At 50.8% G+C, this 144,179-nt stretch overlaps 2 protein-coding genes across 2 annotated transcripts; one reads left to right on the top strand and one right to left on the bottom strand.

The window, feature by feature from the left end:
- Positions 1-2,822: 2,822 nt before the first annotated feature.
- On the top strand, positions 2,823-3,779 carry LOC126529559 (uncharacterized). Its single transcript, XM_050177087.3, has one exon. The coding sequence runs from the start codon at positions 2,862-2,864 to the stop codon at positions 3,777-3,779; it is 918 nt and encodes a 305-aa protein (XP_050033044.3). The 5' UTR covers positions 2,823-2,861.
- Positions 3,780-51,240: 47,461 nt separating this feature from the next.
- On the bottom strand, positions 51,241-131,431 carry Mkp3 (Mitogen-activated protein kinase phosphatase 3). Its single transcript, XM_050177132.3, has 4 exons — positions 130,102-131,431; positions 99,014-99,310; positions 96,736-96,921; positions 51,241-59,034 (listed from the first exon to the last, which is right to left on the bottom strand). The coding sequence occupies exons 1-4, from the start codon at positions 130,499-130,501 to the stop codon at positions 58,709-58,711; spliced, it is 1,209 nt and encodes a 402-aa protein (XP_050033089.1). The 5' UTR covers positions 130,502-131,431; the 3' UTR covers positions 51,241-58,708.
- Between the last annotated feature and the right edge of the window lie 12,748 nt (positions 131,432-144,179).

The following is a 144,179-nucleotide window of genomic DNA, read 5'->3' as shown; positions in this document are numbered from 1 at the left end:
ATAACTCAACAAATCGCGCAAACCTCTCGCACCACCCGGCGAGCCGGCCCAATTAAAGACGTGTCCGGCCGGTACCCCAAAATGTTTCGACGACAACTCGATTTCGATGACGAAGACAGTTGCTCACTCTCCGGAATGGAGGATGCTCCCCTCCCCGTGAGTGCTGGCGATGGAACATCATCTTCGCAACCCCCTACCAATCTTACCGATCATGGCGGGCACCCCTAAATTCAGGAAATTCCCCCGATCCAAATTGGCCATCCCCATCCTAATTACGCAGTGGAACTGTCGAGGTTTCAAGGCCCACGCTAAGCGGGCCAACCTACGACTTTTCCTCACAACATTCGAGCACCTTCCTGCTGTGGTAGCCCTCCAGGAGCCAGGGAGCGGCGCCACACTTACAAATTACACCACGTTTCAGCAGGACCCCCTCTCCTGTATCTGCGTGCATAAAAATTACACGGCCAACTTCGTTGACCTTGACCTCAAAACAGAATTCTCGTACGTGATGGTGACCCTCCTTCCGCTACGAAAACAGGACCCACCACTACACGTTCTCAACATTTATTGTTCCCCTAAGTTAGCCAACATCACTTTCGCAGACCTTTTTAGCCGCGCCTTAAAGGCTGCGGGCAGGGATCCCCTGGTGATCGTGGGCGATTTCAACGCCCCCAGCACACTTTGGGGATACGCGCGTGAAGAGAAACGTGGACGTAAGCTGGCGGAACTTATGTCCACGCTGGGCCTTACTCTCCACACCGACCCTGCCCACCCAACTCGCGTGGGTAACTCCGTGACCCGGGACACGTGTCCGGACCTTACCCTCACCAAAAACATTCAATATGTAGACTGGGTCAACACCGAAGAAACCCTCGGTAGCGACCACTGCATACTCAATACAACAATTCGCACCCATCCATTAGCAAGACCTTTCGCACAGGCAAAATTGCCCGATTGGACCAAATTCCGACAAACATACACCAACTCGACCCCCATTCAAGAGCAAGGGTACCACGTCTGGTCCCAGCAATTGGTTTCCACCCTTCGCTCCACGGAAACTCAAATTCAACTCTCTGAGGCGACCCCGGAGGTGGACAACCACCTCCTTCACCTCTGGGAGGCCCGGCACAGCCTTGTCCGCCGATGGCGCCGGCAAAAACACAATCGGAAACTCAAAATTCGCATCGCTGAGCTCACCCAACGAGCGGCAGAGTACGCGGCCCAGCTCGCTGACTCAAACTGGGTGGACCGATGCAATACGGCCGCGCGACAAATGTCCAGCCGGAGTACGTGGCGCCTCTTCCGCGCCCTAATCGACCCCACCCAAACTCGAGCAGAAACACAAAAACATCTCCAAAGAGCCATTCACTGCTTCGATGGAGACACTTCAAAATTGGCATGCAAACTCCGAGATCAATACCTCTGTACTCAGCAGGACCCCCGAGGGCCCGCGTACTCGTATGCAGGTTCCGAGAACGCGGAGATGGACCAACCGTTCCAGCTGCACGACCTGAAGGCGGGCCTAGCAAAAATGAAGCGAGGAACGGCACCGGGACGGGATAAAATTAGTCAAATTACTTGCCAACCTTCCCGACTCTGCCTACTCCACACTCCTCGCTTACATGAACTCCATTTGGATCGGGGAAACACCCCTCCCAATTGACTGGAAGACCGCTCTGGTCACCTTCATTCCCAAAGCTGGTAAAGCCATCAACATAGACAGCCTCCGCCCCATCTCCCTTACTTCTTGTGTGGGAAAATTAATGGAGACGATGGTGCGCGACAGGCTGTCTGAGTTTCTGGAGAACAAAAATGTTTTCGCAGACACCATGTTCGGATTTCGCCCACACCGGTCCGCACAGGATGTCTTGCTTCAACTTGACCGAGAAATTCTGGACCCTATCGAATATCCCCTAAGTGACAAAGTAGTACTCGCTTTGGATTTGAAGGGGGCCTTCGACAACGTGACCCACGAAATTATTCTAACACATCTTTCCCAAACAGATTGCGGCCGAAACACCTTTAACCACATTAGGCAATTTCTCACTGACCGACAATCATACATTCGGATTCAGGACAGCGAACACGGCCCATACCAATTAGGCACGCGAGGGACCCCGCAGGGAGCGGTCCTCTCGCCCCTCCTATTCAATTTGGCGATGATGAGACTTCCCGCTCAGCTGGCGAGGATCGACGGCATCCAGCACGCGCTGTATGCCGACGACATCACCATCTGGGCTAAACACGGCTCGGTAGGAGAAATGGAGGCCAACCTGCAGCAAGCGGCGGACATCGTAGACAACTATGCCCGTCGATGCGGCCTTCAGTGCTCCCCGTCCAAATCTGAATTTGTGCACATACGCCCCTCACCAAAGTGCACCACCAAAATCGACCTCTCCCTTAACAGTGGACCCATACCCGAACACGACGAGATCCGAGTACTGGGGCTCTTTATTCACAAAAATCGCAAAGCTGACACAACATTGGCCAAATTGCGTAAGGTGGGGGACCAGGTGGGCCGGATGGTCCGCCGGGTTTCGAACAAGCGCGGAGGGTTACGATGCAAAGACGCCTTGCGGCTGGCGCATGCATTTGTAACCAGTCGAGTCCTTTACTCGGCTCCATACCTCCACCTACGCAAACTTGACGAGAATGCACTCGAAGTCATTCTCCGTAAAATCTACAAGCGTGCCCTCGACCTCCCGGTCAGTACCTCCAACCTGCGCCTCTTGGGCCTGGGAATGGTGAACACCTTTAAAGAGCTGCGAGAGGCACACTTGATGAACCAATACACGAGACTCACTAAAACGCCGTCGGGTCGCCGCCTCCTTGCCCGACTACACATCCATCATTCAATACATATGGAAGAGCACGTACATATCCCATCACAGTGGAGGTATGCCCTGCACGTGCGCCCTCTTCCGGTCAACATGACACGAGAGGACCATAGTGGCAGACGCCTCGCGCGGGCGGAAGCCTTGGCTCGCCACTACGGACACAAACACGGAGTCTTCTACGTGGACGCCTCCGGCCCGTACCATGGGGGTTGGTACACGGCCGCAGTCGTCCACCAAAACACAGCAGTAAACGGACTCACTTTCCGTGCACACAACATTACACACGCGGAGGTGGTTGCCATCGCGCTAGCCGCCGCAGATCAACACTCGCGGGTCATCATCACCGACTCGAGGGGTGCTTGCCGCAATATTGAGCAGGGGCACATACCGTACCTCGCCTACAAAATTTTGCAAAACAGCGACTATCTCGGTGCCCCCTCGCACCGTACGATTATCTGGACTCCCGCTCACACGGGCCTCGAAGGAAACGAGACGGCCGATGCCGTCGCCCGCGCGCTCACTTTCCGGGCATCACCTTCGTCCCCCACCGATCCGGACCCCGAACCCAATCCCGCCTATACTTTCAAAGAGATCGTTCAGCTCTACCAATCTGGCCATGCCATCTATCCCAAGCCCTGTAAGGGCCTCACAAAAGCGGAGGAGCGCATTCTCCTTCGCCTTTATACCAAAACTCTGCTGTGCCCGGCAGCCTTAAAATATTTTGACCCCGCTTGCACGGGGGAGTGCCCGCACTGTGGGGAAAAGTCCTCAGACATTTTTCACATGGTATGGGCATGTCAAAAAACCCCAAATCTAACCCCCCTACCCAACCCTTCCCGGGAGGACTGGGAGGCAGCCCTGCTCGGCTGCTCTGACCTGACGGCCCAACGGGCCTTGGTCGAGCGGGCCCGGGCGGAGGCCGACGCCAATGGGCTCCCGTAAGGGGGAGCCCACCTAGTGTTGATGCAAAACCTATCTAAATAAATGTTTTTCAGACAGTCTCAGCCGACACAGACAAAATAAAAGTATCACGGTCCGACGGTGGGGACGGAACATCGGTCTCACTGCAACAGCCTCGCGCTATAGCCATTTGGCCGCGTTGTTTTTCTTTTCTTTATGGAACCGTTTGCTACACTCGCACGCCTGCTTCTCTCGTGCCGACGTCGAGTAGCTCCATCAGAGGACCAGCGCAGGCGCCACGTCGCGTAGCACTTGTGTACGAAGGAGCTCGGGTGTGCGAGAGAACTGCTCCGCGACAGCTCCGCTCCACAGAGACCGGATCTAACGTGTGTGTTGGATGCGCATATTTCTTTCTTCGACTGCATTTTTACCGGCACCTGCAAAACGAGATAAGTCACTGTAGTCGGCTTTCCCCGCAAACTACTCTCAATGCGAAAGAGCCAGCTTTAAGAGGTCAACTTGTATTTCTTTTCTGGCACATCGCAAACGCACCAACGCTCTAGTCACACAACTGCTCAACTTGTTCTGACGAAATGCATTGTATTAAAATAAAAATGCAACTTTCCAGTTTCATTGACGTTTTATTCCAGACTTCTGTAAGTTCGCAATAACTACCAGAAAGTACAAGTTAAAAAGAAATTGTGACATCAAGTCTACGTAACACCAGCGTAAGTTTATTTACCTAACTGGTGTATATAATATATTAATAGCACTTCCTGTTGGGCTAGTTGGTAGCTGTTCATTATAAAATATAAAGGCGCCAAATAAAGGGACACACACAAGTGAAGAGAACGGGACAGGGCGCCCTGTCCCGTTCTCTTCTCTTGTGTGTGTCCATTTATTTGGTGTCTTTATATGTTATAATGGTGTACATAAGCTGTGGAAACAAACAACTCAGCAACTACCCAAAACCCTGGTTGTCATTATTCATATTGCAGCTTTTTAAGCTATCCATGAAAAAAAAGACAGTTGAATCAAACAATTTGGACAAGTTAGCATAAATCTACGCTATACAAATGCCTTGTACGCGGGTATTTTGCATAACTGACGTTAGGGAGCCGAGAAATACATGTGCTTTCTAAAGTTGTATGTAAGGTTGTTTTGCTTAAATTAAAAACAGCTCTTTGATTCATATTCTTAAACTGGTACAACAAAATATTGGAGGACGCTTAAGCTTCGCCTTCAAGAGTGAAACGCGACAGCGTTCCCGTCGACCCGCCAAGGGGTGTAAGATAATGCGCTACGGCGCAGCGATCACTTACGAGGCGCCCCGCATTGGACTTTGCAGCCACCAATCACGCGGTGAGCGTCGAGCAACGCAGCGTTCGGCGCGGCAACGAAACGTGCGCCTGAGCAAGCGGAACGAACCAAAGAACTTGGTGTCTTGGAGGGGGAAACAATCTACGCCAGCCAAACGTCGTGATCGGCACGGGCAGAGAGATATATAGATAGTGATCTAAAGAAAGGAAGGAGGCTTGATTCTGCAACCCGTGAGGGAGCAAGGAGAAACGTCGTCAGGGGAGAGGAGTCCGGGACGCGACGCGCCTCGCACCGGTCCCCGCACAGCCCCAATGCGCGCGTGGCGCGCCACCTGTCGGGGCAGCGCCGTACATTGAGAGGAGGGGGTCTTCTGTGTTTGCCGCAAGATGGCTCTGCGTGTGCGGAAAGCGCAGAAGAAATGTAGCGGAAACGTACTTCGCTACTCGTGTAACTGCAACTTATGTAAGTTACATGTTCATAATTACCGATATACACCGCAATATAACTTTCTACGGCACGTTTCTAAGACAACACCGCATTCACTAGAGGCGCTTTTTGTACCGCTTTGCAGCATCGAACTCGTGGCTGAGTGGTAGCGTCTGCGCCTCATACTCCGGAGGCGATTCCCCTGGTTCAATTCCCACGCAGCCCGTGTTGCAAGTTGTCTTTATTTATGAATTGCCTGCCGGGATTTTTCGCTCATGGCCAACGCTGCGGACGCCGACACCGACGACACCGGCTTTTCTGCGACATGAGCTCCTTAACGCTATCGCGTTAATATCTGCTTTCGTTGGGAAGCATATTTAGAGCCAGCGAACAAGGCACACGTGCATTTGAAACACGTGTGTACCAGACATGCCCGGAAATGAAAACTTATCGAAGTAGACTTTGACTGTTAGTGTGGTGTACGTATATATATATATATATATTCTGTTTAGGCATTACCAAACGCAAGCAATTATATTTAATTTATTTCTTATCCTATATTATAAATCTAGCACTAAGGGTAGCCATCGCCAGCAAATGACGAGAACCCCTCTGTTTATTTTTATCTCAATAAAGCAACCATAAAAAGCACGCTTGCAAGAACATAAATAACATGCATAAATAATAAGGTAAGCCAATTTTTTTATTTGCGCTCACAAAATAAAACGGTGGTACTCTTACCACTATGGGAGACGAGGCGTGATAAACCTGAAGAGACACAAAACTGAAACACAGATGGTGACGCTGCCTTGAAATTTCCATCACTGACTCGCCGTGATGTCATGCATTTTGAAAGCGTCTATATATACATGCTTTATTGAATCGATTATTGGTGAAGAAGAAACACGTTACATTTAAAATCAGCTTATCGCTCGTCCAAAAAAATGTAGAAGACATTTCTTAAAACAAAACGGCCAGAATGTGCGATAATACTTCGGTATCCAGAACGTCACGCTGACATATTGGTGCTAAGCCTACGGCGCAAAATTGGGAGAAAAAAAAAATGATTGGCAGCCACCACTTCAGTTGATCGCTACGTAATGCGAAGCATTTGTTGTTTGGTATTTATAGAAGGGCACTCACGAACCATGGTGCTATGCTGAAGCGATAAGTACAGCGTAGGTTATAAACATAAAACGTTTATACTACATTGCGATCTTAAAGATCATCATTATGTACAATTTTACATTGTTAGAGAATGCACAGTTATACATACGTACATAAGATGACGTAATTACGCGACGTTCATCGGTTCGCTGATAGTGGTTTCGACCATGCTTTGACCGGCGACAACACTAGTGGGTTTACCGGTTGGGGAGGAGCAAGCCATTTTGCTTCATTGCAGACGTCAGTGATCCCATCTCTATAAATTTATGCCTAGATCAAGGGTTTTCTTGACTAATTTAGGGATTTGGTGCCTTTGTGGGGATAACTAGGGAGTTTTTGAAGAGTATACTACCGGCTGTGAGCATACTTCGGAACAAGCGATTCACGCACCTGGTACGGTATTTTACAATCATCCATTTCAATCCTCGCTATTTTTACCTTTCTTAGGACGCCATCGTTATCGCCAGAATCGGCCACTTGGAGCGACGGGTATTATAAATAAATAATGAATAATTACAATATGCACCCGCTTTAATTAAAGATTGTCGGTATCGCCGACATCACTGTGTGACGGCCTGTCTCTGATCATGCGCCATCCGCGAGCTGCAGGTTCATCGGACAAGCGATTCCATGACGTCAGAATGATAGCATCGTAGTCGATACTTTATAAGCAAGCAGTGCAGCAGGTTAAGAGTGTGGCTGCTGCGCACCGCTGTCGCAAGGGGGCGTATGTGCGGCGTCAGTCCCACTGTACAGGGTGTCCCACGTAACTCGAGCCAAACATTAAAAATATGCAAATGCCACGTAGCTAGACAGAAACAAGGTAATGTTCTTTGCCGTCGCTTGTAGATGCTCAGATTATATTTTTCAATCTGTGTAATTAGATAATTAGCTTTAATTAATTACTCAACTTCTCAAATATAGCAATTAGATTAAAAGTGTCGATGAGAAAATTGTAAAGCGGCATGAAAAACTCCCGATACAACTTTCCGTTGCTGAATACGTGTTACATAACAGGGTTTTTCAGTTTTCAGATCGTGAAAGAAGCCCGCAAATACACGCAAATGCACGCAAATTTCCCTATGTATGTATGTGTGTATGTATGTATGTATGTATGTATGTGTGTGTATGTATGTATGTATGTATGTATGTATGTATGTATGTATGTATGTATGTATGTATGTATGTATGTATGTATGTATGTATGTATGTATGTGCGAGGGGTTCGGATAGCTGGTTGGGTTCCAGTCCTTTCCCCACCCCCCTCCCCCCGGAAAGATGAGAACTTTCTGCCCATCGTTATATTAGGCAATATATTATGATACGATGAGGCATGGGCCTAGGCCTGAAACACAGGGATGGTACAATGAACACAGAGAGATTTCAATAACACGGGGACGGGGCAAGGGTAGCAACGTACACGATAACACACACCATTCAATTCGTGGTTGTCTGTCGCCTAGGTGGTCGTGCACAGCGTCGCTATGGAAAAACGTCCGATTGCGTGTCGGTGTCACACACTCCCGGCACGAGGAGCCGCAACGATGGATCTGGAGCAGCGGGTGGCGCAGGGGACGTAGGCCGGGGCGGAGGCCCGGCACACCACTCGGAAGGCTCGGCTGCCACAAGAACGCGCCGGTGTCTTGTGCTCGGACAGCAGTAGAGCAGGTCGGTCCAAGCCCAAGGAAAGCCCGTCCTGCTCCTCCAGCACACCCAGGAACACCGGCCTTGGGTAAACGGACTGCTCGGCTCATTCGGTACGAAAGTACAGAGTAGGCATCTCAAGCTGGTGACACGGCCGCCCCTTCGGCGCCAGATACCGGCCTCTCCTCTTTTTGCATCGCCGCACCACATGCCATAGATAAAACTACCTTCAAAGTTGATAAGTTATGGAAATGGAGACTGACGGCTGAAAAGAGGCTTACCAAAGTAGAAGCACAAGGCGAGGACGACGAATACCTACCCTGAGAAGCAGAAAGCGTCAGATCGCTTCCTGGTGCGTCGGGGGGTTCTACGAAGCGTACTCTAGCGGGTAGCAGTAAAGCGGGTTCTATAAGCAATGGCTAGCAGGGGGAGCTTTACCGTGTGGCAATGGAATTGCCGAGGATTTTATCACAAAAAAAGCACCTCTCATGCAGTTAATAAAAACCTCTCCAGACAAACCGCAAATAATTATGCTGCAGGAAACCTTGGCGGATGAGATCAGCCTATCCGGATACAAAGCGACATGCAGGGGCAAAGAGCCGGGTAGGGGGCTAGCCACGCTCGTAGATAAGAAAATACCTTACATAGAACATGATTTGCGCGTTGGTCTAAACAAATTAGAATACTTACTTGTGGAAATAATTTTGACAAGGAATAGAAGCAAACCGCAAAGTCTCTTTTTTCTTAATGTTTATAGCAGCCCTAGCGACATGAAACAGAGTTTCAGGGCACTTCTTAATAAGACTGTGGCTGTTACTAAGCACGCTCCACTCATTATTGGAGGGGATTTCAACGCCCCACATCAAACCTGGGGATATCGCTGGAATACTAAGAAAGGGGATGGACTCTGGCACCTAGCTACAGATCTTAATCTCTCCCTCATCACAGACCCAGCTTATCCCACTAGGTGTGGTACATCTACATGCAGGGACTCCACCCCAGACCTTACCTTTGCATCAAATTTAGCGAATGCTGGCTGGAATAACTCCAATATTGACCTGGGTAGTGATCATTACATATTACAAATACTATTGGAAACACCAAGTAATGAGATAAAGCACTTTAACTACATTGACTGGGATCTTTTTCGGAAAGCAAGGAAAAGCAGAGCTGAGACAGAGGCAGGACAAAAGAAAACACTCCAAACTTGGACCCCTCAGCTCAGGGAAGATGTAAAGGCGGCAACGAAGGATATTACTACAGAGGAGGATATCCAAATCATGGACAGTAGGCTGGCGCACTTGATTGAAGCCAAACAATCTATGTTAAATAGATGGAAAACGCAACGGCTGAACAGGAGACTCAAGAAGCGCATAGCATTGTTGAATAGGGAGATTGAAGAACACTCCAGAAATTTACAGAAACAACAATGGGATGAGCTTAGTAATTCCATAGATGGTCGAATCAGACGTGGTGGAAATTGAAACTTACTTAGACATTTGCTTCATGAGAACGACACGAAATCTAATAGGAGAACAGCAGTAGCACGACTCGTCCATCGTGAGAGTCAGGACACAACGGAGGAGGCCATTCTGGATCGGCTCGCAGCTAGGTATTTACCATTTAAGGATAGCAATGAGAGTACAGACCTGCCTGAATATACAGGGGAAGACTGTGACCCTATGGATCGAGACTTCACAGAAAGCGAAGTTCGCGCAGCCCTGTACGACCTCAACAGTAGATCTGCTGCCGGTTCAGATGGCATTTCCAATAGGCTGTTGAAAAATTTGGACGATGATTCTATAAAATATTTAACAGAGTATTTCAACGAACTCTGGAAAAACAGTGATTATCCGAAGGAATGGAGAATTGCTAACACAATTCTTATTCCCAAACCAGGCAAGCAACTCAATCTAGATAACCTAAGACCCATATCGTTAACATCATGTCTGGGCAAAACCATGGAGCATGTCATACACAATAGACAGACTAAGTATGTAGAAAACAGAAATGTTCTTCCGCATAACCTGATCGGTTTCCGTCCTGGTCTTTCGACTCAAGATGCAATGCTTTTAATCAAACATCACCTTATTCTTGCTAGCCCGCTACATACGAGAGCTCTTCTAGGCCTAGATGTAGAGAAGGCCTTTGATCGCATCAAGCACAGGGCCATATTGGATATCCTCTCGGAGATGGGATTGGGTAAGCGATTGCACAATATAGTTAAAGCCTTTCTCGGTGGCCGTTCTGCTTGTCTCAGGTTAGGCGAACTCCAATCGACAACCCTGGAACTTGGGAATCGTGGGACGCCACAAGGGTCTGTCCTATCTCCCATGTTATTTAATTTGGCAATGTCAAAAGTGCCTCGAGGTCTCGCTCAGATTGAGGGTATCCACTTTGCTATATATGCAGATGATGTAACAATCTGGAGTGCCGAAGGTAATATGGGACAAACAGAGACCAAACTACAGGAAAGCATTTATGCGGTGGAAACAACACTTGAGGGTATGGGACTGAACTGCTCTGCTAAAAAATCAGAACGATTGGTATTACGGAGCAGTAAGCGTGGGCGCAAGCCGAACGGATATATCCCAGAGGAAGAACCCCGCATTGACATATACGCCAAGAATGGAGAACCAATCAGGCAGGTGGAGACTATTAGAGTGCTAGGACTTCTCCTGCAAGCGAACGGCTCTAATTGCAGGATGATAGAATACATCTCTAACAAGTCAGAAGAAATCATTAGGCTTCTGCGTAGAGTTACCAACAAGAATAAGGGACTAGGAGAAGACAGTGCCATAAGATTAGTACATGCATTCGGCTTTTGCCACTTCTCGTACGTGGCTGGCATGCTACAATGGACACAGGCTGATAAGAACAAGCTAAACGCTTTAATCAGAGTACTTATAAAGACTGCCCTAGGACTTCCCATCAGCACGGCCAATGATAACTTTTTGTGCCTAGGGCTGCATAACACACTAGAGGAGATAGCTGAGGCTCAACAGGTGGCCCACAAGGAGAGAGTAATGGGGACACGACCTGGGAGGGCGCTACTTGAAGAAATTGGCGTAGAAATTAACAACCACACCAACGAAGGAGAATTATTAACACAATTGCAAGCGGGACTACGAGAAAAAGAAAGACGACCCCGTTCCCTAGGAACATGCACCCGACACACAACCTCGAGAGACGGAAGGCAAGGGCGAAGGCACTCCTTCAAGACATAGATCAACATAAGCAGCAGGCGGTATTCGTTGACGCTGCCTGGGTTAAAAATAAGGATGCGTATACCTCCGTTGTTGTAGACACTCAAGGTAACATACGGGATGCCATCACCGTCTATACCAAGGACCCAACAGTAGCAGAACAAGTGGCAATCGCCTTAGCCATCCGGGTTAATCGGTGGACACATATTTACAGCGACTCTAGAACAGCCATACGCAACTTTACCAACGGATATGTGACACGGATAGCAACAAAATTATTAGAGAAGGTCAACAGTGAGAGGATCGAAATCCGCTGGCTTCCTGCACATCTGGGGGTGGTGGAGGGAGCATGGAGAAACCTCAATGAGGTGGCAAATGAAGCAGCACGAGGACCTTCTAGCCGTGCTCTTTAAGACCGAGAAACTTACACTTCACCAGGGGAACACAGGGATCGATTATTAACATATAACGAAATCACGAAGCATTATTATTTAAGCAGATGGGAATACCCATTGCCACACGGTAAGCTTTGCAGAGCCCAAGCGGTCACATTACGTTTGCTACACACAAGAACATACCCAAGTCCAGATTTTATTAACAGGATCTATCCGGAGAGGGAAACTCAAACCAACTGTATTAGGTGCAATGGCATCATTACTCTTGACCACATGCTTTGGCAGTGCCCCGCGGTCTTCACAGACTGTGACAAGGAACAAGAATGGTGGCGGCAAATGCTACACAGTGAATCACTCTCTGACCAATTACGGGCAGTCCAGAAGGCCCGCGATGCGGCTGAAGGGTTCGGCCTGACAGTCCCAACGTGGGAGCGGCCCGCGTCAACGTAGGGTTGACCTTCAGGACCCAATGAAGTTCTCCATACCATACCATATACCACAACTGTCACGTGCATTCGGCCGCGCAATTCAAATAGTTTAGACTCATCACATTTCCCCCTAAGTTAAGCAGTCGAGGAGGGTAATAGCACTACGGTGTATCGAGAGTCACACAGTTCACGTTGTAAATTACATAACGTATTAATGCGGGCCCGTAGCTATTCTGCTTAAATAGTCTACACTAACTTTGCCACATCCAAGAATGTACTCTACATGAAAGTCGTAATCCGTAAGGAGTAAACTCCAGCGTAGTACACGACTGTTCACGTGCTTCGCGGAATTGAGGTATCGCATTGGTTGGTGGTCGGCCTGCAGGATGAACGGATGACGGTAAAGGTACACATGAAATTTGTGTACCGCCCATACTATGCCGAGGCACTCTCTCTCTCTCTCTCTCTGTCTCTCTCATTTGTGGAGTTGGCAGCTTCACGCGGGAGAAGCTTCCGGTTAGCATAGGGCGTGGCGCCCAAACGTTCGTCGTGTTCTTGCAAAAGAACTGCTCAGAGATTTCTAGAAGAGGCGTCCGTGCATCACGAAAAATGTTTGCTAAAATATGGAGCCTTTAGCACAGGCTGTTGTGATAACAGCTCGTTTAGTCGCATAAATGCCTCTTCGAGCGGTGCTAACCAATTCAGTCGGTTCGGAGAGCCCTTTTACGTAAGGTCGGTGAGTGGATGGGCAAGCTCAGCGTAGGTTGGAACAAAGTCTCGGTAATCGACCGTGAGTCCTTAAAAGGCCCTGACCTCCTTATTCGTTTCAGGTCGTTTAGCAGTGTTGGTCTTGTCGGCTCTGTCTTTCAAGGGCTGTAAAACGCTTGTCCTACCACATAGCCCAAGAAGCATGTTGTTGGCGAGCTGATTTCACTTTTCTCGGGTTTTATAGTTAGTTTGGCCACGCTCACTCATTGAAACAAGCAATTTAAAGGCTTTAAATGCTCTTCCCATGTTTTTTGTGGCTACGAGGACGTCATCGAAGTAATAGTAAACATGAGGTATATCTCTGACAACCTCCCTCATCAATCGGTTGAAGACAGCAGGTGCTGTCTTAATGCCAAAAGGCACGTACTTAAATTGGTATAGTCGAGAGTCACATGAAAATGCAGTGACTTCTTTAGACTCAGAGGCCATGGGCACTTGCCAATATGTGATAAGAATTGTGTGCCCAGGATCGTAGATGTGCAACTGGGAAAACAATTAATGCCCATAGAAAACTACTTTATGACAGCGGACAGGGTACAAGTTTACATGCAGACGCATAAATGACAACGGCAAATGACCTAAGCGTTACAATCAATGACCAGAGCGATTATGTAGTCTTCATTTTACACTAAAGGCATCCTTCATTCGAAGTGTTTTTAGACGGCCCAGCGCGCCCTAGACGAAATGTGGAATGCTTGCGAAGTCGTCGACCACTCACTCACGACGTTGTGACGAACACAGGCGCCGGGCGACACGTTGATTTGGTCTTCCAGGACTTGCAAGCAGGTACCTCGTAGGTGCTTGCGACGGAAGCTTCTCCCAGATTGCCGGCAGACGTGTGGGGCCATTGTATCATCCTTGCGGGCCAGGCGGCAAACGCACAGCGCGACTGCCCAGGACACGGGCTCCGAAGCCCCAGGCGCCCGACCGTAAAAAAAAAAGAAGAAAAAAAAAACGGCGATGGCTATGATAGGATAGGATATCCTTCTTCGATGGCGCGTGTAGCCACCGCGGGGGATTGGCCGAGATTTCGAAGGTATTAGGAAGATGTCGGTATTACAAAAACCGGTAAAAGTGTCATGCGGAAACGGATAAAAATAATGTATGAAGAACTTAAGAAAAACGCCTTGAAGCAACTATGAATTCGGCTACGACTGAGCCGACATCCCTGCCGTAGTTTCCAAGAGAGGAGGCTCCTAGAGAAAGGATATTTAAAAGGGAGAAATATAAACCAAGTTGCGTGAACATTGGTTTTAAGATGTTTTTCCTTAAAGCGGAAAAACGGTGGCAGATTCAGAAAAAAATTATCGGTGGTTTCATCTACTGCACAGAATGGGCAAAGAGGGGAGGGTGCCAGACCAGCCCCGTGAAGATAAAAGTTTAATAATGATGTTCGACAGCGTAACCGTGTAAAAATTACTGCAGTTTTTCTGGTGTGAAAGGAATTTTTGTGCCAAGGGAATAGGTGTCGATATTCTGAAAAATTTGCTATCGCTGGATTCAAAAAGTTTAGAGCAATTGCACATCTCCTGAATCTAGTAGTAGTTAGGTAAGCTGATGCGGACAGTAATGATAGCACAAGGCCATTGAGGGCCGTTCTCGCGAGACTGTCAGCCATTTCGTTCATGTATAATTCCCAATAACGAGACAACCGACGTTTTCTAATTAAATTTGTGGGCAGGCACTAGAAAATGAATTGCACGTAAAAGGTTAGTACCATCATTTGTTAGGAGCGATGCGCATAAAGATAAAAAAATCCGTTATTACGACTGCCGTCGATATTGAAGAATTTACTCTACGTAAGGCAAGAATTCAGCCAAGAATACAGATAAGTAGTCCGGAATCCTAATTGAGAATGACCAGTCTAGAGCAGGAGCGAAAATGCCAATTCCATATTTTTCTCCACACTGTGTGGTGTCTGTTGCAATGACCGTATTTATACCTAAACTCAATAAATCACCTTGTAATAGTCCATTTACAATTGCTACGGAACAGTATTTGCGATGACGAAGAGGCGAGCAGTGTGAAGACGACAACGACGATTAGAGGCTAGTGCGGGCTGCTGCCTCTTGGCCAAGTGCGGCGTATTTCCTTGTAATATACTTGTATATAGCTTTTCGTCTGCGTCTTCCTACGTAACATATCTGGTGGAGGTGGACATTCTCTGTACCTCGTTACGGAGCTTCAAAGTGGACGGTACGTCGAGCCTTCCTTCATGGCTCCCGGCGACGAGAACTCGACTCCGCCGGCTCTGACACCTGCTGCCACTTCGATGACCTACATCGCTCTCCCCGGTCCCCGTGATCCTGGCGTATTCTCGGGCAAAGATGGGGAAGACTTCGAGGACTGGATCAGCCTGTACCAACACGTCAGCCGCAATAACCGGTGTGACCCAACTATCATGCTCGCCAACGAAGTCTTTTACCTCGATGGCACACCTCAAGTTTGGTCTCGGACGCATGAAGATGAGCTCACCAGTTGGGATTCGCTTAAGCAAAAGCTTCGAGACTTGTTCGGCAACCCCTACGGTCACCAACTTGCCGCGCAGAAGGCGCGTTCCTGACGTGTGCAGACGTGAACAAAGCCCTACGTCACGTACATTCAGGACGTCTTGGCTCTGTGCCGCAAAGTTGACGCACACATGACTGAGTCAGACAAGGTTTCCCACATCCTCAAAGGCATTGCCGATGACGCCTTCAACTTGCTAGTTTGCAACAACGTAGCGACGGTGGATGCTGTTATAAAAGAGTGCCGCCGCCTGGAACTCGCTAAAAGCCGACGTATTGACCAGCAGTTTGCCCATTTGCCCAACACCCCAGCGACATCTTCCTGTGCCGACGCTCCTCGTCCCAACAACACTGGCGATGCTACCAGGATCGTCCGGCGTGAGATCGAGGCCGCCTATCCGGCTGCCTTCGACTCCAGCCCCTCCAATGCACCTGCAGTCACTGTTTCCCTGATCCAGTCAGTTGTCCGCCAGGATTTCGCCAACATGGGTATTCACACCATCTGCTCGGCCCATCGCCCTGATACCCGCCCGGCTTCTTCGATTCCGCCCCGTCCCGCATCTTATTACCCACCACGTTCCCGCAACCCACCTGAATGGCGCACTGCTGACGTCAAGCCCATTTGTTTTCACTGCCGTCGAATCGCACACATTTCTCGGCACTGTCGCAGTCGCTGGAGTTCCCCGACCCGGTCTACTTATACGGCCTACTCTCGCTCCCCGGGTGGCCCTTCTCTTCCTTATGCCGCACGCTCCGATAATGCTGCCACTGATTCTCCTGCGCCGAACCGCCCCTGTTCTCGTTCGCCTTCACCCCAACGACGACAACCTCGCTCTCCCCAGCCCCGTCGCTCCTATTCGCCGACTCCCTTCGGACGCCGCTCCCAGCCGGAAAACTAGACGACGCAGAGCCTCGAGGTGACGCTGCATTACTCCCTACGCCGCCAAATCCTCTACTGAAGTTGCTCACTCATCTGAACCTTCTTGACGTGCAAGTCGACGGTGTTTCTGTATCTGCTCGCATAGACACTGGGGCCTATTTGTCCGTAATGAGCGCTGACCTTCGTAACCGGCTGAAGAAAATAATCACGCCCGCTACGACGCCTGTTGTCCGTGTCACCGATGGCGGAACAGCCCCCGTAATTGGTATGTGTACCGCTCGCGTCTCCGCCGATCGCTCCACTATCGTGCTATTCGCAGTCATCGCCCACTGTCCCCACGACATCATTCATCCTCGGGTTAGACTTCCTCTCCGCACATGCTGCTCTCATCGATTGTTCCGCCAGTACTTTCCGCCTTGACCTGCCAGTTCTGGATCCCTCTGAACCGCGCCCCCGTCGCCTCAGTTCTGTCGACTTCGTTCGCTTGCAACCTTCGGCACTGACTTACGTTGACTTTTCCCACCATTCCCCGACGGTCAGTACATCGCGGCTCCTATGCGAGACGTCCTCCTTACACACGGGATCACAGTACCTCATACATTTTTATCTATTACGGCGAATAGCGTCTGCCTGCCAGTGGTCAATTTTGGCTTGACGACACAAGTGCTGCCACGCGGGATGTCTCTGGCCCAGCTTTGCTCATTCGAGGATCACTCAGTAGCATCTATTGCAGTAGACGACAATTCAGCCGACCCTCCTGTATACCATCGCAGTCGGCAACTTGTACCATCGCTGACTTACAGAAAATGATTGCGCCCGACATGCCGTCCGACCACGCTCGTGAGCTCTACCACGTTCTGTTTTACTACCACGATATTTTTGACCTTAACGATCGTCCTTTGCCCAAAACTACAGCTGTTAAACATCGCATTAATACCGGCGGTGCCCCTCCTATTCATCGCCACCCATATCGAGTGTCACCGGCTGAACGTCAAGTTATTCCCGCAGGAGTTAGCAAAATGCTTGCCAAGAACATTATTGAACCGTCATGTACTCCATGGGCGTCACCTGTTGTACTGGTAAAAAAGAAGGATGGCTCATGGCGCTTTTGCGTGGATAATCAGCACCTTAACAGGGTTACCAAAAAGGACGTGTATCCATTACCTCGGATTTATGACGCCCTTGACTGCCTCCACGGTGCTCGTTATTTCTCCTGTATTGACCTTCGCTCCGGCTACTGGCAGATTGCCGTGGACGATCTCGACCGCGAGAAGACTGCTTTTGTCACACCCGACGGTCCTTATCAATTCAAAGTGATGCCGTTCGGTCTATGTAACGCTCCTGCCACTTTTGATTGCATGATGGACTCCCTTCTTCACGGTTTCAAATGTCCCACGTGCCTGTGCTACTTCGACGACGTTATAGTATTCTCCCCAACGTTCGCTACGCACCTCGAGCGCCTCTCGGCAGTCCTCGACGTTTTTCGTCGAGCCGGTCTGCAACTCAACGCACCGAAGTGCCAATTCGGCCGTCGCCAGATTACCACCCTTGGGCATCTCGTTGACGCGAACGGAGTGCAACCGGACCCAGGCAAGATCCATGCTGTTACGCACTTCCCTGTTCCGAAGTGTGTCTATGATTTGAGCAGCTTCATCGGCCTTTGTTCGTACTTCCGCCGTTTCGGGAAAAGTTTCGCGGACATAGCACGACCATTAACCGAGCTTTTGAAAAAAGACGCCCCTTTCCAGTGGGGCGATAACGAGGCCTCTGCATTCTCACATCTAATCGACATTCTCACAACGCCTCCCGTTCTGGCCCATTTCGATCCTTCTGCGCCTACCGAAGTCCGTACTGATGCCAGCGGTCACGGAATTGGCGCAGTACTGGCACAACGCCAGCGCGGCAATGACCGTGTTATCGCTTACGCCAGCAGGCTCCTCTCACCCTCGGAGCGCAACTATTCCATCACTGAGCGTGAGTGTCTGGCTGTAGTTTGGGCGGTTGCGAAGTTCCGCCCATACTTTTATGGGCGACCATTTTCCGTTGTCACAGACCATCACACGCATTGCTGGTTCTACAAGATCCTACAATGGTCGCTGGGCCTTACGCTTCCAAGAATATTCGCATTCTGTCACCTACAAATCTGGCCGACTACACAAGGACGCTGACTGCCTGTCTCGCTACCCGGTAGACGAGCCTGACGACGCCGACAGTAGTACCGCCGACGGCATTTTCTCTGTGTCTGCCTTCGCTAACATCGCCGATGAGCAGTACCGAGACCTATCGCTGCGAGTACTCATCGAGCGTCTGCGCTCTACACCTACCGACGCATCCGTTCGCCGATATGTCCTCCAGGGCGGCATTCTGTACCGAAGGAACTTCCTCCCTGATGGCCCTGACCTTCTTCTTGTCGTGCCAAAACATCTACGACAGACTGTGCTTTTTGAGATGTATGACGCACCCACTGCAGGACGTCTTGGGGTAACCCGCACGTACGACCGCGTCCGCCGCCGCTTCTATTGGCCTGGTCTCGCTCGCTCCGTCCGACGCTATGTTGCTGCCTGTGATCCCTGCCAGCCTCGGAAAACACCTCAGGTGCTACCTTCCGGTCACCTCCAGCCGATCACCGTCCCTGTGGAACCATTCTTTCGTGTTGGATTAGACCTCCTCGGTCCCTTTCCCACTTCATCCTCCGGGAACAAATGGGTAGCCGTCGCAACTGATTACGCCACCCGATACGCTATCACGCGGGCTCTCCCTACCAGTTGCGCCACTGACGTCGCGGACTTTCTCTTGTGTGACATCATCTTAGTGCATGGCGCCCCGCGACAGCTGCTTACTGACCGTGGTCGTAACTTCCTCTCGAAAGTTATCGCCGACATTGTGCGTTCCTGCTCTATTCAACACAAGCTGACTACCTCATACCATCCTCAAACCAATGGCCTGACAGAGCGGTTAAACCGTACTCTTATCGACATGCTGTCCAAGTACGTTTCAAAGGACCACCACGACTGGGACGTTGCCCTTCCTTACGTCACATTTGCTTATAATTCTTCCCGGCACGACACCGCCGGAATTTTTCCATTTTATCTACTGTACAGTCGCGTACCTTCCTTGCTCCTTGACACGGCACTTCCTCCTTCTGCGATCTCAACCAGCGAGCATGCGCGCAACGCCATCGCCCTCGCCGATCATGCACGCCAGCTTGCCCGTACTCGACTGACGGCCTCGCAAACCACTCGGCAGCGTCAGTACAACGCCCGCCACCGTGGCGTACAGTTTTCGCCTGGTGCGCTCGTGCTCCTGTGGTCGCCCTCCCGTCACGTCGGACTTTCAGAGAAGCTCCTTTCGCGATACACAGGGCCCTACCGCGTGCTGCGCCAGGTGACGCCTGTGACGTACGAAATTGCTCCTGTGAGTTCAATCTCGTCCTCTACTCTGGCATCTAGTGATGTTGTGCACGTCAGTAGGCTCAAGGCCTACTACACTGCTTCCGAGTCCGGTGTTTAGTCACTCCGGAACGGCGCTTTTGCCGCTTGGGATAGTGCTACGGAACAGTATTTGCAATGACAAAGAGGCGAGCAGGGTGAAGACGACGACGACGATTGGAGGCTAGCGCGGGCTGTGGCCTTTTGGCCGAGTGCGGCGTATTTGTATATAGCTTTTCGTCTGCGTCTTCCTACGTAACAATAATGAGAGACCAATTTTACATTGTGTGGGTAGATGTCATCATAGATGATTTGTAGACTCTCTCGCACATCACAAACAGGTGGCACCTCCCAAATACGTACATTTGAGGGATTAATCAATATTTGTACAAAGACCACCTGTGGTGCATGAAACCGAGGCCAGTGTACTCGGAAAAGTAATGCAGGTTGCGAAATAAATATGTTATCCGATCTTCTAATAGGGGATTCGTACATATTTAAGAATGTTTGCACTGTCAGTAACCGAAGTCTGCACAATATTGAGGGCAAGGTGACTTCTTGATGTAGTACGTTATTAGCCACAAATTTCGGCAATCCGCAGCACAATCGCAGAGCTTCCCGCTCAATCAGAACAAGGGGGCGTAATTTATAAGGTGGCGCACCAGAATATAGCCCACATCCAAATTATCAAATGGGCCGCACGTACATTTTATAAATCATTAGTAGTTGGTCTCTCCGCATCCCCGACCGACTAATGCATAGCTTACGTAGCATGCCAACTGCTCTCACTCCTTTTTTAACTATATGGTCAATATGGCCAAGCCAACTGAAGAAGCCGTCATAGACTACACCTAAGTACTTCACCGACTCAACTTGAGGCACAGTCTCGAGACGGTAAGATAGCGATATGTTAATGGGATCATTAAGGGGGAAAACCAATATCGAGCATTTTCTCACGTTAAGTGGAAGGCGAATCTTGTTTAACCGGGTTTCTGTGGCGTAGAGGTAGTTCCGTAGTCGATATTATAGGTAGTGAATATCACTATCTGATGCATAGAAAGCAATATCGTCTGCGCATACATATGTTTGTACATCTGGACGCCGAGGAGTGGAACTCATCAGAACGTTAAATAATATTGGAGAAGTGACAGCTCCTTGAGGAACACCACGTGATTGATTATGTATGCTCGAAAAAAAAAAAGCTGCTTGGAAAGCAGTAGAATTTCCTCCCGTTTAAAAATTGACATATCCAGTTTGCAAGATAATTTGGAAAGTCTAGATTTCGTAATATGTCCAATAAAATTACGTATTCTAAACTGTCGTGAGCTTTGGAGATGTCAAGTGTCTACCACTGTCTGCCACCTATGTCTACCACCTATGTGCCTTTAGCGCCGTGGTAATATTATTTTACTTTCTAATTCCGCGTGAATACGACAGATTCAACATGATAGTCGGAATTCAATGTGGCAGGGATTAAGCAAGTCTTTGTTTTCTACAAATTTAAGCATACGGGTATACAGGATTCTTTCAATTAATTTCACCAAGTTTGAGGTTAGCGCGATAGGTCTAATTAATGTTATCTGTTGTATATCCTTCCCCGTGATTTTTAAGAACTGGAATTATTTTAGCAATTTTCCATGCAGACGGAATCTATGAAACTCTAATTGAATGATTTATAATAGCTAAATGGTAATCAGGAGCTTCTTTAACTAAAACTATGAGCATGGTAGAGGTTACCCCATCTGCGCGGGGAGCTAAGTCTGGCAGTTGCTCCACGATTTCAGCCAATTCTAACATGGTAATTTCTACAAAATCTTCTGATGCCCTTCGAAAGCTAGAACAACTTGGCAGAACCGAAGAAAATCTAATTTATAATCACTTCGCGATTTCTTCCAGTGATTAGTTCATTTCATTACTACTTAAGAATATAGAGTCAACATTAATTGCACGCAGAACTTTTCTACGGCGGAGAAAACCGAACAACGCGCATTTATTTTTATTGTTAGATAGGAAGTCAAAACGCTTGCAGTCGTATTCGTCTTTAGATTTTGAAACTTTGTTTAAAGACGGCTCGAAAAAAATTTATAATCGCTCCAATTTTTGGGAAGAAGTGACGCTCAAGCAAGTCTTGCGAGCAGCTGGGCTTCGGCTTCACCAAGTGATTTCGCAGCGATTTCTGATGACTCTTGGCATGAATTTTACATTACTCGATCTGTAATGTCTCCAGGATTCTGTGGACACTGTTAGGATCGGGGGCTCAATCCCATCACTCGTAATCAGTTGTCAAGATTGGAGTCGGGCATGAATTAGAAGGTAGCTGGCCCATGCCGCCGTCCAACTTATCACTATCACTGAGGACGTTGTTGAAGGGAAGGACTCCTCCTCATCGAGAATGAGGAATATGGGTTTATTTACAGTATCTACATAAGAACGTTGCAGTTCATCAGTCTAGCATGACTACGAGAGAAAGTACACTGAGCAGCCCCACAACAGCGGTTTATAAACACTCGGTCCTCCCTCGATCCCAAGGTGAGGGAAAAGTTCGACCAATCATCGTAAACGAGTCGCCTCTCTGCGGGCGGGACACACACACTTCTTCGCGCGAGGTTCCCGGTCCCCAGCCGAGGCCAGACGGGCTTCGTAGAGCTCGGGGCTTACATCAGGAGAGGTGCCTTTTATTCCCCGAGCTGACCCCCGCAGCGCAGTCGGTTGCCCATTGTCTTGCGTCTTGGACGGCGCGTGGGAAGGGACCTCGAACTACGTTCCCTCGGGGACTCGCCCGCTCGCGGCAGACCGGGTAGGCGGTGGTGGGTTCAGGCACAAAGCCTGCTTCGTCGCACTCATCTTGGCTGCAGCGACGGAGAGTCGAGGACGCGCGTATTGTTCTCCACACACAGTCGACTTAGTGACGCCGTGGCTAGAGGTTCGCGGTTGCGTTCCAGGAAAGTTGACGCCGCTGTCGCAACAGGCTGGCAAAACTTGCACCTCAGCTGGGCCGTTCTTAACAACACCTAGCTTTCAGGTGGGACACTTCTTCTCCCGGTGTTACGAACGTTTCTTGTACCTCGACCACGCCATCGCCGCGCTAAGCCTAAGCGCGCGCCGGCTGCGTGCCGAGAATGGAGTGGAGAATGTAGGTTCGAGTAACTGGTGAAGACACCACTCCAGAAGACTTCACCACCGAAATGGGCTGGCACGCGGCCCGTTCCTGCCGTCCCGACGAGAAACGTGGCCAAAACGTATCTCACGATGACCCACCCCAATCGCAATACCCCCGCTCTCGCTCTAAAGCCAGGAAGAACGTTAAATTTCAAGTCCTCAACGCCCGGACTTATGTCCCAATTACCCAAGAGTGAAATTAAGATCATCGTCAGACCTAAAGGGGCACTAAATATTCCTAAAGTCGGCAGCCCCGCAATAACTTCAGCCATTTTCCAAGAAACACAAGTTAGCCCGGAAGAAAGCCAAGACGACACGATCTGTCCGAACGTTCAACAAAACATCGTCGTGATCAGCACGTCCCGACCGCACAATGCTGACAGGTACGTGCGCATGAAATCTATCCACGTCAGTGGTGTCACCCACGAAGTCAACGCATACGAGGCAGCCCCGGACCACACTACCAAAAGAGTTATCCGAGGTATTCTCCTCACCGACAGCGCCTGAAAATCGACGCTAACATCATAAATGCCCGCAATCTGCTAGCCCTGGCCACTAAGCTCATCGGTTCCACCAGGACAGTCGTCATCGCCTTCGACAGGCCCTGAGGGCCGTACCTGGCCCGATACGGCGCAACACTGATTCCCTGCTCCTTGTACCGCAAGGAAATCGGCATAAGCTACCCCTGTTGCCGTCTCTGGCACCACATGCATGTTTGTTTATCCCCTAACAACAAGGTCTGCAAGGGCTGCGGCGCCCGCAATCCCGACCAAGACCAACAGTGCACCCCAAGTGCAAGCTGTGCGGTGGACCCCACCCCACGGCGGACAAAGGATGCACGGCCAAATACAAAACGCCATACCTCACCCGGAAACGCCTCTGGGAACAACGCACGGCGTAGAAATCAACCCCCCAACAAAGTGATTTCCCGCCCATGGACACCAAACACCGCTCCCGCTCCCGCCCCGGAGCATGCCGTTCCCGGCCGACATCCAGGTTGACCCCAAGAGGCCGACATATTTCAGAAAAGGTGAGCTTCGCAGACGCTATGACACGCGCCTCGCTAGAGGGTCCGGTCAGGTCTCCCCCTACACCTAAACAAAACACACAATGCGGTCATTGATCAACTTAAGAAAGGAAATGCAGTTATGCGCGACTTAATTCAAAAACTCACACAGGAGGTGAAGAGCCTAAAGCAACCCAAAACACAATCCACACACAAAGCCCCAGAACCCCCTAGCGTCACACTTACGGAGGAACCCCCAACACCCGCCCCAAAAAAGAGAGCCCTCCAAGGAGGAGCTACGGGGCAGGTGCACTCCGAAGTCAAAGACACGCTCGTGTGGCTACAGAGCACCGTCGAAACCTTCCACAACGCTCTGCTCACCGTAATTCAAAGAGTCACCGCCATAGAAAACAACATCCAGACCTTTTTCACCACATCCGCCCCCGTCACCCCCTTTCACCCCGGCTATAATCATGGACACGATCGGGATCGCTCACGACACTCCCGCCCCGCCACTGGCAGCCTCTTAGATCCCTCATCATGGCACACACTAACACCGATATAGTGATATGGCAGTAGAACAGTCGAGGCTACCTCCACAAACAGCCCGCTCTTCGTCAACACCTTCGCACATCTTCACGTCAGCCGGATGTACTCATACTCCAGGAAACGCACGACACTCCGATTACCCTTCCCATATATAAACACTTCATCGCTGGCAACGCCTCCCACAGAGTCTCCAGGCTCATCCGAAACAGAATCACCGCAATCGAACGCGATCTCCACTACCGTCGCACCGAACACCTTTTCATTGAACTCATTCCACACAAAAAGCGGACGGACGGCATCTTCATCCTCAATATTTATGACGCCCTGTCCCTACGCCACAGTCGCTTTCTAACACTCTTTAGAAAGGCCTTGAACGCCGCAGGTAGCAGCCCTCTCGTTATCGGCGGCGACTTCAACCTCCCGCACACAGGATGGGGCTATACAAACACTGCTCCGCTACGGGTCGTAATCTTTGGCAAGACTCAATACGACCTCGGCAGGGATCATTCGATCACTGAAATTACTCTCCCACACCTCCCAGCTCTATCGACGACAACGAGGGAATTCGCATGGGTGGACTGGGACGGCTTCCACAAATATTGCACAGTAGAAGCGACAGACATCCAAATCACCAATACAGAATATTGGTCGCGCGACCTTCAATCAGATACCCAATAGGCTACTCGCACTATCAAAACCGACGCCCCGACATGAACGCGTGGACAGTCGGCTTGCCCACGTTATTGAAGCCAAAACGTCCATCCTCTCCCGGTGGAAGGGTCAACGACTCAAGAAAAGACTCAGGAAAAAGGTTGTACTACTTAACAAGAATATCGGATAACACTGCCGAGTCCTTAATCAACAGCGATGGGCGGAGCTTTGTAATTCTCTAGACGAGCAACTTCACCCCTCCCACTCGTTGAAAATCCTGAAACACCTTCTAGACAATACCAGCACCCGTTCCCTAGAGCAGGATCGTTTCACCAAACTCCTATTCACAGAAACCAAGGCGCACGGCCGGAACCACGTCACCAATACCTTGTGCCAAAAGTACGCCTTCTCCGGGCCCGCAAAGCCTCACGGACCGTACGCAGGGTCCTCGAATTCTGCCCTCGGTGAGGACTTCAACGTGGCCGAGGTAAACGCTGCTCTGCGCAAATTGAACAGCCGTTCAGCCCCAGACCCGGACGTCTTCACCAACAAAACTCTGAGAAACCTGGACGGCCCCTCGGTATAACAGCTCACCGAGTACATTAATGACTGCTGGCGCCAAGGGCCCATTCCCCCATCATGGAAAACGACCAAAGTAATTCTTATTCCAAAACTTGGCAAGCCATCTAGCCTTGCCAATCTCCGCCCCATCTCGTTAACCTCGTGTGTCGGTAAGGTTATGGAGCATGCACTCCTTACTCGCAAAAACTCTCACCTAGAAGACACGCCCGCATACCCCCACTCCATCATCGGCTTTAGAGCGCATCTCTCAACCCAGGACGCCGTGCTCCAACTCAAGCATAAAATCCTCGATGGCAAATCCCGAACACACAAAGGCGATCTTGGGCCTCGATCTCGAACACGCCTTTGATAACGTCTCACACTCTACCATCCTCGAACGCATCTCGCTCCTCAACCTGGGCTAGCGCACCTACAACTACGTACGAGACTTTCTATACAACCGACGGGCGTTCCTCTCGGTTGGAGATATTCAATCGCAGAAATTCACTCTCGGATGCGCGGGAACCCCACAAGGCTCTGTCATTTCCCCAATGCTGTTCAATTTGGTCATGCTCGGATTAGCAGAGGAACTACAGAAGCTAAATAGCATAGAACATAACATCTATGCCGATGACATTACCATGTGGACCACAACGAACAGCGACGGGCAAATTGAAACCGCTCTGCAAAATGCGATCGATGCCATCGAAAATTATCTCCAAGGCACAGGAATTCGATGTTCCCCCGACAAGTCAGAGGTCCTCCTAAACCGCCCCACGCTCCGTGGACGCCCACCACTAGGATCTACGCACAAACGCCACTATGAGAAAATCCAACTCCACATGAGCGATGGTGGAACCATACCCGTGGCCTCTACCATACGGATCCTCGGTATGAGCATCGAAGCCAACGGCGCCAAGTCAACAGCCATATTCAATATCTTCTGATAGACGGCGAATACGTCGCGGCTGCTGAAACGGGAACCAACCGGCGGCAGGGCGTGAAGGAAGAAAGCCTCATCCGCCTTGTTCACTCGTTCGTCATCTGTCCCATGACGTACGTCGCCGCCTTCCATAATTGCTACAAGGCAGAAAAGACTAAATTGGCGCCTACAAGCTAGCCTTAGGACTGCCAAACAACACCAGCATGGAACTTCTGCTCCAATTAGGACTCCATAACACCCTCGACGAATTAACCGAAGCACAGCGTCGGTCTCAGCTGGAGCGTCTCACCCTCATAGAAACGGGCCAGCACATTCTAACTCGGCATCACCTACCACCGTCAACATGGAGACAAATACCCAATTCCACGCGACGTACAGATTTGGCTACACGTCGGCCCTATCCCCAAAAACGTGCACCCGGCCTACAAAAAAGAACGTCGGCCAAGGGTTGCCTCCCTCATTAAAGCCTATGGCGACACCACGGGCGTCACATTCGACGACGCAGCTGAATATCAAGACGGGCACCGCTTCGCGGCGGCTACCACAGTACGCGGCTCACTGAAGCATGCCGCCAGCATCGTAACCCAAAACGCCGAGACGGCCGAGGAAGTGGCCATCGCCCTGGCCACCCTCGATCCGGACTGCCACACGATCGTGGGCGATTCCCGCGCGGCAATCAGCAATTACACCAAAGGTCGTATTTCGCAACAAGCACTACGCATCCCACAGCAAGCCCCTCACTCACCCGAAAACCAAATCACTCTCGTCTGTTTCCCAGCGCACGCAGGCGACGTACATCCGCACCTCACCAACCTGAACGAGGCGGCTCACTCCGTAGCACGAGGCCTTGTCACCCGTGCCTGAGACAGCGCAAGTGCACCCGCGGAACGCGATCGCCTCACCAGCTACAACGACCTTGCGAAATCATTCTGTCTCGAAAGAAGAACCTTCCCCATCCCTCATCACAAGGTAAACAAAGCACAGGCAACCACCCTTCGCCTGTTACAAACACGTACCCTCACTAACACGTTACCACAGGATTCACCGAGACATCTTCCCTAGTAACACTTGCAAGATCTGTAAGACTCAGGCAGCATCGCTTCCCCGCATACTATGGGGATGTAAACACCAATATCCGACAATTAATACTGTGAGCCTCTCGTCGAGATGGCACGCCGCCCTGTGCAGCTCCCACCTCGACGACCAACTCTGGGCTACCCAGCAAGCCTGCGAGGCGGCGAAGAGGCAAGACCTTGATGTCGCCACGTGGGAGGCCAAGACCCAGCCAACTAAACTGCTGGTTTCAATAAAGGTTTCCTCCTCCTCCTCCTCCTCCTCCTCCTCCTCCTCCTCCTGCTCCGATTTTCGGGACTCTGCTTATGTAATAATTTTTTTTCAAGTGGCTTTTCTTTTTCTATAACCACGAGCGCCTTCTTCATTCCACCAAGAGCTGTAAGGATTTCTGTTATTTAGACGAATCTCAAATTCAGACTTTTTGCGACAACCTTTCAAAGCGGAACAGATAACTGCGGTTTTTTGCTTAGGGCACGCGTCAGACAGGGATAAAGAGAATTTCGTAAGCACTGTCTAAAATATTGTAATTATTCAAAGTTCGCACAAGATCACTCATAAACGTCACATGGTGTGCTACTTAAAATTACTGGAAGGTGATCACTGCTTGTCGCATACTCAACAGTCGACCAAGAAGATACGGAAAAACTCGGGCCACAGAATGTAAGGTCTACTGCAGAGTAAGATCGACCCCACACAAACGCAATGGATCCTGAGTTTACACACGTTAGCCCATTGTCCAATGACCAGTTCCATAATCTGGTGTCACAGAAATCTGTTTTTAATCCCCATGATATATGGTGAGAATTGAAATCACCAGAGAGCGGGATATCCCGTCTACAAGAACTAAGAACCTTATCCAGTGTTCGTGTTTCCTGTACGCTAAAAGCAAAATATGCATTTACTATAGTAAAGGGGCAACATCGAGGGAGATTTAGCTGTACCGCTAGGATTTCACACTCAGGAGTAGAAAGCTGAAATGAAATTTTGGCCTTATGGAATATTTTAGACGAAATAATAGTAATTAATCGGCCATCTCTACTAGGACGGTCCAGACGAAATGATCTGTAAAATATTATTTTAAAATGTTTTGCAGAATTTAACGAAGTTTCTTGTAGAAAAATTAAATCAGGGTTAACTTGAGTAGTTATACAAGATAAATCTACTGAAGCAGAATATAAAGAGCGACATTTACACTGAAGCACCTTCAGCGACCCCATGGTTTAGAAAGTGCTGCAGCCGAAACTGCCTTCTGTAGAATGCTTTCTTTTGGCATAGCACTGGGCTGACATTTCTTAGCTTTTGAGTGAGGACCGGACGAAGAATCATTGATTGATGACATTTTTCTTTAATACAGTCGAGCGTTTTGTTCCACATCTGTCATTTCCAAATGTGTGTTAACCAGATTGCCATTAGCAGGCCCCACGGAAGAGGAAGTCGAAGGTTCGACGCCGTCATTAGAAGGATGGGTACCGGAACTCTTACCACTAGGTTGTGGCTTAGGATTAACTGTTTGGGTAGTTACATGACTTAGACAGGTAGCTTGCATGAAATGAGAGAAGTTACTTGAAATGGCGTGCAATATACATTCGCCAAGGTTCGTTCCCAGTCACTCTATAGCTTTTGTAACTGCCTTTTCGATAGCGGCCACTATAGTTGCTATTAGCGATACGTCCGATGTAAGATTTTGTCTCCCAGTAACACCTGCATAGCCACACGCCCATTCTTTCACAATGCTTATCGCCTCCTTCCTAGAACAACGTAGTCTCGCATTCCGATCGTGCTGTTGAGCACTATTGAGGGACAATCCGTACCGGAGGTCAACACCATATGGATACTTAGGTTCCACTTGTAAAACGCCGGACACAATAGTTTCACTATCAAAAAACCTAAAAACACAACAACCGCATTGCACATCTTATCCGGCGTGTCTCCACCGAACATCATGGGCGTAAAGAACACGACAAATGCCGTCTCATCCCCGCCTTCGTACTGAGCCGCTTTCTGTGTAAACTATCCCCTATCTCAAGCTATACCGCAGGGAAACAGACACCTTAGAAGCCCTTCTTAGGAAAGCTCACAATATTGCTTTCCATCTCCCTCCTCACACGCAAACCTCTAAATTCCTAGAGTTAGGACTTCACAACACCACACACGAGCTCGTTGCAGCCCAATGACAGGCTCATTACCTAAGGCTCACTAAAGCCCCTACACCCAGACACATATTAGATAGACTTCAGATTAGAATACCCGCCAATCATCCCCAGCTGCTCACCCTCTCTACACGCACACGCTCCCACCTCCTCATCAAACCTGTCCCACGCAACACACACTCCGACGACCACGCCGCACGCAAAGCGGCCCGCGCCCGTGCCGTCCACAAGTACTACGGGTCCGAGAAGTACGCCGTATAGGCGGACGCGGCTTGCGCGGGCACGGCTGCTGCGATGGCGGTTGTGGACTACACGGGCTATCCGCTCATCTCCGCCCCCCTCCCAACCACCTCAACTTCAGAATCAGCAGAAGAGGCTGGAATAGCCGCTGCCATTGCCCACACTAAAGCCCGGTACATCGTCTCTGACACCAAAACCGCAATACACGAGACTGCTTATTGCATTTTACGATTCCTTTATACAAAACTACCCCACCAGGTGGAGCTTATCTGGGTGCCTGCGCACTCGGGAAACCCTAGTAACGAGGCTGCCAATGTCCTCGACCGAGGACTAATAAACCGGGCGGCAGCGGAATCGGACCAGGACGACTCGAGAGAGCGCGTGCATACCTTCAATGAGCCGACGCAGGCCTATAGGGCCGAACGTCAGCTCTACCCCCCCCCCCCCCATTCCTTACCCGCCTGCAGCCACCAACCCTCCCCACCCCCTACCTACTATCCCGCATCCACCCCGGTGCCTTCGCCCCAACTTGCTGCTTGTGCCCCCACCCCACCGCTACCCTAACACACATTCTTATGGAGTGCCCGGCTGATCCTCCCCCGCCGGGCTAGGAGCTCTTCACATGGGAGGAATGGGAGGCCACACTGCGCGCGAGGGACCCGCACGCGGCCTGCAGATGTGCTGCAGCGACATGGGCTGGCGAACCTCTAAGTGCAGTGGGGTCGTGCCTGGCCCGGGCGTGCAGCCCACACCAGTGGACATTAAACTTTCATCTGTTTCTCTCTCTAATCTTCGCATGTTGGGCAGTCACACAGGAGATGTTTGGTCATTTCTTCGACACATGTGCTGCAGGCGGCACTGTCCGCCATTCCAATTAGGAATGAGTAGGCATTTGTCAAATCAACTCCTAGTCACAGGCGGCGCAGTAACCTTTCTTCCCGTCGAGTAAAACTGGGTAAAATTTGTAATCTCATATGTGGGTCCATGACATATGGACGCCGGTTGGTGAACTCTCGTGTATTCCAGTTTCTTAGAGCAATAATGTGGGCAAGACTGCTGAGGTGCCGCGCTGCACCCGTTCTTGACAATGGTATCGAGGTGATTTCACATTCTCCACGGGCCGCTTTGTAAGCGCTTTCATTGCCAGTGTAGTTGTAGTGCCCACGTAGTCCCTGAAATACTATGTCGTGGCCTCTGTCCATCGCTTGGTAATAGTGTAATCGTATCTCAGCTACCAATTGTTTCCGTGGACCGCTGCTGAGATTCGACGAGGGTTATTGCAGGGCCACCTTTGAGTAACAGAATACAGCCCAGTGGTTTGGTGACTGTTGATGCACATAAAGCACTGCGCTACGGAGGGTGGTAAGTTCAGGCCCTGTGATGCGGCTGATCTTGAACTTTTTCCAGAGTGACGTCGACGGAATGACTACCGCACCAGTAGAGCTGGTTAGAGTCGAGGAGCCATCTATATAAATGGGAACTCTATTGGAGCATAGGAATTATGCAGTAGATGTAGAGCGGCTTGATTCAGGGCACCCGTTGGCAAGTCGGACTTCTTTCCAACTCCTGCAATGGAGAGCTGCACTTGTGGTTGCTCGAGACATCGCAAAGGACACGGTAATCTTGCTGCAGGCGTGAAATCGGATGGAAGAGAGGTTAGATCGCCTCTGGTCTCACTTCCAAAAAAGGAGCAAGGCGTTGAGACTGGAGTCGGGAAAGGCGTCGAAGATTGGTTCTAAGCGTGTCTGTGGCGATGTAAATACTGGTGGAATGTTCCCAGGCGATGACGATTGTTCCGGCTGTTGAAGCGCATCGCGTAGATCAAGACAGGTTCTAAGCGCTTGAGCTTGCATGCTCTCAAGAACTCTGAGATTTGTCTTTCGTGTGCTTGATAGCACCGGAGTGCTGTAACGCAGTGGATCCATGAAGAGCGCTTTTTACAGTTGACGCACAAAAGACACCGATGGTCCCCGTGTTTTTCCAGCGATGCCTTTGAAAATGTGATTCATCGAGAGGAGTCTCCTCCTTTGGTAGGCCACATGAAGGCTCTAGGAGAGGTCGCGGTCGACAATGTTTCTTAAATATAGATGGGGAATAGACACCGGGTATTCCGTCATCGATTTTCACATGAAGGCGACTAATGCGGGTTTTGCTGTTGAGACGCCGATACCTTGTTTCTGAGGATAAGCAGACACCAGTGTTGCAACCTTTGTAATATTGCGCGAACCTGCGGGCGAGTTACTCCTGAAATCCAGATGCAAATGCCATTTGCCTAAACTGACAGACTGACCGACAGTATCAGCGTTTCCGCCTGCCCAACCAGAGCTAGGTTGAACAAAAGTGGGCTCAAAATGCCTCCTTGTGGAACTCCACTGCTGGTGTTGTGGTCCGTAGTTAGGCCATCCTCTGCGAATAAAAGAAGCTCCTTTTGGGCCAAATCATGAGAAGCCAACAAACAAGGACACCAAGGAAAACATAGGGTACATTACTTTACTCATTGAATAAAAGAAATGATAAATTAATGGCAATGCAAGTGGATGAAAAAACAACTTGCCGCAGGTAGGGAATGATCCCATGCCTTCGCATTACGCGTGCGATGCTCTAATCAATTGAGCTACCGCGGCGCGGTTTCGCCATCTACTTTCTTGGGCATTTATGTGTTACTACAAGAACCAACTTTGGGACTGTTAGCCAGCGCCACCACTCGCAAACCTTGGCGGCGGATGTGGAACGTCCTTTCTGTCGCAGGCTTCACGAGTACGTGATCTTTCTGGGTGAAGGCAACTGGTCAATAAACCCACGCATGCTACCTGAAGGCATCAATGTTGCCGGATTCCAGACCCTCGTTATGTAAGAATGAGAAGAAAGGGGTTTAACCTAGGGACCCTGATTTTTATTAATAATATCATGAGAAGCCAACAAACAAAGACAGTCTTTGTTGGTTGGCTTCTCATGATGTGATTAATAAAAATCGGGCCGCTCGGTTAACCGCCTTTCTTCTCGTCACTTGGGTCAAGTAGCTCCGAATCCACCGAAAAGTGCGGCCTCCAATTTCAGTAGCCACGAGCGCATCAAGAGTGGCTTCATGAGAAACATTACCATAGGCGCACTTCACTTCTAAAGATAGCGCGCCGGAGAGGTGTTTGGATGATTCCTGTTGTTGAATCGAAGGTACACACAAGATCAAGGACACTGTCGGCCGACGAACGGCCACGTCGCACCTGCAATCGCGCCTGAATAAACAATGTAATGTTCAAAGAAACCGCTCGAGGCGCCTGAGGATCATCCTTTCCATCAACTTGCCAACCAAGCTCGCGAAGGCAATAAGCCGATAAGATGCTAGTTCAAGGGGAGGCCTTCCTTGCTCAAGAATCGGGACAAGGCGGCTAGGTTTCCGCTCAGAAGGAACAACACCATCACTGTATGAAATGCTGAGATGACGTAGCAGGATATATTGTGCTTCATGGCCAAGGTGACGCAGAGCAGCGTACGTTATGTTCTCGGGTCTGGGCGAATAAGACAGCCTACAAATGGCCAGAGCAGCCTCCAGTTCTTCCATGGAGAAAGGTTCGTCCAATGCTGAATCTTGAATGAAAGGAACTTCGTACAATTCCAGATTATTTAGTAACACTCTCTCACCTGCAATTGTCTCACAAATGTTTTCTCGAACATCCACTTCTCGACAGCCTTGATGGAGAGCCAGTGCCCTAAAGGAGTGGTGTTGCTGAGGAAAAGAGCGAAGGTCTTGGAGAGTTCGTCATACGCGAGAGAGTGGTTTGCGAAGGTCCAACGAGTTGCAGAATAGCTTTAAGCGTTCGTTGTGTAATTTGTCAAGGCGACGACGTCTGGAATCGACTTTGGGCGTCTATATCTCTTCTCGGCGCACCGACGTACTGCATGAAGTCTTTTCAATTCAATGTAAAACTCCGTGTAAGCAGCTGACCATGCGAGGCAACGCATTGTAGCATTCATTCCGTTCGAAATCACAAGTTCTGTGCTACATGCAAGGCCGCCCTTGCCTTCGGCTTCCATAGAGGCTTGAAATGCGAACCAACCAATTTTCTGAGAGACCATAGAGCATAGGACCTATACTGCTTAGACCTTTGATGGCAACCCGAGTAGGAATATGGTCGCTTCCATGGGTTTCCAAGTGAGGAAACCAGAAGACGCTTGTGGTAAGGCGTCGTGACGCCAAAGTGAGATCTAGGCAGCTGCTGTACGACGACCCTCTCAGGAATGTCGGGCTGCCGTCGTTCAAGAGGGAGAGGTCGTGAGAAGTAAAATATACAGAAGTCCTGCCTCTTAAAGTGATTCTTGTGCTTCCCCAAAGAAGGTGATGGGCATTAAAATCTTCTGTGATTATCCAAGGACCGGAGATCGTCATCGAAACATTTTCAAGGATTGTGCAGTCTAAACGTCTTGATTGGGAAATGTAGCTTGCAAGGAATGCGAAGAAGATCCTCTTATTTACGCTATGGCGCACACTGTTAAGAATGGCGAGCTGCAAGGAAAAATTGCCACCCAATTACGGCTGGGGGACAAGGCGCGCATCCCCCACTCTCCGTCGCTGCAGCAAGACTGCGTTCGAAGAAGCGGGCTTTGTGCTGAAAACCGCCCCCATACACCAGTCCCATCGCCGTTGTGACGAAACGGGTTCGACGGACGAACTATTGTACCCGAGGTCCCCAGTGCGAACCTGATTTCGCTACGCATGAGCAAGCCGCGGCGGGACAACGAGCTACCCAGGATGTCTCCGAGCTTCCCGGAACGACTCCCCTCGGTCGTCGGCTCCAGTCCTTCGCACCTGTGTGTTTGCGTGTGTGTGTGCGTCACCTTGTCGCGGGAGGCGGCTAGTTTTGCGATGACGAAACGAACATTCGCGGCCTTGTTTCGCCGAAGGACCGAACGTTTAAAAACGGCTGTTGGGCGGAGGCTCGACACACTTCTCTCGTGCAGTCAGGTTGGACTGACACACTTCTCTCGTGCAGTCAGGTTGGACTGACACACTTTCTCTTGAGCAGTCATGTTGGACTGACACTCTTTTTCTTAAGCAGTCATGTTAGACTGATTTAATTTCTGTAAATAAACCCATTTTCCTCATTCTCGATGAGAAGCAGTTCTTCCCTTCATCAACGTCCTCAGCGTGTTTAAGTTGGACGACGGCATGGGCCAGCTACCTTCGAATTCATGCCGGACTCCAATCTTGGCAACGGATCTCGAGCGATGGGATTGAGCCCCCAATCCTGACAACTGGTGGCAGCGGTGAGATTGACTTTGCGACATGGTGCTGTATCTGCGGTGAGTGCTTGATTCTTGCTTTGACTCTCTAGGCTTCATTTTGTTGTTGTTCTGTTTAGAACTGTAGGGAAGCTAGATTGTTGTATGTTAGCTAGGTTGTGTTTTCCTAGCTAGATTTAGAGAGCAGAATCAAGGCAGTAAAGCAGCAGTCATGGAGTTAAGGACACTGCTGAGAGAAGAATTGTTGATTGTGGGTGAGGAACTTGGCCTAGATGTGCGCAAGGAAATGCTAAAATCGGAATTATTGGAGCTAATTTCCGAAAAGGCCAGTGAGGAAGAAATTGAAATGGGGTTTGAACTTCTGAAAAAGAGAGAACAGAGAGAGGAACGCGAGTTAAGAAAAATTCAACTTGAACTTGAAAGCAAACGTTTCGAGTTGTCTCAAGGGAGTGAAGGCGCTCTGGGACGATCAAGTGAGGCAGAATCGTACCGCAAGGACAGGCTATTAAAACCATTTGAGGTCGGGACCGACATAGGCTTGTTCCTAAGCAATTTTGAAAGGACTTGCGAAAAGATGAACTTCGGCCCGAGTACATGGCCACAGCGGTTGTTGTCTATTGGCACGCACTAGTTACGCTAGAGGTCGAAGAAGAAGAAGTGTGCGTGGTAGCTGCTGCAAACACGAACTGTAAACGGCTGTTCGCTTAGAACTGACTGACTGGCTTTTTCTCTCGTGACAAACTGGTGGAGGTGCTGGGTACGCATCCATCGTATGCCTACGGGTCCTGAACCAGAAGCTACCGACGCCAGTACCTCGGGGACGGCAGAAATCTATCGAAGCAGCCGTCGCCTCCAAGGTCTTCCACCGCAATACAGTCCCCTGGCAAGCTCCGTGAGGAAGATGTCAACAACTACCGCAAGCCAAACCGAGGGGATCCCAAATGCTCCCGTAACATGCATTCTCAACGCGCCTCGCACGCCTAACCCGTTCCATGGCGACGCCTTTGAGGACGTTGAAGACTGGTTGGACCATTTCGACCGGGTCGCCGCCTTTAACGACTGGGACGATCGCCGTAAGTTGAAGAACGTCTACTTTTCCCTTTTAGACGCGGCGAGAGTATGGTACGAGAACTACGAAGCCTCATTTACCAGCTGGCAGGAGTTTTACCGACTGCTATGCGAAGCCTTCTGCACTCCCGAAAGGAAAGAAAGAGCCGAACAGGCACTGTCTTCGAGGTTCCAAATGCCAAACGAAACCGTCGCCATGTTCGTCGAAGACATGACGCGATTGTTCCGTCGGGCCGACCCACTAATGCCAGAAGACAAGAAGGTGCGTCTGTTAATGCGAGGCGTAAAGGAACAGCTTTTCGCGGGCCTCGTGCGTAATCCTCCTACAACAGTCTCTCAGTTCGTTCGTGAGGCAACAGTCATGGAACGTATGCTTCGGCAGCGGCTCTCGCAGTATGAACGCCAGACCACCATGACTGCTGCATGCTCTCTCGTACCTGCAAATGATGACAGGGAGTCACTTACCGAGCTAATACGACAAATTGTTCGAGAAGAACTGCAGAAGTCCTATGCATCGGCTCCGACACCTCCCAGTGCCGCGGTTCTTACGGATGTCATTCGAGAAGAAATCGGCAAAGTGGTTCATCCCTCGCCACCAACACGACCCGAACCTCCCACGTTCTCGTACGCGGATGCTCTTCGGGCTTGCGCGCCGTCGACGGGCCGTTTTTCGCAGCCGCCTGCTGGGATTTCTCGACGCTCCCCAAGTCCGATCCACCGCACGAATCCGCAAGCACCCTTTCATCCTGGTCCGCGCAAATCTACAGTATGGCGCGCCCCCGACAACAGTCCGTTGTGCTATCACTGCGGGGAGGCTGGTCACATGTATCGCGATTGCCAGTACCGACGGATTGGTCTGCGGGGATACCATCCGGACGCCCGTTGCCCGCGCTATGGCGAACGCCCGCACGAAATCGAGAAATACTTAGAAAGTAACCGGCTTCCTCCTGCCCAACAGCGAAGACAGTCACGGTCGCCTTCACCTCGTCGGTACGCGTCACCGAACCGTGCTCGACCCGCCTTTGATTCCGCTGGAGTCAACGGTGCAAGCCCGCGCCGGGGAAACTGAAAACGGCGACCTCCGGGGGTGAGGCCGCTGTCATGCGAACCGTCAAATATCCTCCGCCGACGCCATCCCCTCGCGACGTACCACTGACGCCTTCATTCGCAACTGCAAAAAAAAACTTCTGCTGCTATTACTGCTTCAATCGACGGTTATCCAGTAACTGCACTTGTAGATACGGGAGCTGACTACTCGGTTATGAGTGCCTCACTGGCGACTCGGCTACGCAAGGTGCTGACAGCGTGGGACGGCCCACATCTGATTACGGCCGGAGGACACCACGTGTCACCCATTGGACGATGCACCGCCAGACTTGCAATTTCTACTTCGACTTTCGTAGCGTCTTTCCTTGTGCTGCCCAAGTGTTCTCGGCTAGTTATACTGCGCATGGATTTTCTCCAGGAATATGGGGCGATCATTAACCTTCGTGACTTGTTCGTGACATTTTCTAACTATGTTTCTTCGGATTCGAATGTGGCGGATGAACATCACCGCGCGGCTTTACGCGTGGTCGATGACTGCGTGACGTTACCGCCTCGAAGTAGCATCTTCGTCCTCGTTGAATGCCCCCAAGAACAACTAGGAATAGGCATCGCCGAAGGTAACCTCACCATATTGCTGGATCGCGAAGTCGGCGTCGCACGAGGTCTCGTAGAGCTCCAACATAGGCAAACCACGATTCTAGTTACGAACTTCAGTGGCGAATACAAACACTTTGCGAGGCATACCACCATGGCCTACTTTGAAACGGTGGCCGAGTCCAACGCCTGTGCTTCGGTAACGACAATCTCGATTCCGGAACCCAGCGATGTGGACTTGACCAGTCACATCAACGTCAACCCACAGCTCGACCAAAACGAGAAGGAGAGGCTCCTTACTCTGCTCTCGTCATTTAGCGACTGTTTCGCCACCACGTCGAAGGTCAAACAGACTCCTTTAATCAAACACAGAATCATCACTGAACCGACCGTCCAACCTGTTCGCCAACACGCTTATCGCGTGTCGCAAAGAGAACAGGATGCTATTCGTCATCAAGTGAAACAAATGCTCGACGATGATGTCATTCAACCATCGACAAGTCCTTGGGCTTCACCTGTTGTATTAGTTAAAAAGAAAGACGGTTCACTAAGATTCTGTGTCGATTATCGGAAACTGAACAAGGTCACGAAAAAAGACGTTTACCCACTTCCTCGAATTGACGACTCCTTGGATCGCCTGCTACATGCCCGTTACTTTTCTTCAATGGATCTACGTAGTGGGTACTGGCAAATTGAAGTTGACGAACGGGACCAGGAAAAAACGGCGTTTATAACACCCGACGGTCTCTATCAATTTAAGGTCCTCCCTTTTGGATTGTGTTCCGCTCCGGCCACATTTCAACGCATGATGGACACAGTTTTATCTGACCTCAAGTGGAACTCGTGTTTAGTCTACTTAGACGATGTAGTTGTTTTTTCCACCACGTTTGAACAACACATCCAGCGGCTTGAGGCGGTTCTTCAAGCTATCCGCACCGCCGGCCTCTCCCTGAAGCCCGAAAAATGTCACCTTGGCTACGAGGAGCTCAAATTTCTAGGTCATATTGTCAGCAGCACCGGTGTGCGCCCTGACCCTGACAAAGCCCTGGCAGTTGCTCTGTTCCCGATACCGAAGACAAAACACGATGTCCGCCGATTTTTAGGGCTTTGCGCGTATTACCACCGTTTTGTACCCAATTTTTGTGAAATTGCCGAACCTTTGCAACGACTCATCAAGAACGACGTCACATTTGTTTGGGGCCCAGCACAATCCGACGCCTTCCACGACCTTCAGCGACGTCTACAGACACCACCGATACTTGGTCCCTTTGACACCGAGGCTGACACAGAAGTGCATACTGATGCTAGTAACGTTGGTATCGGAGCGACACTCGTACAGTTTCAAGCTGGTGTTGAGCGCGTTATTGCGTATGCCAGCCGAACCTTGTCCGCTGCTGAAAAAAACTACTCAGCAACTGAAAAAGAATGTCTGGCAGTCATATGGGCTATCCAGAAGTTCCGCCCATACCTATACGGACGCCCCTTCCGTGTCGTCAGCGACCACCACTCTCTCTGCTGGCTGGCGAATCTCAAAGATCCTTCAGGCCGTCTCGCAAGATGGAGCCTTCGGTTGCAGGAATTTGATGTGACCATCGTCTATAAGTCTGGCCAGAAACACACTGACGCCGACTGTCTCTCCCGCGCCCCCGTCGAACCCGCACCACTAGATACTGACGACGATTCTGGTTTTCTTTGTACTCTCCCGTCTTTAAACCTTGCTCAACAGCAACGCCAAGATTCCGAGCTCCAGCCCTTGATTGAATACCTTGAAGGAAGCCGCCCACAACCCCCACGGCTGTTCGCGCGTCACTTGTCCTCTTTCTGCCTACGTGGCGACATCCTATACAAGCGGAACTTTCACCCTACGGCAGCCGTTTTCCTGCTCGTTGTTCCCGCTACTCTCCGCGACGACGTTCTACGTGCATGCCATGACGAACCAACGTCCGGGCATCTTGGTTTCACGCGTACTCTCGCGAGGATCAAGCAGAAGTACTATTGGCGAAAACTCACAAAAACCGTGAAGCAGTACGTCAGAAGTTGTCGAGATTGCCAGCGCCGCAAAGTTCCACCACTAAAACCAGCCGGTCTGCTTCAGCCTGTCCGACCTCCTTGCTCACCTTTTGAACAAGTCGGGATGGATTTACTCGGCCCATTTCCCAAGTCTTCGGCTGATAACCGCTGGATCGTCGTCGCCACCGATTCCCTCACTCGATACTGCGAAACACAAGCCATTCAGCGAGCTACTGCTTCAGATGTTGCTAACTTCTTTATCAAAAATATCGTCCTTCGACATGGTGCTCCCGCTGTCGTCATCACAGACCGTGGTACGGCCTTCACTGCCCAGTTGGTCCGAGATATTCTGCAGCTGAGCGGAACAACGCACCGTACGGCAACTGCGTATCACCCGCAGACTAACGGTTTAACAGAGCGTCTCAACAAAACGATTGCGGATATGCTTTCCATGTATGTTGCCACGGATCATAAAAATTGGGACGAACTGCTCCCGTATGTGACATTCGCGTACAACACTGCCCTACAAGAAACCACCGGGTTTCCTCCTTTTCGTCTGGTCTACGGACGCGACGTCACCACTATGCTCGACGTGATGCTCCTACCAACTTCGTCTCAACCTACTGCACCAGATACAGACGCCTTTGTTCAGCGTGCCGAAGCGGCGCGGCACCTTGCGCGGCAACGAATTCTATCCCGACAAAGTCAAGATGCTCGTCGATACAACATATGCCATCGAGACGTCACGTACAACCCGGGAGATCTTGTATGGGTTTGGACCCCTATACGTCAACGAGGCCGGTCAGAAAAATTATTGCGCCGATACTTTGGACCCTACATAGTTTTGCGTCGTCTAAGTCCTGTCAACTACGAAATTATTCCAGCCGACACTTCGCACCACTCCCGTAGACCACGTTCCTCTGACATTGTTCATGTTACCAGGATGAAGCCTTACCATTCGCGCTGACTCTCATCCACAAACTTTGTGATGCGGCCCCTGTCGTCTCGTCCGTTGTCTTTCTCATTTCTTTTATTCTTTCCTTGTGGCATTTAACATTTCCCCAACTTTATTTATTTATTTCTTTTTTTTTGGAGGGAGGGGTAATGGCACGCACTAGTTACGCTAGAGGTCGAAGAAGAAGAAGTGTGCGTGGTAGCTGCTGCAAACACGAACTGTAAACGGCTGTTCGCTTAGAACTGACTGGCTTTTTCTCTCGTGACACTATGTTGCCGTGTGAGGCGGCGGAAGTAATCGCCAGATTGAGTGCAGAGGATGCATATGATTATGCAAAAGTTAAGGCTAGTCTCCTGAAGAAATACCGACTTTCAGCCGAAGCTTTTCGGCAAAGGTTTAGGAGCACAAGCAAGAAAGATAGCGAGGGCTATCCGGAGTTTGCATATAGCTTGAAGGCCAACCTAGTCGAGTGGCTTAAAAGCGCGGAAGCGTACGACAGCAGAGACATGATCATTGAATGCATGTGTCTAGAGCAGTTTTACAAAACCATCCCCCAAGCTGTGAAACTGTGGGTGCAAGACAGAGGTAATGTAAACACTGTGGAAAGGGCGGCTGATTTAGCCGAAGAGTACGCAAACCGTAGAAAGTTGAACGCCGAGGAGGGAAACTGGGACGGTCGAAAAGGACCGCGGAAACCATTTCCGTTCAAAAAGGGTGCGCAGACTAGACGATCGGAGCCTGTATACATGGCGGAAAAGCCCGCAGAAAAGAGCGAGGAGAAACTTAACGGAGAAACCGCACAAAAAGAACAGAAAAGAAAATTCGAATCTTTTAGGCCAATGCGCTGTTACAAATGCCACAAACTGGGACATATAGCTGTAAACTGCGAGAAGTCTAGCGTAGTTTTCTCCTACGTGGAGGAAAAGGATGAGAATATGGAACTTTTAAGTCCATATCTTCACGACCTGCAAGTTAATGGAAAACCATGCCGAGTGCTAAGAGACAGTGCCGCCACGATGGACATTGTCCATCCGTCTTACGTGACGGTAGATGACTTGACCGGAGAAGTAGCGTGGATAAAACAGGTTGTAGAAGAACACAGCGTGTGTCTGCCCATGGCCAAAGTCAAAATCAATGGACCATTCGGGGAGCTAGAGACTGAGGCTGCAGTTTCCAAATTTTTGTCACTGCAGTATCCTTACATCTTTTCGAATCGTTCGAATCGGTTACTGTGTGACAAAGGGCTCAAAGTGGGAGAGGGCATAGTACAGGCATTGACCCGAGGCCAAGCTCGTAAGATCGCGGCGCTTTCGGTGGAAAATGCACACGCTCCTCCAGCGGAAGCAGAAAAGGGGATAACTTCAATACCCGAATCCGAGCTAGGCCTGAGGGACAAAAGAACAGTTGAGGAGAGCCTGCCAGCTGACCAGCTCAATGAGAGCGTAGCACTTGAGTGTCAAAGTTCTAGCCTGCAGGAAGAGCAAGCTGACGCACTCACAAGCGAGACAGGGTCGTTATTATCACCGGCCTCAAAGAACTTTGATCAGCTCTTACGTGTGGATAAAGAGTCACTGGCAGCTGAGCAAAATAATGATGAGAGCTTAGCTAAATTACATGACACAGCTAAAGAAGGCATTGCTAGGCGCAACGTGACGATACATGAGAGAGGAGTTTTGTTGTATCGGCACTACAGAGATCGAAAGGGTAGGATTTTAGATCAGTTAGTCGTACCTACTAAGTATAGGGAGGACCTTTTGAGTCTCTGTCATGGAAATGGGTGGTCCGGCCACCTAGGCATAAACAAATCAAAGGAAAGATTGCTTATGGAATACTACTGGCCTGGCTGTTTCAAAGACGTAGAAAACTTTGTAAGATCATGCGACGCCTGCCAGCGTTCGGGTAAACCAGGAGAGACATGGAAAGCTCCACTGAAGGTAGTGCCCTTAATAACAGAGCCTTTCAGACGACTTGTAATAGACACGGTAGGGCCTCTTCCAAAAACAAAATCGGGCTACAAGTACTTGTTTACCATGCTGTGTCCGGCTACCAAGTTTCCAGAAGCAATACCTTTGAGAGAGCTCAGTTCCACCGAAGTAGTAGACGCGCTTTTAACAGTGTTTGCACGAGTTGGGTTTCCAGCCGAAATTCAGGCAGATCAAGGGTCAGTATTCACGAGCGCACTGACTTCCACATTCTTGCAAAAGTGCGGGGTAAAGTTAATACACAGTTCTGTCTATCACCCTCAGTCAAACAGTGTAGAGAGGTGGCATTCGGTGCTTAAGCGAGTTTTGCGTGCGCTTTGTTACGAGCATAAGGAGGACTGGTCTGCCGGCAACTTTGTTTGCTTTGCGAACGGTTCCACATGAAGCGACAGGGTTCTCACCGGCAGAACTAGTGTATGGGAGGACACTCCGTTCTCCACTGAGAATGTTAAGAGAGATGTGGGAGGAAAGAGGTGAGAGTCCAACAGTGGTTGAATACGTGCTAAATTTACTGGAACGGCTAAGCGCAACCCAAGAACTAGTCGGAAAGAACATGGGAGTAGCTCAAAAGAACGCCAAATTCTATTACGACAAGAATGCGAGGCTTCGTACGTTTAACGCCGGAGACCAGGTAATGATCCTCAAACCTTCAAGAAAGAACAAGCTTGAAGTTCACTGGGACGGGCCCGTTAAAGTGTTGCACAAACTTTCAGATACTAACTATGCTTTGAGAATGCCCGGTCGCAGGAAGGAAGTGAGGATATATCACTGTAATTTGATGAAGCCGTATGTAGAGCGGAGCGGAGTCGTTAACTATACCATCAAAGAGCCGGATGGCATTAGTACCAAGTTTAAGGAGTATAGGGCGACCTCCAACTCTGAAATCGGTCTAGAAGAAGTAGTCGAGCACTCGGTAAGCTCGCACGCTCTAAGACCCGAGCAGCTAGATGAGCTAAAAGAGGTGTTAAGGGAATATCTCGACAGATTCAGCGATCGGCCGGGTAGAACCGAACTGATAACGCATGAAATTGAGCTGACATCAACCGAACCAGTAAGATCAAAGCCTTACAGGGTGTCTCCAAGACAGAGAGAGATTATGGAGGCAGAGATACAGCGCATGCTAGAGTTGGGAGTTATTGAGCCCGCTGAGAGTGACTACACGTCACCGCTAATACTGGTAGAAACCCCTAACAAGGACCCTCGTCCGTGTGTTGACTACAGAAAGTTAAATGCCATCACTAGGGATCAGCTGTACCCGATACCCAACATTGAGGAACAAATTGAAAGAGTTAGCGCTGCTAAATACATTTCAACTATAGATCTCGTGCGGGGGTACTGGCAAGTTCCCCTTTCAGAAAGTGCCAGCCGCTATGCAGCATTCATCTCGCCTGTAGGCACTTTTCGCCCTCTCGCACTCAGCTTCGGGCTGAAGAACGCGCCGTTTAGCTTCTCTAAGTTAATGGATATTGTCCTAAAAGACTTGCAGGAGTTCGCCTTGCCCTATCTTGATGATGTGGCAATTTTTTCGGACAGCTGGGAACAACACGTATTGCACCTCAAACAGGTGTTCTCACGGTTGAGGGAAGCCGGCTTGACTATGAAAGCGGAAAAGTGTAGGTTTGGTTGTTCGCAGGTTACTTATCTGGGCCATGTTGTCGGTCAGGGCATGAGACGGCCGGCGGAGCTGAAAATAGCTACGATTGGAGGATTTTCTCAGCCGCGCACGAAAACGGACCTTCGTTCATTTTTGGGACTTGTGGGGTACTATCAACGGTACATTCCGAATTACTCGCAAATGGCAAGTCCATTAACAGACGCCCTCCGAAAGGGAGCACCGAGTAACGTACACTGGGATAAGGACAAAGAGAACGCTTTCCAAAGTTTGAAAACGCTATTGGTTTCTCGCCCTGTGCTTCGCGCGCCAGACTACACAAAGGAATTCATAGTTCAATGCGACGCAAGCGACAGAGGTATGGGCGTGGTACTTAGTCAGGTCGGCGACGATAACGAGGAGCATCCTATCCTCTATGCCAGCCGTAAACTAAATGTAAGAGAGGAAGCCTACAGCGCTTCAGAGAAGGAATGTGCTTGTTTAGTTTGGGCCGCACAGAAGTTGTCGTGTTACTTGTACGGAGCGAAGTTCATCTTCGAGACCGACCACTGTCCTCTGACGTGGCTCAATCAAATGTCACACAAAAATGGCCGCTTGCTCCGATGGAGCCTCACTCTCCAAGAGTACAACTTCTCCGTTAGATATAAGAAGGGAAAGTTGCATAGCAATGCGGATGGTTTGAGCAGGCTAATTTGAATTCTGCGTTTGAGGGTCCCACCTAAATTTTAGGGTTACTAGTGCTAATTTTATTAGGCGAAGAAGATCCCGTCTCATTTAGCAGGATTCCATCCATGATTGCTGAATTCGTCAGCAGGAATTTGCTTCAGAAATTGGCATAGCGAAATGCAGCATTTTTTTGTTTCTGCATTTCTGTTTTCTTTTTTTTTGAAGCCTAGCGAGTCTAAAGTGGGAGCCAATGCACGTCATCTCGGCGCAGAGCCGTGTTGTGGGGTTCATTTTGCAGTTGCCTGTCCTTGTTGGATGTTTTGGGGCAGTGACATCAATACACAAGTGGTCGCTGCGAGCCAAGACATCAATCCCCCCCTGACCACCTGCCGTTCTCTTCCTGCCTAGCGGTTGTCAGCGCTAGACAGTCGAGATTTTTCGGGCCATGGAGGCGCTGTTAAGGATGGCGAGCTGCAAGGAAAAATTGCCACCCAATTACGACTGGGGGAGAAGGCGCGCATCCCCCACTCTCCGTCGCTGCAGCAAGACTGCGTTCGAAGAAGCGGGCTTTGTGCTGAAAACCGCCCCCATACACCAGCCCCATCGCCGTTGTGACGAAACGGGTTCGACGGACGAACTATTGTACCCGAGGTCCCCAGTGCGAACCTGATTTCGCTACGCATGAGCAAGCCGCGGCGGGACAACGAGCTACCCATGATGTCTCCGAGCTTCCCGGAACGACTCCCCTCGGTCGTCGGCTCCAGTCCTTCGCACCTGTGTGTTTGCGTGTGTGTGTGCGTCACCTTGTCGCGGGAGGCGGCTAGTTCTGCGATGACGAAACGAACATTCGCGGCCTTGTTTCGCCGAAGGACCGAGCGTTTAAAAACGGCTGTTGGGCGGAGGCTCGACACACTTCTCTCGTGCAGTCAGGTTGGACTGACACACTTCTCTCGTGCAGTCAGGTTGGACTGACACACTTTCTCTTGAGCAGTCATGTTGGACTGACACTCTTTTTCTTAAGCAGACATGTTAGACTGATTTAATTTCTGTAAATAAACCCATTTTCCTCATTCTCGATGAGAAGCAGTTCTTCCCTTCATCAACGTCCTCAGCGTGTTTAAGTTGGACGACGGCATGGGCCAGCTACCTTCGAATTCATGCCGGACTCCAATCTTGGCAACGGATCTCGAGCGATGGGATTGAGCCCCCAATCCTGACAACACATACTGGTTGTCGTCATGGGGAGGCACGGCCTGGGCCACGTGGGTGACCTCCTTGCGCGCATAAACGAGGACCTTGCTGCTTTCGTTACACGTGGCGGAAACAAAAGATTTATCCTTATAGTCTGGGGATGTTATTTGTCACTTTTGGTTCCCAGATGACTAGCACCGGAAACCGATTTACATATGCAAATTCACGAAAATCGGAAATACATGATTTCAGGCCTCTCGCATTCTGCTAAAGAATGCGAGAGGCCTGAAGAAGGCATTCCTGACTTCTTGAAAGGGTCGCTTCTGCAGAAATGGGCGAGCTACGTTTCGATACAAGCTTTCAAGCACAGGAGTGAGAGCATCCAGCACTTGTAAAGGGAATCCAGTAGTCGAAGTTCGTGCATTTCCCAAAAGTGCCCGAACCTTAGTCATTATAGTGACTTCAGCAATATAAACACCTGCACATCCTCTTCAGGTGCGCTTGATGAAGGCGATGTACGCCGCTGAAGCTCAGCAGGCGAGCGTGCATTTGGCAGTGCAGGTCAGGCAACGTCATAAGCATTTTTCTGGGCTTCTTTGTCCTTCATAAAGGTTCGTCTGGGCTCGCTCAAAAAGTGCCTCTTCAGAGTGCGAGATGATGATGCCGCTGGACTAGGTTAGCGTTGTGGCGGGAGGTCTTTCGCGTTCCTTGGGGAACGTCGAGCGGTGGCGGCGGGAGCGTTCTTTTCTTTTTTTCAGAGTCAGCGACTTCCCGGTGCGTAGAGCCACGGCCAGTGGATCAAAGCTGTGGTAGAGCCTTCCCTTACCATCTCCTTAAGTATACTCCACTCCTTCTTGATTCGGGGGCAATTTCTCGATGTGGATTCGTGCGATCCCTTGCAGTTTTCGCACTTAAATACAGTTGCTTGGAAGGACTCCGTGGTATGGGGCTCAGTGCAGCGCGCACATACTGCCGCGTTATTACAAGCGCGTACCGCTGACGTGACCCAGACGAACGCACTTGTGACACTGTAAAAGTTTCGGAATTAACGGTTTTACCGGGTGGCGGGAATGGCCCACCTTGACATTACGTGGTATGCTGCCGCCGTTAAAGCCTATCTTCACACACCGTGAATTGCCACTCCGAGAAACCTGCATGATGGTGGCATCAGGAATGGCAGTCTTGATTAGGATAGGCAAGTACTCATTCGGTATTGCAACTTCTACATCGTAGGCGACGCCTGTTGCTGTATCCTCGTCGGCTGGAAGGAGGGAGAGAATTCTGATCCCGTTCAAATCGACATCTACGGCGAGAATGTTCTTGCTAGGGTCAATTCTTATATCGGTAATTTCCTTTGGCACTAATATTTCGAGGAAGGTAGAGATAGCTTGCCTTTCACATGCCGCAGACTGTCCGAGGGAACCACCGGGATGAAGAGTATGGCGGGTGCTCGGGGACGGCCCGTGTTCTGCACTGTAGTCCTACTTGAAGGCTAAGATGTCCTGAGGTCCTACGCTTCGCCTTGCGGCTTCGTACGGATTTGAAGTCATCTTTGGAGTATTCTCCTTTGCCCGAGTAGAATTCTGTACTGTCACTGGCAGTATCGCCTAGTTCACTGTTTCGCTTCCGCGATAGCACCGGGAAACGCGAGGCTAATTCTGGAGAAGGTCGGGCAATGCCCCCCTCCATCACTGCTGGCGGGGAACCGGTGTGCTCCAGCTACACGGCGTTGTTCCGTGTGTGCAGTCCTGCTTTTAGCTCGGGAATATCTATCTATCTATCTATCTATCTATCTATCTATCTATCTATCTATCTATCTATCTATCTATCTATCTATCTATCTATCTATCTATCTATCTATCTATCTATCTATCTATCTATCTATCTATCTATCTATCTATCTATCTATCTATCTATCTATCTATCTATCTATCTATCTATCTATCTATCTATCTATCTATCTATCTATCTATCTATCTATCTATCTATCTATCTATCTATCTATCTATCTAATTTTTTTCCTTGTAATACAGCGATGCTACATAGAGGTCTTAATCTTTGTGCTATTCATTATACTAAATTTTCTCATTGTTTTTCCACTGTTGTTACACTGTTATTAATATCCAAATATTTTACGTGCCTGGTAACTTCATTTGTGTAAGCTCCATGTTTATGTTCTGCGTTTATTGCCGTTCATGCTTTGGTACCCATGCCTGCAGTATCTAAAGAATGCTCGTAAATAAATGTCAGCTTTCATTTTGTATTGACATATTGATATTTTTGTTACTTTTTGGTATAGTTTTAGTTCTTTAGTGGCAACGAACGAGCCAGTTCGTTGCTGCGTTCCATCTTCTTTCAATTTCATTCCTCATATCTCTAAAAAAAGTGATTTCTTGCCAGGTCGGTTGCCATCACTGAATTCGTCGTCATCCTTAATTTAACAACTTGTTGTTTTCGGAGAAGCCGGTGACACAACCGTGGCAAACATTTCGTTTTTCACTGCAATTGCATCGCATTAACGAATCGCATCAAAATTGGCATCACATTAAAGAAGGTGTGAAGTGTAAGCGGGGCAAAACATTCGAGAGTCTTTGCTTCTCTGTAAACTTTTTACCATTTACGGATTACCGGAGCAGTGGGCAGAAGTGGCAAAGGTGGTAGCGACATCTCGTGACGCTTTTTCCAACTGCAGTGCATTTAAAAAGCTTTTTTGTGCTGCATGAGTGTTTTCGTTGAAGCGATATCCTAAATACACTGCACGATAACGACTATGTCGCTACGGACGCTTGGCCCCAACTGTTAAGACGAAGCTTTTGCCCGGGTTTAACTCCGACGCCACCTGTTCAAGTAAGTGTAAAACGCAGAAATGTTTTTTGAGAAAACTCCTCGGCCGATTTCATTTAAGTTTGTTGCAACTGAGTGAGCAAGTTTCATTCTAGTTAGCATAAGAAGGAATTGTTTGATTTCCGGCTTGCAGTTATTTACAAGAATAAAAAAAAATGGCAAGCTAAAAAAGTGGAAGCCCTAAGTTCACAAATTTATCAGAAACAGGTATCGGAGTTTTGTAAACTCCATTCGTTAGAGTATCTAAAGCGGACAAAAAAATCTACCTGGTATACTAATTTGCATCTTCCGTGGATTTGTTACAATGTTTAGAAGCGTTTTGTATAACTGTCCTGTATAATACGGCAATTTTATACTCTTTAGACGTACTATTAAGCGTAATTTATGGAATTGTTACATTATATTTGAATGGTGAGTTAGAGAGTTGTAAATATGAGTTTCGTTCGCTGAAAATATGTGATTTTCTACAATTTTTATTGGTGTCAGCAGTTTTAATGAAATCGACGGTGCCTAGTCATTACATTCTTTCTCTTTTAAATGTAACAATCTTCATTAAATTTGGTGCTATGGTTCCCGAGAGAAACGATTTCTCCTTTCCCATGTACTTAGATATAGGAGCCCTCGTGCTGAAGCGTCCTCATAGTTAGAACAAATTAACAGAGCGCAAACAAAAGATACGGGTGACATGGGGGCTCTTTTAAATTTTTCGTTCTTAATTTATTCCGTATCACGAAGCAACTTACCCAGTACAGAGCTTAGTAAATAAATATTGCAGGTCAGCGTGGTTTGCTTTGTGTGCTGCCTAAACTCAGTGTCGCAAGATGCCGCTATCGTCGTTGTTGCTGCGTGCCCGTTTCAATACATTTCGAAGGGGTCGCCAATAAACATCGTCATCGTTCGCCGTACTCGTTCGTAAACGACAATTTTACGGACCAGCTAGAGCTTTATTTTACTGGTGTTTACGGCTCATTGTTTCGCTGTTGTGTTCGTTTGTATTCTTCGTATATTAACTCCCGACTACTTAAATCCCAGCGTAGGCGACAGTGTCATTTCATTCTGAATAAAATTTAATATATCATTCGATCATTCAACCTTCAGTGGTCGAACAAATGATGTAGATGGATCCACCCTTCTGTGACATACACTTCTCGAAACGTTGTCTCCAGCTACTTACCTCGTTCTACCACAGTCGACCTATCTCCACCTTGCTGCGATACCTCGTTCTGTTTATTCAACTTTGTAGAATTATAAAAAATTTACAGGGTCTCTTAAGATCTCTCTGAAGAGGTGAGCGGCGAAAGCCTACTCTCCTACCTCTTATCATTCGCCTGCTTCGGTCATTATTAGTCATCACTGCTCACTACTAAGCATTTTTAGTCATTTGCATTTAATAGTGGCCACTACAAGCCGTCGTTAGACATGTTGGTCATATCGTAGTCATTACAAGTCATTTCAGTAAGTACTGGTCATTACTAAGCATTTTTAGTCATTTATAGTGAATTGTAGTCGTTGCAAGTTGCCGCTCGACATATTGGTCATTTCTAGTCATTAGCAGTCAACATTAGTCGTTACTGGTCATTACTAACCTCTACCAACCTGTATTATAGCGTTATCATTCACTAAGTGTCACTATCACTCATTTTTCATTCTTTAGTATGTCTTCACATGGCGTCATGACGCTTCGGCCAACACTGCACGCGGCCGCCATCGGCTGTACAGGTTGCCCACCACCCAACCACACTGCGCGCTAGGCGCGTGGGGTCGCCGCAGAATCAGGACAAGCAGAGACACAGGTCAGTATGTTCATGAAAAATATGGACATTTTATTGGCTTTCCAGATGTATATGGAAATATCTCCGAGATTATAACAGGCTCCCTTTCCGCAAGGCCCCCGCCAACACAGGGGGGCCGACTGCGGGGATCCACAAAACACTCGTTCCAGTCTCATTCCAAACACAACGGCGCACACCTTCTTTCTTTCGCGAGTCTATGCGTTTTTGCACAACAGGCACAGGCTTTCATTTTTTTTTTTCTTTGTAACAGCGAACAAAGGAGCGCGGAACGGGGAGAAATGTACAGAACAAACATACATATACATATATATATAGCACGCGCTGATTTGTTATCACATTTTGATAAGATGAACGAAAAGAGGAGCGCCGCCGAGGGATAACGACTCCGGCGTTGTTTTGGCAGTCAGAGAGCGAAGTGACAATCCAATGATAGACTGCAGTTGCCTTCAAACACAGGAACGCGTAACAAAGAGGAGGTTGGGAAAGCGGTTCAATGCTCCTTTCCCTCTTGTTTTTCTTTTTGACAGTGAGAGGGTGCTGCTAGCTCAACGTCCTAAACTGTTTCTCTGCACTGCGCGGAAGCACTAGCTTGTCGAGGCGACCGAGGTTACAGCCCGCACTTGATCTCTCCACGGGGACGAGGCGCGCCGCATCTACAAATCGACATCGGGGAAGAAAGCCGAAGGATGGATCTTCCGAAAAAGAAAAAAAAACAAATGGTTTACGACGACTGTCTGTGGATTTAATTCTAGTGAGAACGGTAGTAGAGGCGTTAAAGAAAAAAAAATGAAAAACGCGTAACTTCAGGTTCCCAAGCTAGGCGTCGAGCGATACAGAAAACCAGCACGTTTGGTCCCACAAGATTTGCTGACGCCAAGGTGCGTCCACTGCTCGAGGTATTTTCATTGCAGCTGCGTCAAAGGGGCTGTTTCTCTAGTCGTATCAACTCGACGTGAGTTGCGGATAGTCTATAAATTTTCATGGAGTTGAATGGGTGTGGTTGGCACCCTCTTCCCCCGCCTCGCCCCATTCTTTTTTGGAAGCCAGTGAAACATCAAGTCCGCTCTACTGAACCAAAGATGGGAGAAAGGAAGGGCTACATACAAGTCGCGCTTCTCGTGTCCTCTTGAGTCACGCTAAACGAGGCAGACTCCCAGTAAACCTACGCACCCGACGCGCTTCTCTACACACGGTTTTGGCACGAGTTCTGACCAGACGGCGTCGAATGCACCAACGAGTCAAACGGCGGCACACGCCCCGCACTGTGGGCTGTGAGAGAACCTTCGCGGGAACGCTAGGCCTTTTGGCGGGAACCAGATGGAACGCATTTTAGGCGTATACACGGCGTCGCCGTCGAACATCATGTCACGTTGCGCAACGACAGCGCTATGTTCTTGGCCCAGATATGTTCGGCGCGTTTCAAAAGTAAACCAGTACTCTCGGTGGCACGCATTTTGGTTGCTGTTAGCGTCGCGAAATTAACTCCTCTGAGACGCCGAATGTACGTCACAAAATAAGCTCCATGTGGTTGCGGCTCAAGTCCTCGGTCGCCTCGCTGGCAGAGTTGCTTACGGCAGTAGGCCGCACCTTGTCGCGCCTTAATGAGCAAGGAGCTCAGCTAGTTGCGATTTAGGTAGGGCGAAATTTCCCACTTTTCAAACGTCTTTAACGAAGATTAACTCGCAGCGCTGTCTGCTCGGCTTCCGCACGTAACAGTCCACAAACACGGCGCACAACAAACCACGCTGCAGTGGTAGCACGCGTTTAACAAAGATTGGCCCCCACACAAGACTGGGTGGTTGTACCAGAAGCCACCGCTTTCGCCATCACTGAGGCAATATCAAAGCGAGCCTGCCGTGAATCTCTCGAGAAAATGAGGCCACAAACTGACAAAATGCACCTGCTTCATCTTTGCAAACGACACGCATCTCTTGGTTTACCGCCAGCCGCTGAGAACGCGCTAGCGAACACAGTTGCAATGTTCATACCCGCGCGTAATAAGGGATTTCGACTCGCTGTTCGTTAGATAGGGTTCTTCCGACCAGACCTTGTGCACTTCAACATTCCACCGTGCGCCAAATTTAGATCGAGCTGTCTATATTGCAAGTAAATATTTTTCACAACTGGCGACTGCGTAATCTGTGCATACAGTGGCTACCACTTTCGCGACAAACCGGGAAAAGGAGAAAATTTCAATCAACGGAAGCTTCGCAACTGTGACCGCCACAGGGCTCTGCGCTACGCGGCTGCTTAAGCGAGCAAGGTAGGGAAGTGCGGCAACATCTACAACGGAGGGAACCCCACCGTTTTCGGTCCGCTGGATCCAGTGGATCCAGTACGAGGGATGGTGCACGCCTTTAGGCTCGTTTGAATTGCCTTCTTTTCTTTTCGAAACAATTTGTTCGTGCCAGTACGCACCGTCTTTGTTAGGTAGGCCACAGCGTTCTATTAACGAATAATCGCACAATTCGGCCAAGATCGTTACTGATCGTTACACGCAAGATCGTTACATGCAAATGACGATGAGGGTCAGCGTCGGGGTAGGCGTGCGAATATATCTCGCATACGACCATCTCTCGAACTGCGCAAAGCAATCGGCAAAGCTTGTTTCCTTAGCCAAACGTGCCAGGCGGCCCAGAGGACCACCGCGTCGACCTTGAAGTGTGTGCGAATACTTAGGGCAAGAAAAACGGCAAACAAATAGGAGAAAGGTTTGTACTTTATGAGAGGCCGATTAGCACTTATGTAGTAGAGCGAAAAGCTGAGGGAGGCCTACGTACGCTTTCGTGCCACTAACAGCAAGTAATGTGAAAAGGTCTAAAACAGGGTGCACCACAAGATGCGCGCTACTAGTTTCTGTACTGGATACTACAAGTTGCAACCAGCTTCAGCCATGTGCCTTTCATTTAACTACAAGAAGACGAGATCTCTATTGGTCACAGTACAAAGCTATTTTGCTTGCCCTATGCGGTGGAGAACCATCAAAAGAATAGCCAGTGCATCCATATATACTTCGAGAGATGATCGTTTCCTCTGGCAAACTTTTCTTTTTTCAGCCGCGGTACGAGCTGGAGAATGAGCAAGTTGGGGCTAGAGCATGTGGCAGGCTACTGATAGCAGACCAGTCTGGTAAACTGCACAAGGCATTGCTTTCTCAGAGGTGGTACTGGTGTTGACATGCATGAACTGCTTAGTGGATAATAAACTGCTACCTTTGGAGACATTAAATTCAGGTCATGCACACAATTAGGTAACAGGAAAACCAATTAAGTATGGGAGACAAGATGTGTTAAACATGTGACAAGGTGAGTGACTGAACAGGGAGAAATCTGACAAGTCTGTCCGAACTTAGACATCGGAAGCAGTTTGACAAGACTTTCGTATATAAACTCAAGTTTATCCTTTGTAGCTGGCTTAAACCAGTTTTAATGGCAGCTCGTGAGAGCCACTACTACATCAGCAGCACCAAATTCAACTTTACACAATTTGAAGGATAAAAATTACCTGCTCACTTCTCAGGAGGATTTCGCTGCTTATGCCCTTCACTGAGCTCCCGCACCACATGACTTAGCGCCCTGAATTTCATAATCCACCTTCCTCATTGCAATGCGTAACAGGCTCTTCATACTGTTCATCTTGTTTGCACATGGTTGCACTAACAAATGAATCAACAGTAAAGTGTGCATCAACAACAAAGCAACAAACAATCAGGTTTGGAAGGAAGAGTTCCTATGGTCAACGGTATGCGTTCAACGTGCGACCAACTTCCCTGCAAAGACTGTAGGGATGTGGCAGCGTGCTTTTAAAGAAAACGAAAGAACAACATACATAACATTGTGCAATTCACTTATGTACACTATATACAGATGTAACGTAATGAGTGATGCTATTTACAGGATAAAAACAATGATGGGTGGGCTGGGCAGTGAAATAGGGCTTCCCATGTTGCCATCTACAAACAATAAATGATGCATTTGCACGATTTCTTTCCCTAAAACACAAATGCTCGCAAACTTGGTAAAACTTCTGAGCAGAAAAAGACCTATTCTTCTACAGTTTACTTTTTTGCTATATGCTTTCTTTCCTCAGCGGCACTAAGGTTTCAATGCCGTTACTCATGCACCAGGTTGCAGGGGAAAAATGGACTTCACCAATTGTATACGTATGATGATTACGTGCCATACTTTGGTGGTAAGAAAAAGAATATAAAAGTTATTGCACTGATAAAATGTTGCAAGGAAATAGGTTCGTTCCTGATATCTTTAGGTGAAGAGTGGGTAGGGCTGCACACCTACCAATAAGAAAACATGTTCTCACATTGCCACACTGCTGCTCAGTGCCACTGTTTGGCACAGAGAAGGAAGACAACTGAAGTTGGAGGTTCCTGCATGTCAAGTCTAGAGTATGATGTGCTGGTCTATCAAAGGTACATGTCAACATGAGTGCGAGATTATGGCTGAATATAATACAGCTGGCACCAGGACTGGTTAGCCTTAGACAAAAGATGTATATGTGTGTATTGCTTGTCCTCGACAATGGAAGGCTTTCCATTTTGCTTACCCTCACAAAAATTGCCAGAATGGCAAAGCTTTGCTTGCATTAAATGCTTGAAATTATTGTTGGCTTCATCCAAGAATGCACTCTTCAGCTTTGAAAGGCCGAACCAGGAAGACATTTTTAAACACAGTCAACCAATGTGTAAACAGCTTGTAAAATTTGCACATCCCATAAAAAAGCCTTTGAGGCAAAAGTTTGCATCTCGCTATCTAAAACATGCTGAAACATATAAATGGGTCAGTGAAGGTTCTGTAAATTAGGTTACCTTGTCATACCGAAGCAGCAACATGGGAAGCATGTCACACAAACCCAGCCCACAACACTGGTAACATTATAAGAAAGATTGCACTGCCAAGATCAAATCTTTAGGAACATGCAGATGTTTTCTCACCAGCCTGCAAAAGGTTTGGGCTGTGACTGAGGATTTCGTACAGGAAACCTACCAGTCTAAAAAGCAGTTATCTTTCCAACGAGAAGCCCTTGGCATAAGCACAATCCTTCAGCACTGCCTCTTACAAACCATACAGCCACCATCAATGAAGAACCAGGGTAGTAGCACTGCTTCATTTTGCATTGAAGAACAACACATGCTAACATGCCTCGTCTGTAAGTTGAACTCTTAACATGTGCCAGTTCATAGCTATAGCAAACGACAACTGCAGTAGTATCAAACTTGTGTTTCACGGGTCCCTTGCATGTGAACCACGTTGACAGGCCAAAAGCACAGGAACAGAGAGCAGACATACTACACTTTCCGGAGCTTGGGCGTCATGTTGGAGTCTCATAGACTGTCACCAGAGTTCAGGACTTTTATGCTGCAGACAGGCCAAGCATTGAGCAGCTTTATACATTCCTCACATGAAGACATCACGTCAACACAGCTGACCTGATCACTTTGCAGCTAGTGGCCTCACAGTACCTGGCTGAGTGAAGTTGCTACAAGCAACCAATGTCTTGCTGGTGACACGAACTGCTTCCCTGGAATGCCCTGGGGAGGCCATGAAAGTTGCCTTTGAAGGCATTTTTTTATGGTCCACACTTTCAAAACCAGCTGGCACAGTGGTCTAGCTGAGCAGTCACTTTGTACTTGCTACGAACATGGCAGGTACCCAGGAGATCCCAACACAATGCCAAAAATTTAAATGTCATGCTTGCCTCACTGATAAAATGCATACTGCTTGCCTTGGTTTTTCACAATCTTACTTTGCATACTCACTGGGAAAAATTATTTCCTTCTTTGTGACAGTTTGCCTATCAGTGCTTGTGTGTGGCAACGATCAAAGGCGTTACAAATTAATGCACACTGAACTCACAAACCAAATATTTACTGGGACATTGTGAGCATCTTTCACATACAATGGTATTGAACAGGAAATGTCTTTTGATAATAAAGAAATTATTTTTTTTGTTTCCATAGCATTCCATTTAACATGTGATTACTGAGTTCTGCATTGGAATTGGAAAGTAAGGGTTTGAGAATAATAGAGGCTGCAAGACATCAAACTTAAATTTTAGTAATAAGTATTCCAGGACATGTATGTCCAGTGTAATACACACAAGGGGAAACTACCTCTGGGTCACTGCCAATGCCGAGTTCATACTTGGCACAAACTGGAGCCTAACCTAGTCAAGTCTTGCCTGACTGAAGCAAGTGCTTACATGGCACTGAACTTGTACAAGGGTTGTCAGCACACTTCCCTTGTGTTGGAAATCTTTAGCCTCGAAACTTCATCAGCACAGTTGGTAGACATGGTTGCACCACCTAATAGGCCCGGATGTGCACAAGGGGCTCCTGGCACAGACTCGGAGAGCAGACATTTTCCAGCAGTTTGCTACGAACATCTATTTCCCACCGCCAGTCATCTCGGCAAATGTTGGCTCTTGTCTACTTATCTTGAACTAACCGGTGGCCGTGGTAAGGCACCCAGTTCTTTCACAGGACTAGTACTCGGTGTCCAAAGAGTAACCGTGCAGTAGAGAAAATTTGAAAAAATATGATGATAATGACCCACCGTGGTTGCTTAGTGGCTATGGTGTTGGGCTGCTAAGCACGAGGTCGCGGGATCGAATCCCGGCCACGGTGGCCGTATTTCGAAGGGGGCGAAATGCGAAAACACCTGTGTACTTAGATTTAGGTGCACATTAAAGAACCCCAGGTGGTCCACATTTCCGGAGTCCCCCAATACATTTCCGGAGTCATAATCAGAAAGTGGTCTTGGCACGTCAAACCCTATAATTTTTATTATGATAATTGTGAATGACATTGCAGTTTCACGTGCAATATTATAACGCAAGACCTTTGGTTTGTGTGATGTCTGTGGGGTGCACTCAAAGAATGGGTGCATTCGAACAATCCTCACATATTGCCACAGACAGCCACCCACCATAAACCCCCCAGCAAATGTTTAACAACATGCAGCATTGTGCGTAGACCTGTCTTCAAGGCGGTGGTGGACATACTGAGCATCTCGTATTGTCACTGCACTGCCGCAACCAAAACTTGAAACAGCATTACCACGATTTCTACTGCACAGTTACTTTTCGAACCCGCAGCACATGGAAATCCGCTAGAGCAGATGTTCTCCCCGAGTTTGGAGCCCACTTTTGTTTTTTGTTGTTGTTCTCTTCATTGCATCTGCAACCAGGGTTTGAAAGGAGGCGGGCGAGGGCTTTCGCCGGTGGCTCCACCATTCGGGGACCCAGGGCTGCGCTGACTTCGGGAAGGCCCTTGCGACGACTCAGACGGCTCCGCAGCCGTCCCGCGGCTGCCGGTGGCCGCTTCCGGCGGCGGGCGAGGCCGCTGCGCCGGCCTCTTCGTCGTCCTCTTCCGACGCCGGCTCGAGCACGGGCTCGAGCTCGTCGGGCGTGACCGCGGGGGCGAACTGGAAGCGGCTGCCCCCGCGGGCCTCACGCTACGTCCACCGGTCCAGGTCGATGCCGGAGTCGGGCGTGGTGCGCGTCGGGGACGTGAAGTGGAGCGCGCGCCGGCAGCGGCACGGCGTGTGGCAGCAGCCGCACCGCTGGGGCCGCAGGTCGAGCAGCTGCTCGAAGTCGAGCAGCTGGCCGAGGAAGTTGAAGTTGGGCGCGATGTTGGCCTTGCGCTTCTTGACCAGGTCGTACGCCTCGTTGAGCGGCAGCTTGTGCTTCTGCATCAGGTAGGCAAGCGTCACCGTCACCGAGCGCGAGACCCCGGCCAGGCAGTGCACCAGGACCCCGACGCGCTTCTGCCTCGCCTCGTCTGCACGAAAAAGAGAAGGACACTTGTTACAGCTGAGCGCGCACGTGTCGTCGCGTCGACGGGACGGCGGCGAATAGGACACCGTCAAAAACGATAGTTATCACTCTTTACAATGGGCGAGCTTGTGCACAGCTAGCCAGAGCAAGCAACACCCACAGAGAGCGGTAGCGTCGGCTATTTATACACGACTCGTTGTACCATTCATCGCAGGTGCTCCCGTGCGTTCTAGAAAGTACGCCACTATTCGCTTCGGGCACGCAATCTGATTGTACAAAGAGTATTTACGACTTTCGAGAAAGTTCCGATACAGGATGGCCCGTCCTGCGACGAGGGATAATAACCTGGCAACAATGCTCGCACCGCGAAAAACGGTCGCCGGACATACATCCAACACTGTTAGAGTACTGCTATTCGGTACGCACTTGAAAAAAACAAAGAACACGGATAGATGTTTTACGTCTTATACCTAAGCTGAGAATATAATCAAAGAAAGCTCGCACTGCTACGAAAGAATGCAGTTGTCAAATCACGATTTCAATTATTATTAACTAGCGTTTTCATTGCGCCGCAGCACCTGCTGCTACAGTTCACCAAGAGAAGGTGTAGGTCGACACATACAGTCATTGTAAAAGTTTACGTGCATCAAGCTGCACATAGCATAGCAAAACGCGCACTAATACGCGGAAGTCAGCGTTGCCGTAAAATTTATATAAAAACTCACGCTCGACTTACGCAAGCTTAAAATGACTAAAGTCGGTGGAAAATGTTTCTTTCAGATACTTTGCCGCGCTTTCCCGCGGAACCATGGCTTCGCCTCCGAGTTCAACTACACCTGCACTGCAGAAGTCCTAAGAAGCGATGCTCGAACGGAGAAAATGAAAAGCTACAAGTGTTCGTGTCAGCATGGCGTGACCGGCGACGGGCTATGTTGTAGAAGCTGGCGGTCTTCAAAACGGTCGCCTAACAGGCATCCGAAGCACGTACGGCGAAAGGATTCGAGCGAACTAAATATAGCACCTTCGACGAGCAGATTCGACAGAAATGGAGAGAGGGAGAGATTTAATGCGAAGAAAAGGCAAAGAGGGTCGGCCTAATGCACATTCCTCTATAGCAAACTAATCTGCACTCGGGTTTAAAAGGGCGACTGTTCGGCCTGCCGCCCAGAAGTTTCCATGGCCGTTTCCTTTTAAATTCTAGGAGTCGCTGCCTAACCCAAGTGTTAGGAAAGAAAGTGGGGGAGGGAGGACGAGGGGCGGCGGGTGTTTATTGCACGGTACACCAGATGGCGTTACGAAGGCACGCCGCGCGAACCAGTTCATCAACGCATAACGTTCAACCAGTCCTCCGACTACTTCGGAATACTAATTCATTCACTCCAATTGCAGTGTAACCAAACGGGTTCCTCTTGGCGCCATGATCACGGAAGCGACGACTAGTCGTCTTGTCCAGACTCCATGCCTTCTGCACTCTTCGTCGAGAGAGAGAGAGACAAGGAAAAAGTTAAAATGAAAGGGAGGTTGGCGCGACTGCCCTTTATTCTTTTTTTTTGACGCGTTTCCAGAGCGTTTATCGATCCGAGTAATGGCTGCTCAGGCTCTCCGAACGGATCGGAACGGTCTTCTCATCCACGCCCCTTCAGATGGACAAAATTTGAATAATTCAGCCACCTCGCAGGCTGGACCTCTTTCTTCATCTCCTGGAGAAAGGATTAAAACACGCCCCTCTTCCCGTAAGGCTGACCCACTGTAGGCGCCTTTGCGCACGTCTCTGCCGCTGTACGCGAAAGCGCACGAAACTCTCAATCCGCCGATTTGCTTACGCTCGAAATTTAAATAATTCGGGGCTCCTTTTACCCGTCTGTCCCCGTGGGGGCCTCCGTACGGTTTCTTCGCACGACACGCGTCCTTTGGTGGAGCTTCACCGCACGCTTCGCTTGCCGTGCGCCGAAGCGCGCAATATGGGGTGCGGAATCAAGTTCCTCCCAAGAATAGCTGCAGAGTACCGGCGTAAGCGCAGCTGCGTGACAGGGAATCGCCGACCTATAACGACGTCCAGGTAATAACGGCGAGACAAGTGCGCCGTAATATCGTGCATAAATGAAATCTGAACGCGCCATACCACTTCCCAACAACAAGGGTTGGTAGATCGAGCTGCGGCGAAAATTATTGGACGGATCGGCGCTTGATGTTTCTGTTTTTGTAGCAAAAATAAAAAAAAAACGAATATTATCCTGGAGCGAGATCCAACGGCGAATTTACAGCAGTGTGTGTGTGCGTGTGTGTGTGTGCGTGTGTGTGCGTGTGCGTGTGTGTGCCCCTCGGTTGTCTGCACTGTTCGCGCTTTGCTTTTGCACAGTGGTACAGATCGTGCGTCTCGAACGCGCTCCTGACGGCCAAAGCAGCAGCGTACCTGCCAACCCTCCCGATTTTTCCGGGAGACTACAAAATTCCGATCAATCGCCCCGATTGCACGAACACGGCCATAGGTCTCCCCAAAAGCTGCCCCACCGCGAAAAATATAATGATAATTAACGAAAACCGAATCCCGCAGCACATTTTCTTTACGACTTAAGCGTGACGCTACGTTACTACCGCGCTTTGTCGTAACCTCACTACGGAGTAGGTGTTGCCTTTTGGTTGAGGTGCGCTGGCGACACAACAACGATCAAAGCCTGCTGCTTGGGAGTAGGTTGAATGTAGTTAACTCGATACGTATTAGAATGAGAAACAAAAAAGCGCTACCGGCAGGCTTCTTCTATCCTGTTCTTGTCCGTTTGTTCGAGTTCGCGATGTGACACAATTAGGAGCCCCGTCGTCGCCTCCTCCTCCAGGCGTCTTTTCTTCTTGTAGCGCTAACACCAGTGAAGCAATCTCGCGCCATCTCTCGCTGCACCCTCGAAGGCCTATGCCCTTATTTATTTTCTCGGAAAGTGTGGATCGTCTCGGACACGCCGACGGGCATTCCACACACCGAGCGTGCGCCAGGTTCCCCCGATGCACGTCATCACGTCGTGCGTCACGGGCCCGCGTAAATAGAAGCGGATTCGAGCGTCGTTACACAACGGACACTCGAACGCCGGGCGCGGCCTCCATCGTCGCCCTCCCCGCCGCTGTCTCCGCCAAGGTGGCAGCCCCGCACGGCGCCGTCGCCGGGAGGCGAAGCGGTCGCCGCTCGCGTAGTGAGCCTCGTACTCGAGAAAAGGTGTCGGCACTCGAGCTGCTCGTGAGCCGGTGTACGTAATTAAGCAAGAATAGTTATCGGTGGTTTTATAACGCTGGAAAGCGAAACGCAGAAAAGTGCCGCTCATCGCACCGTAACTTGTCAACCTTGGACAGCTGGCCATTAACTACGGCGAGAAGGGGGGAATCGCCTCTACAAAATCGGCATATAGAGATACAGTGGTGTTTCCACTGACCTTGGGTTGCCTTCAACGTAATGGCTGTTGAGATGTGATTGGATATCACGCGTTACTTCGGTATATGGAAGGGCGTGAAAAATAAAGGACGAGGACCGAGAATAACGGAAAGAACAGAGCAGCAGGAGGAAAGCTATGTAGAGTTCAAAGTAACTGTAGATAGTTTTCCTCCTTACGATTAACTAGTAATACTTGGTAGCGACGAACGGAGAGTGGGGGAAGTCCTCTGCGTACGCAAAGCGTTAATTCGCGAAGGAAAGTGCGCGCGCACTGGCGTCATCGATGGTTCGACATGGAATGGCGACAAAGCCAGTTCCCTAGCGGTGAGCCCTTCCCTTCGAACATCCTGCACTGCGTCTGACACACCGCGTGCACCACAGCAGAAGAAGAAAATCTGAGCTTTTTATCAGCCTACTGGTAACGAAGGCAACGCTGCGTACTTACACACAAGTTTTAATAATTTCCCCGCGAACTACTTTGCTCCTCGGCGTTGCCCACGGGGCAACTGCACGCAGCCATCCACTGAGCGAAGGCTCAGCCGATGTTCAACGGCGGATGTACAGACGCCAAAGGATTCCCTACGCAAACAGCAAAACGAATCCGTGCAAACGATGACAGAGTGCCGATTCTGGTCCTGAACGTGCTCGACGGAGCAAAGCACACTCCGACAGCGTTCTGTCTTAAATTACCGACGACCACTGCTAGTTGGGGCACGCATTAGGGGCCAACAGAACATGGAACCCGTCGCTCTCGTCCACCACAGGAGTGGCCACACACACACACACACACACACACACACACACACACACACACACACACACACAAAAAAAGAGAACGCGCAGACCACACGGGATTCGCCGGGTCTCCTCGGGTGCGGTCGCGTGGACGGGTTAAGGGCGATATGCATCGCAATGGAAGTCTATTCCACCTCAAAAAAGGGTGGTGGAATGCGCCACCACATTCCAGTGGGGGCGCATGTATGATGGCGAAAATTTGCGTGAAATAAACTTTAACAATGATGATCCCCTTTGAAACGGGTTGGTAGAATGCGCCACGAGATTTCGGGGCATTATTTAAGTACACGTGTAACTTTAGCAGCGCTAGTATAGCGACGTCTACTGCCGGTTTATTCAACCAGAAAGGGGACGAAAGCGCAAAGAAAATGCCTTTCTTCTTCATGCTGCGCTCATCTAAGGAACATAATTTTTCAAACTAGTTTCCGCACATTTCACATTTGCCCAACCTTTTACACCTGGCCAATGATTGTCACTCGAGCCTGTCATTATACAATGGCAGTCTTGTGCGTTGTGGTCGCAAACTCAACGCCGCAAGAAGATGGCGCCACCAGCGGCGACGCTCATTCGTACGTTCTCCAATTATCCCGACAGACGAGCAAAAACTCTTCATTAAGGCGACGGGCGGCGTTACTCCGCGAGAACGTGACGAAAGCGCGGTAATGGGGGACGTGGGCGTGCGGAAAGAGAAGACGTGGCACAACGCAATCCCGCCGATTGCCGGACCCTCCAGCGGGAGCAGCAGCAGCGATTGCGCTTTGTCTCGGTCTTCCTCGAGAACTCCCCGGTGGGCTAACATCGCCAGCAGGCGGCAGGACGAGGAGATGAAACTGTACACCGGTATAGACCCTTACGAAAGCCGTGTGTTATGGCAACAGCCAAACTGTTTGGAAACTGGCTCTTGCAGATTATAAGCTCTAAAAGTCACGGCTACGATTCTTCTAGGAGGACCTGAACGGTTTCTTTATCGTTGCTCTTTACACTATTTACATACTCTTATAACTTAACTTACAGATAACTTTTAACTTACGTGCTCTTATAACTTAAAGAAGAAGTGCGCTGCGGTTATGCTGACTTTGTGTTGAGATGTAAGTGGATAGCGCGCACGATTTTTTTGCTAAGGGACGCGGCGCGGGCTCCAGTAGCCGAAATATGGGTACGGAGGCAAGCAACTGTGCTGAAACGTGAGGTCTGTATCTTATTGTTTGCTAAAGCTTAATTAAGCGTGCTCTAAACAGAACGCCTGACGAAAAGGAAGAAATCGAGACATCCAATATATAGCGCGGAAGTTATGATCATTTAAAGCGAAAAGCGCCAAACTCCCTTAAAATGTACTGACCATAGTGACATTTGTGTACAGCAACGTAATGCGACTATAGGAGAGGTAGCCGGTACATGGCTTTGGGAGCAAACGGCCCTAAAGACGTGCCATCGTGTAAAATATGCACGTCTTCTCTCGTCAAATCAATTACTCCTACGACAACTACACTCGCTTTAATTTTTTAAGGAATCGCTGACGGTCTCTGGCGTAAAATACCGAATGCAAACGGGCTCACGCAAGTACAGCTGGTCGAGCTTGAACTGCAGTCCACTGTGGTCAGGCGAGCTTGGTTATAAATCTATATACATAATTTACTTGGCCGCGGAATACTAGATCCGTGTATAGTTTCGCTGAGGAGCGTACGCATACGTATAATGCCCACTATGGAATAGCCGGCTTTGCTGAGCAGTGCGCTTTACGCGTCAACGAAAATTAAATCACCCCGATCTCGTTAGTGCATCTGCTTAACTTGAAATCTGCAACGTGGTTATGCTACTCGACGTACATTGACTAACGGCCGCTGCGAAATGTGACAAACGCAGGAGGCCTATCGGTGAAACTATCGGCGAAACGACACGTTAGCATACGTATAGGTCCGCGAGTTTACGGGTGGGAGTTTGACACTTGGAGTGCAATTGAGGGAGGGAATGTGATCATATACGGATGGACGGATGCCACCGCCGCTTGTTCCGAGTGTCGACGGCTGTCCCGTCGACATGTGAAGCGAAATCGATATCACATACGTATCCATAACACTATTGACAGCTGTATCACCTTTCACAATTAATAATTCAGTTTCTTATATTTACCGTTTACTTATCGTTGACGTCTAGTTATTTCACATGCGCCTCTGCCAGCAGGCAAGCAGCTCGCCCTCTTTAAGACCACGGCTTCGCCCACTCAAAACCGAAACACTACAGCCGAAGCGACTGGCGCTTCTTGCTCAGCAGGGAAACGGAGCTCCCACAAATGGCCCCAATCTCACAGGGAAGCGAGTGCTTTGTTCACGTCTGCCATGCGGAGACCGCGGGAATGTTACGATTCCGCGCGTAGCTAAGTACAGGCCAATAATTCAAATACAATCGAGGCACAGGCACACTAACAAAGATCTCTCTTTCTCTCTTTTGTATGCTACTTGTAGGCGCAAATCCAAACATTCAAACCAGGGCTACAATTTGATTCACAGCTTTCACTTGCCCTTCTTTGGGCACACAACACTCCGCGTTTACAGGATCGCGAGCGGTAGCTCACTGAGTAATGCGATTATTAGCCAACCGGGCTACGACGCGGCTGACGGCCACAGCGAGTGCTATACCTACGCGAACAGCGCAAACGATCAACATTAAGTGAGAACGGGGGTGAAAAGAAAAACAAAAAGAAAACACTCGCGCGTATAGTACCAAGGGCGCGCGGACAGACAAGCGCAGAGATAGCAAGCAGCGCAGCAGTGCCCGCTCGAGCAAACGGAGGAAAAAAACCGAGCGGCCATCGCTGCTGCTGCTCCGACAAGAAAGTCCTTACGGGCGAAATTTCACGTTCGCTACGAACTGCCAAGCTGCCAACGAGGACGGCGGAAAAAAGAAAACACAATCACGAAGAGGAGAGAAGAGACGTGCCTCGCTCCCAGCCCACTTCCTGGGTCGATAGCGGCGGCGCTCAGCGCCCAGGATGAGCTTGTTCGCGAGGCAACGTGACACCGACGTCGGCATCTGCAAAAGCGGGCGTCGGAACCGCGTATGTGCGGCGCCGCGTATTCTGCCGAGCGGCTCGTCGATAGCGAGACAAGCGACCCGCACGGCGCGCACAGTGAATGGGCGCGTGGACATGCGGCGATAACGGTGCACCCGGTTTTGCTTATCCGTCGATGCGGCCGCCGAGACGAGTGCCCGTCCGACTTGTTGTTCGCCCTGCGACAACGCGGATGGAGTTCATGTTAGACAAAGCATGTTATGTATGTATGCCGCCTTTTATGGAGAATACTTTCTTTTAAGAGCAACTGTCGTGTACAAGGACGCGCGCGCTCCTCTTTCTTTTTTTTTTTTTTTTGCAGATGCGTAGTACACGTTGTAATCTCAAAGTTGAAACCAACAAGTGGTTGAGTGCCCGCGTGCTTGACAAAGAGTGCTGCTGTCTCTTGAATAGTGCCGTGAAGAATCATAGTTTCCACAAACGAACACTTTCGACCAAGTAGCCGAGAACGACGTATACTCGTGTACCCGCCGTGATTGCTCAGTGGCTATGGTGTTGGGCTGCTGAGCACGAGGTCGCGGGATCGAATCCCGGCCACGGCGGCCGCATTTCGATTGGGGCGAAATGCAAAAACACCCGTGTACTTAGGTTTAGGTGCACGTTAAAGAACCCCAGGTGGTCCAAATTTCCGGAGTCCCCCACTACGGCGTGTCTCATAATCAGAAAGTGGTTTTGGCACGTAAAAACCCATAATTTAATTAATTTTACTCGTTTAAGAAGCACGCAATGCCCTCTCAATTACCGTATCGAACTGAGACAGAGCATGCGTACAGGTAGGCGTAGCACCTTTGCTGCTCTTACCCTACTGTGGGAGAGAGAGAGAGGGAGGCGTGGGTCGACAACAAGCCGCAAAGGTAGACCGGAAACGCGATAACGGAGCAGCCTTTCGGTGCAGATGGGCGGCATTGGCGACAGCTAGGCGCGCCACGAATAACAGGAAGAACTCGAGGGGGCGACACAACGGGGATTTCGCGCCTTTGCTATTTTATTTATGTATTTTTCGGCGGAGTGGCCCGGCATTCCGTTCCTGCTATTTCTGCCGCTCACAGGTGTTTCCTTTCTCTTTTTTTTTACTAGGTGTAGAAACGGGGAGGTAGGCGACGTCATAGCCGAGCTAAAGGTACTGAATGAACAATAAATAGCAACGTTATACGTACTTATCTTTTGTAATGGCCGAAGAAAAAACAATTTAAAGGTTATCGCACGGCGCAAGACACGCCTTTCCGTGACGTTTCTCGGAGATACGGTGCTCGATCTGTTGCCCGTGTTGCCGCCCAGGCTCGCGCAGATCAGGTTCTGTGCGTGACGCGAATACTGGCGCACATTCTGAAACTTGCGCCAGCGCAAGCGATTACGCTGGAGGATTCATTGAGCCGTGCATAAATAACCGACGCACCTGATCCGCAGAATCAGATTTTCGGCGATCGACGAGGGTGCTTTGCCGCTATCGTTATGCTGACCGCTACTTCTTTTGTTGGCCACACGTTCGCCGAATAGACAGTTAGTTTCCACGACTCGCGTTGCGCTACCGTGGTTGTTCGCCGTCACTACGACGTGACAAAGAGAGTTATTGCTCGGCGGATTCACGGGCCAGCGGAGACGCCACTGCAGGCGCATATGCGGTACGCTGGAGTAGAGCGTACCCCAGACGATGGGTTCTAGTACGCTCGGCTGCTTTTACGCAGCGGGCCGCTCGCTCGCCGGTTTCGTCTCCCCAGCGGAGCGCGCGCACAGCGGACCGGCGTTTTCGCGAAACGAACGTGGCGACTACCCGGACGGACAGTGGCGTCGTCGTCGTCTTCAAACGCGCCCCTGGCTCGTCTGCGGGCGAAAACGCCTCGGAAGCGCTTACACCACTGAAGAGGACCTCCGCGTCCTGCGACACGTTTCGGCAACGAGGCCGTCTGGCGACGATTTGAGGCGGGCGACCGCCATCGACAACCTGAAGCAAGCGTACTGACCGTTTTGCAGTTAAGTCCAAACGTTGTTCGACAAGTGGCGCAGCAAAGCGCTCCGCTCTCACTGCGCTCGCCCGAGCGAGGTCGCCGAGCTCTTCGTGCAGCGCTGGGACCACTGGCCCGTAAACCCGTTGAGCTATAGTAGTGTCGATTGTATGAATACCCGTCTATTCCCACATAAACATATGTGACCACATAGTGTTATGGTCAACGTGGCATATGGGCCTTTTCGAACGCGGTGGTGCTCTAGTAAACATCCTCTCCAGACGGTTGTTTGTGTCGTCGCTTTGTTTTCACCTTATATCTCCGACGGGTGTCGGACGAGGTGCGGAGCCCCACAGCGGCGGTCGTTGCGCCTATCTCGTCTCGCTGTCTGCTGCTACTGCTATATACTGCACCTCCCCCCCCCCCCTCCACCCTCCCCCCCGCCGCCCCCACACCTCCCCAAGCCATGGAAAATTCCCCTTCGCCGACAACTCAACGCGGCTGCACAACAGTTCTCTTCGAGTAAGTGTCAAAGGTCAAGAGGGCCACGCAGGCAGGCAGCGAAAAAGACGAAGCCACCGATAAACGCAAAAGCACCGTACTGGCCGCGGAAAATAGTAAAAGACGCCTGGCATATCGGTGGCGTAAAGACAGGGAATATGTATCACGAGGAGACAGTTTGGGGGCAATAAATCTTTTCCAGGTTTTTATGCTTTGTTAGCACAAACCCATGGATCTTAAGGACCGACAATACACGTAGAAAGGAGGCAAAATAACGTGGTTGATGGCGCCAGCCACCATCCCCGCTTCGAAGGGAGTGTTCATAAGATCATCGTCCATCATAACACTTGCGGTAATGCCAATTTGCGTTAGTGCCAACTATAATATTATGCGGTAGCGGTGCATGGAGACATTCTACGTTTGAGGCCTCACCCACTCCCTGTCCAAAGGTAAGACTGACGAAGAAGCCGTCACAGCAGCAGAAAGGCGACACCTACAACGAAGCGTCCCCTCGTTTCATCGGGCCCACTTTGACTGCCGAACGAGGGTCGACGCGAACGAGGAGAAGGAAGGGCGGATTGCGCAGCTGCTAAAACGTTCATTATTATATGCACACGCACGAGGCAGGGTGTACAAAAATCGGGTAAGACAGGAAAAGACAAACAAGAACGTGCGTCGAGACACGTGCATGCGAATACAGGAACACACAAACACACAGACACAGGCACAACGAGCCTTCTTTTCAAGTCCCGAAACCGTGCACGGCCCAATTATGGTCCGAAAGGGATAAAACGGCGTTGCCCAATGCCCTCAAATCCGTCGCGCGGCAGCTCCTTGCGGTACAGACGAGCAGCAAAGAGCCCAGCAAAGCCAGCGCTATGTTTTCATCACGGCTCGCCAAACGACGGAGAGGCTCGCGCGATGCTCGTTTTCTTTTCTTTCGTTCTTCGAGAAGAAAACGGGTTTGATCTCCTCGAAATGGAACCTCGGGAAAACAAGGGCTTTGCAAGTCTGGCCGCGTTTTCCCGGCAAAAAAAAAAAAACAGCCGCGCACCCGCGCAATCCTGGCTGCCGAACGCGCGTTACCGCGCGCCGACCCACTGCGCTATAGCTACACCGCGGTTCACAGCTGTTACGTAAGGCGGTAGCAGCGGTGGGGGAGAGAGGAGGCGCGAGTGTCGCTCCGCAGCAAGGGAGGCCGCGCACGGCGAGGCCATCGATCGACTGTGGCTTGTCTCCCGCCCCACGGAGACAAGACCGCTCGGGAGGAGTCGGAAGACGCGGCGACGATCGCGACGACGGTGTTCCTTCACGCGACAGCAGCTCGGCGGAACGTGTTCTCTGGCTGCAGTCGGTTCACGGCGCGGACACTGCGGACGCAACGACAGTCCGAAGGCGGACGCTGTGGCGTTCGCCCATTCGTGTGTGTCCGTTGTGTGCCGCGGGGCATAACGGTTACCGCTTCAGGTTTCTTGACGTGGCCCTCTGGGCGCGCTGCCTCTAGCAGCGCACGGTGAACACTGGCCAGTTAAGCTGCGGGAAATGTGTCGCAATGGAGGAGGGCTCCGCAATAGTGTCTTGACCAATTGACGTTCCTTACTGTTAGTCTTCGTGCGTCTCTCGAGTTGTCGATTAACAGTCTCTCGCTCTGCCGTATCCGCCCGATGAGTTCCGATGGTAGAACGGCCGCGTCGAGAAAGGTGCTGGTCCCTGGTTCGACTCCTGGTGAGGACGAATGCATCTTGAACTGCGCCAAAACTATCTCGGAAGCTCCGCGTGCTAATCTCGGGAGATCAAAACCATCCACCCATCGCAATAAAACAGGCTCGTAAATAAAAAATAAAAAAGCCGTATTTAATGTCTCTGCCCAGAGCTAAGGCTCGGGCATCCCTCGGGCGCTTCTTTTCACATTGAGCTTTACGAGGGCTCCCGCTTTAAACACCGCTTCGCCACACCGGGCAATCTGACGAACAGATCGGTCGTCGCCGCGGTTAAACAGAAAAAGTGAAAAAAAGAAGGCGAACGATTCACGCAACGCAGCCATTGGCAACGGCGTGAACGTTAGCTCAGTCGGAGACACAAGCAAGAAAATAACAGCCATGCATGGAAGCCGCCATTTTCCCGCAGACAACGTTGAGTATTAAAAAAAATAATAACGGTAAGGGGGGAGGGGGAGGAGGCGATGGAGAAAAACGGGAACTAGAGGGTGACAATAGAAAAAAAAAAGGCACCGAGAGAGTTCGCGCACACAAAGGCGTCGAGAAAGCATCGGAAGAGACCGAAGCGAAACAATAAGAACGGGGAATGCGGCGACGGCTGGATAAAAGCACAAAGAAAGGTAGACGTTCAGAAGCGAGAGGCCATTCGCATAACCGAGCGCGCGGCCCAGCGCCGCTCGGCTCCGTTCGCGTCGACCGCCCAAAACGGAAATAAGCCCGCCAGTTCGGACAGCGCGCAGCACCGGTTCGCGTCGCAAGCTCGGTGACAGCCCGGCTGCGCACATTTCTTTCGCCTCAGCGCGTTGTCGCCGACAGGGGTGCCGCACTCCCCACTTCCGACAGCTCAGCGGCTTCCGCGCCGTCAGCGCAGTGGTTAGAGCCGATACACGTCGGCACTGACACCTGCCGAGCGCGGCGGGTGTCGTTTCACACGTCTGCAGACGCGCTAGCAGACGCACCCTATCGCGTCACGCTTCCGTAAGGGCACCGCAATAAATGTGTACTAGAACCGTGGCGCAGGTGCGTTAGTCGGTCTGCTCTGCTTCCTCTACTCACAGTGTAGCGATAACGGGATGTCAACTGGCACGAACTTGTGCGGAGTTGTCATCGGCGTCCCATCACGTTCGTGCGATGCACGTTCGTCTGGCCGCTCGAAAAGTACACCTCCTTTTGAGAAGTTCACCTTTAGACGCTTCTGTATAATAGCTCTTTCGAGCCCGAGGGTAAATAAAGAAAAAAGAAAGAGCCATTCTCGTGGTCACCCAGCCCGTGAGACAGAGCTCAACTTAGCAGAGCATACAAACAGAAACAACGGGACACAATATAAACACAACATAAATATCACCGACGATTTCTCAGCCAGCAGATATTTATCTCATTCTCTGTTTCGGGACTAGAAACAGCGTTTCCCCCGATGAAGATACTCGGAAATATCGAACTTATCCCGCAGTTCAGCTTACCCGCTTCGCACAACGGCTATGCGAAAAGTCATTCTTCGCTGCAGTTCACGTTTGCTGTGCGGAGAAACATACGCGCAATATGGAGCGCGCAGTTGACGCTTAACGCGCAGCTTCGTGCATATGGGCACGGCGTTTTCTTCGAGCAACCGTGGCGCTGGTTTCCCTGCGAGTTTCAAAAAGTCGCAGTTCCGCCCGAAAGGCGAAACATAGATACGAAGTAACAATAGTAGTTTCATCGCCCGTATAAACTTTTAAACCTATGCAGACTAAATGAATTAACAAGCATGGCGTCACGCGTGCAAGGGCAAACATGAACGCGTCTCCCCCGATGACCGCAGAAACTCGCTGTGGAAATGCTGTTGTGAGGAAACGCGGCAGCAGCAGCGAGCGAATTGACCTTCCTGCTGCCGCTCGCATCAATGCAAACTAAGGCGCTAAAACACAGCGCACGGACACAGCACGGACTCTCTACGCGTCGCAGATGGCTTTCAAGATACAGCGGAAAGAGGGCGAAGACGAACATATTAACTTCACAGCGTGCCGAGACAAATGAACGGATTCGCACGTCAACAGCTATATATACGAAAGGGAAAAGCTGTTCAACGATTAATTGACAGTGATCTAGTCATTGTGGCAGAAAAACGTTGGCAGCGGACGCTTACTTCCACAAAGGGATGCGATGAAATTTGTGCGCGGCATTATCTGCGTCTGCAGAGTGCTTGACCAATTGGACAATCGTCCACTATCGTAGCTAAAAGCTCTAGGTCAGTCATCCCAAAGCACGACCGCGCTGAAGGCTTAACTAGCGTTACTAAGGTTCCTGCGGTCCACGGGGCATCACGATAGACGCCACCCCCTACCGCTCCAGAGCGTACGCGGTTTTGTTTGTGCCCGTCTCTCTTTCTCGCTCTATCTCCCCCTTCCACTCTGTTTCTCTTCTTATCCCCCTTAACCTTCCCCCCTTGCAGGGTAGCCAACCGAAACTACCTCTGGTTAACCTCCCTGCCTTTCTATGCATCATTTCTCTCTCTCTCTCTCTCTACTGTGCGCGGCTGAGAAACGGACGCCACTTGGCGCGGCACAAGGTCACGAAAAGCGCTGCTGCGAATTTGGGAGTCATCCGGACTGGCTGACCAATCGTGACGTAGTGGTAAACATTCCAGTTCGTACGGAACATGGCCGAACTAGGTCGCACTTCTTATTTCCTTCCTTCTATCACCCCTTTTTGTCCGTCCTCCAGTTCAGGGCAGCGAAGCTGTGCTGAGTCCCGGTTAAACTCCATGCAAATCCATCGTATCCCCTCATTTGATTCGAGGGTGTTGAGACGGTGAGGCAAAGGCTGTTGCAGATGCGCGCAAGATAAAAGCTTCTCACAAGAAGGTCAGAAATGCGCCACTGCGATCGTCGAGGCGCCATCACTTGAGTTAAATAGCGGATAAAATTCTCGTTTGCGGAATTAATACATTCCGGCAATATTATTTGTTAACGTTTTATTTTAAATTACCCAGCAATCACTTCTTTTTTCGAGAGCGTGGAGGCACCAAGCATATGCTCGCACGTGCATAATGATTGAGAATTGCTGCATTGCCAAGCACAATTAATTGTTCAAAATGATAAGACTTGCAAAGTCGCCAAGACGCGTTTGAAGCCAGAAGAAAGAAACTTCGGCAAACTCACGCGCTCACTACAATTCCCAGGCTCACTCAACGACCATGCAGGCAGATCGCGTAAGTCATTAGGGCCAAAGCATTTAGTGATTTTTTTGGAGTAAGCTATAGTTTTTAGGAAATGTACACACACACACAAAGAGAGAGAGACGTTCTTGTGCCAGAATAAAGCGTTGTTTGCCGCAGCTTCTGCTAGCCATGAGCGCGTCGCTCGCAAGGACAAATGCGCAACCATGCAGAGCTGGCAACAAGACCACAAAAGTAAGGCTGAGGGATCGGCTCCCGTCTTACTACGATTCACCGGGTCATGTGTTCTTTTTTTTTTTCTTAACGTCAGAGAGAGTCGCGCTCCTGTGTTCTCTGCAACGCCTCGTTCCTCGTGTTCACGCACCGAGGCCGGCGCGAGAGACGATCGAAAAACAGAAATGACGGAGAAAGGGATACATACACACAGACACACACACACATAATATTAATAATAATAATAATACAAAAAAAACAATAGAAATGACCAGAAGGCCCCTCCGCGCGCCCCCTATGCACGCAGGAAACGAAGAAAACAACGGTGAAAATCGCGCAGTATGTAGCCCGAAAGCGGACCAAGGCCACAACTGCCGGGCGCGACTTCGCCAGCGAGTGCCAACGACGGCCGCCAGTGGGATACGAGCACGCCCCGCGTACGTGATAAGACATTATTATAACGCCTACGCGACACACGCGTGAAAACAGCGCAGCGAGGGCAGAGAGAGAGAAGAAAAAAGCGGCCACACCGCACTGGGGGCAATGTATGTTGTGCGTTTTGCAGCTTGGTATGTTTTTTCTTTCTAAACTCGTTTAAAAAGAAATGCAGCTGAATCCGCAAACCTTTTCGTTCTTATAATTAGTGTCCTTTCCCATGGGCCAGCGACGTTCACTAATATGTTCAGCGTCGCCATTGACTAGCTGCTTCTTTGAGGAATTCTGGAGCAGGAACGTTTGTATGAATAGCAATTCTGCTACTGTAAATACGTACGAGCCTTAGTTGACGTCCACATTCCAGTTCCTTATGCTTAACAGCTTTTTTTCCAAAATAAAAAAAGGGAAAGTCATATAAGAGTCCCAGGATGAAAGGACACCAAACTGAAGTGAACGTAAATCCAGTGCTTTTGGTCTGACAGAAGTGCGTTAAAGCACTGCGGACAAAAAGAAATGTAGTAAGGAGAAAAAAAAAGTGTTACCATTTTGAGCCCACATTTCCAAGAACTGCCGCGAGGCAGGGACATTCAAGCAAATGTTCGAGATTTAAGCGATGCGCTGACGTCACTTCCGCAAGTACGACTTGTGCGCGTTAAGCACCATGGTACGTCCTTTCGGGCTCCGGGCGAGACCACGAAGACGTGCTAGCATCGCCCACCCGGTGTCCCTGCTACAGCGTCCGCCGTGGGCAGGTACGAAATTTCGCGTTGCAATCACCCGCTTCATCTCACAGCGAAATGCGCACCCTCACTGTCGCGAGTCGCACAATGCAATACGAACCGAAGGAAGCGAAAAAAAAAAAAAAGAAATAGAAGACAGTCGCGCGCTAAAAGGCAATGGAGATACGGCTCTTCGTCCCTTGGTGACGTAACGACCGCGGGAGACGAGGCAGAATCCAATTACGAGCAACTTACGAAAGCCCCATGAGCCGGGCTATGCATACATGCAGATGACGGCAATCAGGCTGACTCTCCCAGCCTACACAGACAATCGGGCTCTTCGAGAAGGAAGCGCGCTTCGAAACTGCAGGACCACGGAGACGGCGTTCCGTCAAGCGGAAGCGAAGCGTGTCACGTGGTGTGGCGCGCAGGCGTGGGAAAGTTAGTTGCGGGGAATGAAAAAGAAAGTGTTTAGACTCCTTCCTTCTGGCTCGTTTTCTAACTTAGCGGTGGGGAAAATGCGCTAAGGCGGTGCGAAGGAATTGCCCCTAAAACTGGCAGCCCACCCATTTCTGAGAAAAGTGCGTCCCTTTCTTGTCGTTCTTTTTAAGGCCGTCTGAGCAAAGTAAAAGAAAGAAGCGCCACCTGACGACATTTTTATCTCCCACTCGCGGGGGCGTGAGAACGGCGGAAATAAAATACGCCGGCAGTCAAGAAAAACCGGCAGGCACTTTCGGTAAGTCGCATAATTTACTCCGACTCAAAAGGCCACTGCACGAAATTCAATGGAAAACTCGCGGCTGCGGTTACGTACACGAAGCTGCATGTAACATTCATGAGCAAGTCTGGCATGTGCGCGCATACACATACGGCGCGGAATACGGGGAGGTACATGGCGCGCAACCGCGTCGGCATCCGCGGTGGCACTGCCTCGTCCCGACCCCGTTCACAGATATCGCGCGCTCAACGGGCGTCCACCGTATATGCAAGCACACACCCAAACACTCACGCACGCCCAAGCACACGCACCAACACACACACGCGCTAGGCAGCACTGTGGCGAGGAGGTACAAATTTCAAGAGGCAGCAGCTCCACGATGCAACCCGGAAACGAGAGAGAGAGACAGTAACTTGCACATGTACAGCTGACCTGCCCGCACCGACCACGCGAAACAAACAGCAAAACAGCGCGGCGCGAATGGGGACTTCGTAACACGGCACAGGAGCGGCCGATGCGTTCCCGGAATCTTCCGCCCCCGAGGGGAAGTCCGCGGCTCTAGCGATCCGACGCTCACGTCTGTGGCTACGGCAGCAGACCGTTCGACGGCGCGTCCGGATGACGGCAGAGAGATCCGCGAGGCTGGCGCCACGATGCAAGGATTAAGCGGCCGCCGTCCCGGGAGTACGTGCCCGTGTAATGGTGGACCTCTCGACGGGACGCTCCATTCGATTGGAAAGCCGACAACGAATGAGAAAACAAAACTGACGCGCGGGGCCCGGCCATGGAGGAGCCTCGATCGTGCGACCGATTGGCACCGCAGTCCTTAAGCCTAACTTCCTGCATTAAGGCAAACGAACGGTAACGCTCTTTGACTTGCCTCGATTAATATATGGCTAACCACGTGCACAGCCAGGTATGTGCGTGGTTGCCAAACTGATTTCTAACGCAAAGCCATTCGTTGCGCGCACGCAACTAGCTCCTATCGGCAAAAGTTGGACGCCCGGGGGGTTTCAGCTCTACGCGTAATACTTTCTTTAGCGCGCAATGAAACGTCATTGTGCCGAAACGCTCGCGCGACAGGAAACGGAGGCCGAGTCACTCGACGTTTCCAGACGGTCGTCTTCGCAAATACTGTCCCGGCTCAATGCTGCTATGCATCGACGACGGTTTCGGCGCAAGCCGTGGGTGGTCGTCGATCGCGGAGTCCTGCAATGCGGCGACTGCCCCGCTTCTCCCCACCGCCGACAACAATGCTGATAACAGCACTAGTAATAATAACAATACTCTTTATAACTTCCGCGGGGAAAAAAATTATTGTGGCCTGACAAAGCCACATTAAGACGGATCAAGAAAGCGTGAACGGCTGCAAAGAAAGTCGTAAGCGTAAGAACTTACGTATCTACGTGTTAGAGCACACAAACGTACCGATCTGTTGACAACAGACTGGAAGCGGCGAACAAGTGTGTCAAAGCACCGCGTTTAAGCGACGACAACCGGTGCGAGTCGCTCTCGGCGACTGTCGCGCATACGGCCTGGATACACTTTTGAAGAAAGCGCACGGACCAGACTTTTCCGTACGCGACGCCCACGCCGCAAAACGCTGCTTATACAGGAGCAGAACCAGGAATCGGAGGGCGGGTGTCCGTTTCCCACCCCGTATCTCGTTCCCGGTTTAATGCCGGCGCTCTTCCCCCTCCGCGACCCCTTCCTTCCGCATAATCTCAGGCGTGGCGGAAATCCCAACCCGCCCAGGCGCCCCACGCTGTTACGGCACCGGGGAGTCAACGGCCTCCCCTGTGGCGGCAGCGGCAGCAGCAGCGGTGCAGACAAGACGCACGCGACCTTGCCTCCTCGACGGGCCAAGAAACGACGCCTGCCCACGTATCGACAGGGCCGACGACGGGGGAGTCGGCGAGCGAGGGATGAGGTCGCGCCAAGGTCGTCGCTTACGCCGAACGAACGGCGACGGCTTGTACAAGAGCGCCAGCCCGCCCCGCGTAGCCTAGGCAGCGGAAGCGGCCGCCCTGCGCTGGGGTACACACAACGCGCACCACAACACAGCAGCAGCAGCGCCAGTCGTGGGCGCCCGCTGAGCGGAGGGGAAACCAGTCCGCGCCCAGGGCGTGGCAGCAGCTACAACGCGCTGCCCGACGCTCGGCGGAAGCGCCACGCTATGCGTCGAGGCAGTAATGCGCGGGCAACATTCGATACGACGCGCTCCAGACTCTATTCGACAAGGCGTCCTCGCTTGGTGTGCGCGGCGGCGGTCCCCATACGCAACCACGGCGGCCGAGGGGGCGACGCTTTCCCTCTTCGGGGGGAGAAACCCCATCTGCGCGGCATGGACCGACCGGGACCGACGAACGTGACGGTGTAATAAGGACCTCAATGCCAAAGGATGCGGCAAAACATGCATTGAAGAAAAAAAAGAAAGAATAAGAAATTGTATAGAGAGGGGGGAGGTGGCGTTGGAGGGCTACCTCAACGCAAACTGAGTGCCTGCCACGTCGAAAGTGTTCGGACCCGTATTCTCGCAAGGTTACTCGATTAGCCGACTTCCGGCGTAGAGCTGGAAAATGGCGCTGTTGAAACCTGCGATTCCTTCCCTCTTCGCCATTGTCGTTGCTGCTGCGCAATTAGAGACGACCCTGCGTTTCTGGAAGGACGCGGTCTATTCCACGGGGACGCCGGGACGCGGATGCCGGGACGCGGTCTATTCCTCAACACGCGTGACCGGCGTGGGCTGTTTCGAGTTTTATGCGTTGCATATTGCAATCACTCAGTTCTGCCCTTGGGCGCGGCCGGGCAGCCACCATTGGGGGTATGAGCCACCATAGTGGCTCATACCCCTACACTAGAGTTTTATGCGTTGCATATTGCAATCACTCAGTTCAGCCCTTGGGCGCGGCCGGGCAGCCACCATTGACCTTTAGCGCAACCACGTGACGTGACGTCACGACAGCCGGAGCAAAAGCTGGGCCCCAACACAATATGCAACGCATTCTTGGCTTAACCAAGCTAAGCCTGGGCGTTTTTTTTTTTTTTCGGTCCCTTCCCATTCAAGCGCTCACCGACGCGTTCAGTACGCGCGTCTCTCATTATCCCAGTGCCACAGCGCAGCCATGCGCCACTACCCGGTGAAGAACGCGCGCGTTTCAGCTTGGTGATGATGATGAAAAACTTTATTTATCCCTCATTAAAGGGACGAGGGCAACGGCATAGAGGGTGGGGGGAGGAACTGCTGGAGACTCCCGGACCATTCGGTACAGGGCTGTGAAAGGTAACCTGGCTGTCGAGCGAGGACCCGGTTTCGCGGACTGCGACCGGAGACAAGCGCGGTGCGCAGCGGAGGCGACCATAATGTCGCGCGATGGCGGTGATTAACGCCGTATCTCCATTTCGTCCACAGGTCAGCACAACGAGCGTACATACTCACTGCTATTCTCGCAAGCTACGTACTCACTCACCCGCGTGTACGTGCGCACTGGCTCACTCGTACTCAGAAACACTCCATCGCTATTTACGGCCACTTCCATTGATATTTACGGCGCTGACTCGCACACATACTCAAATCCACCCACACTCGCCGACAGTCGCTCGAGTTCGCATTAACGTCAATAACTCAATCTCGCTGACCCTTCGTAAGCATACCTACGTTCACCAGTGCACTCAGTACTGTTCATTCTCACGTCCGCACAAGCTCACCGGAACTCACCCCCCGCCATTCATATTTGCGAGTGTGAATCAGTTTAATCGGGAGCGAGTATATATATATATATATATATATATATATATATATATATATATATATATATATATATATATATATATATACCGAGCTACGATTTTCGTCCCCCTGCGAGGGTCGGGGCTCGCGTGCCCAACTTCGTGTACGGTCACCCACAGCTTCTCGACATGCTCGGATTTCCGAACACTCGCTGTGCTGCACACGCCATCTTCCGAGAGGATACGTCGAGAAGCGACAGGAAGGGCGAAGGCCGAGCGCAGGCACGTGGCCGGACACGAGCTCACACATTCACGACGCGAATTTCGGTCGAATAATTACTGCCTTCCTAGCAAACTCGCGCGAAGCAGACCATGCATACACGGGAGGCTGTCGCCGAGGGCATGGCTATCCCCGCTCCCACGGAAACCGCATTTATGCGTCTCGCTCGATTCACGCCACTAGCTCGGCCTGGCGCCTTGGGGAGAGGGTCGTACGCATGCTCTGCTCGCCTTGGAAGGATCCGATGAGAAGCGGCACATTAGACGCGAAACGCACGACAGCTGCCGTAACTTGGCGAAAAAATAAGCGCGACGCAATCTACGGCGCACCCGATGGCGGATAATTGTGCAGGACTGATAAACGACGACCGGCGTTTCTACGCAGCTTCCCCTCAGAGCGGACTTACAAAAGAGTCGCGCGCGAAAAAAAGAGACAGAGGGAAACAAATTCGCTGGCGGCCCTCGACACACTGCCGCACGCACTGTTGTCCGTCAGGTGTGCGCCTTCGCCGTGCACCTGCGCCGGGCCGCACGCTTCGGTGCGCGGAGGGAAACGGCCCACGGGCGGCGTGTCGCGCGAGCTCGCCTCGGAGATTCGCAAACACCCGGCGAGAAACAAACCGGAGGAGAAAACAGAAATGCGCGCGATAGCACAAAGGGCCTCGCTATCCGAGACCCGAGCTGGCTGCCCGCGGACAAAGGCGTGCCGCGTTCGCGACGGGACCAGGCGTGCCGTCTGGTGGATCGACTCGGCACATCGCGACGGAATGCCCGGCAAGAACCCCGTAGGAAAGGTCCACCTGCGCTGGGATTCAAAGAGGACGGGAAGATTGACGGGTCAGCAGTCGAGATAAGCAACGCTTGGAGGATGGGGGAAAAACAAAGAAAGCAGGGGAGAGATCTATAGCCCAGCGGTCGTTACAAGCTAGGTAACTGTACAATACAGAGGCTAGGTAACTGTACAATACAGAGATATGGGTTTTAATGAAGAGGGCAAATATCACGGTCAGTTAGGCAAAATGCTTGACCTAAACAGATGTAGTAACGTCCGATTACATCAAGCAGTGTAAGTGACCAGCGGTCGCCCGCCGTGGTTGCTCAGTGGCGCTGCTGAGCACGAGGCCGCGGGATCGAATCCCGGCCATGGCGGCCGCACTTCGATGGTGGCGAAATGCGAAAACACCTGTCTACTTAGATTTAGGTGCGCGTTAAAGAACCCCAGGTGGTCGAAACTTCCGGAGTCCCCCACTACGGCGTGCTTCATAATCAGAAAGTGGTTTTGGCACGTAAAACCCCACAATTACATTAAGTGACCAGCGGTCGACACCCCGTTTAGAAGGGAATCCCAAGATAAATCTCCATCTGCCTAGTCGGTCCATCCTCGATCTTTAAACTTGAAGCAATGGCAGACATACCGCGCTGTTTCCTAGTTTTTTGAAGGTCGGTTCCCGTACCGCGACAGTTTAGTCGCGCCACGCCTCGACTGGTCCGACGTTCAGCCCGGACTGGCTGAACGCCGATCGGCTCCTGCGCTACAACGGCTATACGTGACCTGTCAAGTACCGCAACATTACCGGCAACAATGGTAGGCTGCACATACATTGACGCTCGGCCGAGTAGGAATAGGTACGAGTCACTCGACACAGTAATATCCTGGCGCGGAGTAGGGGATAATTTGGTGCCGGCTCGGCTAGCCCTCCCGCCTGCTGGCTACGTTCTTGGCTTCTTTCGGGTATCTCTTTCTTTTCCGCCCCGCGTTCTGGCAAAGGCAATCACGGGCCGTCCTCGCAGGGCCGCGCTACGCCTCTGCAGCTACGGCGTCTCGAGAGAATCGAAGACGCGCGACCCGGGGTGCTGACGCTTCGGGCCCACGGTCTCGCCAGCGCACAGACATCGTCGTCACTCGCAAGCGCAATGACATAGCCGCGCAAGTGGTGACGTGCGCACGACAACAACGAAGAAGACGACGGGAGGAAGACGAGCAGCATATGGTCGGAGAGGAGGACGAGCACACGGAGGGAGGAAAGATGAGCGAGGGGGGGGGGGGGGCAAGGACGAGAGAGTGCGTGCCTACGACAAAAATTCCTCGCACGCAGTTCGCGAGGGAGGACGTGTCCCAGCGGGGTGGCAGCTTTCGGCACACGAGCGCGTCGCAGCGAGAGAGCATAAGAACACGACTGGTCAAAGGAGAGCCACGGACGACGGCCCGATCGGGAACGCGGGCTGGAGGAACAGTGACGACATTTTAGACGATTTTCGGCTACGCACAGCCCATTTCAGGCTTACTTTGAATTATTATTTATTTGTTTGTTTATTTAGGAGTACCGTTAACCCTCTCTTGAGGGTCATTACAGTCAGGGAGAGCAATTTAAGTACAATATATATATATATATATATATATATATATATATATATATATATATACACGCTTTTATAAGCTTTCCCGGCCCCTGCTTATCTCTATCACATGACCGGCTTCCCGAAATTCACAGACATACACTTCTTTCCACTCTGACACTCGTAATGCCAACGCGCTAATAAAAAAAACTATCATGCAGTCTTTGATGCATATGCCATCAAATACTGGGAGTACACGATTGCCCCATTCTTGTTTCTTTTTTTTTTGAGTAAGGTTTTCAAAACGAGCTCCCACCTCCAGCAGAATGCGCCCTATACGTAGACCTTTTGATGGAATATACGACATATCCGTTCATAGGAACAGTGTTTACTTTCGACATTGACGATCGTTGCATTATCAAGAAAATTAGGTCTTACACGTCACCCCCGTAAACATGGTAGAATCGTAAATGAAATAATTTATTCAGACAGTGAAAAAAATACCGAAGCCAGCAACGGGTTCCGCCGTTATTCGCGGTGAAAAGCGCCCATCGCCCATAAAAAACGCGCCTCTAGAAAATTTACCGCGTCTAGGGTGCAGCGGATAGCCGACGGGGTGCCGAATGGGACCGGGATGAGGAAGCCGAGGGACGCGAGAGAGATAAAATACGATTGGAGAACGCGCGAGGCCGTAAGATAGAACGAAGAAAGATGGCTAAACATTCGAGGTGGGAGGGGGGGGGCAGAATGGCACGTGATCGCGAGAAAAGGCGGCGAGAAAACGCATTGCTGCAGCGAAGAGGAGTATCCGAAAGGAAACGCAGAAAGAAAGCAAAAGAGCGCTAGGAGGAGAGAGGAGGAGTATGACAAAAGGAGGGGTCCGTAAACAGAACGCGTGGTGGCAGATTACGGGAAATGCGCGGGGATAAATAAGGGCACGCGAAACACTCTCTCCGCGACCACCGTCTCCTTTCTATGCGTCCACTGACACAGCGCGGAGGTGCTGGTGTTTTTTTTTTTTTCTTTTTGCGCGAGCAGCCTCGGAGGGAAGATGAAGGCAAGGCGTTGGGGGGATTCGTCTGTCACGGCGGAGCGGGGGGAGGGAGGCTAGAGCTCGTGCTTCACGACGCGATGATGGAGGGACCACGAGGCACAGAATGGAAGAAAGAACACTAAAGAAATAATAATAAGCGAAGTGCGACGCGTGGTTAGGAAGCAGCAATAATGGACAAACCAGAGAAGCCCCGAGTGCGTTGGGAAGGCAGCGAAGCGTCGTTTTCAGACGGAAAGGAGAAAGTGGAGTATATGGAAGGCGGGGGGTGGGGGGCGGGGGGGGGGGTGTTATGCAGAGACTGAATGCCGAGAGAGAGACGGCAGCAACCATTGAAGAGACGCGAGAGCAAGCGAGGCAAGAGGGAGGAGGGGGACAGCAGCAGGCTCTGAAAGAAGACGCGACCGTGGGAAAACGACTCCGCGGCGCGACTCACTTTGCGCCAGCCCCTCCCGATGCTTGTGTATACGCGCGTGCATCCTGCCCCCCCCTCACGTTGCCCCCCTCTGTCGAAAGGCCCTCGGGCGACGCCGTTCCAGAAGGCGCGGGGCAGCAGAAAGCGCTGGTGCGTCTTCCGGCTTTCTTCGAAACCACCCGAGAGGAGAGGGAGGGCAAGCGAGGGCAGGATGCGGGTACCGTGAGCCTCGCGGAGTGGACGCGCACCGATTAGCACACACACGCCGCAACGCTATTTGGATGACTCGGACACCGCAAAAGCAGGGAGTTCAACTATTGCTCTTCACGCGCAATACTGGAGACCCGGACAGCCGTACGCGACGATGACAATGGGTGATCGCGTTCTCTTTAACTTGGTAGCTAGCCGCTGTGAGTTACTCGAGCGTTACCAAATAGCATACGGCCTATCTGCGCTGTATCTCATATATCTCGCTGTATCTGTAACTCTCCCAGTAGCTTTCGCGCTTCTTTTCCCCGAACTTCGCTTGCCCTCACTATAGATAACGCGTCCACCAGTTTTCAACATTAGCGCTTCTAGATGCTTGACGATTGCGATGGTTCTAAATCAGGGATTACCCTCGCATTATACTACGGTGTACCAAGTTTTCATATCTTTTTTTTCAGCAGCAGGCATATTATCTATATTTGCTCCATGCTGCGAATGTCATGTAGCGAATGCCACGTTGCCAATATTTGCCCCTGCAACTGCAGCGGGGCGCTGGTAGCGACGCATTGTTGCGTTTTGCGCAAACACTTCAAGCTTTTCAGAAAGGTCTGTGCACTGCACGCCTCTTCGGATGCAAGTGAAAGCCAATGCCTAAGTCGCTGCGAATGGCATTTACGTCAGCAGCCAGACAGCAAGACGTCCATCACCGCAATTACCCGGTTGAACTGAGAGTCAAAAGATGGCACGAGCAGCACCACTGCTCGCGCTTACGTCTCCGGTATTCTACTCTACTCTAGTGACCGAGGCCTAACCGACATGACAGAATGTGCTAACTTTGGCCTGTTGGTATAAGCCGGACAAAAAAAAAAAAAATAAAGAAGGAAAGAAAGATAGAAAGAAAGGAAAACGAGTAACGGTACAAGGTGCGCTTCGTCTGTCTCAGTCTGCACGTCCCATAGTTTGCGCTGTTACATAGCTTTTGTGTTTTTCAAACCAACATGGAATGTTGTTTCCCCACTCATACCGCCGCGATGACCGATAACTTTGCAGTTTGGTAGCAGCCTGCTTGCGTCATCGACATTTAGAGCATCCGTTCGGCCAAACCTGCACAGTTCCGGGAACGAGTTGCCGAGCTGAACGGTCGACGACGGACGTGGCCTGACGCACGAGAACGAAAAGAAATAAAAAGACACGAACCGAAACACCATTGGCTTAGAGCGTCGAAGTGCTACGGATTCGTCATGCCCTGGCCCCGAGAAGAGACACGCCCACGCTATCGCTGCGCAAAGGGTGCGCCCATTGTCGGCTGGTGGCTTTTCTACGGAGCAAAATGACTTCACTGCCTGCGTCAATGCCGTCGAGCCGGAGAGAAGAAAGCGCCGGTAGTACGGGCGCCGCCGTCAGCTCCCGGAAAAGGACGTCGTGGCGAAGGTCAACTTTCTCCTCGGTCCCGGCTGGGTAGGTGGTGAAGCCAAGGATGCCGGGCCTCGCAGGTGCCAATTTGGGAGTCGGAGCGCGAAGCGGGTTAATCGGAACTCGGTAGTTTAGAAGAACTTGTTGTTGGGCGAGTTGGTAGATATTCGCGAACATTGTTTAAATGCGCGAACAAACGAACCACAAAGACAGCAAGGGACATGGACGGGCGCAGACTTGCAACTAATGTTTATTCCACAACGACCACATATAAGTGCACCCCCGACATACACCACTGCGCGTGCGCGAAAAAAGGCAAGATAAAAGAAAAGTAAAACCTTGTATAAGCAAAACGCGACCTACCTACGCTCGTCAATAAACCTCATGTCACTGTTGTGTAAATAAAGTGAGGTGTCACTGACACATTCTTGTCCCTTCTTTCTAATATGGTACGCCTCGAGTAGCTCTCTGGCTCGGCTATCTCGGCAGCGGCACAATATCTTTACTTCCTTCATGATCGGCTTGCACGTGCAGGCCAAGCGGTGTACAGCAGGTGCCCATTCGCTTTATTTTTAATAGACAATTCAAGCTCAGGCAAGCGCACATTCACACACCTTCCTGTTTGGCCTATGTAAACTTTGCCGCATGATAGAGGTATCTGATATACTACTCCAACACTGCAATCTACGTGGGAAATGGAGTGCTTTGTTCCGCACCCTCGGAAGTTATTTTGCTTATACAAGGTTTTACTTTTCTTTTATCTTGCCTTTCTTCAGGCACGCGCAGTGGTGTATGTCGGGGGTGTACTTAGATGTGGTCGTTGTGGAATAAACATTAGTCGCAAGTCTGCACCCGTCCATGTCCCTTGCTGTGTTTGTGGTTCGTTTGTTCGCGCAGTTAAACAATGTTCGCTAATCGGAACTCCTTTTGAGGCAAGAACGAAGACGCACAGACACGTTTCGGTAAGGCAGGGGGGGGGGGGGGGGGGGGGCAGGACTGTCTGTTACATATTATTGTTGGCGCTCCTCTCACTTGTGCCGATGCTAAGCCGGTTCTCAGTTAGCCTCAATGCTACGCTTGGCTCTTTCGAAATGAACGTACCTCAGAGTAGGGTCACGTATGTTCTTTGCGGTTTTAAAGATTTGGCATCGTTGGTGCTTCTGTTGACGCAAAACACTGCTAATATGGCCCCGTTGGAACATGCTGAAGCCAAATGTAGCAACAGCGGACAGGGCAGAACAAGCACGAGAAGACGGACGTACTTTTTTGCTCTGTTCGCCCTGTCCCATGCGCCGTTACCCTGTTTTGCATCATGGTGGTAATGATTAGCACTTGTACTTAAGCGGACCGGTTATTACAACGAATGTATCCGGGAAGAAACATATTTTTATTGTTATTGTTATTATTATTATTATTAAAGGAGTGATTTATGTGTCATCGATTGCACCGACTCCGACGTTGGTGACGACGTGCGCCGGCCACGCTGAGCCACAAGGCAGTCGCTCACTTCGGGCGGCTTCCCATATGTTGCCAGAACGGCGAACATGGCCCCCCGTCTTCTAGTGTTATACCGACGTTAATGAGACAAAGAAAAAAAAAGCGCACAGAAAAAGCGCCAGAGGCACTGGACATGGCGCGGAACCCTCAGTACGTGTATTTGTTTGCGCCTCACTGCCACGAAATTGCATCTCCTTACTTCGGGCTAATTCTGACGTCCGCAGCTGCTACCACGCGTGGTCGGTAAGACGTCGTTCTCTCCGGAAATCCTCCATCTCAAGTAATTGCCGTCGGTGAAACATCCGGTTCACAAGGCTTTTGTTTGTCCGTACCGGGACGGGGTTCCGTACCAAACCAGCTCACAAAAGGATCCAATCCGTGCAGCCGCAATCGAACACTAATACCTTAAATTTACCCCCCCCCCCCCGACCCCACGGGTTAGATAAAAAAAACAACCAAAAGAACAGGAAGGACGTTTTACGTGCCAGCTGTGCCACCGGAAGTGACGGCGTCTCTAAGTTTCGCCTCCGCCCAACTGCGCCGCCATTCGTTCTGATCACTGCACAGCGAGACGCCGCAGGTCTGGGTTGCCTCATCGAATGCCCGCACTTATCATTCCCCTTTCTCCTCTCCCTCGACACGTGCTGCAATGAGGCTTAACAACGACTGGAGCGAAGAAAGAGAGATGCCACGAGAAAAACGCTTCGGGAGAGGGTGCGGCTGAACGCAGGCGCCATATTCTCCCCAGTGTTTTCTTTCTCGGTCCTGTGTAAACACCGCCGGCCGCGCGCCCTCTCGTTCGCGGGCGCGAAGCGTCCGGTTCGCGTTCCGCGCTGCACATTTCCTCCCCGCACGTACGTCCACCCCCCCACCCCCCACCCCGCCGGGGAACGGCACGAACGGGGAGGGAGGGCCCCGGCGGCCGCCACTTCCGGTCGTCCCCGAAACAGCGCCGGAAGTTGCGAGTCCACGGCAGAGCGAGGGGGGTGGTCTGCAGGTTGTTGAGCAATTATAGCTGCGCCCCCCCCCCCCCCCCCCGTCTTGTAAAGAAAACGAAGAAGGGGACTGCTGTTTGCTGGCCGGCGCGATAGGTCGGTACATCCGTAGACTTCAGCGTCTCTGTGGCTCGGCGTCCTCAACAACCCGGGACCGACGTCTACAAAGGCGGGTATATTACGACGAGGCACTCCCAAGAACGGCATGAACCACACAGAAGCCGGCAACAAACGACGCGCCACGTCCTCTTGTCGTCTGCACGTGCTATCTCCTTTGCGCCATATTGTAGTAAACTCTATGCTTCGCGCAAGGATTTTGGGAAAGAAAACTGCGCTCAACCTCGATAATAAATGTTTATTCTCTCTCTCTCTCTCTGGAAGGCGCGAAGCACGATCGAGGCCCGGCTTTCGCGTCGGCGAACGTGAATACCTGCGTTCCCCCTGTGCAACTTCGTGCAGTGCGGCCAAGACTAGTGTAAGCCAATCAGCAAGCACGGATGGCCAGCTGCGCGCGTTCCAGGGAAGGCAGCAGGGACCCGCCTCATTGTGCACGCACTACGCGCTACTCCTTCCTTGAAGCTGCAGTAGTCGGCGTCACGCGATCGGAGGCGGGGCCAATGGAGGATCTCCTTTTCTAGTCGCTGCTTCTGATTGGCTGGCACGAGCAACACCTTTCGCTTCTGAAGTTGAGTTCGGAGTGATGGATGTTAACCAGCGGGTTCGAACGACACCTTGCTCTAGCAAACGCAGGAGAAGGTGCTGGTTCAGCCTGCTGGACAACGCATCGACACCGGGGTTGGAAAAATGCAAACGCACGAACAATGAAATTCGAGTCGAGAAACGGCACCGATACGAAAACAGTAGCTGCAGTCAGCGGTAAAGCTTAAGGGCCTCCGAAGCTTGCATAAAGCAACCGTGAGAAGCGTCCCACAAGTCCACGCTGAAACGTCCTCACACACTGGCAGACGTGCCCGTTTCACCTTTCGGCAACGAAGAGGACGGCCGCCACCAGAAAGAGCGTTTACCACTCCCAACACCGCGGCAGCTACAATCGGAACCAATCGCGTTGCACGGTGCATCAGAACTTATCAGACGACGGGCACAAGGCATTTTCTTCGCTGATCCACAGTGAACCAAGACGAAACCGAGCGAAAACGATGAGAAAGAAAAGAACGAAAGAGTAGTTGCTGTTCTCCACAAGATTAAACAGACTTCGCGAATTGCTCTTCGCCGAGAACCAGGCGGCGGACGGCCGTAATTTCAAAAGCCCATTGAGACGAACGGCTAGCACACGCTCAGACGCGCACCAACGGGCGAGCGCGGCAAAACAGAAATCACCCAGAAAAGAAAGGAAACGAACACAGACTGCAAGAAGAATCAACAGGGCAGCCACGGCGCCTATCCGGCCGCCCGCCCTGGTTGCAGTGGGCGCCGAGTGTTGTCAGAGCTCCTTCAAACCGAAATAGCAGCGGGCCGACAAGGCGGTTCGGCCCGAGAGCACTCAGGCAGAAAGTCTTGCTCGATGCGCGGCAGAAGATGAAGAAAAACAAAAACACTCGGATCTCCGCAGAAAGCATGAACAAAATATACATGTGTCTTGAGAGGAAGGAGGAAGGGTGTAAAGAGGGACGGGGTTACACGCGGGGGCGTCAGTGCCCACCAACCCTTCTCGACCTCTCCCCCCCCCCCCTGCTCTTCACCGCCCTGAGGATGCCCACTAGACGGTCTACTCGAGTGCAGCTGATTAATCCCCCCCCCCCCCCCCCACAGTCACCTTCGATGCAGCCCCTCCCCTCCCACTCTTCACCAGGCACGTAGGCCGATACTCTGGCAGAGGGACGACCCCTCTTCCTGATAGTTCCAAATAGTTCGAACGGACGGTGATAGCCGAAACGAGGGCGACGTGGAGAGATGGTGGGAGAGGATACAAAGCAAACACTCCGAAGTACCTTCTTGTCGAGTTTCGCAGCGCCGCAAAAACGATACTGGACAAATGAGAGAGGAACAACGCGGGGGGGACCCGCGCGCCCCCTAACTGTCGCTGCGAACAGAGCCATCTGAAAGACGTAACGAACGGCGGAGACGCCAAATCGGCAGGAAGAGCCGTCCGCGCATGGGGCGCCATAGGCCGTCGGATGACAGCCCCGTGGCGATTTAGCGGTGAATGCGAGAAATGCGTTAGTATTACGCTGCGCAACTTCCAGGTACCGGATCCATGGCTTAAAACGCGTTCGACACATTTTGCAAAGTGTTGTTACGGAGCTCACTTACTCGACACACGTCCGGCCTCTTCGAGGAGCAGCGAAGCGCAATTGACGGTGGCGCAAATTATATACACAGGGTGGCCCAACTATCATGCACGAAGATTTTAAAACATGAAAATTCCACGTAGCTGGGCAAAACCAAAGTAATGTTGCTTGCCGTCGCTTGGAGGTACTCAGATCATTTCTTGTATACCGCCTAATTACATAATCAGTCTTGATTAATTGATCAACTTCTCAAATACTATGACCAGATGAAAAGTCTCAATGAGAAAATCGTACAGCAACATGAAAAGCTCCCTATACAGCTTTCTGTTGCTCAGTACGTGCTATATAAAAGTGCATTTCCGTGCGCGAAAGAAGCTCGCGAAAACATGCAAAGGCACTTTGCGTGCATTCGCGGGCTTCCTTCATACTCGGAAAAGCACGTTTATGAAGCACGTACCGAGCAACAGAAAGCTGTATGGGGAGCTTTTCATGTTGCTGTACGATTTTCTCATTGACACTTTTCATCTAGTCATAGTATTTGAGAACTTGTACCAAGTGACCGGCTTCCCACACCTGACAAACATACAGATTTTTTCCACTTTCCACTCGTAATGCTAACGCATAGAGAAGAAGAAAGCGAAACGAAACACAGTCACGAGGAGAAAAGCGCGGGCGCCCACGCATCTCTCTTTCCGGTAGGAGTGCGTGAAGGAAGCACGCGAGCAGTGCGAAATTTCGAGGAAAAAGGATCTCGAGAAACGAGCTGGTGGGCGGAAGATCGGGTTGTGTAGGAGACACGCAGACTAGATAATATAAAACGCCACAGTGACTTCCGCCCTCGCTCGGGCGGAGAGCTGGTTAAGCGAACGCTCGCTACGTTAATCGACAGCGTGGGAGCGCTTTCAGGACTTAACGAGCGAGAAATCAAAAGGAAGGGGGGGGGGGGGGGGGTGAAACACAAAATAATGCAAATTGGCGGCACGTGCAACAACCTCGCGCTGCGACTGCTCCCCACTTTTTCCTCATCTCCTTCTGTCGCCCACTTCACCCCCACAGCACGGATGAGGTGTCCACTGTCGTGTAGACGCAGCTGTTTTTTTTTTTTTTTTTTAAGTTACAGACATTTCGGAAGCCGTAGAATCTACAGGCGGTGTTTCAAACATGGTGGTTATGACGTGTTTCCGTCTTTGCAATTACATCCGGCGCATGCAGCCCGCAAAATAAGGAACCTTCGAGATCCGTTTCCGTCCCTCGGAGGGAGCCGTCCGCTGGGGCATGCGTTTGGGCGCACACTTCCCGCACGTAAAACGCCGAGGATTCGATAGCACGAAGGCTGCAGAACACTTCTTAAGATACTTCAATTAGGTGCGAAAGTTTGCCTCGAAATTGTCGTAACGTCAAGAAAAACAACGAAATTCGCTTACGTCGTGTATCAGAGAGGCTGTATGTCCGAAGACGCTGCTTACGGAAAGAGAGGTGTGCTGCCACGCGTTTCTCGTGTTTCTGTCTTTCTCGTTGCTCTCACATGTTGCAGCTTCTCTGTAGTGACCAACAGAACGACTCTGGCGCAGTAAAGACTTATAGAGGATAGGTGTGCGGGTAGGGTACAAAAAACAATGTGGCACGTGATCGAGGAGCGGGCGCCCACAGATGATGTTAAAAAAAGAAAAAAAAAATATCGAAAGGCGAAAGAACACCAAGTAAAGTCCATCCCCACCCTCTCCCTCACCGCTCCACAGCCTCCGAAAAGAAAGAAGAAGAAAGAAACTCAGATTTCCATCTCTCAGCACTTCTTGCAAAATATTACTCGAGGTAACTCTGGCGCTAGTGTATCCGGTCAATGCAAGTACGCCGGTTCAGATGGCACTGTAACGATCGTGTTTAGTACGCGGATTCGCCCAATTCGTCCTTCAGTCTGGCTCCAAACGTCTCCGTGTTTCAGCAACGTATTGCGCGACGAACGTAACTATTGGCAACGTTTACGTATGTGCGGGGAGACTTAATCTCTCGCGCGTTTGGAACGCTATTAGACGTTTAATTAGAAGATGCTGTCGGAATTTAAAGAAAATGTATACTGAGCTCGACAAATAACGCTCAACGAACGTCCGAAGCACAAAGCACGAAGTTTAGGCAAATTCCATGCGCTATCCACCGTTCCCACGGATAGCCGAACGACAGCAGCGCCAGAGTTCCCCCCAAGTGAGTTTCGTAGGAAACTCGCGTCGCGTTCCACCCACGTGCGCCCGGTCGGGCGTATTAAAATGAGGCGCATCGGTCCCAGGTATATTATAGCATCGCCCCCGCAGTTTTCGCGCCGAATAACGAAAACACTACACGCGAACGACGCAGCATATCGCAATTTAAGCGTGCCCAAAAGGCGCAGAGTGGGAAGACTTGAGGCAAACCAGTGCGCCGTCGTCGGTTTCTTTTTTGTGTTCTTTGTTTTCTTTTTTCTTTTTCTCGTCGTGCGCTCTCCTACGCAGACGCGCCCTGGAAGGCGACCGGCCCACACGGCGCAAACAGCGACGCGGCCTGCCTCGCGGGAAAGCCAACTACGCGCGCACGCCTGCGCCCACCCCAGTCGCGGCTTTCCTTTCGGCGCGGAGAACTCGCAAACACGCCCACGCGCGCGCAACGACGATGCCGCGGACACCCACGAGCGATTTGGCGACGCATGGATGCCCACGGCGCGTGTAGCCGCGGCTACGGAGAGCCGTTTAAAAAAAAAAAAAAAAAAAGAAAGCGAGTTGATCAACACGCGACGGCAACGCGCGCACGTATCGAGCGGGCAGCCGAATGCGCAACGTTTTCGTTTAAAGGAGCGCCCAATTACTCCCACGAATTTTCGAAGCTGCAGAAGAGGGAGAGAGAGTAAACGTTAAAGGGTAGTTAATGGAAAATATTGAGTCCAGCTAGATCGACAAATTATTCGCATCGTTTTCTCTGTGCCAATACATCACTTTATACTTTGTTCCGTACAAAATCGCCGCTGAAGGTCGCGGCTTCTGCTTCTCTATTTCAATCGCCCACGCCAAAACTGACGAGTAGACGTAAAGTCCACGTCACCCATTTCTATGTCGCTTTCTGCGAATCGGCCACTGCTGACGTCACACGAGATCAACCACAGCCTGCAACAGGGGCGCCATTCCAAATTTCAGATTTTGATTCTCTACTGGAAAAAAAAAAAGAAAGCGTTGTTGTCGTCATGAATTGCCACTTTGTTATCGAAAGCTGTAATCTTACAACGTAGCTGGCCTTCACATTTACTTCCGCCGTTCTTTCAGTAACAGGAATGGATCAGTCGCATGTGCAGGGGTGAGGTTCAATGGTGGGGTCGTAAAATTATTAAGGAAAGATTAAACAAAGAAACGTAAATGAAATAACAAGACCGCAAGTTTCCGGTTAGACAGCCTCCTCACTATCCACATATGCCCTATCCTTAATCGCAGCTTTTTTTTTTAAATTCCTATTCCCCTATCCTCCGCGTATAGCCACCAATAAGATTTACAAAGCGGTAGAAAGAAAGTTTTGCTTCACTTCATGCTTTCGAGCGTCACTATAGTAACACAACCATCCCTACCTATTGTTGTGAAAACTTTATTTTTTTCCCCCCTCATTGCAAAACTGCGCGACCACTGATCGGCGTCTTGCTCGAAAAGCAGGAAACGCACATGCTATTGCTTCACATCAAACAAAGGGCAAGACGACAGCGAAAAAAAAAAAATGTTAAGAAAGAAAGAATCGAGGAAAGAAAGAACAGGGTAAGGAAACAAGCAGCCAGACTCGCACGTTTCGCAGGCGCATTTTCTTCTCAAACGCACGTCGTGTGGTCCCACCTTTCCACACGGCAGTATATCTTGCACGACGAGCGCACAATGAGAGAGAGAGAGACGTGACTGCCGCTCAGAAACGCACGCCATACGCGCCTGCATCTCCCGCGCATACGCACACCACCATCTCGCGCGGCGTTCATTCATTACGCGGCGCGCTGTCCTCGCCGCGTCCGCCTCTGGCGAGACGCTTCCAGACGGCGCAGCCACATGCAGCAGCAGCAGACGACGCGGCGCAATCACAGCTTCCGCGTGAGATGAAGACAGGTGAGGGCGACGCGCCAGACGGTGCCGCGCTCGACGGGCGTTCAAAGAAAACACTAATAAAGTTGCGGTAGATACAACGCACTCGTTGAAATCGACGTTACGCGAAGCACGAAACTGCGATTGAAACGTTTCACTTAAATGCGACACGCGAGATGCGCCCAATTCTATTTTGTTCCCACGTACCCGCAGGGCACTGGGGCCGGATCACGAAGCTTTTCGTTCGTAAGTGCTTCCTGCAAGTGCCATTGGCTGGCCGCCTTCCCCGATGATGTGTCCAGCGTCGAGATTGCCAGGAATTCACCGTTTGAAATCATTCTAGTGTGTGTGCGTGTGCGTTTGTATATACGGGCCCAGAGCCTGCCAGCGGCAGAAATGAAGGTGTAGTACCAGATGGCTGTAAGCCAATATCCGTTAGCCTGGGCTGAGCTACTCGGCGAGGCATCCACGGTCAACAAAGTCGACGAGAGTTTCAAAAGAAAGCTTCGCTTTAAAAGACGCTGGCGCAATACCAGCGCTCTACGCGAAAGGCAACATAGACGCCTGTGTCACAATAACCTCGGCCCGATTTCACGAAATATGTCTTACGCAAAGATTGTTCGTAAGAGGAAATACCAGCCAATATTTTTGGACGCAGTCCAAAATAAACACTCAATATGCGTGTTGCAATATTATTACGAAAGATGACCAGTCAACGGGAAAGATCACTTAGCAACGAATTTTGTAAATTTGGTTGCCGGCACTGCAACGGAAGCTACACAGGCGCGGTCTGGCGCTCGACACTGGGCAGACGAGCTCGACAGTGAGCAGACGGTGGTCATTAAGGGCCACTTAAATTGCCTTTTTTTTTTTGTACAACTAATCGGATGTCACCCGCCATTTTTTTGCAAGACACGCTGGCCTACCGCGCGGCACCGATACGCCGGAAACGCTTTCTTATGCGGTCGCTGCACGAACACGCGCCGTTCACGTGCACGCCTTATTAAGGCAGCCATCCACGGCACGCGGATCCCGTCCCCGCGACGACGACGACGACGCCTTCGTGGGGGGATGTAAATAAGCCGCGCAATTACGTCGCATGCGGCGGCCTTGGCGGCCGGCAAATTAATCACGTGCTCTCCGAGGTGGGTGCATCGGGCTTGAATGATCGTACACGTTTACCCTCGCAGCCTTGTATATGCATGTAGGAAGCGTGTAGCCGCCGGCGCGGGACCTGCGAGCTCTGTCGTGGACACGGGCCAATATACATACGCTAGTTTCCTTTAGCTGAATCGCCAGCTTAGAGCAGCACCGCGCGCTTTCGCAAATAAAAAGGAGCTGAGCATTGCCATTTGTTGGGCGTGTAGGTAAACTGTCTTGGAAAGAAAAAAAAAAAAAATGTTACTGACACATATTTTCGTGTACGTATCGTCGTTGCTTGCTACTGTCCGTGTCTTCTACGCGCGACGTGACATGTACTAATGGCACACCAAGGTGCTCAAGTATCAACCTTAGTAAAGTATATTTTTTCGAAGTTGTAGAAGCTCTACCACGTATTTCACGTGCGTGAAATGTTGACATTTAGTAACTATGAATGTCGAGAAACATTTAAACATCCTTTAAATGCGAGAAACAGCCGTACGAAGACTCCCGTGCTTTAAGACTCTGGGAGCACGAGAGAAGAGAATGTCGCGACTTGGCCGCTGCCTTCAACAAATTGGTCATTACGGAATATATATGATAACCGTCATAGATAACCACGCAGTTGATCGCCTTCTTCTTCGGCGCAGATATATTCATAATAATAATTATTAGCTAATTTGTATAACCACTGCAGGACGAAGGTCGCGCTCCCGGCGACCTCCAATTGTCACCGCCTCGCTTCAGCTGACTTCGGCCTTGATGTGATGTGATAACTTTATTTGGAATCCGGCGATTGGGAGGCCCGGGCCTGGGGCCGCCTAGATGGCCACTGGGAGCTGCTGCTCCCGTGCGGCTTCCTTGGCTCGCTGGACGGCCCAAAGTTGGTCTTGGAGTTCTGAGCTGAGCAGCACGGCCGACCAGCGCGCCCGTAGATTTTCTGGGGAGACTGCCATTTTATTTTGGTATATTTCACAACCCCACAACATGTGTTGAAGGGTGGCTCTAACAGACTTGCAGAGCTTGCACATATCGCTCTCGTATATATCGGGGTAGAAAGTTTTTAGTTGCACGGGACTCGTATAAGTTTCTGTTTGTAGTCGCCTCCAAGTAACGGACTCAGCTCTGTTCAGTTTAGTGTGAGGCGGTGGTAATACTCGCCTCCGATTTTGATAGAATTTGGTAATATCGCTAAATCTTGTTAATATATCTTTTTCTCTCCAGATTTCCTCCTCCGCGTTCTCCTGACCGATGGAAGCCACTCTTTGCTCAGCTCGGCGAGTGAGACCTCGAGCTTCGCGGTGTGCTACCTCGTTGAGGTTGATTGCTGGAATGTCTAAAGTCGTATGCGCTGGGAACCAGAGCATCTCTCCTGAGGCATGACTTCGGCCTTCGGTCTCCAAAATTTCCAAAATCTGAACAGCTCCATCAAATGCACCACTGCCATCGACAGCGTCAGGAAGTCTCTTTCCCGTGACAAAGTTATCCGACATTAATTACGTTTTCCGAGCGTCAACCCATACACTTGAGCCTTGGCTAGTTCAGGCCATCAGTGGTTAGAACTTAGTCTTTTTCAGCGTATGCGGTTGAGCCAGGAAAACCCAATGACACCCCGAAAAGAGAGAGAGCAACTCACCGATGAAGGCGATGGCCTGCGGGAAGAAAGATGCCAGGTTCTGCGACCAGTGGTCCTCGATGGGGATCTTCATGTACTTGAGGCCTCGGCCCTCGAACGCGTTGGCCAGGTTGTGCGTGACGTTGAGCACGTAGCGGATGTTGTGCCGCTCCAGCGAGTCCAGGTCCAGCGAGTTCTCCTCGTTGCCTGCGCGACAAAGTGCGCGCCATCATCACTGGACTCGGGTCCCCCACCGACCGTCCGCGCAGCGGACCACTCTATAATATATAGCCTCGCGCCCCGTTGCAAACGAGAAAGGCTTTCAAAGCGGCCAATGCGAAGCGAATAAAGAGGGGTCAGCGTACAGCTCGCGCAAGACAAGTCGGACAGCGCGAACTGAATCTGCGTGTCCGCCGCCGCACGACCGATCGGGAAACCGGGCTGCGGGTGTCCTCGAGTCAACCTGTCCCGTTTTTTGACGCGAGGCTTCGGCAAGGAAGCAGCCGGCGCGCCCTCTGGCGCGAGTACTGGACACTGACCGACAATGTTGCGATTCCCACAGTCTGCTGTGACGTGACGCACCGTGCGCGTGTCGCTTACACTGGGACGACGTGTGTCAACCTGTGGGTGTACGCGGTCCTTCCACGATCTCTGCGACGACACTCTGCCTTCCTCCGTGCTGGTCTTGTAAGCGGTAGACACGTTTATCTTTTTACCTCCACGTATCCGCATCAACACTGTCGCCTACTCGTGCGGCGGCCGGGTTTTATTAGCTCAAGCATTAGCTTAAATCACTAGGACGATGATCCTTCTCCATCTCGCTCTTACTCGGTCACCGGCCTGCCGCACCAGGTGGCGGCATTGTCCTGCCTCTGTCACGTATACGTGCCCCAAAATAGACGCTTAGCGACGCGCACAATTACGCGACCAAAGCCGGGTCAGCAGACGCGCCGCACTTTAGTGCACCCGGACACCTCAACGACCTCCTGCGTGCGCAGCTGCGGCTACCGTTCATGTTCGACGGCACCCCAGCTCCTCGTAAAAGAATTGTTTCTTTACGATCGGACTGGAGTTGCCACACGTGTGCTAACACGGTGCGCAGGACTCGGGGGCAAGCGACCGCCGTCCCAGATGGCACACAGTTGCCCGACACTATACGGCCTCTTCGTAAGCCGTAAAAGCGGTGGCGTCACTGCTGGCAGAACGGTGGAGGCACTTCGCTCGGTCGAGGAGACGTGCTGTACAAACGGCACTTTGTCCGGAGAAATACCTGTTCGCTGTGTACGAGTAACTCTGCCGGTGTTGTACTTTGCGGACCCCCCCCCCCCCTTTCGAATTCCTCCCCCCCCCACACACACACCTATTGAAGCAACGTCTCTACAACATTGGACCGCGCAATTCAGGGTCAGCGAGGCGACAGAGTTTCTTACAAAAGTCACCAGACGAAAATCTGACGTCGACATCGTTAATCTATACCAGAGAAATGAAGGAGAGCAATGTGGATGTGTCCGAGATCCGTGTTTGTGGCTTTAGACGTTCTTGGGGCTCTGTTTATTAAGTTTTATTTCTCTAAATTTTGAACGAATCAGATTTTTTTTTTTTTTAAAGGAGGGCGAAGTCAATAAAAACAAGAAAAAAAAAACAATAGTTTGTTGTCCTTACTATACTACGCAGCATAGTCACGCTATCTGCTACCTTCTTATAACAGCAGCTGGTGACGGCAGAGTAAATAACATCGCTGACTAAACAATGCACTCGATTTTACTAACGAGTTTCAGCTACCAATTCCGAACGCAGTTTACGCCACCAGATACAAATTCTGAAACCTACAACACGTTTACCGGAGACCCACTCTGCAATAAGCCAGAGCTGGTCGGACACACTCGTCATAGGCTATAAACTTCGCGTTCGCCGATGGTCACTGCACTTTGAATTGGTAGCTGAAATTCGTCAGTAAAATTAAGTACCTTGTTTAGTCGACTAGAAATGGTCATCCACACGACTGTAGTACGGCCGTAATGACCAACTGTGCATGATACGTTTTTTTTTTCTTTCAGAAATCTTCCTCCATCTTGCGGGATTCCTCAGAGTCGATTTGCGACACGCTGTAACTCTTTGTAGCGAACCGCGGCCCACATAACGCGAGGGGGCCAACATGCATAAAGACTAAGGTGATCGTGTGAACGCTCATCGAGTCAAAGATGTGGTGAGGAGGCAACTGCGTGCACCTATCTTTGTCCGCGGTAGAGCAGCACTCAAAAAAAAAAAAAAGAAAAAAAAAAGAGAGATGGAGACCCACCGAGGTAGAGGAAGGGCACGATCTGCACCGGGAAGGGCGGGTCGGCGCCCCCGGGGCTGTCGTCGCGGGCCAGCCCGCTGTCGCAGCGGTCCGGGTCGTCGCGAGGGTCCTTGGGCGAGCCACATTCGGTCGAGATGCGCAGCGTCTCCAGGCCCAGCAGGGCGCGCGTCGTGGTCACCGACACGGGCCCCGGGTTGGCGGCGCTCCCCGGGGGCGAGGAGGAGCCGGGCCCGGGCTCCTGCGGCTCGCCGCTGTCGCACCACTCCGGGTAGCGCGAGTGGAACTCCGAGAAGCCGCCTGCGTCACACGCGCGGGGTTGGGGGTTTCAGCGCGACGCCGCTACACGTGTGGGACATGCGTACACGCCCCGAACAAGGCACTCGGCTTAAACGACAGTTTACATCTTCACAGGGTCATCGTAATCGTCGTCAGCCCACTTGTGTCCGCTGCAGGACGGAAGCCTTCCTCCCGAGATCCCCAATTACCTCTGCCTAACACCGGTTCACACCATCTTACCCCTACAAATTATGCTGCGCTTCCCTTCCAATGGCAGCCATTATGTAACGCTAATAGACCGCCGATTATCCGCCCTACACATCACGTGGCCTGCCCAGCTCCCTTTCTTTCTCTAAGTGCCAACCGGCTATTCCCCTTTCCTCTATAATCGACACTGCCGTATTCCCGGCTTTTAACTTTGCGGCTATCACATTTCGTTCCACTGATCGTTATACGTGGGAAGAGTTTACGGTTTTGTTTTCCATAGAACACATAGCGCCTAAGGGCGACTGATGCCCTCGACAGGTTATGGAGCCCGATTTCTAATGAAGATTGATGTGCCCGGACGTTAATAAAGGGTCTGAACTGTTGGTAGTGGAAAGGAGCTGTGGCTTCCTGGTACGACAGCACTAGTGCTTCACGACGGAAAGACGGATTCAGAAAGAACAAACACGACTGCGCCCTTTGTTTTTCAATCACAATACATGCGCAAAAGAAATGAAAAAAAAAACAGGGACCTAGAACATCAAAAAAGAATGCCCGTGCTTGCTTAAGTGTCCAGAATTTTAAGTAAGCGTTGTCGTCAAAGTGTGTTCATTGCTGGACTCCTGAAGTTCGTGATGACAAACGGGGTGCGTTATTGTGCACCTGGAGTAGATTTAACTGTCAGCGCTATAACAAAATAAATCAAATAAGTACTGCCCTTCCCGGGGCAGTTCGGCAAAATCACCAAGCCTCGTAAGCCTACCCTACAATGTCCAGTGCAGGTGTTATGTACTGACGCTCACTGAACTCTCCAACTTCGCTACACTGCAACTGCAACAAAAAAAAAAAAAAAAAAGAAGAAAGAAAGAAAGCGTCTTTCATTTGCCAGCAGCCTCCAGCGCCACCACGTGAAGCCAAGTCAACCGAGTGAGACTCGCTGTCCGCGAACCTTTCCAAACACGTGACCGCTCTCCCACCAGCTGTAGCAACAACCCTTCACCGCTGCTCGGAAGCACGCGGACGCAAAAGCCTGCACTCCTCGTTTACACCAGCCCACGACAAGCACGCGTTCCACTGCTGACCCGCTCACTTACAGCCGCACCCCTTGGTTTCCTCTTTTGGGAAGCTCTCCGCTCGCACATATGGGTCTGGAAGAAGCGGTGCGCCCCGCTGATCGACTACGGAGAAACGAAAGCGACAAAGAAACGCGACCGCTTCAGGCGTCCACGCCTCCCCTCATCGTGGCACAGACAGCTCAAACACGACGACGCAAAGTGGACCGGACGACACAGCGTGCAGCTGAACGAACTCCCCCCCCCCACCCCCCCCCCCACCCGCCAAGCTGCACTTTTCTCGATCTTTGCGAGCCTGCACGTGTTCTCGTGCACCGCTGCGCGGTGACCTTCGATGGCAGCCCCTGCGACACCTCCCCCCCTTTCCACGGCTCGAAGAGCGAGACCCGATCGACCGAGAAGCCGTCTCCCCCATCCGCGCACGCCACGGAAACGACCCGAGCAACAGCAACAAAGCGAGACACAGCAGGAAAAGAAAGACAAGAAAAGAAAAAAAGAAACAGTCCAAGATAAAAGCAGTTCGAATAGAGAAAACGGCATGGCACGCAGGCACCACATAGAACTGAAACCTCGCGGGCAGACGAGGACGGGAGCGAAAGGACGCAGAGAGAGTTACGGAGAGAGAGAGAGAGACAGCAGCGCAGCAGACGTACAGTCTAGCAGACGACGACGATCACGCGGCATTTGATGCCCGCCGCGGAGAGATGCCTATCTCGCACCCCACTCCTCGGCTTCCCGCCACGCCGGCCACGACCGACACGAGGAGGAAAGAACGCCGCAGACAAAAGGAAGGGGGGACCGTAAAAAGAGGAGAAAGGCATCGCGAGGTTACAGACACGGCACGCACACACTCCCCGCGCACAACTAACCCCCGTCTCGGCTCCCGCAGTCAGCCACACTCATTTTACGTCCGGTTTGAAAGCCAAAACACAACACGGGGGCCCCATGGAGGCGTCCGCTCTCCCCGCTGTTCGCCTCCGCGGCAGAACGGAGCGAGCAACACGCTCAGCAACCGTGACGACGACGGCGGACGGGGCCGTACGAAAGACGAGGAGGAGGACGAGAGAACGCCAACCGAAACCAAATGCAGACGCCGCCGACGCGGCCATCAACTTCCGCTGCCCTTCGGCGCTGCCAGAGGGCACCAACACTTTTTCTTCTACCCTCTCACGTCCTCATCGCCTATGGCCACTCTGCCCCCCACTCCCGTCCCCCCTCATCTTGCGTTTATTCATTTTTTCTCCTTCTTCCACGACGCGCACTCTCCCGTGACGTCATAGGACGCCACATCTACCAAGTCTTTGCAAACGTCCCTTCGGCTGCTCGTTGCATGCCGCCGCAGAAGCGTTTCTCGTCGTCTGCTCTTGTCGCACGACGCATACTCGGCTGGCGCCCTCGCACGATATCTGTTTGGTGGGGACAGTAAAGTGCAGCTCTTCACTCTGTGTCTTTCCTCGCTTTAGATCAACACAATAAAGAAAAAAGATAAGGGAAAAACCAGCCGCCCCCATCAGCAGCAATTAACACGCCACAGCTTCGAGGGAACGCCGGTACATGGTGGGTTCCAAAGGCGAGGACAGAGAAAGGGCACATGTAGCCGAGCGTAATCTACGCTGCAGACGTCGCCCACCTGTGGCGCCTTCCAAAAGTGCTCAGAGCCTGCCTGTAGATTTAAGCGTCGGCCTTGAGAGATAGTCATTTAGAGCCTGCACTGTTGGAACTACAAAACCACAACAGCACTACCGCAGTGGGTGCGTACGCACCGGCAGATCGTGTTTGCCATATGCCGCCTAAATAACGCCCGCGTGCCTTCTTTGAGTGCTTTTCGCCGTCTTCATGTGGGCGCCTCAGCCATTACACGCCGTGCACCAAGTGACGCTGTTTCGCGTGATTAATTGTCTAGTGTTGATAAGGCTTTTTTAACGTGATATGTCGCAGGCACAGACTCAAGGGCGTGGCAAACGCAACCGATATGTCTCATGCCCAATGGCGTTTAGATATTAAGAGATTAGGAACAAAAGCCGGAATGAGATCAATACGAGGTTATTCGATGTTTAGGGTAAACAAGGCAGATTCCAAGCAGCTAAAAAAACCAGGGTACGAAAACGAGACACGACAAGCAAGACACGTGAGTGTCCGGGCGCTCAGATGAGCAGCGCGCCAGGACGCGTCTCCCATGCTGTCTTGTTTTCGGGCACGGTTTTTAGCTACTAACATGTACTAACAAGCCGCGCAGTCCGTTTTTCTGATATAGATTGCTTTTCGCAAATCTGAATCGTCTGTTACTTCTTCTTTTTCTTCTTCCTCTCAAACGCGAAACTGCTCGTCACTAACGAACGGAAACTCAGACACCGATACCGCAGGCGAAGCAATATTCCGAAAGAGCAGGCAGGCCCTGTGGACCAAAAACGCCAACCCACAGACAGTCCTCCACGCATCGGTACATCGGCGAGAAAGGACAGGACGACGAGGCATAAGGGTGGGCAATGTTGGAGGTAACCGGAAACGACCAATACATTCACCAGCACATGCGAGCGGGCCAAAATGACACCGGGGAGAAATAACCGACGAAGAAAGGGAGAAAGAAATGGAAAAAAAAAAAGAAACGGTCAATGCGGGCTAACGCGCGTGACAGGAACCCTGGAAGATGTCGCGGCTGCCCCCGCTGAGTCAGCGGTCGCTTGTTGACGAGAGACGAGGATTCGGAAACGAGAGCCCCTCGTCGCAGGCCAGATGAGACGACGAGGGTACACCGCGCTGTTTTGCGTCCGCCGCGAGCGCGCCTCCAGAAATGACTTCTTGTTTGTTTCTTTCGTTGTTTTCCTTTTTTCTAAAGCGCACAGCTTTCTCTTGATCTTTCGCCCGTTTTCGTGGTTGGTGGTTGGAGCTTGCCCTTTCGCAGCCGAGGCGCCGACGCAAAAAGCGCGCGTGTAGTTCTTTCAGGCGCACGCGCTGGCGGCCTATATACTGCTGTTCTCTACGGAATTACGCAATGGAACAACAAACGCCAACCAAACATCCTCCCTGCAATAAGCTTGCACCGTCAAACGCAGTATGCCTTTAATGTAGTGAATAGCTTTCTCGAAGCCGTTAGGCTTCATCGTTAGGATTACATCGACAGTCATCGTCAACGGTATCTGCGTCTTTCGCGAAGCTTTCCCTGCGGCATGGTTGTTTATTTAAATGAAAGCGCGCAGGCCTTCCTCATGCAGAACTTGTGGTAGTGGCTCGACGGAGTAGTCGTCCCTGAGCCAACGCCTGTTGACTCTCCCACTCGTAGCCCGCTTGACAGCTAGCTCTTAGCAACGTTCCGGTCCTCGTTCCGTGGACAATGCCGCAATTAACCGGCCCCGCTGTAGAGGCAAGCTGGAGCGCAAAACTTTGGACGCGTGCAGTTCACTCGGCCTTCAGGTGTTGGACCACGGGTCGGTCCAGGCGGCGGACTCGCGCGCACGTTTCCATCACTGAAAACCTGCGCTTTGGTTTCGAGGTGAAAGAAGCTTCCATCCACGTAAACCACAGTTTCGTGCATAGCTTACTAGGAGAACTCCGGCGCTAGCGTCTATGGCAGCTTCGAGTGTGACGGTTCAGCCAGCTAGAATGGCAGCGATGTGTATTATAACGATATACACGGATTTGGGGGGCCGATACTTCGTCGTTTAACCAGGCTTTAAAACGGCTTCTTGATTTTGCAAATTGGCCATTTCCAGCGTGATAAGCGCAATGCGCAATGATTACCCATGCGTACGGTGACTGATTACCTTGCTGTACTTAGAAAAGTACGTTTCTTTCCACTATCGCCATATATATATACACATTACATACACGCCGCAGTTAGCCTTTGAGAACGCAAAAAGGATTGGACCAGTGACCAGCGAGGTCATTCAACAATGCAGTGCGTTGCAGTTTAGCTGAACTGCTGCAGGGAGGGCAGAGGTGCGGAGGACGTGGGCACGCCTTAAGCACTGCACACAACTGATTCGAAGCTTTGAGGGGAAGACAACAGAGACAGTGGAAGATCCTTGGCAGACGGCCTGCTTGGTGACAAAAAAGCCATAGAGGGACGGTGCGAAAAAAAAGAAAGCGAAGAACAAAGAAACAAACAAACACATACGAAATGGTCGAGCCTGCCATTTGGTACTGAGCAGGACAGGCCGCGCGCGCTACAACGAACGTCAGCACGGACATCATCCCGGAGACGGACACACAACAACGCAGGTCGCGCGCGAGGGAAAGCTCCGTAAGCGCTGCAATACGGCGACGCCCGTCAGGAAGGCGAGCCGTCAAGCGATAACTGCTGCCTCAGCCGCTGGGGGACAACATCCGCTCGCGATAAGTGCAACGCGCGACAGATCCGAGCGAACCTATAGTTATAGCGAGCCAGATCCCTTGGGTGTTAAGCACGGTGTGGGGAAAACGCTAAATGAAAATGGCAGCGAGAGACCCTATAGCAACAGACGGCATGGGAGATTGCTGACGCAAACGAAAGAAATAACAATAATAACAAACAATCAATGGACGACTCAAGGAAATCAATGTGTAGACGTGGCTACTGGCCCCGGGTCACTACTTTCGGATAGTCAACCTTGGTTCTACCCGCCGTGGTTGCTTATTGGCTATGGTGTTGGGCTGCTAAGCACGAGGTCGCGGGATCGAATCCCGGCGACGGCGGCCGCATATCGATGGGGGCGAAATGCGAAAACAGCCGTGTATTAGATTTAGGTGCACGTTAAGGAACCCCAGGCGGTCCAAATTTCCAGAGCCGCCCACTACGGCGTGCCTCATAATCGGATCGTGATTCTGGCACGTAAAAACCCATAATCTAATTTTATACTTTGATTCTGCCACATAAAAAATTCCCGGCATATATATCCTGGGTATTTCAGCGAACACTTTCAAAATAAAAAAAAAGAACATAAAGTTACCTGTGGCAGCTAGATACCCCAATTCTACTCCACGAGGTAGTCTACTCGAAGAGGCGGACATGCACAAAAAATTGAAATGCATAATCGATTAATTAAAAAAAACCTGGAATTAAGTTTTTAGCTAATTACCTTATAGCACAATCGCAATTTACAAATTCTAGCGAGTGAGACTGCAAGGCATATATCCACTTAAAAAGAATTGTGTGGATGATGCCCTTTACGAGAAATGCACTGTCAAGGTTGCGGCAAAAATGCACTGTCGTTCCACTTACTTTCTTAACAAAACGTCGTTTCGTGCATTGAAGCACAAAAGTAACTGGAACGCCAATGCACTTCTCCGCAAAGTTCGGGAATTAATTTCTCGAAACTGGCGTCATCCTGAGAATTCGAAGTGGATCCGATCGCCTTGCGAAGTCCCCGACTAGAATTTTTAAATTGCAATATGTGCCATAACGTAAGAATTAAAGCTTAATTAGTGATTATTTTATTAGTCCATCATACATTTCAATTCGATGTGCAAGTAATATGCCCGCCTCTTCGGGTTGACCACCTCATGGACTAGAATTGTGCTATCTGCCACAGGCAACTTAAAAAAAAGAAAATTGAAAGTGTTCTTTCAAACACAGGGTAAATATATATACATACACAGCTGTGAATAAACAGACGTAGAAGCCATACGGTTGTGAATAATAGTAAAATTGAGCCCCTCGGATTCTTCTGCTCAGGTGTGTGTGTGTGTGTGTAAACTTAAATCTCGCAACTGATACAACACACAGCTGCGCTCACGCGCAATTATTTTACCTACGTAAACTGGTCACCTACTATGAAAGAGATCGTGTTTCGCCGCGAGTTTATCAGCCCGGCCTGATCCGAGCTTTTGAGAGAGAGAGAGAGAGAGAGAGAGAGAGAGAGAGAGAGGGGATATCGCTTAGGGGCCCCCCTGCACAGTCAGTCTCAGCAGCTCGGTCTCACCGGAAGTGCCGACGCTGTCCCTTTACGGTTTGCTCCGCTCAGGCCAGCACCGCGCGTATCGGCCGACCTGCCGCTATCGGCGGAAGCGAGGCGCCCCGCCAAACCAACGCCCACGGCCGCTTTTTCTGCCGCGACGGGACGTGGACCAAGTAGGGTTATACGTGCGGAAGACCCGCTTTCTGCAAACGATGGAGGGCGCCAACCGCAACGAAACCGTTATGTTATCAGCATAACCGGAGGCTACGATTAGCTAGCCCTCGGTTATTTTAGAGCGAATGTGTTGCTCCGACTGCAAACGCCCAGAAACGTAAACATAAACATTGTAATAGCGTGTCCCTATGACGCGTTACCTTTAGTTTACGAAACAAGGGTTACCATAGACGCAGACGTGAGCAGCCGTGTTGGTGGCGCCATCTTGTGGTGCAGATTCGAATCACAAAGGTCTAAGTGTTGTTATCCCATTGACTAATCACATGCAGCTAAGCAGTTGATGTAAATCGTTGGCAGTGACACGATCGCTTAACATGCAGCCTTTTTACAGATTTCGTTCGACGGGAACACTCACGTTTTGGTTGAACAAAGCATCAGATAATGTCGCTGCTACCAGCATTGCTACTGCCGTCCGTGTCTCCGTTATCGAGGTATTCACTAAATGGTTTAATACGTTCGCGGAAAAGCTGAAAATACCTATCATCAGCGTTAAGCGGAGGCTACGACTACCTAGCCTTGCATCATTTTGCTTATAAGCTCTTCCTGCGACTGAGGCTGCCGTGAAACGTGAACATAAGTCCCGAGAGAGAAACAATTTAATGGAGAGCTCATGAGACCTATCCGCGAACCTATTACCTTTAAAGGTGTACCGGTGACGTCGGCCGTAACAGAGCTGGTAGCGTCACCACGTGACGCTGTGTTTAACCCCAACGCGCCAGTATAGCGTCAGAAGTGATTGCCTGGCACCGCTGTTCTCACAGACAGGGAAGAAAAATCCCATAAATGCTCATCGTTATTCCTGCCAACGCTGTTGTGCAAGCAGATGGGTGGAATATAGTCATTTCAATTACTGTTCGGTGTGCTCTATAGTCGACGTCCTCGTCGCAGATGACGCCACCAACATTGATGTGCATGTATGCGTCATCGGTACTGCCGGTATTACGTAAGCTTGAATAAGTTTATGGACAGGCTTAAACACTCCAATGCCAAATGGGCGCAGCTGTTCGAGAAGCCAAACGTGCAAGCGTATACTGAAAATTCTAAGGGATGTGCGGAGGGCTTGTAAGGGTGATGCACGGGCAAAGCTACAAGAGCAGGATTGTTATTTGGAGCGTTGTGCGATCAAAATTATTTTACTACTTGTTCGGAGGCCACACACTGCCCATGGGTGTCCGAGGGGGCTCGAGTGACGTTTTAAGGACACTTTACCCTTTCACGGTCATGACTGTTATCTTCGATTTCGTTTTCTTCGCGTTAGCAGCATTCGCAAGCACGTGCACTTAGCGCGCGCCAACTTGGAAGTGCGTCCTGCAGTCAATAGCAAAGCGATGCTTGGATCCAGCATTTGCTGTGTTCCCCTAACAGTTGGCACGACTTTGCGTAGCACCCTACGTCTTGTACGCGACCTTCACGGTAACGGCGTAACCAGTGTCGACGCGTCCGCGCGATCTCGTTGGAAGTGCCAAAACTACTGTACTGGGAAACAGGCCATGGCAGTAGCAACATGAAAAAAAAAAAAAAGAACACACACACACACACACACACAAGAAATATTTGGCAGTTATCTGCGACCGCGCAGAATCACGACCCAACTTGCAGCGAAATTGTTTGTGCGTTCGAAGAACGTAGACAAATAGCAGAGCCTTCCGTGTGTACACGGCATTTTATGGAAATCTCCGAGTCTCGCCCTGTCCCGAACCAGACGAGAACGACGTGAGTAGAGAGCCCCTCAAGACGAGAGAGCGGACCGGATAGGATGCGCCCGCGCCGGCATGACGTATCGTTCGCTTTGCCTTTTGCACATGTGGTCGCAACCGGGACAGCGTCGACAATTTAAACGCGACGTACACTGGCCAACAAAGAGCTCGGCTCGGCTTGACGGCTAGTGATCACCGCAATCGCATCCAGGCAGTCGATGGCGAGTGACCGCGAGCGTTAGAACAGTTCTCTGCTGCTCTGCGGGGCGGAAGCTAATCGCGGGCGCTGCAGGCAGTTCCTGGAGGCGCGGACCCGACGTCAACCAGCCGCACCGTGCAGCCGCGAGCACAACACCGGGCCAACGCCGTGGTTATACCGTGCCCGTGGCAAACACACTCGCTCGTATCAGACGCCGTGCGTGTAGACGGGCATGCGCGATCAACTTGCATCTCCCGCGAAAAAAAAAAAAACAGAGTATTCACGTCGCCGGACCGGAGATGGGCGCCTCACACAACACACGGCTACGAAGGATGCTGGCGCGATATCGCTTCCCCGTGCATTGCAAGAGAGCGAAAACAAACGGATACAGAGCACCGATGGATACTACAAGCACAGAGCTGCACGCAATAATTACCACAGGCTGTCTACGGGAGCTGCAATGGGGGCGGCTCAGCCAGTGTGGGAAGAACGTGCATTTCCACGAACTTTGTCTTTCTGACTTCAAGCGGCTTCGCAACTTTGGCAAACTCGTCATTTTCAACTGCGTAATCAATAAACACTATTAAAGTTATCCGACACCAGGATTCGAACACAGAGCCTCAAGCACAGATGGCCAATATTGAAACCATTACGCCACGCCCGATTGCATACAGTAACGCGAGAGCGTTAAGGGCACCGTGTCGCAAAAAAAAAAAAAAAGAAGGAAAGAAAGTTCGGTGTCGGCGTCGAACGTCGCTGGGCGAAAAATCATTCCGAACCACAACCGCGCAGGCCCTCCGCGTGGCGCAGAGGCTTTACTAAACTAATTGATTTCGTCAAAGTAAAATACGTCAGAAGAATAGTAAAGTACGACCTAAACACAACCTACAGGCATCGTGGCGCCGACGTAATTTAAGTATTCCAGAAAACATAATTCTGTTACGCCGAAACTCAAACACAAGCTCCTTTCCTGCGTTTCTATACCATTCATAGAGCGGCGCGCTCGGTTTCTTTGCAACAACATGCATCCAGATGGCGCTCGCCCCCGCAAGAAAACTGAGGTTGCCGGAAAGCGTGACAATCAGTCAGGGATTTTTGGATGCTATCGCGTTCCACTGTTAAAGGCGAAGCTTAAGCTTTCTCCAAATTTCTAATTTCTTGCAAGCAAACCAGTGTCTTGAAACGCGTTTCAATTTGGCCCCCTCGACAAGCTCAATGTTTGCAATCAGTAGCGATTCTGCGCGTTTGCAGCGCCTTCTGCAGTTCGGAAAGTATAGATTGCTCCGAAATTTACGATAATGAAGGCACATAAAGCATAACAAACAAAGTAATAAGAACGTCTGAGTCTACAAGCACGAAGATCAGACAAATCCACGCACTCCATGAACGACGGCAGCGCCAGAGTTCCCTCTAGCAATCATAGAAGGAAATTCTACGACCACAAGCACTTAAGTGGTTTATTCGAACGAGGAATAAATATACAGGAAGCAGACAGAGAGAGAGAGAGAGACGAACAAAAAACAAGCGGGGAAGAAATTGAAAAATGTCACGTCCGTGGACAGCACGTGACATTCTAGAAGCGATACGGACGAAGAACTCGCGCATCTATTTGCAGCTCTTGTTAATAAAAAAATGTTTCAGCAATCTCTCTGAACTTCTGTTGTCAGCGTTAGCATACAGAACTAATGTGTGCTCTGTGTCCGTTTGTTTGCGCACACTTAACAGTGAATCTGTACCAACTACAGCGCAGCTCTCTGTTCCCCAGCGCTTCCGTATCACTATCAGATTACACAAACTACACTGGCGGATGGGCACGAATCTCCGGACATGCGAACGGTGTGCCTATGCATGTAGGAGAGCGAGAGAGTGCCGTGTGTTTTGAAATACCCTCTCCTGCACGCAAGCCAGACTCACCCTCATCGATAGGACAAACACTTGCGGCCCTTCCATGCAACTCGTGGGAGCGAGTCGCATGGCTATTAAGGGGCAAAATAATCTTCCAAGGGAGACGGATGGTGTCGTCACCGCGCGACAGTTCCGCCGGGGGATCTTTCTTTATTTGTTTCCTTTGTTTAAGAGGAAATGTCTCACGCTCAGCTTCCTGGCTATAGATCCTGTGGCCGAGTGTACGCGCGCTGATTCGCGTGACGCAGAGCCCCCGACAGCGATTAAAGCTTTTTCCACGATTGCAAAGGAGGTCACGCAAAGGGGGGGAAGAGCACGCCCATACGACGACCGCGCCGTCACCTTGTATGCAACCCTTACGTGAATGGCTGCTCGGACAAGTGCCCCTCCTCGTGGAATAACAAAAATAAGTGCCTTAGAAGGATGGCAAAGCTTTGGATGGCGCTCTGGATAGTGTCAAATTCGGTATCCCTTTCGTTGGCTCGCAGGATTGCAACGGGCTTTCCCGATTATCTTAAAGCGTCGCCGCTGCGAAGCTTGAGAATACGGCAAAATTTGGCCGCGTCCAGATTAGAAACCCCGGTTAGCGCCTTTGAAGAGCGCCGGTCTTCTGCGCGAGATGTCGGGCGCCGTCAATGACAGAACGAACGACGAAGGCCACACGGATACCAGGATCGGTACTTCTTCCGCGGACCCATTTAGTTCCGCGGGTTTCTTGGGCTGCGCTACGGGGTCTCCTCTGGACCCGATATGTCGCTCTACGAGTTAGTTTGGTCTCTTCAGAGGCGCCAGCTTGTTTTCAGCCTCTCTTGCGCAGAGGAAGTTGCGGACGGCCTCTAGAGAAAGGACGGCGTCCGCGAGGCCCGTGGAAGCGAGAGCTCGCCGACGCGCCGCAGTGCGTCGTGGCGCGCATACGGCGGCGGTGGTGGTCCCTCGTGAACGGGCGCAGCCCACGAGCAGCATGCAAGAGTAGCGGCGCGAGTCGATATAAGCCCCGCAGGGCGTGGGGAGTCGAAAAGGCTCGGCTCCGTTACCTCATTACCACTCCCTCCCTCTCCTCGGCCTTCCCCCTCGCCCGCGCCATCACTCGGCTGCCAAAGGCGATTCGCAGGAGCGCGCTCACGCACGGCTTGTCGACATAGCGCAGCGGTGCGTCACAGCCACTACTCGCAAGAGGGAGCGGGGGCGTTTAAATTTAGCGAGAAAGAACCCGAAAAGAAGAGAGAAAAAAAGCAACGAAAGAGGCCCGAATGGCGCCACCGCGGTCGCATGGGACAGGTGCCAGCTGCCGCGGACGAGTGAATCGCGCCACGGAGGCCCGCGTAGCGTAAACAAGGAAGTCGGCCGGAGAACGCCAGATTCTGCTCCGCTCCGACGCTACCCTCCTCCTCCTCCGGACGCACTCGCTCCGTTGTTACTCTTGCGAAATCGACGAGCGGGACTTTTGCAGCCTTGCGACGCGAGGCCGCCAGCTCCGTGAAATTGCACCCCCCCTCCTCCCCCCTCTCCGTATGTAGTGACTCGTAGTATACGTCTGTCAATTGCTCGTCCCGTTTACCCCGAACGTGTCCGAATTCGCTTCGACCTCGACGACCTGCTCGCCTCCTCCCGCAGGGGTCAACGCAAAAAGCCTCTCGTAAGCGCACGCATTACGAGAGCGGTCTGAGTTACACCCGCTGTGCAGCACGCGCCCTCTGACGTTTCTCGTCAAAAGGTTTTCAGAGCCCCCTTACAGCATCTCGCGACGTCGAGAGGACAACGGTGCTCTTCCTGCCAGTAAATGACGACAGAAATAATGTCGACTTCCGCTCGAGGGGGCTCCCTTTGGCAGTTTCCCGTCGAAACTTACTCTGCCACTGCCATTCTTCCGTTACCCTGAGAATTATGCGCTCGATGCCTGAACTTGTTTTAATGTCTGCGCTTATATGGCTTCATTATTTCTTGTTGCGTTAGTTATTACGCTTTATCTTTCTAAACTTCGAAGGAATAATAATTTTTTAACAAAACGGCAAGGCTATCAAGTTTGTCAATTCAAAACGTCGCAAAGCGGTTCGAAGCCAGAAAGACGACGTTTAGGGAAATCCACGCACTGCACGCACACTCTCGTTCCCGTGCTGTGTGGCTGAACCGCCACGACTGAAATTCCAGCATACAGACAGCAGCGCTAGAGATCCACTTAGTAAAATTTGCAGGAATATGTATGCCGGATGGTGTGCGCGAAACAACCGAGTAGCGCGGTCTAACACTCCCAGGGTGACGTCACAGATGCACGTGTTAAATGCCTCCTACCCTGTAAACCGTTTTACACCCTCGGGGATTCTTTATAGGGTGCAAGTCGGTCGATATCTCACACACTTACGACCTTACGGGTGTAAGGACGCGACTTAATTATGGCGTGAATCAGTTTACAGTGTTTACAGTTTACAGGCTGACGGGAGGACAGCTGGCATCGCACAAATATTAATTTGCATAGAACGTCGCTTGCGTTACGTGGAGTTGCTGGGCTCCCACCTGCTACAAAAGTTGTGTTTTCTTTCATTTTCCAGTTCATTTTACATGAATTGATACATATGATCCTCGTGGTAAGGCAAATTTTTCCATTTTAATTCGTTATCAGGCTACATTCCCTTTCGCTTTCATTGTCTTCATTGTCTCGGGTGGCGTTCACGGCTGTAGCGCAGCAAAAGAACGATTCGTTCAACAACGAACCACGACTTTAAACGGGCCTGTAATGAACGCAGTTCCACAACATACCCTCACCCCCCGCCTTGACCTCTTTCGTCCTCCGCAAGCTGCTTACGTAAGGCCACTCTGGCGACAGGGAGGATTTACGGACGGCCTTGGTGTCGTGCGGAGTGGCTAAGCTAGCGTGAGCGGCGGTAACAGCGAGAATAATTAGAATAATTACGGCACGAATAAGCACGCAAGCGTTTTAATAGCGCGTGAATGCGTGCGTACGGAAAACCGAATGTGCCGACTCCGCGGATAGAACGATGAAGCGTCCCATCGCTCACAGAGTTTCTCACTAAGATCCCAAGAGGGACCACTGGCACTGCGCGATCGCTGGGCTCCCGTGGTGATACGGTGGGCTGCAGACACGGATTCGTTTTAACCGTCGTGGTTGTGGCTTCAGGCGTTCTACTGGCGATGTTTGCGGATGGCGTCTGAATCCACGCACCAGCGGCGGTTTCCTCTCTCCGTAGCAGAAACCGATCTCGAAGGCTTTCGCAAACAGCGGCTGCCGGGAGTAATTGCGAAGCCGGAAACGCGCCATGACCGCCATGTTTTAGATACACACACACACACACACACACACACACACATATATATATATATATATATATATATATATATATATATATATATACACACATACAGAGAGGGAGGAAGAGGGCGGTGTGGATCAGAGAGACAAACGCGGATAGCCGATATTCAAGAGAACACAGTGGAGCTGGGCATGTCATGCAATGCGTAAGGTAGATAACGGGCGCACCATTAGAGTAACAGAATGGGCGCCAAGGGCAGCGAAGCGCAGTAGTAGATGGTAGACAATTAGGTGGGATGATGAAATTAGGAAATTTGCAGGTGCAAGATGCAGTCAGCTGTCGCAAGATAGGGGTAACTAGCGAACGTGAGGGAGGCCTTCGTCCTGCAGTGGGCATAAAAATAGGCTGATGATAATCATGATATATATTGTTGTTTTCAGAATTACGAGAAATCGTAGTTTCGTCAGCACGGCAAGGCAGCAATTCTCATGCGCACTTGTGTAATCGTGGAGAATTGTCGCACCTGTAACGCAGTACCACACGGAAAATGATCAGTTTGCAATGTCGCTCGAATGAGTGGAGTAGGGGTCGAATCCACGTAGTGCACGTCATTTCCATGCTGTCTGAACCTCATATCACGTGTACCAAGAGCTCCCGCGGGCCACAGGTTTGTCTGCTTGTTCCTTGTTCGTGTAACCTTCCATTATTGCTCTATGCGGAGCTATTAGTTACCTGCAGCATACTCAACGAATGCAACGCCAAACAGTCGTTTTCGCTTTGGATCATTCTCGAATCTATTGGCTGCCTCTCAAAACTCCAGTTACCATTCGGAGACTGCTTACATCGTATAGAAACCCTGCAGTGAAGTCAAAAATTACTCCTACGTTCGGACAAGTTGGGCCCTAAAGTGAAATCAAGGCATCTGGCGATGTTTCTTTGTCGCTGCTTGTTTTTCACTTCATTATTCCTCCTCCTCTTATTCAGGTTCTCTGGAACCCCATTCCCTTCCTCTCTCTCTCCACCACTTGCGTACGTGAACACTCCTCCGCCGGCAGACCTCGCCGCTTTCAAATAGGGAGCTCTCTCTGTCCCCCTCACTCTTTATGCTCGGCTTAACAACGCTGCGATTGCTCTGGCCACGCGTGCCAAGAGACGTAAAACGAGAGAGAGAGAGGCGGGGGAGGAGGACGTACAAAGCACGGCTTCGTCAACAAGCCACCGCGCCGCAACCCCGGCCACCCCGAGCACGCCGAGCGTTTGACGACCGCGGCGCGTGGAGCGACAGAAGGTGCCGGCGCCGAGAAGGAAACAAAAAGCAAAGCCCTCGAGAAGAAGTTCGCACCTCGATCGTCCTCGACGGCGGGCGCGAAACCGCCCCGACCCGTACGCACACAGGGCGGCTGCGGCCCCTCGCACGTCTCCGGCGAGACGCCGGCGCTCGGTTATCGCGGCGAAACGGCGCGTATAGGTAACGACGGCAGACGAAACGGCCGCGCTTGTCGCTGCGACGGCGTGGTTACCGATAAAGCACAGTCGGATACCGACTGCGCTTTATTCAGACCTGCTGTCACTAACATTGCATACGCACGTGTAGATGGCATATTAATTTTTTTTTGCGTGACATAACCACTCGTCTTTGTAACGCCGAAGAGACCCTGCGAGTATATAATCTTGCTACAAATAAATAAACAAATAAATAAATAAATAAATAAATAAATAAATAAATAAATAAATAACCAAACAAACAGGACTAAGACAGGACACACCGTCCGTGTAGTCCGCTTCTCCCATATTTTAGCCTCGTTCGGGCGCCGTTTCCTGCATTACATTCAAGACAGCTCTCAGCGTTACGCAAACCCTTTCATCACGGAGCGTTTCCCACTGCGCGGCGCTTCGGCGGTAATGAATCGGCGTATCAATAACCGCGGAACATGGAGGCACGGAGCGCATACCACCACCCGTGTGTATTCACCGACTGACACATGGGCAGTTGACAGCGCCACGATGCGTCCGATCCTTCAGCTGAGTCGCACGCTTCTATAGAAATTACGCAGGCGTGTTTCAGAACGGAAGACGATCCGATCCGCCCATTCGGAGGTCGTCTCTCGTACGCGGCCGACCGACGCGCAATTCGAGACCCGTCACGTAACAGCACCGCAAACATGACTATAGCCGCTGGCTACGCCTATAATCCAAAACCATCGCGGCGGCGTTATCTAGTGGACAAATAGGGAATTAACCACAACCTCCTCCTGACAAGGAGTTCTCGAAACAAGGGTTCCCTCCCCAATCTATACCCTACACATTTCGAAAGGGTCCCCTCTTCGACTAGCGCCCCTCGTTAAAAAACTGGGGAGGGGAAGAACGCGCAAAATGCGACGAAGCTTGGCGACCTGTTTCATGCCACCAACTCATATTAAGCATTGAAGGAAGAATCTTGAGTCCACCCCATCCAATACGCGGGGCTTCGCAAGTCAACGTACCATGGAAAACAAGCGGCAGCCAATCGAAAAAAGAGAAAACAATTCAGTACCCTACCGCTCTGTGAAGAAGGATGACCAGCGAAGTTGTGAATGTGGGCCCCTTTAAGCACCTCCGCCGCGGGTCGGCCCGGCATTGCACTATCTCCGGGATCGGCCCACGTACGAAAAATTGTTGGTCTGTGTCCACGGAGACTAGAGCCGCAGGAACCTACAGCGATTAACAGCTTCGCTGTAGAAAGAACCCGAACTCTGACCGCTCCGTTACCGGCGTTTCGGTTTACCGCGACGCTTTTTTCAAGGAACGAGACAAGGCGAGTACGTGGCCATAGGAAACACACAAGTGAGCATTTGTGTGTAGTCGTTCAGTAATCTCTCGTGTGAAAAGTTGCGCAGTAAACCAAAGCGGCGCCTTAATTACCGGCCGCGTGTACAAGCCCCAGCGGAAGCGCCGTCGAAAGGAAGCTCGCTCCGTTGCCACGCCAACACAGGTAACCGGCAAAGCTTTGGGCCACGCTTTCACGGAGCACTTCGGCCGCAGAGGAGAGTTCGCGAATGCGCTGCGGCAAAGTCGTCATAGCCAATTCGTCGCGGTGACAGTGAACAGCTGAAAGAGGCACGCAGACTCTGCCTGTACTTCTAGAAGCAGCCGTCGACTCCTTCACCCAAAGAAATTGGCCCCGTGTATGGCATACATGAAGCATACTGTAACAACAGGGAATATTATAAATTGCGTGCCCAGACATATTGGCGTACCAAAGGCCTACGCCCTGCCTACGCATTTTCGTGAATCTTCTCGCGTTCTCTGGTAGGCCCCCGCGGTCTGCTCGTGCCGTGGCTGCGAGTGCGCAAAACTTAACGCTCCCAAGGTTTCGTCTAAGCTTTCCTTTAAGTGGGCCTTCGGGTGCGCGCAAGGACGCTCGGGCGCGCTATTTCTAAAGCTGCCTTGTAACAGTATTGTCGGCAGAAGCAGAAAAGGCACCGCACGAAACGCTTCGCGAATTCGGCCGCAATGGACGCCCCACGTGTCCATATATACGACACGCCGCGACGTGGAGCGAGTCATGCACGGTGGGCTCGGCGACGCCTGTGAAGAAGGCTCTAGATAGACCGCACGTTCGAAAATACCCAGGCACAAACCGCCAACTTGCGGCGATACGTTCCTCCTAAAAACGCGGCGCACATATGCACCGGTGGTGGAAAAGCAGTGGAACGCAACAGGTGCGCTCCCCAACGAGAGGTCGCGCATCTCGCCGCCCCTCGCCCCCTCCGAGCACCCGAGTTCGCACCGTACCGATCGATGTGGGACGACGCGGCGAAAAGCTATGTGTATATATATACAACGCATATACGCGGCATGCATGGCTTGCGCGCGCTGACGTCAGCATGCCCACGCGGGCCACGTCGGTTGTTCGCGGTGAGGGGAGGAGGAGCCGTGCGCAGCTCGCGCGAGCAAGGCGACGCGAAAGATGGAACGATTTATATCAGAGAGGCTTAGTTTAGGGCACGCAAGCGCCTTGCGTACGCAGGAACTAGGGGCGACGGTACTGCGCATGCGCAGACCCAGACATAGGGGTCTGCGCATGCGCAGTACCGTCGCCCATAGTTCTTGCGTACGCAAGCCGTTTGTGTGCCCTAAACTAAACCTCTCTAATAAGGGTTAACACTAACCACGCGGGGCCGACGTTCACGGAGACGGCCGTAACGTTACCTTAACGTTGGCACGGCTGAAAGGCGGGGCACCGGACAAGACCGGCAAGCACAAGCGCTTCCCCGTGCTGTAACTCGTGCAATATTGTCGACTAGCTCGACCCATCGCGCTTCTAAGCTAGATCGAACGCCTATTTGCGTTGATTTGACCGAAAAATAAAATTATCACCGTCCCGAAACACAACGAGGGTCAATTTCCCGTACTTTCGCGCACGAACATTGCCACCGCCACGACGGTTTCAAAATATTGTTTCCCATATTGGTGCCCGTTCTAAGGTAGGACGAGTTGGACAAACTTTCTAGTCAGAGCACTTGGTTGCTTTGGAGTTTATTCTAGAGCTCGTGTGCTCACGAACAACTAACTAGCCCCGATGAACGCTCTTGAAATCTGTGACGTCACGTTGAGCCGCTGCGGCAACGTCGGGACGGCGTCGCCATCGGCTTCATTTTTTAGTTTTCTCCCTCGCTTTCTTTATCTCTTTTCTTTCTTTCTTATGAGGTTTTTTGCGCTGTTACAGGCTTACAAAGTCTTCTTCCACGGTTTAGGAGCGCTCGTATTGCTTTTGACAAACCGCAATTTGCTAACAGAGCCTAACTTAACGCTCCCCGTCGGTGCCCTTGTAAAAGGAACATATATTTAATAAATCAGGTTAAGTTACCTAGACTAATCCTATGGAAACTTTGGTGTGAAAAAGAAATATTGATTATATCCGCGTCAAAAATGGCAGCGAGACTACTTTTCTTGAACTTGGTGCTCAAACCACGAATCCCGTTGACGTCAGTGCGACGTCACGCACCTCACTGCATTTGGGACTGCTTTCGCGCACGAAAAGTTCTTAGAGCGGCAAAAGGTTGGCGTTATTTACCTTAGCGCGCAGTGTAATCGTGGTATACTGATAGAGAAACAACTAGGCTGCCAGCCAGACGGCGTCAGAAGTTATGACGTCAAGAGCAGCGAGTGGCCGTCGTCTGGGATACTGCACCGGTGGCTGGAGCGTGGGCTACAGCGCTGCGAAAACGTCGGCAATTTTTGGAACGCCCAGTAACACCGTGATGTTTTCGAGGCTGAGAGGTGCCGGCGGAAGCGAATTCCTGGGCACCGAGACAAAGGAAGGAAAAAGGAAAAGAAAGAAACGAAGAACAATAACAAATCGAAAGAAAAAAAAAAACGATGCTCCCAACAGACTTGTCCGATCCAGTTACCACAGACTACGTGAACTGGCTTCAATACGTCAGATTTCTGAACTCGCGAAATTTTCACATATAACCCCCCCCCCCCCCCCCCCCTGCGGGTGAGAAACGATATCACGTGCTGATAAAGACGACTTGCAATCAACAGACACAACATTACAATCAACAGGAAAAGGTTTTTAATCGAAGTGAATATTAGACTGAGTGGTTTGGACATCCTAAATTACAAACGGAAAACGGGACGCGGTAGGATTGCACCAGACTGTCGGATGGTAACCGCGTGTCCACATGACAGAACTGCACGAGGAGGGCAGCGGAAAACACTGAAAAAATAATTATGGGGTTTTACGTGCAAAAACCACTTTCTGATTATGAGGCACACCGTAGTGGAGGACTCCAAAAATTTCGACCACCTGGAGATCTTTGACGTGGACCTAAATCTAAGTACGCGGGTTTTTTTTTTCGCATTTCGCCCCCATCGATATGCGGCCGCCGTGGCCAGGATTCGATCTCGCGAGCTCGTGCTGAGCAGCCCAACACCATAGAAACACTGAAAGACATTGAACTGAATAGAACACACCTCGCAACTCCACGAAATGGGAGCCGCACACGCCTGCTTCCTAACGTTCGGATCCATTGGTTTTTCTCTGTGTGTGTGTTTGCATTAGCAGGCGCACGAACATTGGCTATATGAAGGGGACACTAAATGCAGAAATAGCTTGAGCTATATTAGTAAATAATTAGCCTACTAGAACACCAAAAAGCATATCGTTACCGTTAGAGCAGGCTCGACAAGCAAGAAAAGACGGAAATGCGAGAGACGGTTGTCGACGTCGCCATGAAGTTACCGCTCTAGCTTGTCGTGACGTCATAGCTCTTAAGGCGTACACTCGACCTTAGAAATATTTCGTGGGTAAAGGTGGACTGCCATGTATTCTAAAGGAGCGACAGACTGAAGATAGCAAGTTCCGATTACATTCACCGAGCCGAAACGGTGTAAACGCGAAAAAAAGAAAAGAACAGCACAGACAAGACAAGTTTGAAATTCATGACGTCGCTCTAGCAGTACAGTCGCTGGGGTTTTATTCGCTAAATTCAGATATGGAATTAAGGTCTTCACTTTCTCAACTGGTAATCAACCCACCACCCGCGAAGTTAACGGAAATAAGAATTTCGAGAGAACACTAAAGTGGCTAAGGGTTTGTCTGTGTTCGGCCTATAGAAGCTTCTCTCACTACAGAAAAAAAAAAAAAAAAAAAAAACGAGTGCCAAGTTTTGTCTCTCTCCCGTGGCACACGTGTTGCAAGCGGCACCAAAACACGGTCGCTGTTTACAACCCGCACGGAGCTCCACTCCCCCCCCCCCCCTCTCCGTACAGAAACCACACGCAAAACAGCTACCAACAAACACGAACGGGTGGCGACTAAATGAGCGAAGGTCAGTGCGTACGCGCTATTGAAGCACCCGCGTCTAATGCGCTCTCAGTTCAACTTGCCGAGAGCACGTCACCTACGGACATGCCTACGGAGCTACAGAAGGAAAGGGAGGGAGGAGGAGGTGAAAGGCCGGTAGGGAACAGGGGGGAGAGGCTTACAAATGAAGTGGTACCACTGGGTAATAATGCGAGAGCGGGGCAGAAGGGCGAGGGGGTGGGCGGCTGAGAAAGGAGGTCATTGACACCGCGGCGCCAGAGCGCCACCAGCTCAACAGATTGAAAAGAAGGAAGAGGGAGAAGGGAACGAACGTGGGGCCCTTCCACTTTCCTTCGCCTCCTCCTCCTTCCGGTGGTAAAAGGCACGACCACGAACGGCCTCCCCGAGTGGATACACAACGCACGCGAGTGGCTCGTTCTACCTGGAATCACGCGCGCCGAAAGGAAAACGAAATCAAAACGCCACAACGACAGAGAATATATATATGAGTGCGAGGAGTACCCTTCCCGCTGCATCCCGGGGGTCAGCTGAGTGCGTAAACAGCGGGCTCCGCCACGCTCTCGCTTCGAACCGTGGACGCGACGAAGTCGAAGAAAAACCACATCGGTAAACGAAGAAGCCAGTTCCGCGGGGCAAGTGCGTCGCGGTGTGCAGACGAGGGAATCCCTGCGGACAGCCGCCGAATGAAGGCTTCGAGCGACAGAGAGGAAAGTAGATCGGCCCGCGGTGGACAATGTGCGACGATAAACAGGCCACGTGTTTGCGCGCGGACGAATACACGTACACATCCGGACCAGGCGCTCGCTGCCGTATCGGAGAACGTATGGCGTATAAACGCGCGTACGTGCAGGATGTCATAGGACGGGGTCCACAGAGGGGGCCGGCACGAGGTTCGCCTAAAGTCCTCTCCCTCCCTCCCTCCTCGTGTAAGAGGCAACCGGGTCCTTCCTTCCAAAGACTGGAACAGCCTTCATGCTGACATTGTTGCCATTATCTGCCCGTCCTCTTTCCAACAGCGCGTGAGTAATCACTTTATACCTGTTGACGTGCAAATGATGCGCACTATATTTAAATCTCGCCCATTCTGTAATAAAATATCTCCTCCAGGGGTCTTTATGGACAATGAACCGAATAAGACTACCTACGAGAAGACTTTCTTCTATAAAGTGAAGATTTCTGTTCACTTTATAATGAACCAATTGTTCAATTTGTTCTCGCACACAAATCGTGGCTTCTTGTTCATTTTTTTTGTCACGCTCTCTGCCGCTTTAACCTTTTCCCAGCAGCCACTCGGCGCTCGGATCACTGACCTCCCGTCGGTTGCATCCTGTCCTGGAATCAGACTGCGGCGCATGCAAACCTATTATTCGTCACGTTCGACGCACCCATGCCGATCGAAATAGGAAACGAGTCACGAATTCAGGGCGTGCAGGGAGCCAGTCGCTACGTCATCCATTCAGAGCGTTGCCAGTGAGTCATTACAGCCGTGTACAGTCGGCTATATATGGGCTCGATGATGACGTCATAGACCGGAGTGAACGTCACAAGAACCGGTGCACTTCGCGCTCTCATCTACACATCCATAATTCAGCGGCTCTGATGAATGCAAATAACGCTGCGTGTGTTGTGGCGAAAAAGAAAACGACCAGTTGCGGAATAGTTCTTAATAATAGTTATTGCTCGACCCTGTGGCAGTGTGTCTGTGTTCCTCGAATTAGTCACCTGTCTCCGCTAGCGCTACCATTTTTTTTGTTTTTCACAGCTCCGCTAAAGCATCATTTAGAATCCACTACAAATGGTACGTTCTGGCTTCGGTTAAACGTACCCTTGTATTTAGTACTAATGAGAAAGTAGGCAGGTATCTTCAGGGTGTGCACGCGTCAGTTAAGTCCCAGTTCGCCGTCATCGCCAAGTTTACGGTGGTGACACGACAAGTATGAACGGGGGGAAAGAATGCTCGGCGTCGGAAACAATGCTCGGTGATCGCACATCTGGAAAGTGGTGCCATTTCGCAATTGCAACATTTGTACGAAAGCAGGAGTAATTAAAAGAACAATTATCCGCGCTTAGACAAGCATCTCAATTAAATGTATTGTTTTTAATATCTGCCTAGCTCCGCTTCCTCTCAGCAAAAACGACAAGGGCCCAAACACGATTTTCTTCCGAGTGTCCTGCTCAACACGAAAAATGCAGGCAGAACTGATCTATACGGTGACCATCCAAGTATGCGAATCCAAGTATGCAGCCTGGCTCCTCTGTCGCGCTTATCTCCGGACACGCTGCGCCTTCTGGTGGCGCCATCGAGAAGTCCGCGCGCACCCAGCGGCAGATAGACGGTGACCAAGAATGGCGGCAAAGACGTCCAGTGAAGAGCAAGCCACAACCACTGGCATACATACCCTCGCGAACTGCCAACATATTTTTTTACTTTTTTTTAGGCTGCGCTACATTCGGTCGCGGCCCGCATTTTCGGTGGGACAGCTAGAGGGCTAGATAGCCGGAAAGAAAACTGGTCTGACGATGCGAAGAATGTTATTCGTATTTTTAAAAAAATCACCCGGTACTTCCCCAGGCAGCGTGACGCACACGACAGCGCACTGCGAGTGAATTCAGAGAAATTGTGCAATCGACGCATCTGTCCGTGAATGCAGGAGGATTCTTAGTCACGCCCGACCACCGCATACAAACGGGGACGCGAGCTGCGACATATTCAGATATAAAGGTGTGGACACACTTCTCGAGTTCAACGCTTGTAATGACACAAGCTATATGGTGCTGAATGTTTCATCCGTTGGAATGAAATAAATGGTCTCCTACTTAACAGCAAAACATAAGGCGGTCAGTACAAGGAGTTCTGAAATATGGGAACTACCAAGGCCTAGAACAAATTATACTTATCAAATGTTACGTTTTCGACTACCCTACCATTTAAACAAGGCAAACATAAAGTAATGCTCATTTCTGTGCTAGGAGAAACATATATTTAGATGCCAATATGTACATAGACGCATGAATGTTCTTTGAACAGGTTCAATTCTTGTATAATCATGTTTTTTTGTATTGTGTGTATCGAATCCTTCTGTATATGTTACTGTATGAAATATTTTCATATATTGTGTCGTAATAGCGATGTACATAGTGCTGCATTTCTTTTATTATCTCTTGTGCATTTTGTGATGTATTTCATGACTAGCTGTATTTATGAGAATTACTCATCGTGTAAGCTTTACTTTTTTCGTTTTACTTGCTCATAGTTATCATGATTAATGTTTCGCAGTTATTAGTGTGGAAATCCTATTTTTCCAATTACTATTGTATTTAACCGTGCTAATTGTTACTGCTGTAAAACGAGGCCATAGACCACGTCAAGCCATGCTGGCTTTTTGTCCACGGTCCTCAGCATCAGTTGTATGTTGAAATAAACTTGATTTGATTTGATACCTATGAACTCTGGCTCATAAAATTTGAATCATGCGTTTGTTTTGAAAACTGAGGTCCGTTTAGCCATCCCTGGCCTCCACAAAGGCTTGCCCACTTTTTAACAAGAAGTTGAAAATTCTTCCAATATGGGGTTGCGTAGTCTGCGCTATTAGATACTTTACACTGCACTACCGACGGCCGAAATGACGTCAAATGTTCACGGAGGCATGGCGACCGGCCCCGGTCGCCAAGAACGGCGCGTTGAAACGCCTCGCCGTGGAAACGGCTTTCGGCGTAGGACACGCCGTTCACTTTGCGCATAGTAAACATAAGCACAACGAAAACACGGCACGCGTATTTTAAAATATTTTTTTCCCCTTCGTTTCTTCGCTTCGTCGCCGCAAATAGCCATGTTTACTTCAGGTGACCACAAAACTGCGCGGCATATTTATACCTAGCGCGTTGAACGAAAAATGGGCTAAAAAGAGAATGAAGCGAAGACAAGACGCTGCCGTCTGCTACAGACGACACCTGCACTGCCGCTCGCAGACGACAAAGAAAAACAAACGGTCAGGCACAGTAGACAATGTACACAGCCGGAGAGACAAGAAAGTACAGCATCCATTCTCGCGTTGAATTTTGTTTCAAAGATATTTGATAACGCCGTTGCTATTTTGCCACAACTTACCGCGCGATTCGCTTCGTAACAGCCTGACAAAAAAGAAAAAAAGAAAAGAAGAGACATAAGAGGGGGAGGGGACCTGCGGGTACAAGACCTTTACGCTGTGGGGTATATGCGCCGCCATGACGCAAAGGACAGTTATTCATTGGCAACCGAGCGACCTGCGAACACCACGGCAAATATATAAAAAAGAAAGACACAGCCGAGTCCCAAAATGACTCCCGCGCCGTCTAAATAAAAACACGACCCGTAGCCCGGACTCCGGGGGTCGCTAGCCGTGGGAAAAAGGAACTCGCGCAGCAGAACGGTGCGTCCCCGGAGTCTACGGTACGTGTCAGAAAGAAAGAAATGAAGAAGAAAGAAAGACTTAGCGTTGTGAAAGGAAAGAACAGGGACGTGACAGGCATAAGAAAAGAAGAGATGGGGTTGAAAGCGGCTCGCTTCGTCGAGCCAGCGAACCGTTTCAAGCCCTGCGCTCAATAAGTTCTCTCTCTCTCTCTCCAAGTTTCACATGTGTAGTTTGTACATGAATAAATCGTTGCTACAGGGAGGCTGACATGTTACACACCACTTCTCGCATTATTAACATACGTTTTTATTTGCGGGTTTTATTCTCTGGTGGTTTCGTTCTGAAGTGCCCCGGTCCCTTTTCAATTATTTTTTGTAGAATATTTATTACTGGCAATACCGCTAAGCTAGTAGAGCCGAACACAGGCAATATGCTTGGGTAGCGGAACATAGTTCCGTGTGTAACTGTCCGATTAATGGCAGCATTAGAGTCTCGTGTTTTTTTTTCCCTGGTACATGATACGTTACAGCGATACGTGACATGTCAGGAAGTTTGCGCATGCAAGTCGTATACCGCGAATTCAGCAGCCGCTGAGCAGACGACGCGGCGCGGATGAACACATCTCGAGGGGCATACGGCCTTCCTATTGGCTAAGGAGTCCGGCAGGGATCCACAGTGCTGCAAACGACTTGTGACGTGGAGCGTGATGACCCTGAGCATGAGACGAAGCCGAAGGGGGCCGTATAATTTCCTATTAAGGTCACTAGGGGAAACTCTGGCGCTAGTGTCGACGGGAGGTGCGAGCGAGGTGGTTGAGTCAGCGTGGAAATGGATGGTCAGCGCATTGATTTCGCTGAACTTCGTTTTTCTGGCTTCAAACGGCTTTGCGACTTCAAAATTCGATGATGTTGAATAAAATGTTGCGTTACGAATGCGACGACAATTCGCAACGATTAAGCTACGCACAGTGTCTTGTAGCCTTGTGCGTTTAGTAAAATAGAAATGCTTCGAAATGCACGCCAGTAAAGGCATACGAAGCCCAACAAATACAGCCACAAGAACGTCTGAAGCCATAAGCACGAATACTAGACAAGTCCATGCACTTGTTATTGATCAGTGATTTCTGTAGAAAACTGTAATAGCTTGGCTGAAGAGCGCGACAAGACGTAACGCTACGGAAAGGAAACGCACAGACGAAGCAGCAGACTACAGGTTTTAAAGGCTGTCTTTCGAAGTGGCGAACAGCGGAGGAGATTAGTGAAACCATGGCCGCGTCTGCTGTTCGTCGTGTCTCGTGACCATGGCCTCCGAGATTAGACGGCTCTCGCACACCGGCCGGTCTCGGGGGCCACGTCGTCTATGCCGTAAGTGTTTGTTCAGAAAAGACTTGCGGCTTCACACTTGTGAAGAAATCAAGCAGACAAAAGTGTTCGATTTCTACCAACAAACCTCAGTTGTGAGTATTGCTCCGTCTTCTCTTACCTCAATTATGCTGCAGTGCACCGCAGTTTGTATTCGGGTATGCTCATGAACGTGAATAAACGGCTTCATGTTATCATTATCTGCATCATCGTGCTCCGAAAATGTGCGAGTGAAAGGAGCTTCGAATAAGCCGAGTCTCACCGCGTGCCCGGTCGCCGTCGAAGCGAACGCGGAGGGAGGGAGGCCCTCGCGTCGGGGCAGCTAAAAAAACCGGCGCCACCACCAACACGCACGCTCACTAACACAGCGGGGGCAGCGAGAAGCGAAAGAACGTTCACCCCGAAAGCAGCGGGAGGGGAAAGGAAACTGGCTTGAATGAGCAGCACTGCTCCTCCTCCTCGGAGGTTCAACCGACACTTCTTCTCCGAGCACGGCTCAAAAACAACGAGAGACAAACACCGCAGAACCACATAACAAGGCTTCGCTTCTCTTCCACGGCTCTCGGGGTAGCGCGACGTCCAGAGCGAGCCGAGCTGATGCGCAGAAGTGCATTTGGAAGCAGCAGACGACGCACGTACAGCCTCCGTCACGCTTAACGGGAACGGGCCTTTAAAAGGGGTAGTATACTGATGACACACATTTTGGAAGTTGCGTACGCTCTACCGCGCGCATTTAGCACCCGAAATGATGATGCTTGGCAAGCGCACGACGGCTTGGAAAGGAATATAAGCTATTTTAATGCAAGACCTCACGCCATCGAGATTATGGTGACGTCAGAACGCGAAAAAGGGACCGGCAGGGCAGACAGAGTAAAAAAATATAACCACTTGCATATATAGAAAAGAGCGACGTAGACCTACTGATATATTACGCTTAACTACTTTCAGGATTGGCCCGCGTTACGATGCGCATTAAAATCCTCTCGACAGGACTACACATCGTGCAAAACCAGCAGGACTGAATGATGAACGCGACAAACTTCGGTGACGCTGCACTGGCACAGAGTTCATTAATCTCGTCTCCGGGATCCGCCCAGTTTACTGCTTCACATATTCCTCTCTTGTTTATCTTGAGACTCAACAGCGCTCAGAATAAGCAGGCTCGTAAGAAGTGTAGACGGCGTGTGGGGCGGAAGGATTCAGCATGCAACGCAGTGACTCAGTGTAACCACGCAGGTAAAGTGATTCGGAGTGATAGAACGCGCCAGGTGTGCCTCCTTGCCTAAGAAGAAGGCAAGGAGCGACCACGTCAGGTGTGGGTCGTAAATCAACGCGCGTTTGCTACAGTGCACGAGTAGAGCACGATCCTTCTAAGCATACAATGTAGCGATTATGCGGTGATTGTTTAAGACACGCGAAGTTTGCGCAATGCTCAACAACGGAGCGGGGGAGCGCACTTCAGTCGGCAGAATATGTAGAGAAGCTGCACGTTTGTAAACAACAGTCATGGCATAAAACATGGTTCCCGAGACCGGCCAGCGCGCGCGGTCCACGCGGTCTCGGAGGCCATGGCAGAGGCGCGAACGGCAGACGATCACATGTCCCCCGCTGTTTGGCACTTGAAGGGCAGAGGTTGATATCTTGACTACATAAATTTTTATCTTGGTTGCCGAGAAAGTTATCGCCGTACAGTTTGCACAATTTTTTTTTTTTTTTTTTGCGCTCCCTAACAGTCAAGTCACGCTACGCAGGTTGCTCGTAATGAGTTACCAAGCCTATAGGTGCATCGAAAAATTGTGAAACGCCGCTGAACGTTGCCAGTTTCTGGGATAACGCTGCATCTTTCAGCGTAGTCGAAGTTATACGCAAGCGCACACGCGTAACCGTCATGCGATATACGCCCTTCAACGTAACGTTCTCCTGCAGCTAGGGGTAGCCCCGAATGGGTGGAAAGAGGGTGCTAGCATGTGGCAAATTTGCAAATAACTTAATAACCCGCGTCAAACACATCGCATGATGATAGCGAATGAAAGGGGGAGGGGGGCCACACGACGAAAGCCCAACCCTCAAATTATTTTGAATTGTGAAATGCTCCGCCGTCGCCCCCAGCGACTGTTTATTCAGCTCTACCCTTCGTGCCACACCGCATTGCGTGCTATGGAGCATAAACAGCCGAGGATCCAGGGGTGCTCAACCTGCTTTTAACTACGCCGAATGTTTCGGAGCTTCTAATGACGCGATTCTCTTTGTTAGGGGTATGTTCGTATGGTTATCAGCAATATCCCCGAGGGTGTTATGACACCTAAATGTACCCCCCCCCCCCCCCCCGGTGCCTTGGCCAGCTAAATATTTAAACTGAACGCCGCAATTGGGAAGCATGCCAAAGTGAGGCTGCTACAATGATACAGAAGAGAGAGAGAGAGAGGTCAGAACGGGTTGCTACCCTACGCAGGGGAAAGGGTAAACGATAGCTGTGCGCAGGAGGGGACACCACGTTTGCAAACAAACGGCGACTTCAATAATGGCAGCACAGCCCGCTTATGCTCGTATAGGGACACAGTGAACGGATCTAGTGAAGGACGCGAGCCACGGTTCTAGATTTGTCTAAAAATTGCATAGGTTGCACATGGTTAGGTCGCACAGGTGGAAATAAAACACAGCAGGTGCTCCCACTGCCTCCTCATACTTGCACTCGCACAAGCTATACAAACGGTAGGCGTTACAGCTGTTCCAACGAGGGTCACGTTTAGTTTAAAAAAATATCGCCTTACGTTATTATTGGCAAAGTAACTTTCCATCGAAGTGTTGAAAAGTTGTTCGACATGCTCGCCTGGCTGTAATGAGTGTAGACAAGCGGGCAGGTGGGCAACATTAAAAACCGGCTACCCAAGAAACAGTTAAAAGACTGAGTCTGCCGCTTTCTACAACTATCACAAACGCACAGGCATACTAAATGATTCCAGGATCCTATCGTGATATCAAAGGAATAAATTATTCTTTTGTCGATTCAAGCTATCCAATGAAGCGCGAACCCGCTTGCTTCGGGGTATGTTTTAGTGAGAGAGGGCGAGAGAGAGGGGTGAACGAAACCGCACGGGCGGCTGCTAGCGAACGGAAGCTGGCTCACGCCCGCTACGGGCAGCGCGTGCTGTTTACAGGCCACAGCAGCGGGGGGGGCTTGATTCCGTGGGACAAGGACGCAGAGTCTCGTCCAAGGCCGACCGGCCCCAGCGATTTCATTAATGGAGGCAAAATAGCGCTTTGACGCCGCGTGGGCGCGAGCGAGCGTAGCGTGTGCCTGCTCGATTCAAGCGCTGGCACACAGGCGAGAGAGGTCGGCAGGCGCACGGGCGGCCGCTTGTAAGAGATCGGCGCTGGCTCGGGCGTCGCCGCACAAGCGAACACTGCAGGTGACGCCGTCTCGTGAAAGCACACTCAACGGAGCTACTGCGCGCGAATCGGAAACCGTATCGAACAGTATATGGTGAGAGAAACCAACCACTCGACACGACGACCACATAATTGGTATATCCTCCGAGGTCTGGTTCGTTGTTTCTCGTTTTTACTTTTCTACATTCTTCCTATGAAGGCTGTGCTTATTGATGTAGCAGGACCCGAGGGAGAATCAATGAAATCGTTCCAGTGAAACGCGACAATCGAAAAGCGTGGATAGCGGGACACAGTAGAACGGTGCGTGCGCCACGGTGGAGACGGCAGCGATAACAATGGGCTTACTCCCGTATACACACACCTGCGAGCCGGCAGAGCTATTAGGTTCGGGAAGAGCGCTCTCACCTTGCAGGCAAGACACCTGACAGCCATCTTGGCGGAGCCGCTGAACGAGCACTCCGGTGACCTGAACGTCGGCGTAGCTGCCGTCCGCGTCGTAGAGCACGATGGGCAGTTGGCGGTAACACGCCTCGAAAGCATCTCGCTGCCGAGCGTCCCTGAGGACGCTCGAGACGCACAACTTGCCGTTGGACAGTCGCCTCAGCACGAGCAGCGACGCCGGAAGGCTGACGCCCAGCGCGCCGCGCAACCGGCACCGCGCGAACTGGTCGGGCGGCCGGCAGTCGAGCAGGAGCAGCGCCGACTCCGGCGCCGCTGGCTCGCGAACCCTCGCCGCGACCCAGTCGGGCCCCACGGTAGGGCACGAGCCGCTCATCACGCTCGTCGACAGCTCGCGGGAAGGCATGATGCTACCGCCGGCCGAGGACGCATGGGCCGGCACTTATTCGCGGAGTACGACACACCACCGACGAGCGATGAACCAGGCTTCCCGCACGCTCCGTCGGCGCGCGCGCGCGCGCACACACACACACACACACGCACGGCTCGGCAGTAGACGAACACGGTCTCAGCGCGGCTCCACCGCCATTGCTGCGGGCACTGGCGCTTCTCCCGGCGGCTTCGGCGGCGCGCCGGACGCGAGCGGCCGAACAGGGTACGCGCCGCTTCTGGTGACGACACGGGATTGCCGACCAATGGGCGCCAAACGCGCGCACGGCGGGCCGCTCGCGTTCAGCCGGAGTGAGCTACGTCACGACTGCGGAAGCAGAGGAAAAAAAGAAAAGCCCTCTATAGCACCGGTGCAGGCTCCGCCCACTTCCCCCGCACAGAAATCCAAGATGGCGCGCGCGCCGCGCGCGTAGGTGGTGCGCGGGCGCTAGAGGAGGGCGCGGCTGCACGCTTTCAGCAGGCTCTACCCACGCGTTTTCTTTTCCACCACGCGAATGCAGCGGGGAACGGCATTATTGCGAGGTCTTCGCGAAGCCGTCGTGGGGCGGCTTCGTACACCACCGCCTCGTTTTATTTAATGCTTTTTTTACACCGTTTTTTTTTTCTTCCACCGAATGCGCTTTCCTGCTCGGCGAACGAGGACGTCGTGCGGAGGCGTCGGCGCATGGCCGTCGCCAGGCGGCGCTGCCAATCAATGGAGTGACGCCGCGCGCGTCCCGTTTTTCGTCAATGAAGGCTCGTACGCGAGGAGAAACCATTCAAGGTACGCTGCCACCGCGCGCTCGCAGAAAGGGGGCGGGGGGAAGGGTCTGCGTCACACATAGAGAGCGTGTTTCGGACACACACTGACGGGGCTGTCTCGACCCCCAAGGGGACCAACGTCCTGCGAACAAAGCGCTTCGCCAGACTACGACGTCGTCGTTCGTCCGGTGCACCGTTTGTCTCGGCCGATCGTTTCGCCGACGAGGGAGGGGGAGGGGGGGACGACAACGCCGTTACGCTAGCGGGAGCGGCGCAGCGTAGCATCGTATCGCGTCCTCATTCCAGTCGCAGCTACCTCGAGGAAGGAAAAACAGAAAGAAAAAAAAATAAAGGAGGGAACGTGGCGATCGTCGTCGTCGCTCATTCACTCGAGCGCGGCCACCCGCGCGTCCGTTTTCATTTACCTCGACCGTGCAAGAATGGAGTTGCTTCGTACGCTCGTCGTGAGTGACCGCGTCTGCGCTCGTCACGTGTCGTAGTACTACGAGGAGGAACGGGGGGAGTGGAGGACAGAGGGCCGTGCGGCACACGGGTGGACGAGCGGCGACGGTTTGGGTCTGCGACTCTGTCCGGCGGAGGTGGTCGGTGCCTGTTGACGTGAAACAGTTTCCTTTAGTCGTCAACCTTCCCCCCCCCCCCCCCCCCCCCGGAGGCACGAGATTCCTGGCTCCAAGATGCGAAGGGGGACGGCGGCGGGCGAGACCGTGTGAACCGGAAGTGCCGGCGATGCCTCGCTTTGGGAACGGCCTCCTCTCTTCACCTTCTGGCTACACGTGACTTCCGGCTTAACGTACGCTTTCGCTCTTTTGCGCGTTCTGCATCGTTAATCCGCGCTTCCTCTGGACAGACGGCCACCACCGCCGCCTTATTTCTTTACTTGCAAGACCGGACGAAGAAGAAACCACCGACGCGTCCGTGGGGGAGGCAGACGGAAACTAATTGTTTCCGCCACTTGAAACGCGCCGTCGCGTCTCGACCGTTGCGACGACACTGGTATACAGTCGCCGTGCCGTGGAGCGCTGCAGAGTGGAAAGGGCCGGTAATGCGCTTGGCTTATTCTTGGGTGTCACCAACCGCCATCTTACCTGCGCGGGCGTTGCCCAACTTTTGATCCGCACTGGTGTTTTTCTTACGCGTAGTGCAGGCTTTTACCTCCACGAGCAACGAACGCGCAGAGGAAATGGGTGCAACGAGCTCGTTGTCGCGTACCGCCTACACTCACCTGGAAGCGAGCCGTTGCTGAAAGTTCATACTTAGAGATAATGACTACCTGTCCTCTAAGATTGTAATGTGAGAGAGATGAAAGTTTGTAAGCGTTGCCAAGAGGAAAGCTTTGAACTGATGAAAAACGCGCGAGTGTTTTCGTTAGTTGGCCTCTGAAGCGACTGAGTAGACTCTTAAGGCTGGATCTCTTATTCCGCCCGCCAAAATATTTGAGAAGTGCGAAGGAAATTAGATAATAAATAGGAAGCATTGTGAATACAATTTTGTAACTCTTCAATGAAAACAAATGTTGCCTGCCCGTCGACATGAGCTACGAGACAGTTTCCCGTTCTACGAATACGACGGTACGCAAGTTTCCATTTTACGTTTTTGTTTACTTACTTCAAAATTGTAGTTCACTGAGCCATATATGCTACAAACCATTCTCATAGCCGTGCCTAATATATTCTGTTTACAGATTTATATGCAGAAGCGATACCTACGCCATGTGTACAACGCTCGTTATTAATGCAACAACTACAGTTTTTCTTCCATAGAGCGCATGTAATTATCACAAACTATACCATTATCGATAGTAGTAGATCGAGTACGATCGAGTACTATAGATTTAAGTATGAAGTCAGATAAAATATAAATAACCTCGGTACCCTGGTACATCTAGGAATAAGATGAGCAATGTTATGCTATAGCGGACATGGAGAATATTGGAATGCTGTTGCACGCCGTTTGAACTATGGCATGGAAGGCATAGCTGTGTTATTCTTTGCGATCACTGTTAAACCAGTATCAATTTGCTAATTTTGATTTAGTTATGTGTTCCACTCCTTAACCTTGATCTACATGTTTGAAGAAGAAGAAGGCTGATTTTAGTTATCCTTTTATCTGTTATTTCGGACCACCGCGTTTTAGTTTTGTTCAGCACTCATCAAATGTACTTGCATCGTTTCCTTTCTTTTTCTTTTATTCTTTCTGCTTTTCTTGCTTTTTTTTTGGCATTGCTGTAGCCAAAATGCAGCTCATTACGTGGGGCTGCGGGCTCGTCAACCCGCCTATTGGCAGCATTTTTCCCGCTGTCCTCCATCTGTAATGTATACATGGTGGAAATAAAGATTCGATTTGATGCGTGCTTGACGTGACATTTGCGTATCTTACTTTTTTGCCCAGTTGTCCTTGATGGTTCCATTTCATCAAAATAAAAAAAGAAAGAAACTTAGCGTTCGCCCGCGATATGCTCTGGTGTTTTCTTTTTTAAGGCACTTTTATGAGTTATCGCGCCCCGTCCTCGCGGTAGCGAATCCCGGCCGCGGCGGCCGCATTTCGGTGGCGGCGAAATGAGAAAACACCTCACGTGTACTTAGACTTAGGCGCACCTTAAAGAACCCCAGGTGGTTCAAATTTCCCGAGTCCCCCACTATACGGCGTGCCTCATAATGAGATCGTGGTTATGGCACGTAAAACTCCCATCATTTTTCGACCTATAAGGAACGTCATTGGCCCAAGCAGTGCCTGTGCACCTCGCCCATCGAAAACACTTTTTTCTGTTTCCTTAGCGACACTGGTTGGTCTCAATGAGACATTTCGATTTAGTGTTGAGGGCTGTTTTTGCTGCTTATGTTGTGTATCGGTGTCGTGGACTGCGCGCATACCTTTTCATTTTTCGTCCCCACCTGGATCGAGTAGCACGCTCCAGATGGACATCCACCTGGAGAGGACAGGCCACCAGACAGCCCTCTTTCTGCAGGATTGCTTATAGAGCCCCCTCGGCCCATTGGTACAAAGCGCCGTATAATCACAGCCGCTGATATGGGTAGTTCGAGCCCGGATTGGAATGTGCTCTCGTCACAGCAGACCAGACTCCATGGCCTCCGCTCGCTTCCTTCGACGGACCGTCCGGAAGAGTGCGAAGAAACCGGCCTTTCTGCGATGTGCTTTGCCTATATGGTATGGCGACAACACAGCACGACAGTCGCAGTCACGTCGTCCTTGCACGGAGGTGCCTGTACTAACAGCATAGATTCATCAACATCAAACGAAAACAGGAAACAACTGATCAGAACGCTTAGCATATGCGCGTAATTAGACGAAAGCGCACGTGTGACGTATAATTATAAATTGTTCTTGTAACCGCTTGACAAGCTTGGGAGTAGTGCCAAGCGCACCTTTCCTTTCTGGAGTCTGAATTAAGCCACTGTCACATATGTTGGAGAAACGGCCAATGCAACAGAAGCCTGCATGAGGGAGTTCGCAGTTGTGTTCCTGTCAGCAGCGTTATTGTTTGGAAACTATCATTTGGCACTGTCATGCATCACCGGTATTAGAGCAGCACTGACATGACCTGTCAGACTTGTCATTTACTTATTAATTATTAATTTGATTATTTGCTTTGAGGCTCAGCTTGAGTGCTCAGACCGCGGGCGCGAGAAGAGAAGCAAGATTAAGTAAACCAGGCGATGCTATAGGGACGGCCTCTTGTCTGCTTCTCTCCAAAATGAGATAATATCTATATATATATATATATATATATATATATATATATATATATATATATATATATATATATATATATATATATATATATATATATATATATATATATATATATATACACACACACACACACACACACACACACATGAGCAACGTCATTATACCTTGTAGACTTATCACCACACGACGTAAACACATCTTGCATGCTTTATGCCGTGACCTGATCATCATGTTGATGACGGCGGGTCCAGCATTCCGGATCTAGTTTTAGTATGAAATATAAAATACCATGTTTGTACGAATATAATGGGATATTCTTTTTAGAAGTTTTCGCCCTCATAAGGTGTCTGACCTGATACTGGGGTTGATTGTTGCTGTTATTGTTGCCTCAAAACATGGCTCGTACCCACAGGGGGCATTGGCCACACTGGGCTGATTGAAAAGTGCATCAAACAAAATACCACAAGCGGCGAAGGCAAATATTCAAAACGAGGCATTGGGCAAGTAAACACTAATAGAAGTTTCTATAGGGCTTATGCATAAATTTAGGCATAAAATAAAGATACAGTGTCCCACAGCCGGTACACTAGCCACGAAACCTTCCTGACGCTTCAATGAACTTGTGTAATCATTGATCTATGAATTGGGCCTAATTGACAGGCACCAACGGACAAAACATTTGGTGTGTTAAGCGTTCGCGATTATAGCGCGTTCTAGCTTCTTTTTTTTTTTTTTTTTTGTCCTGCAATTTCGACTCGAGCTGTGAGAGTGCCTTTGTGCACTTTGTACCTTCTTCTCTCGATTTATAGAACTTTACCAGCGTCCCATCACTGCGGTTACACCAAGTATTTATCGCAGCAGCAAAGACGATAGACACTGTTGGCCATCCGCGTCAAGCGAGTGATCTTCCAAGTCGCGCGGTGGATCACCGCGTGTATGTGCATACAATGCGTGTAATGCTTTACCGTGTTCTATTGTGTCACGAACAATTGCGAAGTGCTGCCTGCATGATACTTTAGGAGGCACGGAGGACACCGCAGTTCTCGCCCACAGTGACGTCGGCAGTGACAAGGAGTCATGGCGGAAGCACTCGTCTTTGCAATGGCCGCGTGGGCTTTTATGTGTCGTCTGCTTCTTCTTTGCGGCATCACTTCGCATTATAATAGCAATATATGTATCTACACACATATATATATATATTTTCTGGGTGGCTGAAAGTCCCTCCTCACTCTATGTTCATGGCCCCGTTCTTTACGTGCAAATGCGATATCTTTGTGTTTCCCAACCTCCACGCTTTCAAAACGTCATCCTCTCGCGTGCAAGAGGCATGCTTTGGAACTTGTGCAACTGCGGGAACATGTGCCAGCACTCACTTAAAGGTGTTCTCACATAATATTTTCGACTCCTCATGTCCTTCATGTTCTTTTTTTGCTTTAAACGAAGGTCAGGGACCTCTAAAGTGTAGAAACAAACACTGGTCCACCTCTGCGCACCGTAAAAAGCTAATTATAATAGCATATCTTTACAGCCAATTTCGGTTTTGTTTCCCAGGAGACGTGTGTGTTGTGACGTCATGACGCAGAGTAGTGTCATGGGGGAGCAGGACATGAGGACGGTTTCGGCACTCACTCCAGCTCGCTGGGCTTCCCCGTATGCTGGGCCGATGTGGGGCAGACGTAGCAGCTATAGCAGACGACCGAGTGAGCGTGCGCTGAGGCGGGCCAGTGTTTGTTTCTATACTCCCTGACCATTGTTCATAGTAGAAAAAAAATAAAAATAAAGAATGAAGAGTGGAAAACATTATGTCACTACTTCTTCAAGTACACCTTACTGAACGATTCAATAACATAACCGCTCCGGGCTAACTTGGTCGTCCAGTCCGTTTGTGAGGGAATTCGAATATTTCGTGAACTTGGACGATTAGTATTGACAGTGCGTTAGTTCTGAACCAAGAAAGCATCGTCATGCCGCGTATTGCTTTTTTTTTTTTGTTATAGCAGCTACCAGAAAAGGCAGGCGTAGTAAAAGTAGCTCAGGGTTTTACTCTTCCTACAGGGCTATCTTTTCGTCAAGCAGAGTAAATTGCATTGTTCTATTTAACTATAAGATGTACAAAATAACCCAAACTCACACTGCCTTACCAATTTTTTTTTCGGCGAGCCAAGCTGCCTTTCGTGTGAGAAGGGAGATTATAAATGAAATTACAAACAGCTCCTTGTCCGATGCGTCATTTGGCTGAAGTACCAAATTGTCATCTAATGCGTAACGCCTATAACCGATTCTAATATTTGGGCAGTAGAATGGTAGCCAAAGGGAACGGAAGCAAAGTCACGTATGCTTAGGTGGAGCGATAAAATATATGGAGTCGAGTGACACGAGACAAGGTGGCCGCCGGTGGCATAAATCTAGCCACGATGATGACAGCGCCGCCGCCTGGTGTCGGGAACACTGAACTGCGAGACGCGCACCAGTTACGTTATACGGGGTGTCCCACGTAACTTGAGCCAAATTTCAAAAATATGCAGATGCCACGTAGCTTGACCGAACCAAGGTAATGTTTGCCATCGCTTGGCGATACTTAGATTATTTCATTTTTTTTTGCATTCCACCTAATTAGATTATTAGTCTTAATTCATTAATCAACTCCTTTATATTATAATTGGAGAAAAAATGTCAATTAGAAAATTGCAGAGCAACATGAAAAACTCTCGATACAGCTTTCTGTTGCTTAATACGTGCTACATAAAAGAGTTTTTCCGAGCGTGAAAGAAGCCCTCGAATCCACACAAAATTGCCGCGCGAATGGGCGCTCGAAGCACTTTGCGAGCCTGAAATTGGGATCGCCTTTTCGACCGTAGCTGACTTCGTTAGCCCGACGCGTCACAAATTCCTCGGCTAGTTCAGCGGCTCTGGCTATCGTGTTAACTTCTGGCCTATCTTTGACCCAGTACCTCACGCTATAAAATTGTTCAAGAGTAAAGCACTGAACAACCTGCGCGTGATCAGCATAGGCACTTTGTTCCTTGAGCCCGTTCCTCCATGTTTGACATAGCCTTATTATGCAAACTCTGTACTGGACTCATTCCTAGCCTTTTCCATTTCGCGGAACTTCGGCCGGAATGCTTCCGCTGACAGCCTGTACTTCCTCAACAAACTGGACTTTACCTTATTATGATCATCGGCTTCCTCTCCGGTCAAGTGAGCGATTACATCCGTTGCCTCGCCCGGTAACAGTGCGAGCATACGCTGTGGCCATAATTCGCGGGATAACACTTGCTTCTCGCACGTCCGCTCGCAGGTCACCTAGAACAAACTAATGACCTCTCCGAGCTTAAAAGGTCGCATTAGCTCTGTCATCTTTAACGATGCGCACTCTCCTGCACTGTTTCCTTCGCCCCTCTCCTCCACTGTTGGAGCACGCTGCAGTTCGTGGTCGAGTCGCTTCAATTCATGTGCGTGTTCATTTTCCTCACGCTCTTTCTGTTCTTTACGTTCCCGTCGTTCACGTCCTTCCGCTTGACTTCTAGCAGTCTCCCTTTCTCTAATGACCTCCAGTCATACCGGAAGCTCATCATCCTCAGCCTCTAGAGCGAGAACAGCCTCAATCAACTCTGCTTTTCGGAGGACGTCAGTGACATCCAGGTGCAACTCTGCCGCCAGCTTCAATAACTCCGGTATACGCAGTGACTTCAAATTCATGGATGTTTTCAGCGCCTCTCTCTCTACTGCACACAACTCTCTTGCTGCAACCTAAGTAGATGACAACAACAGCCAGAATTAACCGTTGTGTTCTAACGCTTCGACAAAACCTCGCACTCACCACCTTGCTGCCAAGAATGCGGCGTAGACCACCGCAAGCGCTGCATGCAGTTGCGACTTGCTAGACGAGGCTTATAGGTTCATGTCCCAGCGCTGCTTACCAGTTGTTACGGGAACAGGGTTTAGGTGGCTTTCAACAGCGTCTGCTTGAAGCTCGAACCAAGTTTACCATCTGAGAGGGCTGGGCAGGGAAGACGAGGTGATGTGAAATCAAATAAGAGAAGTTTAATGCATTGTTACGGGTTAAGGGTGGGCTCCAAGACAAAAAATACTGAAACGTTCAGCGTGCGTGCACCTGCACGCAAGGGCAGAGAAGGTGCGACGAGAAGTCGTGGCTCGCTGGCCTTTCTTATACCCTCCACTTCATTCAACTTCATTCTCTGCTGCTTCCCGGCGGAGGGCCTTGTCAGGACACGTCGGGTCAACCCACGCAGATGGGCATGGGAGGGACACCACATATTGATGTAGAGGGGTTGAGCGTAGGACAGATGGGAGTAGGATTTGAACTTTCCACGCATAGTCCCATCGCCAACATCCCACGGACAAGTCTTTTCAAGTTGACGAGCATGATGATTAAGATTAGATTGATAGATTATGGGGTTTTACGTGCCAAAACCACTTTCTGATTATGAGGCACGCCGTAGTGGAGGACTCCGGAAATTTTGACCACCTGGGGTTCTTAACGTGCACCTAAATCTAAGTACACGGGTGTTTTTTCGCATTTCGCCCCCATCGAAATGTGGCCGCCATGGTCGGGATTCGATCCCGCGACCTCGTGCCCAGCAGCCCAACACCATAGCCACTGAGCAACCACGGCGGGTATGATTAAGCAAGCCGTGTCCTAGGTGTTTGGAATCTGCTCCATTCATTGCCGCACAAGGTGAACCGTAAGAGGTAGTCCGCGGTCGAACGGTTAGCGCATCCGTGTGTGGTGCTGAGGTAACGGAGTTCGAAACCAACCATCGGATCAACTTGGATCATTGAGTTGGTGCCAGTGTGTACATACGTGCCTGCATGTCTACAACGAAGCTCTTTCACACCGACATGGGTCTCTGTAGGTGCAGCAATGTGTGGCCACCACTGTCCGAAGAAACTCTTTGACGCCGACTTGGAGCACTAGATATTTGTCAGTCGGTCTGTGTTGGTCTTCAATTACCTCTTTGAGGCTTACTTGAGTCACTGGGTACGCGCCAGTAGGTGGGTGCCGCTCTTCAAGGAGCGTATTTCACGCCAGATTGGGTAACTCGGTATCTCCCATTGGGGAATTTGCCACGCTACAATGACGAAAGGGATTCGTCAAATTTCTCCGACGCTGAGCGGAATCGAGCCCACGTCACAAGAGTTCCTCAAGGACAGCAACCAGACGCATTAGCAGGCTGCGTGGCGAATGCATCAGCCATGTGCCGTTTCACAAGCCAACCCTGTCTACTTCTAGCCCGAACGTCCGTGTCTGTTCGCAGAAATCCAATGGCTCATACCCTCGTAAGCAAGCAAAACATGCAATGGCTCATACGCCCCTAAAGCGGAGGTTGCAAGGCTTTAACGTGGACGTTTCCAAACCAGAACGACAGTGGCCGATTACATTCACGTTTGCATGCTTCTCATTTCGGCGTTTCACTCAGGTGAACGTACTCACTACTGTAAGACGTACGTGTGTAGATTTGATATTTACAAACGACATATGTGACATCGAGATGACCGAACCCCTTACAGTATACCACAGCGATCACAAGGCTACTCTGCTCACTCGCAAAAAATGACCAGTGAAGTTTTCGATGTTCAATAAACATGGGCTTCACTGACAACTTGTCTTCATTGATGTCACCAGTATCCATACAACGCACATCTTGTTAATCACAACGGGACATTCAGGTAAACATAAAGTTGATGGCAAAGGGGATGGTTAGGTATACAAAGAGACAAGCTTCGCCTGTCATCCATCTTCACAGAATGGGAGGGTCGACAATTCTCTTTTATTATTTGTAAGAGCACACCTCCCCCCAGGGTTTTAGCGAGCTGCGCCATGGATGCACTGGGTGCGCAGCGCTCTTCAATGAATGTCTCGCCATCTTGGGCCACTGAGCACGTGCCACTGAGTGTGCGGCAAGCGAGGGGACGATTCTCGGCGTTCGCAGGCCCCTGCGCGTCAGGCTTCTTGCCTCGCAGGCCACGCGACGCAAGCGTGGACTTCTCAGTAGTGGTACCAGGTGATGCAGCGTGTCCGGAGACAAGCGCGAGAGAAAAGTCCGGTTTGCGCATGCGCGCGTTCCTCAGCGTTCGCACGCATTGGTGCGCCCAGCATTTCGAACGCCACGTGCAAGCTTCGTGGCGGCCATTGTTGGTAGCGGACTTTTACAGCGAAGCTGCATAACTCTGCCCTTCAATGCTTTTGTCGTGTCCGTGGGAAAAAATGTGGGCCGATCACAGAGGTAGTGCAACACCGGGTCGACCCGCGGCGGAGATGAATGAGGCTACAAGCACTCCACCCGTAAAAATAATAGGATATAATAGTGAAAGAAGTGAATAGTGCCTTCAGTACAATCACTCCCTACCGAAGAGTAGCCGTCCTGGTGACCTAAGGACAGGAGAACACAGGGGCGTCATGGCACTGCTTGTGCCGGGAGCCGTGGACAATTTCCTGGCCGCGACGATGTTGGTCGGAAGGCGCTTCCATTGGCACGATGAGGTAGTTTCCCGAGGATGTTTGTTTCAGTACCTGATAAGGACCTTGGTACTTGAAGAGCAGCTTGGAGGAAAGGCTTGGAGGGGTAGAGGGCACCCACAGCCAGACCAGCAGCCAGGAGCAAAGCACGTAGCCGTAGTGGATAAATCGTAGCGATGCTTTTTGCGCAACTGGTCCTGCGATGTGAACGAACGAGCGAGCTGGCGACAGTCTCCGGCGTATGCAGCCACTCTAGAAACAGTCGTCCACTCCGAAGAATCTGGCCCGTTAGGTAGAATCGTGTCCATAGTGCATGAAGGTTCGTGTCCGTAGACGAGAAGGGGAGGACCCCGTGGTGTTTTGCGTGGCAGTATTGTAAGCGTAGGTGACGAAAGAGGGCAGAATGCGATCCCAATTCAAGTGGTCAGATGAAACATACATGGCCAACATGTCGCCAAGGGTGCAGTTGAAATAGTTTGCCATCCCATTAGTTTGAGGATGATTTGCCGTGGTAGTGCGGTGAATAATGCGACACTCCTTTAGCAATGCTGAAATGACGTCGGAGAGGAAAACACGACCGCGGTCGCCCAGTAATTCTCGAGGTGCTCCATGGCGTAATATCAGGTTTTGAAGGATAAAACTGGCAACGTCTTTTGTTGTGACAGATGCTAGGGCTGAAGTTTCGGCGTACCGCGTGAGGTGGTCGATAGCAACGATAACCCAGCGGTTGCCGCTCGGAGTGTCGGGAAGCGGACCGTATAAGTCAATGCCAACGCGGTCGAACACTCGCGTGGGACATGGTAAAGGTTGCAAGGGGCCTAGGGCATGTTGAGGTGGCGTCTTGCGTCGTTGGCATATGTGGCATGATCGGACATACTGGCGAACGAAACGGTACGTACTGCGCCAGTAGTACCGAAGCTGGAGGCGAGTATGTCTAATACATCACAGCGTGGCTGCATTGTGGGCCGTCGTGGAACGTGGTGCAGATGTCGGAGCGGAGGTGTCGAGGTATAACAAGCAACCGCTTGCGGCCGCTCGAATTGTAGTTGCGGTGGTACAGCAGGTTATCCCGAATGATGAAGGGCACAGCTTGACGATGGAGCGTCTGAGAGATCGGCGCTGGTGACTGGCTAGACAGGAAGTCAATAAGCGAAGCGATCCATGGGTCATTGCGCTGCTCTGATGGCATCTCTGAAATGTTGAGGGCGAAGGCACTGCAGGTAGAAATAGACGAGTGGACAAGACCAGAAGGCAGGGGTGACCGGGATAGAGCGTCTGCGTCTGAATACTTTCGGCCTGAGCGATAAACAACGCGGATGTCGTACTCGTGTAGGCGTAATGCCCACCGGGCAGGAGGCCGACCAGTTGGATCTTTTAGTGAAGATATCCATCATAGGCCGTGATGGTCGGTCACGATGTCAAATGGACGCCCATACCCGTAAGGACGAAATTTTCCGATAGCCCAAATGATGGCCAGACATTCCTTCTCAGTAGCCAAGTAGTTCGCCTCGGCTTTGGTAAGGGTGTGTCTGGCATAGGCGCCAACGTACTCTTCGAAGCCATCCTTGCGTTGTGCAACAACAGCGCCGAGCCCGACACCACTAGCATCTGTATGGATCTCAGTTGGAGCAGAGAGAGAGAGAGAGAGCAGAAAGAAGAAGACGACGCTGTTCGATCTGTTGTCACCTCAGCTCTGTGATTTTTCCATAAGCTTTGCTATTCATTGAGTGAGTTATTTATATCCTTGGAAGACGGCCGCATCTTTAAGGCGGTATTGTCCCTATGAAAAGGGTACGGCTGCTACGGCGCCGGCATCTTTAAAGGGACAGCGCCATACGAAGGAAGCCAGCGTGGCGGAGGCGGCCATGGCCTCGCAAGGCGTGGAGCTGCGAATCATCAGGGACGATCAGCAGTCCAGTGCGTCATCATCGCTCAGTGGGGACGACTCAACTATCGTCGACCCTGACGAGGAAGTGGCTGATATGGCGGACGTGGACAGCGACGGCTTCAAGGTGGTGAGTCATCGGAAGCAAAGAACGGTCGGAATCCCAGTGATAGTTTTACCAACAGAGAAAGGTGCTGATTTGAGAGAGCAGAACCATATCAGGCTCTTCGAAGCCATTAAAGTGCTGCTGGGATCTGCTCCGATTCGCAGTCGCTTCACAACGCAAGGTGCTCTTCATCTAGATATCGCAACGGAAGAGCACGTTGACGTTCTTCTCCGGTGCTCTCACATTGGTGACATAAGATTTAATGCCCGGTTGCCCCACTCCTACATGACTAACACATGTGTTATTAGGGGAGTACCAGTGTGGTATTCTGAAAGAGACCTTCTTGACTACTTGAAACCGCAAGATGTTCTGCATGTGAAACGTATGATGCACCGGGGCGAGACTCAAGAAAAAGAATGGGCAGCGAAACCTACTAACTCCATTGTGCTAACGTTTGCTCCCAACAGCAAGCGCCCAGAAAAAATTGACCTCGGTTTTACGAAGCATGCAGTCAATGAATTCGTTGAAACTCCTCCGCGATGCTTTAAGTACCAATGCTTTGGGCATGTAGCCAAAGTTTGCATCAAAGATCAACGTTGCAAACGATGTGGTGGCGCCCACGATTACAAAGCCTGCAAGGCAGATTTTGCTTGCGCTAATTGTGGGGGTGACCATCCAGCGAGTTTCGG

Source organism: Dermacentor andersoni, chromosome 9 (genome assembly GCF_023375885.2).
Source record: "Dermacentor andersoni chromosome 9, qqDerAnde1_hic_scaffold, whole genome shotgun sequence".
In the NCBI taxonomy this organism is placed as follows: Eukaryota; Metazoa; Arthropoda; class Arachnida; order Ixodida; family Ixodidae; genus Dermacentor; species Dermacentor andersoni.
The sequence above is the reverse complement of the archived record's forward strand: the minus strand, read 5'-3'. Positions and strand labels throughout refer to the sequence as shown.

Excerpts from the sequence above, each read along its gene's own strand:
- LOC126529559 (XM_050177087.3), top strand. The coding sequence starts at position 2,862 with ATGGAAGAGCACGTACATATCCCATCACAGTGGAGGTATGCCCTGCAC.
- Mkp3 (XM_050177132.3), bottom strand. The coding sequence starts at position 130,501 with ATGCCTTCCCGCGAGCTGTCGACGAGCGTGATGAGCGGCTCGTGCCCT. Across the intron at positions 99,311-130,101 it reads TCAGGTGTCTTGCCTGCAAG|GCGGCTTCTCGGAGTTCCAC; the intron begins GTGAGAGCGCTC and ends CGTGTGACGCAG. Across the intron at positions 59,035-96,735 it reads GCAGGCCATCGCCTTCATCG|ACGAGGCGAGGCAGAAGCGC; the intron begins GTGAGTTGCTCT and ends TTTTTCGTGCAG.